Source organism: Oncorhynchus mykiss, chromosome 5 (genome assembly GCF_057628025.1).
Source record: "Oncorhynchus mykiss isolate SJ-2025 chromosome 5, ASM5762802v1, whole genome shotgun sequence".
In the NCBI taxonomy this organism is placed as follows: Eukaryota; Metazoa; Chordata; class Actinopteri; order Salmoniformes; family Salmonidae; genus Oncorhynchus; species Oncorhynchus mykiss.
In genome coordinates this window covers 40,299,557-40,443,735 of record NC_143026.1, presented here as the reverse complement: position 1 = coordinate 40,443,735, position 144,179 = coordinate 40,299,557, and the positions used below count along the sequence as shown (strand labels likewise).

The 144,179-nt window shown below is 42.7% G+C and overlaps 4 protein-coding genes, 1 non-coding gene and 1 pseudogene across 11 annotated transcripts in view; 2 read left to right on the top strand and 4 right to left on the bottom strand.

Annotated features, from left to right (window-relative positions):
- Positions 1–2,548, bottom strand: part of LOC149983270 (purpurin-like) — a 7,923-nt gene extending 5,375 nt beyond the window's left edge. For 2 of the 3 annotated variants that reach the window (XR_016496051.1, XM_090234805.1), the window contains exons 1-3: positions 2,453–2,548; positions 1,412–1,529; positions 428–1,172 (exon numbers count right to left, since the gene is read on the bottom strand). Coding sequence is in view for 2 of the 3 variants with exons in the window: in XM_090234805.1 (XP_090090931.1) it covers positions 428–800 (373 nt within the window). In the remaining variant the exon portion in view is untranslated. The remainder of the gene's footprint in view (positions 1–427; positions 1,173–1,411; positions 1,530–2,452) is intronic. The other variant, XM_090234806.1, reaches the window with a different exon arrangement.
- Positions 2,549–6,188: 3,640 nt separating this feature from the next.
- Positions 6,189–21,235, top strand: LOC110523803 (rod cGMP-specific 3',5'-cyclic phosphodiesterase subunit beta-like). Its single transcript, XM_021602833.3, has 22 exons — positions 6,189–6,918; positions 7,629–7,781; positions 8,164–8,253; positions 8,429–8,569; positions 12,781–12,855; positions 12,979–13,043; positions 13,562–13,628; positions 13,770–13,817; positions 13,930–14,079; positions 14,524–14,667; positions 14,765–14,830; positions 15,213–15,359; positions 15,513–15,620; positions 15,747–15,856; positions 16,339–16,426; positions 16,565–16,665; positions 17,169–17,276; positions 17,402–17,465; positions 17,582–17,656; positions 17,787–17,870; positions 18,117–18,240; positions 18,359–21,235. The coding sequence occupies exons 1-22, from the start codon at positions 6,448–6,450 to the stop codon at positions 18,382–18,384; spliced, it is 2,505 nt and encodes an 834-aa protein (XP_021458508.1). The 5' UTR covers positions 6,189–6,447; the 3' UTR covers positions 18,385–21,235.
- Positions 21,236–28,817: 7,582 nt separating this feature from the next.
- atp5me (ATP synthase membrane subunit e) lies at positions 28,818–29,923 on the bottom strand. Its single transcript, XR_005051733.2, has 4 exons — positions 29,809–29,923; positions 29,188–29,242; positions 28,992–29,090; positions 28,818–28,898 (listed from the first exon to the last, which is right to left on the bottom strand). It is a non-coding gene; the product is annotated as an ATP synthase membrane subunit e (transcript).
- A 5,294-nt stretch (positions 29,924–35,217) lies between these two features.
- Positions 35,218–45,276, bottom strand: fyb1b (FYN binding protein 1 b). Of its 4 annotated transcripts, none has more exons than XM_021602829.3 (18): positions 44,835–45,276; positions 41,293–42,280; positions 40,290–40,416; positions 39,981–40,053; positions 39,818–39,861; positions 39,056–39,173; positions 38,740–38,899; positions 38,466–38,598; positions 38,288–38,307; positions 38,099–38,171; positions 37,860–37,955; positions 36,977–37,017; positions 36,783–36,864; positions 36,559–36,658; positions 36,311–36,473; positions 36,190–36,223; positions 36,006–36,037; positions 35,218–35,828 (listed from the first exon to the last, which is right to left on the bottom strand). In XM_021602829.3, the coding sequence occupies exons 1-18, from the start codon at positions 44,835–44,837 to the stop codon at positions 35,806–35,808; spliced, it is 2,310 nt and encodes a 769-aa protein (XP_021458504.3). In that variant the 5' UTR covers positions 44,838–45,276; the 3' UTR covers positions 35,218–35,805. The 4 variants fall into 4 exon arrangements, with proteins under 4 accessions (XP_021458504.3, XP_021458503.3, XP_090090930.1 ...); XM_021602828.3 differs by having other exon boundaries at positions 41,293–42,283; positions 44,835–45,273; XM_090234804.1 differs by lacking the exon at positions 37,860–37,955.
- Positions 45,277–48,338: 3,062 nt separating this feature from the next.
- On the bottom strand, positions 48,339–51,415 carry LOC149983269 (uncharacterized; annotated as a pseudogene). The gene has a single exon (XR_016496448.1). The product of XR_016496448.1 is annotated as an uncharacterized LOC149983269 (transcript).
- A 14,963-nt stretch (positions 51,416–66,378) lies between these two features.
- nnt (nicotinamide nucleotide transhydrogenase) lies at positions 66,379–106,995 on the top strand. The gene is given in 19 exon segments (XM_090236675.1): positions 66,379–66,601; positions 71,236–71,305; positions 71,307–71,334; positions 71,555–71,622; positions 71,624–71,741; positions 72,203–72,354; positions 73,901–73,976; positions 73,978–74,043; positions 75,377–75,386; positions 84,424–84,503; positions 85,969–86,145; positions 86,396–86,591; positions 87,664–87,694; positions 87,696–87,877; positions 90,152–90,258; positions 91,349–91,490; positions 100,544–100,651; positions 100,809–100,906; positions 104,615–106,995. Coding segments are annotated over 19 exon segments (2,076 nt in total). The 3' UTR covers positions 104,759–106,995.
- The last annotated feature ends 37,184 nt before the right edge of the window (positions 106,996–144,179 follow it).

The window sequence follows — 144,179 nt, the reverse complement described above, 5'->3', positions numbered from 1 at the left end:
GGCACTGTATATATGAAACTATTTATTTAATCCATTTTTAGCTCTTGCAACATGGTCTATTCATTTCTACAGCGCTGCTATGGACCTATCCATCGGCCCTGAATGCCTCATCTCATGCCAGAATGCTTAAGGAATTCGGTTCAGGCTGAGCTGACAATTTAGCAAGCTCCTGTAGAGGAAAGAGAAAAATAACTTATTCATGCCCCCTAACCAGATATATCTGCCTAAGAAAATATTTCTGCACTGGGGCATAATGCAGATTGTTGTGAATATTTTCAATCCTTTTTGAACTACAACTCTTAGCTCCCTCTTAGCTTTCATTTATTAATTATGATGCTCTCCTTCATGCTCATTGATATTATCTAGACGTGATCTCATTTAGCCTTTGTTTTCATGCTGTGTCCCTTTAGACAAGTGTCCAACTCACCGGAGTGCAGGACAGGCTCGAACAGGCCAGCCATGCAGATCTCCTCCTGTTTCCCATGGACAATGTGCTGGATTGCTGGGGACAGGCCACGGGGGTTACGGGAGAAGATCAGGGAGTAACCATCCTCACAGCGTCCATCGTCCTTCAGGGTACGGCAGGCGTAGGTATCATAGTCGGTGTCAATCATCCAGTAGTTGTCACCTCCACTGGCCAGGCAGCTGGCCAGTCCCTGGTAGTTCATGAACATCTTGCTGGGGTTGGTGGGGTTAGGCACAGTGTACTGGGCAGCCATGTCAGCGCACACAACACAGAACCTGTCAACACAACAACACACACTCATTTGCACAGAACATTTCAACACACTCAAACTCATATTAGCTCTCACAACTTAAAACCAGAGGTCAAACACATATGCACGATCATTGTGATCCATCACTTACAGTGTAAAATGTTGTCTATATTTCCTGTCCACCAATTAACATTTGATTGGTTTGTGCCATAATTCTGTGGTCTATTAGACACATTCTTCCTTACAACTAGACAATTATTTTAGCATCTGTGAATGCTTTATATGCTAGTTCTTCCAAGTTGATGCAGATCTACTCTCCCGAAGAGAGTGACACGTCCCTTGGAGGAGGCGGTCATGGTGCCGTCATCATCGACGGTGTACTCAGCAGAGATGTTGTCCTGGATGGAACAGGCCCACCGGGTCCTTCTTCTGCAGAGCGTATCACTTCCCAGAATACTTTAACAGAGAAAACCAGAGATAGAGAAGATTGAGAAAAACTCCGTAGACGATGAGGATTGAAATCCAGAGGAGATTCAAAACTTTATTTGGCAGACCATTGTAGTCGTCTCTTATGCATTTGCATTACACATGATCATAGCCATGATTATCCAATCATGTTTAAAACTGACATTGTTCACTTGTTTTTATCTGTCTAGGGATGTGACCCCTAATGTGTGGACTGTAGCAAAGCTCACCCTCTTGGGGTGGAAGTCCGCCTTGACTGTGAAGCTGTCTACCACGCAGGAGGCAGACCAGGCGTGTTCCTCGCAGGCCATCAGGACAATGAGGAGAGCCAGCTTTGAGGATTTCAAGCTGCACAGAAGACAGAGGGAGAGAGACAATGAGGATGAACTGACCACACCAGATAAGATGCACATCAGATCAGGCGAGAGAACCTCAAATGATCTGCTTCTAAGTTAGTAAACATTCAGTGCGTTCCTAGAGACACTGTAGTGGTGTATCCTCGTTGTATTAAAATGAGGACACATTACTACAGTTCCTAAAGTGCAATGGTCTTTCCGTTACATATTCATAGGGTTGTGAGGTAGAAATTAATGCCATATTTCACATGAAGGTAAGACCCAGATGGAGACACGTAATTAACAATGGTTTAATAATCCAAAAGGGGCAGGCAATAGACAGGTCAAGGCAGGCAGGGGTCAGTAAACCAGAGGTGGGGAAACAGTACCGGACGGCAGGTAGGCTCAGGGTCAGGGTAGGCAGAGGTCAATAATACAGAGGTTGGGCAAAGGTACAGGTCGGCAGGCAGGCTCAGGGTCAGGCAGAGTGGTCAGGCAGGCGGGGGCCAAAATCAGGAGGGCGAGAAAAATAGAGACTGGGAAAAGCAGGAGCTGAGAACAAAAATGCTGGTTGACTTGACAAACAAGACGAACTGGCAACAGACAAACAGAGAACACAGGTATAAATACACAGGAAATAATGGGTAGATGGGCGACAGCTGGAGGGGGGTGGAGACAATCACAAAGACAGGTGAAACAGATCAGCGTGTGACACATGCACATGTTTTTAAGAACAAAAACAGGTGACAGGTTTGAATCCTGAGCAGAAGGCCTCAGACATACAAAAGCAAAACTCATTCTTAGCTGGCTAGTATCTTCCAAAAACAATTCATACTGTATTTAAGAACAATATTTACATTTTCAGTGAGATAATCAAGTCCTATAATAGCATGAAATATATTAATGGGTCCTCTCCATCAAGACGCTGGACCTTACCTGTTTTAGTGAGGATGAGCAGTGTGTAGAATTCAGTGTTTTGTGGTTGTCCGTTAAGGTTTTGGAATCTCTTGTGTTTGGGGCCCTTTATGCACAGTGAACACAGACAAGGGTACTGATTATTTTTCACTTCTTGTAAGTAAATAAGGTGCTTAAATCACGGGTTAATCCGGTTGGTGATGTTCTGACTATAATCTGGCTTCGCTTCTGAATCCGCCCATGCCTCCCATAAAAACAATTAGGGCTTTATGTAACTGTGAAGACAAACACACACTTACGATGGGAAAATATATTGTCCAAACACTAAGAATCATTAGGATTAGAGAAATCATACCCCAGCACATGCTGGAACACAACAACTAATGAGCATTAGTTATTGTGTTCCAGCACGTAAATCCTTACTGCTGATGATAGAATACTACCAACAGCACTGCTTTGTAGACCTTGAGACTAGTTTGGAGATCCTGGAGTATGATTAAACAGGCAGCAGGCTAAAATAGTGTTTTGGAAATGAAATGTAGGGTTATGTGAAGCGCCACTTGAGAGGCATCCCTAACCATCAATATTGTAGTGTCATCTACCAGCCGGATCGCTCTCTGTCAAAACTATTGCTTTCAAATGTTTTGACCCTTGGTGCTCTATGTGTTGTTCTAATCAGTCCTGATAATTGACTTGCTAAAGGCCTGAAGCTGTATTGTGTGAGCTAGTGTTATGCTAGGCTTTGTTTGGCTCTGATGTACATGACTGGCATGGTGAAACAGCTTTAAGGTTATTTACTGTATGTGTTGCGCTCCATGGAGTCCGTGTACAAACTCAGCGGGAACAAACGTGATGCAGTAAACACTAGTGTTTCTGTTGTGTCACACACACACACACACACACACACACACACACACACACACACACATAAGCAGTGCCATGTGAGTCACCATGATCTTAGTTATTTAAGAACCTGTTTTTACATAACATGTTTATTTTTATCACCAGCATTTACTGTCTGAATGGAGTTCCTGCTGAGGCTATTCTTATCCCCCTGTTACCTGTAAAAGACAATGTGCACTCTAAGGTGAAATCCCACTACTGGGTGCTTCTTGCCAGCTGTCTGGAACTTTCTGTAGTTCTCTAGAGACACCTGGCTCTGAGGAGTGGCTACGTGTGGCTGTAGACACAGGGGATGATGGCAAGAGGCTGAACATGAGGCTTGGGCCTGAATGATTGGCTATTGGGCCCAGCAGAGAAGTACCACCACTACACAGCCCCTCTTCATTCACTCTCCATGCATTTAATTAAAGGCACTTCTGGGTAGTTAGAGCATTGTGTACTGTACTCCTGGCACTACTCTGAGGCATTACACACAATATTATGGTCTGTTTCCTGAATAGTTCTTTAGGCATTAGTAGTTGTTGAGAGCTCTTTAGTTGTTCTGTAGTTCTTTAGTTGTTCTGTAGTTCTTTAGTTTTTCTGTAGTTCTTTAGTTATTCTGTGGTTCTTTAGTTATTCTGTGGTTCTTTAGTTATTCTGTGGTTCTTTAGTTATTCTGTGGTTCATTAGTTATTCTGTAGTTCTTTAGTTATTCTGTAGTTAGTTATTTTGTTGTTCTGTAGTTCTTTAGTTGTTCTTGTCACGACTCCTACCGAAGATGGTTCCCCTTCCTGTTCGGGTGGCGCTTGGCGGTCGTCGTCACCGGCCTACTAGCTGCCACTGATCCCTTTTTTCCACTTTTCTGTTTATTGGTTTCACCTGTGTTTAGTTTAGGCTGATTGGTTGGGCTTTATTTACCAGCCGGCAAGCCTGCTGGTTGTGCGGGATTATTTCAAAGTACATGTGTACACGGCTATATGTCACGGTTGTCCGTGTGTTTGGGTTTTTGCTGGACTGTTTAAGTCCCCCATGTTTGGGGCATTTGTTTTGGTTGGTGTCTGTTCACCGTTGTGGTGCATTAAAAGTGAGCGCTACCCTAAACTCTCTGCTTCCTGCTCCTGACTTCTTCCCCACTACACCCCGGGCCTTACAGTTCTGTAGTTCTTTAGTTGTTCTGTAGTTCTTTTAAAAGCCACATACTGTGCTGGCAAACGACAAGCTGATGGCTGTACTATATTTATACCTGGAAACACGTACTTGATCTAAGGCTGGAAGATTTTTGGCACGTCTGTTGACAGCATACGATATTGTAGTGCGTCAGACCGTCCACAGCCCTTTCTGTACTGATGTTCAATGTCTGCATTTTGGTTAGCATTTTACAGTGTGTATAGGTGTGTTGTTGCTCTTTATTCATTTGTACCTTAGGTGAAGAGGCTGAGAGGGAGCATACATTTGCCGACTATTTCTGACATATCAAATGAATTGAACTGACATTTAAAAAATTCCAGGGGCAGTAAAAGATAACAGAAGGTGTATGACAAACAAGTAATGGTTCTACTATTTACTGGTTAAACTAATTCTTTTGAATACAATTTTGAAGGCATGAATATCAATGGCATGGTCAGCTTCAGCAGCAGTGATTAACAGTAGAAGTTCAATTAGCTTGGCCCTTCGTATAAGCCGGCTGCCATCTTGTGTTGTGGGGTTGCACTGTATTTCTAGGGTGAAATATGGGCCACGCACAATGGACATAATGCACCACAAGGGGTCAACAGTTCATTGGCAACAAACAGGTCACGTAAAGGCTTGCAATGGCTGGATTAATATGTTAGTATCATTAAATGTGTACATTGGTTAAATCCCTCATCTCCATTTGAGGTTTGCGATGAAAGAACTGTTTAATTCATTCGATATTGATTATAAAGTAATAGTAGTTATATCCAACGTAATATTGAATAACAAACATTAGAGACTATACTGTTTTACACACACTCATAAGCAAATGCTTGTAAGCACGCACCCTCGTAAAGGAAGTCAGACGCAGGTTCATAGGAATGAAATGTATGCCTTTGCATGTGCACATACGTTGCACAGTACATATCACATGCACACAGACAGACACACCTCCCTCGCCAGCCTTGTCTCTCTCACAGGTAGCAGATCTGATAGTATGAATCTATTCATGTGGAGATTATCCAGCTGACCTTTTGTATAAGATGGTTAAGGAACCTTAATATAGCCGGTGTGGAAAGATTAATGGCATTTTATCATCGGGCTTGTCTTATTGTCTCATAGACCCCCATATGTGTCTGTCTCTCACTTAATCATGTAATATGTAATATTGTAATTGGATGATAAAAACAGATACTGCAGTAAGTAAGGCTACTTGTGTTAATTTTTTAAATAAAATCTAAAAGCTTAAATGAATATAACTAACAAATATTTTTCTGCTTCTGAAGGCTACAACCGGCAGAGGCCTGTGAAAGATCCCATAGCAGTAGTACTGACTGAGGACAACAGAATTGGGGTGCTGAGATAATCAACTAGTGGCCTGGTTAAATAGGGCTTAGCAACGAGGAGTGCTTTTTTTTAAAATAAGAAAGTTAAGAGCTTGTGTGTGTGGTGCCTGCCTGGGGCAAGAGCAGGCTACAGTTGGAGACAAACCAAACGGGGGGACATCTTAAGGCTAACTGCTTTCAGACATGTGCCTCCTTCGAGGGAGTCCGGATCTCTTTTCCTTCAGGCTCGTTTTCTAAACCTGGCGAGGGGCGAAAGAAGAGGAGGTAATCGGCCAATGAAAGGACTGGGTTGGCCTCCTTCATAGAGATCACCTGATCAGTTTTGCATGAGCAGATCCTGGCTCACCTTCAACACTATTAAGAGAAAAGCTTGCTGATGACAATGGGATTGGACTCAGCCCTCCCTCCCCTGCCATTGCAAGTGTCTCCTCTGTTCACACCAGGACCTAACTAACGTGCCTGCCCTCTTTTTAAGGGAGTTTGGGGATTACATAGTGTGAACTTGCCCTCTTTTTTATTTGCTAGTAATCAATAGATAATTGGTTTTGTCGTCTTTTCAGAGACCGTGGTTTGAAGACTGGGACTGGGGGAGAACCAGTACATCCCTAACCCAAGATGAGTGCGACGAAGGAAGATGTTGAGAAGTTCCTGGATGGGAACCCGGCTTTCGCCCAGGGCTACTTCAACAAGAAGCTCACACCAGGGGCCCTCTCTGTGATGGCAGGCATCTCGGAGTCCAAGGTGGACTTTGGGATGTTACAGGAGCTGGGTCAGATAGAGGAAGGTCAGATCCTGTTCGACCTGATCAAAGAAATGCAGGAGAACGTGAACATGGAGAAAGTGGTGTTTAAGATTCTGAAGAGGATCGTCGCCCTGATCCAAGCTGACCGCTGCAGCCTGTTCATGTACCGGGAGAGGAACGGCATCGCGGAGCTGGCCACTCGTCTCTTCAACATCACTACAGAGTCAGAGCTGGACGACTGTGTGGTGCACCCTGACCATGAGATCGTCTTCCCCCTGGACCTTGGTGTGGTGGGACATGTGGCCCAGACCAAGAAACACATCAATTTGAAAGATGTCAATGAGGTAAGAGTCAGATGGGGAAAAGAAGCATAAATGTTGTGGTAGTGATGAGGGTGGTAGAGGCTAGGAGCCAGTGAGATTGTGTTAATAGTCTTTTACAAGGGCCTTGTCATACGCTCCTACATGATATCATCTTCTAGCTGTACCAAAATAAATAGATGTATCACGTTTATGTTCAGCCAGAGAGAAAAGTGAATAGTTATTTAATCCGTGCCTATCCGAACATACACATATTGTTAAAATTGTGTTTTTTGCTAAAACGCAGTGACACACAAAGTGGTATCGCAACTATACAGTACTGTGGGGATCTTCTAAATGTATATCTGGAGACAATATAAATCCTCTTGACAGATGTAATCCAGTTATTGTATATCCCTTGACCCCCTGTTGTAACTGGGATTAGGGCACCTGTTCTGGGGCATTTACACTAGGGTCAGCAGGAAGCTAACACGGTTCAAATTCATTTATATTTCACATTGCCCAGATTTACATTCACCCTTGATAATCGTGTGTACTTCTTACCTGAGCAGTTATAATTCTTTAATAAATTGTGTTTTGTCTTAGAATATGCCAGAGGAAAACATGTATTAATCTGTGCCAACTGAAAAAAGGCTCAAAACCAAGGCCATGTACTGGCTTATAGACAGACCCGTCTTAACACATCCATCTGGGATCTCTGAAGTCGGTGATTTGTTTTATTTTCTGCCATACAGAGCAGTCACTTCAGCTCATTCGTTGATGACCTGACAGAGTACAAGACCAGGAACATTTTAGCCTCGCCCATCATGAACGGAGAGGATGTGGTGGCTGTGATCATGGCCCTGAACAAGACCACTGGACCACACTTCACCACTGAGGATGAGGATGTGAGTACTGAGGACGAAGGCTCTCTGAGAATAGGACCTACACATGTCCAAGTGGTTAAATAAAGGTGAAAAAAAAACAAACAAGAGGAGGTTATTGCATGAATAAGTTGGGGATGAGTAATCAACAGGTTTTCCCCCTTCCCAAAGTGAATTTACTTTTACATGCAAACACTGACTGATGTTGTAGAACACAATCGTGTCCATCAAACAAGCACAGGGAACACATACAAACTGTGCCATTGCTGCCTAAATGAAGAGGAAGGTCACATTCACTCACACCTGATGTTTTCAAATACTCCCTCTTGTCTTTCCTCTACCACCTTGATTACACATCAATGCATGTATTTCTCTTTAACAATAATTCACATTTTTGATCTCCCAGCTTTTTTTGAAGTATCTCAGAATAGCCACTTTGAACCTGAAGATTTACCAGCTGAACTACCTGTACAACTGTGAGACTCGGAAAGGACAGGTGAGTCTGCTGTCTGTACTGATATTCAGAGGAATTACTAGTTGTAGATGACAATATGGTGAACACACAAAAAAGGCCTTTTGATTTTATTTTTAGCTTTCACACATTTAATGATATATCAACCAACTGGTTATTAGCTGATCCTTCGTGGTTGTTGTTTTTCTGTCGGGTATAGGTCCTGTTGTGGTCTGCCAACAAGGTGTTTGAGGAGCTGACAGACATTGAGAGACAGTTCCACAAAGCCCTGTATACAGTGCGGGCCTACCTGAACTGTGACAGGTACTCTGTGGGCCTATTGGACATGACCAAGGAGAAGGTGGGTGACACTGTCTGCATGTAGCCGGGCCACTCCTGAATTGCGGTATTGTCTTAAGCCTTCGAAGGTTTTTATTGATCTATAATATATATTCAACATTTTTGTTTAATTTCTTGCATTCAAAATAATAGGTATCCCCAAATCCTCAAAACATGTCACCACAACTCCACTCATCACTTCTGGAACAAGACAATTTGCTTGCCCTAAGTACTTTAAACCATGCACAAACATGAAGTTTTGCAATATAAAGGACTTGCATTATGTTTCATCACTGATAAACAGTTTACGTGTGATATGTATCTATGTGTGATTTTAAAGCGTTTTTCATGGTTGCAAAGGTGAGGGACGTACAGTAAAAGCCACCGCAATTCAAGAATGATCCAGCCATTTAGTCATCATAAAGAATAGTTATTATGGGTCTCCTCTAGTAATACTGTAGCCCACAAAACATAGCTCCAGCAGTATTTGTTCATATTTTGCCCCTACAGCACTACAGTGCCTTCAGAAAGTACTCAGACCCCTTGACATTTTGCCCATTTTGTTGTGTTACAGCCTAAATTTAAAATGAATAAAACTGAGATTATTGTTCACTGGCCTACACACAATACCCAATCATGTCAAAGTGGAGTTATGTTTTTAGAATGTTTACAAATTAATTAAAAATTAAAAGCAGAAATGTATTGTGTTAATTAATAAGTATTCAACCCCTTTGTTTTGGCAAACCTAAATAAGTTCAGGAGTAAAAGTGTCATTAATAAGTTGCATGGGCTCACTCTGTGTGTAATAATAGTGTTTAACATGATTTTTGAATGACTACCTCGTCTCTGTAACTCGTAACATACGATTGATTATCTCAAAGGTCCTTCAGTCAAGCAGTGAATTTCAAACACAGATTCAACCAGGGAGGTTTTCCAATGCCTCGCAACTAAGGTCACCTATTGGTAGATGGGTAAAAATGAAATAAAAACAGACATTGAATATCCCTTTGAGAATAGTGAAGTTCAATGTCGGTCAGTGGCATTTAATATGAGCGAGGTCAATGTTTTTTTTTATGAGCATGGCCTTATTTCTATTACAGCATATTGGATGACTGTATTCCATTCACCCAGCTCAATGTAACATTGATAGGTTTAGGCTATTACATGACACTAGAATTGTCCCTATACCTATCATAAGGTTGCTACAACCTAGCCTATGAATGAAAGTTTACAACGTAGGTGCACAGGTCGAGAGAAAAAATAAAGTAATCAAGGTGACAGACAAGTGACACATTCAACACTGCCATGCACACTCTTGCCTGCGTCTAGCTGATCGAGGGTGTAATCATTAGTCCAACAGTTGCAAACAGTTGCAAACAATAGTTTCTATTAGACAAATTCAGGTATGTTTATCCCTGTTTCATTCCGTTTAAGAAACGTTTTTCAACAGAATCAGCGGAATTAATAAATCCCTGATCACACGCGAACACAGTTCACTTTCATAGCAGCCACATACAAACAGCATGATCATTTTGCGTGTAGAATTCCTTCTCACATCTATGTGCTCTCCTCTCACCTTTTCCTTTTGCTTGTGGACTTCAGTGAACAACACATCAGTCGTCTGTGAACAGGCGGGAAAATAATATAATATCATAACCGCTAAACGCTACACACAGCCTTGTTATCACCATATTAGCTAACGTCATAGTTAGCTAACATAGCTACTAGAATTAACGTGTTCATTAACCTGCTACAATCATGCAGTACAGTGTACAGTCAGCAAGCAGTTTAGCAGTTACACCGGCAGGCCCGGTGGAAATAAATGAATAAAACGCTTACCTTGACTTGGAAGAGTTCCAGTGTTGGATAGATATAGCCAACTAGCTAACATAGCATCCCGCTCTGTTTGAGCCGGGTGTTTGAGTAGGATAAACTAGCTACAGCATTTGCTAGCTAAGAGAAAGAAAAATACAACGAAATATAGCTCTCTCTCTGTCTCTCGCTTGCTTCTCCTTCATTTTTAAAGAAATGTATTTGATCAAAACTGTTCAAATATTATCTTTCTCTTTATTTGTTTCAACTACTCACCTCACCACATGCACAGCAGTGCTAGATATCTGTAGCTTACGCTTTCAGCTAGGGGTGTGCTAGTAGTTGGACAAAACGAGTATCATAACGGATATGTATATCTGTATACATTATGATCGGGAAAAAGTAATTTTCATATGCCAGCACGCATCTTTCTCATGTCAGTCGGTCATGTGTGAGGTTCTACGTGGTCTAAATAACTCAACTGGCTGTCTGTAAAGAGAAGGGCAGGCTGTACGTTGATCCTGTGGTTCTGATTGGATAGAGGGAAACTATATTTCTCCATCCACTCGCTTCATAATTTCACCCGATCAGTTTTCCTCTTTTTGAGCTGATCATTTAGATTGCTGCTGCCTGGCTGCTACTATGATAAATCACATGGCGAGGACGTTTGCTATCAAGCTGTCAATGTGGATAATATCTCACGGATTCTGACTGAGTGACAAACTTGGCTGCCAGCAGCAAATTGAGGCCAGACAGACAGACACACACACACACACCCCTCCACGCGCTGCTCTGAATCTGTAGCTTCTTTGCAGGAATTTGGCCAACATCTATTTAGGCATATTTAAACACTTCTGTTTTTTCAGATCGCAAGTATCATCCGATCCGACAATCAACTGTCAAGTTACGGATACGATTACGAATACAAGTATGGCCATGTCGGCACACCTGCTTTCAGTACTATAATCAATCTCTGATCCATTGATTGGGTGGACAACATGTCAGTTCATGTTGCAAGAGCTCTGATAGGTTGAAGGATGTCTTCCGGAAGTTGTCATAAATACTGTGTAAGTCTATGGAAGGGAGTGAGGACCATGAGCCTCCTAGGTTTTGTATTGAAGTCAGTGTACCCAGAGGAGGACGGAAACTAGCTGTCCTCCAGCTCCACCATGGTACTACCCTACAGAGTGCTGTTAAGGCTACTGTCGACCTTCATTGCAAAGCAGTGTGTTTTAATCAATTATTTGGTGACGTGAATATATTTAGTACAGTTTTATCTAAAAAATGTTAACTTTTTTAATGTTTCACTATTTACCTTTTTATTAAAATCAATTAGTAGGATGGAGAAAACTAAGGACGGATCAACAACATTGTTGTTACTCCACAATACTAACCTAATCCGCAGAGTGAAAAGAACAACATTTGAATAAAATAAAAATATTCCAAAACATGCATCATGTTGGCAACAAGGCATCCTATTACGGGTATGCTTGTAGTCTTTAAGGACTGGGGAGTTTTTCAGGATAAAAAATAAACTGAATAGAGCTAAGCACAGGCAAAATCCTAGAGGAAAACCTGGTACAGTCTGATTTCCACGAGACATTGGGAGATCAATTCACCTTTCAGCAGGATAATAATCTAAAACACAAGGCCAAATCTAAACTGGAGTTGCTTACCAAGAAGACAGTGAATGTTCCTGAGTGGTTTTGACTTAAATTGTCTTGAAAATCTATTGCAAGACTTGAACATGTTTGTCTAGCAAATATTTCACAATCCTGATGTGTAAAGCTCTTAGAGATTTACCCAGAAAGACTCATAGCTGTAAACACTGCCAAAGGTATTCTAACATGTATTGACTCAGGGGTGTGATATTTCTGTATTTCATTTTCAATAAATTTGCAAAAATGTCTAAAAACAGGTATTCACTTTGTCATTGTGGGGTATTGTGTGTAATCATTTATTTAATCCATTTTGATTTCAGGCTGTAAAACAACAAAATGTGGAATAAATCAAGGGGTACTAATATTTTCTGAAAGCTCTGCAGTGGCGGATTTAGGCATAGGTGACATGGGCAGCCGCCCTAGGCGGCATCTTGCCGGGGGTGCTACGGGGGCACCCGCACAAAATGTTTTGGAATGGTGACATTTGCATGATCGGTTTTCTATCACTCATTTGCACATCACGTCAATGATATGATGTCACCGTGTGGGACTGTGGGTCAATTAACCTTGTCGGAGTGGGCGCCCTGATTCTAGTTTGTGAGCTTGGAAGGCTACTGCCTGGGAAGGTCTCCCACTCAGAAGTACGAGATGGGGAGGGGGGCTGGGGAGCCATACAAGCTAGAACCGCCACTGAGGCTCTGTAATATTATTAATATGCTGTGTCTGACAATCCATCTGTGTTATTGCTTTGTTCCTATAGGAGTTCTTTGACATCTGGCCAGTGTTGATGGGAGACCAGCCCCCTTACTCTGGACCTCTTACCCCTGATGGCAGAGTAAGTGTTCATAACTATCTACTTATTATCCTATGAACTGGTCTTTACCTTTTTGCCTTTGTTTTTACAATTTTGTATTCCTGGTGTGTGATTTTTTTGTTTTCTTGTTATCTGTGATTCTAGGAAGTCATATTCTACAAAGTCATTGATTATATTTTGCATGGAAAAGAGGACATCAAAGTTATCGCGTATGTTTATTGAACTTTTCTCTGATCATTAATGTATAGTTGAAGTAGTTTCAACCCTGTATTATCAGACCTGGGTTCAAATACATGTGCATTTGAGTAGTTGGCATTATACATATTTTTTTCTGTGTATTTGAGTATTTTTAAATACACAGCCCAAAACAAGTACTTTTATTTGAGTATTTGAATGGTTATTTGTAAAGACCAAAAAGTCTACCAAATTGTATTTTAGAGGATTTTCAAATACTTATTTCAAAAACAATTTTCAAATAGCTTTGTTAAACGCAAGCGAGTGCATTTTAGTCGGTGCATGCACATTTTTCTAAATCCTTTCCAAATGTATTTCCAAACACATAAAAAATTTTAAACTACTGTCTTTTCAAATAAAATATTTCTGAAAACTTACTTTGAATGTATGTTAAAGTGATTGAGATATCTGAAATAGTATTTTAACCTAGGTCTGTGTATGATACTGTATAGCAGAATAATCAGTGTGTGTTGTCTGACTGTGTTGTGAACAGGACTCCCACTCTAGAACACTGGGTTTTGTGTACTGGACTTCCCACATATGTGGCTGAAACTGGTCTTGTAAGTTTTTTTAACTGGCATTCAGATACCAAGTGTTTGAAACGTTATCAGAATTTGGAATTGACTTGAAAATAACACAATGTTCAAATTGCCATGATTTGCATGTGTGTTGATGCTGTACTCTTTATTTTGAATATCTAGATATGTAACATCATAAATCCCGCAACAGAGGAGATGTTCAAGTTTCAGGTACATTTGCTTCCTCATAAAATCAAGTATCCTTGCATGTGGTTTTAGCAAACATTTTAGCAACTTGCATAATTCCTGTTGACCATTTACCTTGTGTTTTCCCATAATACAGTCAGAACCCTTGGATGATAGTGGTTGGACCATAAAGAATGTGCTGTCCATGCCAATCGTCAACATGACGGAAGATATCGTGGGAGTGGCTACATTCTACAACAGGAAAGATGGGAAGCCATTCGATCAGCAGGATGAGGAGCTAATGGAGGTACTTTACTGTACTACAGCACGCAACTGTCTTCTCAACAACTCCTCTCTTCACAGAGAAGTCGTCAAGTCAAATGGCTCTATAAAGCCTTGATCTCTGCATTTTTTTGTGTAGACCATTAATTTATACAATGCACTGTGGCAGTCAAATGCCTCCCACTCTCTTCACCACATTGACCCGAGTGAAACTACTCTGAATGATAGTGTGATTGTCTGTCTAACCATGCTGGCTTCTGAGTGAACCTACTCTGAATGATAGTGTGATTGTCTGTCTACCCATGCTGGCTTCTGAGTGAACCTACTCTGAATGATAGTGTGATTGTCTGTCTACCCATGCTGGCTTCTGAGTGAACCTACTCTGAATGATAGTGTGATTGTCTGTCTACCCATGCTGGCTTCTGAGAGAACCTACTCTGAATGACATTGTTTCTGCTGGTCTCCCCAGGCTATGACTAACTTCCTGGGCTGGTCCCACCTCAACACAGACACCTATGACAGGATGAAAATGATAGAGAACCGGAAAGACATAGCTCAGGACATGGTGCTCTACCACGTCAAGTGCCGTGATGACGAAATACAGAATATCCTGGTGAAGCCTTGCTCACAGATATACACAGATCTAACCTCCTTTACAAGAGAAGTGTTGTTTTAATATTTCACACTCATTGTTGTTTTATGTATCTTAGAAAACCAGACAGTATTTCAACAGAGAGCCCTGTGACTGTGAAGAGGAAGAGTTCCTGCAGATTCTGGTATTGCTACCTTATTTTTGTAGAATAACAATTTGGTCCTAATCTGGAGGTTGTAGAATTATCTCTGATTTAGTCACTAGAGTATAAGTTTAAGTACTGGAACAGTAGGCCTGCATTTGAAAGCTCTAGCTAGATTTATATGGTTGTATAGGTATAGGATCTTCATTTGATCACCCTGTAGCAGGAAATGTAAAACGTATAGTGTATTTGAGGTTTAAAAAGGCTTGATTTTCCCAACAAAAATGCCCATTAATTATTATCAACATAATAATTAAAATGTCCTGTTGTTTCCTGCTGTAGCAACCTAGCTAAAATTAAGATCCTTCATCTGCATGTTTAGTTTTTGTTAATAATGCTGTAATAATCATGCATTATCACACAGAAAAAAGAACTGCCTGGCCCCAAGAAGTTTGAGATCTATGAGTTCGGGTTCTCTGACTTTGACTGCACAGACCTGGAGCTGGTGATGTGTGGGATCCAGATGTTCTATGAGGTCGGAGTGGTCAAGAAGTTCCAGGTTCCACAGGAGGTATGGTGCAATCATGATCTGTACTGCGACATCTTTCAGTGCCGGGAAAGTGTCAATTCTGAATGATCTCCGTGCAGTTTGTCATTAGTTACTTTATTACTCTCCCATACTATCTGTATATGCTCTAACAGGCATCTTTATTTATTTCAACAGGTTCTGGTACGGTTCATGTACTCTATCAGCAAAGGCTACAGGAAAATGCCCTATCACAACTGGCGCCACGGTTTCAATGTCGGACAGACCATGTTCACACTGTTGACGGTAGGAATGCTTACACCTCAGTAATGTACCCTAACACGTTTTCTTACTTGCCAAAAAGCTTAACTGAAGGCATGATTGAAAGATCTCTAATTCTGAGAGTCAAACGGCTGTATTTTGTTGTGTCAGACAGGGAACATGAAGAGATACTACACAGATCTGGAGGTGATGGCAATGATCACATCTGCTTTCCTCCATGATATCGACCACAGGGGCACCAACAACCTCTACCAGGTGAAGTGAGTACTCCTGGGAATCGCTGCTCTCTTTTCACTCTGCTCTCCGAAAGTTGGTACTGATGTTGGATCTTCATTTGACCAGTATTGTCACAGCAAAAATAATGATTTGACTGTTCAGTCCACTATGTTGCTTGATCGGTGGTTAGGCTATTAGCTGACCAAACGTATGTTACATGAAAAATGCAATACTGTTAGTGTGCGTTAGTGTGGGTGTGTTAGTGTGGGTTTTCAGTGAATTGATGTAAATCACAGGACAATTGCAGGAAAGTGCAGGAAAATTCTCAGCAACAAAAGAGTGATCAAAATTAGGATCCTACATCTGTACAACCAGTCCTTAAATTATCTATGGGTCTCTTCTTTTACTCACTCTCTCATCATGACTGAGGCCTTGCATGTAGAGAAGCACCTTGATTAGCTTTGTGTGATGAATGGCTTATGATGAGCTCTTTACAGTGTCTGGTCTGATCTCCCCTCACGAACAGATCTAGCAACCCACTTGCCAAGCTTCACGGCTCATCCGTCCTGGAGAGGCATCATCTAGAATTTAGCAAGTTCCTCCTGGCAGACGAGGTACGTAAGGGTTTTGTATCTCAGCCATAAACATTCACTACTACAGTAGAACATTTTAGGTCAATTATTTATTTATTTGTACTTTATGCTTCCATGTTGATCACATGCTCTAGTCTAACTCCTCCATCCTCCCCCCAGTCCTTGAATATATACCAGAACCTCAACAGAAGACAGAACGAGCATGCCATCCACCTCATGGACATTGCCATCATTGCAACAGACTTGCAACTCTATTTCAAGTAAGACTTGCAACTCCAATTCAATTAAGTTTGCTACAGCACAGAAATAATCCTGCAGCAACAGAAAATATGAATTATTATGTGTATTAAAATTAATGGATGTTTTTTGAAGGGGTTTATACATTTTTTGTCAGGGAAAATCTAGTCGGACATTTTAAAGTGGAAATTGCAAACTTTAGAAGACTTTCTAAAGCTTGAATTCACTGCAAGTTTGCATTTCGTGCTGTGCAGGAAAATTCGCCTCAAAAAAAGCATGATCATATTAAGATCCTACATCTGTATTTACTTAACTGCAATACATATTGTATTCCCCATACAGATCTTAGGAAGAATGTATTGTTGTTAATGTGGACTCTTTTTCTGCATATTAAAGCACGGGTTTAGATACGACGATCAAGCCTACTTAGTCCTGTAAAGTTGAGGGAACAAGATTTCACAATGCAGCGCTTATAACTTTAACTGAATGTGTAACTCTCTGTTTGGACATTTTCCAATGTCACCAGGAAGCGAACAATGTTCCAGAAGATTGTCGACCTATCAAAGACCTACGAAGATGAGAAGAAATGGGTGGACTGGATGTCCCTGGAGACGACCAGGAAAGAGATTGTCCTGTGAGTGCAGTTCATGGTAGGGGAGGATAGTAGTGATAGGGGGATATGTAGGATAATAACATGCACATTGGATCTTATTTTAGCATTTCTATTTTACGCTGAACCTTCAATGATTCCCCTCAAAGGGCCATGATGATGACAGCATGTGACTTGTCAGCCCTCACTAAGCCATGGGAGGTACAAAGCAAGGTGAGAACCTCCCTTGATTATATATACAACATTTTAGTAGATGCTTTTGTGTTTCTGTAAGTGAATAAAGCTGTCCAATATAGTGAAATACAATGGACTACCTGGCTTCGTTCCAGGTGGCACTGTCTGAAGCAGCTGAGTTCTGGGTGCAGGGTGATTTGGAAAGAGAAGTTCTTGAAAAACAACCCATTGTGAGTATATCAACGTGTGTGTGTCTGTTCTCCGTATATCCACATACATTTTTACACATCCAAGATGCCTGATGAAGAACTACGTTTTTTGTGTGCGTGTGTGTGTTGTTCGTCCCTCCTTTCCAATCAGACAATGATGGACAGAAACTGCGCTGGTGAACTGCCCAAGCTGCAGTGTGGTTTCATTGACTTTGTCTGCACATTTGTCTACAAGGTAACGTCACCGCATGTACTACCACTCCTTCAGACTAGCTACATCACTCAGCTTCACAGTTACTGCTAAGCACCAAGTAAACCATGAATCAATAGATCTTAGTGTTTGGTCAAATAGTTGGCATACCTTCTATTGGATGTGTAGAATGACCAAATGCACAAATCGTTGCCTTTCAGACAAGCCTTATTTGGTGAGATGGCTTGACTGTCAGAAATAGAGCCCTCAAGTTTTTGTTTCGTTGTTTAGGAATTGTCCCGCTTCCATCCGGCCATCCAGCCGATGTATGATGGCATGCTGAACAACAGGAAGGAGTGGAAGGCCAAGCAGGAAGAGTACGAGGCACAACAGGCCATCCTGAAAGCCCAGTCAGGTCAGAGTGGACGATATACTATTGCTCTCTAGTTTAGAGGGCATTTTGTCTGTGCATTAAAATTAATACAGATTATCCTTAAACATGTATTGTTTTTTTGTATTCTTGCTATGTAAAGGGTCCAAGACGTGCTCAGTGTGCTGAAGCTCAGGACCTGTTTTGGAGGTAGGTCACTCCAGGATACATCACAGCCACACAGTCTTACTGCCGGCCGTGGGCAGGACCAGCCTCACCTCAGAACAGCTGTGGAAGGACAGCCTCCCCTCACAGCATCAGAACTTTAGAGAAGAGCCAGAGGGACTCCTTATCAGTCACGCAGCAAGGCCGTTGGACCTTCTGGTTCCAGACCCATGTTGGCACATTATGGCCACAACAGTCAATTTCCTGCCTTCAACTGAAGAGCAGTTATCATTAGTTGCATTGGCATATTCACATTTTGGAAGTTACCCCTTTCACTATGCTTCACGACATTCTGAGGAATCCTTCATGGTCTTAGTGGAGTTCATTTTTGTTTGTACTAACTTTTTTAACGTATGCACAGTAGGTTCCGGAAGGTTTTTATTGACCAATTAAAGGAACAAGAAGTCAACAACTTCTGAAATGTTTCCATATGTATGTATAAAGTCATTAATATGACACTAAAGCCCTGTTTAAACCAGGTGCCAACATACGTTCTTTGTCCTGATCTAGTCCACATTCTGATTGTGGCTCCATTTTCAGACATATGGTATTAAAAGTGTGTCTCTTATCCATCCACTGTGTCTGCATTGTGACCAGATTTCCTGGTCCCTACCTGTATGCAATTATTTCCCAGATATTCTTTCCAAATAATATTTATTTATTTGAAGACACATGGCAGAAGTCAATGGTGCCACCTGTCAATGATTTTAAGAGGCCAAAATAATGATTATTTAAATGGATTCGCTGTGCAGATCAGTCTACACTTCGTAGATATCCAGACACAATGTGTGTCTGACTACCTCTGGAGGTGGTCAGGAAGAGCTGACCTATGACTGCATTTGTCTAAAATTGTGGGAACAATCAGACTGTGGACAAGATCAGGACAAAGGACACATGTTAGCACCTGTTAGCTCATTATGATTGCTTTTCGTTTTAAACAGGTTACTGTTTCTTAACTAACATTTTCGTACAGAATACTGTATGAAATGCACAGGGATACTTTTTGTTTTACATTAATATTTTACGCTGTTATTTGTATAGATTTTTAAAACAAGTAGGCTTGTTTTTAGAGTTATCACATTAAAGGTAGACTCAACGAAATGACGTTGCCACGAGCAGCACCGCAGATAGAGATGAGCGAGAAGCAAGATCCCGGTCTTACACAGTCACATACAGTATCTGTGCCTGGGTTTGCTTCATGCTGTTAAGTTGAGCCTCGCGCTTCAACACTCTTAGTTGTTGCGGAAATTGACCCACTATGGTCTTTACTTTCTACATCTACGTCAGAACGCTGAGCCTACCTTTAAATAACACTTTACCAAATGTTGGTGGATTCATCAAGGATCCAACTTTACTTTTATGTATGTTATAATAACAGTGTAATAACTCGTGACTTACATTGTTCTTTACTCCTTCCAGTCAGTCGTCATTTACATAACTGTCCAGTTTTTCCAGATTTCTATGAAATATGACCTATAATTAAATACAAAATGAGTGAAATAGTTTTCCTCCCAAGAAATGGTAGTTAAAAATAAGCTTTTCTGCATTTGAATGGTGTGGGCGTACCACAACAACAGAATGTTGTGGCATATACCGGTCATAAAAATATGAATGACAAGTAAACAGCTGATTGGCCAGCTCAGCCAATGACCCAACGTGACATGTTAAATGAGGAAATAGCTAGCATTTTTGAGCTGGGGCTTAAGTCTTTTTTTCTTTTATTGATGCTTTTGGCCACGAGTACAAGAATAGGACGAGTCAACAACATTATTAGTATGAGTTAGATGATGCAATACTAGGGTATAGGGCTAGCATCCACATATGCCATAAGAAGTACGTTTTATGGTTCTACTTCATTACAGGGTAATGTGACCCCTTGCTGTGGGATGCTAAGTGATGGTTTTGCGGTATATTACTATTGTCCCATGCTGTGTTGGGTGAAATAATGGTCTGTAGCACTTTTAGTACAGCAATGTAAGAGGTGCTGTTATAGAACGACTGCAGTCAAGCAGTTGAAAACAAGTATATTTTCTGTGTGTGTACATTGTCATTTATTGTTCTGAGATAGGAGAGAAAGGAGTTGACATTTTCAGGAAGGTCTGTCCCTGGCTATCCACAATTAACTAGAAATGCTTCATTTTGAGAAACCCATCGTTCTCTCTATGTAACTGTTCACTGTTTATTGTTGAAGAATGAGACATACTTTTAGGGTAAAAACAAGATACGGTATGTCTCAGTATATGCATATCTAACAATATTGGATGGATTTTTATATGGTCCAGTCCACTGCGAGTAGTGGTCAAAGTCCAATCCCTCAGTAGAGTGATTGAAGCCAGTGGCCTTGATTCTGTTACTCTTGAGCCTACTCACTGGATCCATAGAATCTCCTAGTGTTCATTATGAACAGAGGGTAATCCTGCTCTTACAGCAGCCCCACTGTCAATGGGGTACCTATGCTTTTATAGATGGAATCAATTGTAAATAGTCTTCTCCTGTAAATATATTTCAATAATAGTATATTTTTTTTCAGATGATTAATACTTCATTTCCTCTATGAGCGTCAGTGCAACATTACTGTTATGTTCGATCTGTGCCGACATTATAGCATGAAGGGAATATTAAGGACCCTTTTATTAGAAGCAGTAATTATGCACTTCCTCTTTTCAATTCCACATCATTAAACATTGCAACAAACATTTTATTCCACAATTTGCTGTTAAAAATACTTTAGCGTAGATATGACAAGTTCTAAATCTCAATGTATGTGTTTTGTCTACAATGACCAAAATAAAGTACATTTATTTTTAAGGATGCATTTTGTCTAAGGATATCTTGTTAGTTTTATACAACAGGAAACAATTTAAATATCCATTGTATCCTATTGTTTTTATATTTATATATATTTATATGGACAGAGGTTGGGCCAAAGTATCTAAAGCCTTATTCATGCTCCAGGCCTTAATTCTCAAATCAGTTTTGGAATACTGACTTTCCAAACAGGAAGTTACAAGTGACCAAATCCGATGTGTGTGTTTAGACAGCAGTCATTTGCTGACATGGCTAAGCTAGTTATCATAGTAACGACAGGTGTGCTCAGTGGTATAGGCTGATTGGTGGTGGTGCTCGTTCTTCCTATCACTCAAAAGTTGTAGCAAGTTAAGGTGACAACAATGCCCGCCATGGACGTTTCCCAGTTGCTTTGAATGTTTCCTAATCATAGTGTGAGAACTCTTTTCAAGGATCAAAGGATAAGATTATCCAAACTTTTTTTGGTTGTTAGCCACAGCAGTCAACTAGCTAGCTAGGTAGCTGTTTATCTTTCCAGCTCATTCACTAATTTGTTGAAAACAAATCAAATTTTATTGGTCACATACACATGGTTAGCAGATGCTAATGCAAGTGTAGCGAAATGCTTGTGCTTCTAGTTCCGACAGCGCAGTAATATCTAACAAGTCATCTAACAATTCCCCAACAACTACCTAATACACACAAATCTAAAGGGGCGAATGAGAATATGTACAAATAAAAGTACATGGATGAGCGGCATAAAATATGCATGTGATATTTTATTTTACCTTTATTTAACTAGTCAAGTCAGTTAAGAACACATTTTCAATGACGGCCTAGGAACAGTGGGTTAACTGCCTGTTCAGGGGCAGAACAACAGATTTGTACCTTGTCAGCTCGGGGATCTGAACTTACAACCTTTCGGTGACTAGTCCAACACTCTAACCACTAGGCTACCCTGCCGCCCCATATGATCAATGTAAGATATGAAAACACTATTAAAGTGGAATTATTTAAAGTGGCATTGTTTAAAGTGTCCAGTGATGGGGTCTCAATGTAGGCAGCAGCCTCTGAGTTAGTGATGGCTGTTTAACAGCCTGATGGCCTTGAGATACAGTTGAAGTCGGAAGTTTACATGCACTTAGGTTGGAGTCATTAAAACTCGTTTTTCAACCACTCCACAAATGTCTTCTTAACAAACTATAGTTTTGGCAAGTCGGTTAGGACATCTACTTTATGCATGCAATTTTTCCAACAATTGTTTTCAGACAGATTATTTCACTTAATCACAATTCAAGTGGGTCAGAAGTTTACATACACTAAGGTGACTGTGGCTTTAGAAGATTCTGATAAATTATGTAAATTAGCCTGAGTCAATTGGAGGTGAACCTATGGATGTTTTTCAAGGCCTACTTTCAAACTCAATGCCTCTTTGCTTAACATCATGGGAAAATCCAAAGAAAATCAGCCAAGACCTCAGAAAATAAATTGTGGACCTTCACAAGTCTGGTTCATCTTTGGGATCAATTTCCAAATGCCTGGTACCACGTTCATCTGTACAAACAATAGTATGCAAGTATAAACACCATGGGACCATGCAGCCGTCATACCGCTCAGGAAGGAGACACGTTCTGTCCCCTAGAGATGAACGTACTTTGGTGCGAAAAGAGCAAAGAGCAAATCAATCCCGTAACAACAAAGGACCTTGTGAAGATGCTGGAGGAAACAGGTACAAAAGTATCTATATCCACAGTAAAATGAGTCCTATATCAACATAACCTTAAAGGCCGCTCAGCAAGGAAGAAGTCACTGCTCCAAAACTGCCATAAAAAAAGCCAGACTACGGTTTGCAACGGTTTGCAACTGCACATGGGGGCAAAGATCGTATTTTTTGGAGAAATGTCCTCTGGTCTGATGAAACAAAAACGATTTAACGGTTTGGCCATAATGACCATCGTTTTGTTTGGAGGAAAAAGGGGGATGCTTGCAAGCTGAAGAACACCATTCCAACCGTGAAGCATGGGGGCAGCAGTATCATGTTGTGGGGGTGCTTTGCTGCAGGAGGGACTAGTGCACTTCACAAAATAGATGGCATCACGAGGGAGAAAAATTATGTGGATAACATCTCAAGACATCAGTTAAAGTTAAAGCTTGGTCGCAAATGGGTCTTCCAAATGGACAATGACACAAGCATACTTCCAAAGTTGTGGCAAAATGGCTTAAGGACAACAAAGTTAAGGTATTGGAGTGGCCATCACAAAGCCCTGACCTCAATCCTATAGAAAATGTGTGGGCAGAACTGAAAAAGCATGTGCGAGCAAGGAGGCCTAGAAACATGAGTCAGTTACACCAGCTCTGTCAGGAGGAATGGGCCTAAATTTACCCAACTTATTGTGGAAGGTTACCTGAATTGTTTGACCCAGGTTAAACAATGTAAAGGCAATGCTACCAAGTACTAATTGAGTGTATGTAAACTTCTGACCCACTGGGAATGTGATGAAAGAAATTCAAGCTGAAATAAATCATTCTCTAGTATTATTCTGATATTTCACTTCTTAAAATAAAGTGGTGATCATAACTGACCTAAGACAGGGAATATTTTTTTCTAGGATTAAATGTCAGGAATTGTGAAAAACTGAGTTTAAATGTGTTTGGCTAAGGTGTATGTAAACTTCCGACTCCAAATGTAGAAGCTGTTTTTCAGTCTCTCGGTGCCAGATTTGATGCACCTGTACTAACCTCACCCTCTGAATGAAAGCGGTGTGAACAGGCAGTGGCTCGGGTGATTGTTGTCCTTGATGATCTTTTTGGCCTCCCTGTGACATCGGGTGCTGTGGGTGTCATGGAGGGCAGGTAGTTTGCCCCCGGTGATGCGTTGTGCAGACTGCACCACACTCTGGAGAGCCTTGCGGTTGAGGATGGTGTAGTTGTCATACCGGGCTGTGATACATCCCGACGGGAAGTTTGTACACAATTAACAAGCTAGGTAGCTACCATGTCATGTTCTCATCAAACTGTCAACAAAGTAGCTAGCAAGCAACAAGATATGCCAAATATGTCTAAAAAACATTTAAGGGCAAATAAATCAGATTTGACCATTCAGACAAGTCGCATGGCCAGGAATCCACATCTGATTTAAACCCCCGAAGGTCGTTTGAAATAGAACAGATTCAACTCAGATATGCAAAATCATTGGGTGAGTCACTTCAAACTGCCAATGTGAACAAGGTTTAAATCACCCCTGGTCAATCTGAACCATTTTTCTATTTTGGGAATGTTTTTTTTCTTGATATTAGCTCCACAGTATAATTTGCAGCTGAAATTCCCATTGTCTCCAGGCAGTATCCAGCTCATGACTCATCTCGAAATAAAGCCTCTTAACCAGCACTAACTCTCAGCAGTTTCCACCAATCACCTGACCCATATACATTATTATGGCACAGTTGCAGTACCGAGTTGTACAGAGGAACACATTTTAAGCCATGTTATTTATGGCTGTTGCAGAATTATATAAATATATATATATATATACACACACCCTTTGTGAGTGTCACGATATAGCTCACTAATACCATTGAGAAAACCTAATTAACATTAAACAGTGTTGGTGTTATTTGCCTACATAACACAAGTAAAATTCTGCCATTGTTCTGCTTGTCATTCAGGATTACAAGTAGAAAACCTCCCAGCCAAATGCTTTCAGATTATCAACAAAAAACTGCATGTTGAATATTCATGAATGTAATGTAAAATTGACCAGGTATGTGTCTATTGTGTGTTAAACCTGGGTCGAAGGGTGTGTGGCAGTAATGTTCACTCAGCACTTTCTTAGATTGTCCTATGACCTGAATCCTGGGATTTATGCTATACTGGGCCTGGATTACAGCCTAGTCCCTACTCCGGTCATCTCACAGTGAAGGGCAGGGTGACAGAGATTTTCATATTGTCCTGCTCTCATACCAGGATATACAGTATTACTGGCATAGCACACAAGGGGGCATTAAAAAGACAAACAAGCTAAATGACAGACACCGTTTTCTGAATGCTAACGAGCAAAAACGAACATAAACTAATTGCAATGGTTGGTAAATCCAGTTCATAAAGTCATACAGGATTAGCTAGTAGCTACCGAATATCCTTTTCGGTGAGTGTGGACATTTACAAGCGAAAGTTGAACGAGAGAAATTATGCAAATGACCAAACTTGTGATGCATGCCTTTGAAGAAAGAGCAGCATGTGTAGGCCTGTACGGAGCAGATGGGGGAGAAAAAATAAAACACTAGTAGGAAGCACAAGGGGGAATAAATGGCAGCTGCACAGCTCTGACTTCTGTCAGATCGCCATTATTAGATAACTGATGGCAAACATTTAGTAGTGAATTGTATACAAGTGTAACTTCATCTCATGGGCGTTGCACAACTGAATCGCCGCTAGATATAAAACGCTATGGACTCACCAGCTCGCTTTCTCTGGTTGTGCTATTTACTGTAAAACAAGTGATGGCTTAACTGTTCTGGGGAACTATGGTGAAATGAAGAACCCAATCTGCTTCATCTCCTAAGGTATTGCACAAGTTGACTGAAGGTAATATACTATATATACAAAATTTGTGGATTTGGCCATTTCAGCCACACCCGTTGCTGACCGGTGTATAAAATAAAGCACACAGCCATGCAATCTCCATAGACAAACATTGGCAGTAGAATTGCCTCAGTGCCACTGTCATAAGATTCCACCCTTCCAACAAGTCAGATCATCAAATTTTAGCCCTGGCCCGGTCAACAGTAAGTGCTGTTATTGTGAAGTGGAAATGTCTGGGAGCAACAACGTATCAGCCGCGACGTGGTAGGCCAGACAAGTTCACAGAACGTCTGTCCTCAGTTGCAACACTCACTACCTAGTTCCAAACTGCCTCTGGAAGCAACGTCAGGACAATAACTGTTCGTCGGGAGATTCATGAAATAAGTTTCTATGGCTGAGCTACCGCACACAAGCTTAAGATCACCATGCGCAATGCCAAGCGTTGGCTGGAGTGGTATAAAGCTCGTCGCCCTTGGCCTTCGGAGCAGTGGAAACGCGTTCTCTGAAATGATGAATCACTCGTCATCATCTGGCAGTCCAACGGACAAATCTGGGTTTGTCAGATGCCAAGACAATGATACTTGCCCCAATGCATAGTTTCAAAAAGTTTGGTGCAGGAGGAATAATGGTCTGGGGTTGTTTTTCATGGTTCAGGCTAGGCTCCTTACTTCCAGTGAAGGGAAATATTAACACTACAGCATGCAATGACATTCTAGACAAATCTATACTTCCAACTTTGTGGCAACAGTTTGGGAAAGGCCATTTCCGGTTTCAGCATGCCCCCGTGCACAAAGCGAGGTCAACACAGAAATGGTTTGTCGACATCGGTGTGGAAGAACTTAACTGGCCTGCACAGAGCCCTGACTTTGGGATGAATTGGAATGCCGACTACGAGCCAGGCCTAATCGCCCAACACCAGTGCCTGACCTCTCTAATGTTTGTGGCTGAATGGAAGCTAGTTCCCACAGCAATGTTCCAACATCTAGTGGAAAGCCTTCCCAGAAGAGTGGAGGCTGCTATAGGAGCAAAGGGGTGGACCAAATCCATGTTAATGTCCATGATTTTGGATTGAGATGTTTGATCACTTTTGGTCATGTAGTGTAACTTAAAAAGTAGCTACAAATATTAAAATGTATTGAAAAACATCAAATAAATAGTTGATGGTATTGACAAAGGATCCCATTGCTTTTTCCAAATACCCATATAAGGTATACCACCCAAGCCTAACATGTACATCTGGTTCCCAGGTGTATCTTTTATAGTTATTTCACTCAACTTACACAGAAGAAAACAAGGGTGGGTATACACAAATACACTGCTCAAAAAAATAAAGGGAACACTAAAGTAACACATCCTAGATCTGAATGAATGAAATATTCTTATGAAATTTTCTTTACATTGTTGAATGTGCTGACAACAAAATCACACAAAAATTATCAATGGAAATCAAATTTATCAACCCATGGAGGTCTGGATTTGGAGTCACACTCCAAATGAAAGTGGAAAACCACACTACAGGCTGATCCAACTTTAATGTAATGTCCTTAAAACAAGTCAAAATGAGGCTCAGTAGTGTGTGTGGCCTCCACATGCCTGTATGACCTCCCTACAACGCCTGGGCATGCTCCTGATGAGGTAGCGGATGGTCTCCTGAGGGATCTCCTCCCAGACCTGGACTAAAGCATCCGCCAACTCCTGGACAGTCTGTGGTGCAATGTGGCGTTGGTGGATGGAGCGAGACATGATGTCCCAGATGTGCTCCATTGGATTCAGGTCTGGGGAACGGGCGGGCCAGTCCATAGCATCAATGCCTTCCTCTTGCAGGAACTGCTGACACACTCCAGCCACATGAGGTCTAGTATTGTCTTGCATTAGGAGGAACCCAGGCCCAACAGCACCAGCATATGGTCTCACAAGGGGTCTGAGGATCTCATCTCGGTACCTAATGGCAGTCAGGCTACCTCTGGCGAGCACATGGAGGGCTATGCCCCCCCCCCCAAGAAATGCCACCCCACACCATGACTGACCCACCGCCAAACAGGTCATGCTGGAGGATGTTGCAGGCAGCAGAACGTTCTCCACGGCATCTCCAGTCTGTCACATGTGCTCAGTGTGAACCTGCTTTCATCTGTGAAGAGCACAGGGCACCAGTGGCGAATTTGCCAATCTTGGTGTTCTCTGGCAAATGAAAAACGTACTGCACGGTGTTGGGCTGTAAGCACGACCCCCACCTGTGGACGTCAGGCCCTCATAGTCTGTTTCTGACCATTTGAGCAGACACATGCACATTTGTGGCCTGCTGGAAGTCATTTTGCAGGGCTCTGGCAGTGCTCCTCCTTGCATAAAGGCGGAGGTAGCGGTCCTGCTGCTGGGTTGTTGCCCTCCTACGGCCTCCTCCACGTCTCCTGATGTACTGGCCTGTCTCCTGGTAGCACCTCCATGCTCTGGACACTACGCTGACAGACACAATAAACCTTATTGCCACAGCTCACATTGATGTGCCATCCTGGATGAGCTGCACTACCTGAGCCACTTGTGCGGGTTGTAGACTCCGTCTCATGCTACCACTAGAGTGAAAGCACCACCAGCATTCAAAAGTGACCAAAACATCAGCCAGGAAGCATTGGAACTGAGAAGTGGTCTGGTTACCACCTGCAGAACCACTCCTTTATTGGTGGTGTCTTGCTAATTGCCTATAAATTCCACCTGTTGTCTAATCCATTTGCACAACAGCATGTGAAATGTATTGTCAATCAGTGCTGCTTCCTAAGTGGACAGTTTGATTTCACAGAAGTGTGATTGACTTGGAGTTACATTGTGTTGTTTAAGTGTGCCCTTTATTTTTTTGAGCAGTGTATTTTCAGATTTGAGACTAACACCTCTAACTATACAAAACGTTTCAGCTAGGTTTCATATAGAATATTTGGGAAACATCTGGCGCATATATATATATATAAATAAAAATGAATCTGGATGTCAAAACACATTACTATCTTAACAGATATATCCAAGAATAATTATTTAATACATTAAATTACTTATGTTTTTTATTTCATTATTCTTCAAACAGAATCCATAGGCAGTTCATTTCAGGATGGTGTCTTCAGAGGCTGTAAAAAAACAGAAAAACATGTTTCACAACATTTCCTCAGTTACATCTTCACTGCAGACCTAACATTCTGATGCGTTTTTAAAAAATGTACCTTCTGCAAGTGCTTTGGCAATTTTCTCTTGCTCCTCTCGGATCTTCTTCTCTGCCTCCTCAACAAGCCTCTCTTTCTCTGCTCTTGGCTTCAGATAGTCTAAGGGAAATACAGCAATGACACTGACATAATGATCATTCAAAATACCCTCATGTGACATTACAACAATCGTATATCTTGGTAGTAAGCTACTTACCATATCTTTGTTTGCCATAAAACATGCCAATGAGCAAGAATGACCACCTGGCCGTCTGAAATAAAGAAAATTGATTAGCTAGTTAGTTGACTTAGCTACACAGTTCAAACGTATGCGATTGCCTTGACCACTATCTATTTATGCTGGTTGACTTTCAATCGTCTTTTGGCAGAAAATTTAATTCGTGTCTTGCACGCTAACGTTAGACTACATGTGAGATGACCTGGAACGGCCCCAGTTAGCCATGCTAGCTAATAAGTTAGCACGTTAGCGAGCGTACTCGGCAAGTAGCCAATACTGTGACCTTGCCTCAGAATTATTATAGACTAGTGAGTTGAACTATTAAACCTGGGTCAAAGTAACATATTGTCATCAATTTTGGCTGGATTATTTAGTTATACTATCTTTATGGCAGGTATATCGTAATTTAGCTGGCTAGCTAACCCTCATTGGATTGAACCAGTCAATGTCATACGATTAACATATGTTAGAAGCTAGCTAGCTAAACTTACTAACAAGCTACACGTCTGATTTTAACATGACATAAAATAACCTGCTATATTCACCATATGCATTCAAATGAGTTAGTACAACAAGTTATTAAAATGAATATAGGTTTACCTTGATGACAGGAGAGACTGCAACTGGAGGAACCATTTTGCTAGTGAGAAATTGAGGAAGTCTTATTTTTCTTCTATAATATAATGGACATCGCAAACAAAAGTTAGAGGTGCATGCCGCCACCTACTGTACTGGAGTGTGTAGACTATCACAGTTCACAGACTAAATGAATAAATACATAAACATTCAAATAAACTAAACCCTCCTATCTAATCATGTACTACTAAGAAAATAAAAAAGAGTCCTAGTAACTTCTAACAAACCCTTCCCCATCCCCCTTCGAGAGCATCCTGACCGGTTGCATCACCGCCTGGTATGACAACTGCTCGGGAATCTGACTGTAAGACGCTTCAGAGGGTAGTGCGTACGGCCCAGTATATCAATGGGGCCAAGCTTCCTTACGTCCAGGACCTATATACTGTACCAGTATATAGGTCATGTCGGCACATGTGACATATACAATTTGATTTGATTTGATTTGAAATCCCTTCCAACTCCACATCCTCATCCAACCTCAATAACCCTACACTTCAATCTTTCCCACCCTTCCACAAACCAATACTTACAACAATACCGGTACTTACAACAATACATCAACACATGCTTGACTGTTTCATCAACCATATACTCCGTACACAAACCATTCCCATGCTTGCCAAACAGATCTAATGACGAGTTCAATGTACAATGCCCTAGACGCAACTGAGCAAACAGCACCATCTCTTCCTTCCTAATCTGATCATTGAATCTTGGTCCACCAACCTTTCTTTGTAGGGAAAATAAATGCTGGCCTTTGGGCTCGCTGTCCCACCTCTTCTGCCACACATCTATCATCATGGCTCTAATCTTACATTTGGTCTCACCTCTACCCAATTATATCTTGTTTTAAAGCATTTTTTTCTACCTGGTCTACTATTTCACTCCCACCCACTCCCAAGTGAGCTGGGACCCAGGGACCCAGGGACCCAAATCATTTTCGATTTGCCAGATAAGCTATTCAACACAGACAAGGAAACTGATCATAATATAATTCTGACAGGTTGAGCATCCTCCACCCACTAGAGGGCAGCTACTATCGCCAACAGTTCAACTGAGTTTACTGACAGTTCATCTGACATATCTTCACGTCAAGTTCAGGAATGTACACGCCTGCTCCTCTCCAGTAAGACCCCTATCTGTGTTTGAGGATGTCAAAGAAATACAATCTATTATAATGACAAGATAGTCTAGTGACCACTCTACAATGGAAATATATGTCCTCAAAGAAGGAAGGCAGGCGGGAGGAGGCGAGATCAGGTGGGGGAATTCTAGCCAATGAGAGGGTAGATACCCGTAAACAATAGGCACAACTCGGATATAAAGTTGTTTTCTTTCAAAGTAGGCTGAAATGCATTTATTTTATTTAACTAGGCAAGTCAGTTAAGAACAAATTCTTATTTACAATGACGGCCTACCAAATGGCAAAAGGCCTCCTGCGGGGACTGGGGCCTGGGATTAAAAAAATAAAAATATACAATATAAATATAGGACAAAACACACATCACAACAAGAGAGACAACACTACAGAAAGAGACACCTAAGACAACATAACAAGGCAGCAAAACATGACAACACAGCAATGGTAGCAACACAACATGACAACATGGTAGCAGCACAAAAACATGGTACAAACATTATTGTCAACAGCACAAAGGTCAAGAAGGTAGAGACAGCAATACATCACGCAAAGTAGCCACAACTGTCAGTAAGAGTGTCCATGATTGAGTCTTTTAATGAAGAGATTGAGATAAAACTGTCCAGTTTGAGTGTTTGTTGCAGCTGTAGTGAACTGAAAAGAGGAGCGATCCAGGGATGTGTATGCTTTGGGTACCTTTAAAAGAATGTGACTGGCAGAACAGGTGTTGTATGTGGAGGATGAGGGCTGCAGTAGATATCACAGATAGGGGGGAGTAAGGCCGAAGAGGGTTTTATAAATAAGAATCAAACAGTGGGTCTTGCGACGGGTATACAGAGATGGCCAGTTTACAGAGGAGTATAGAGTGCAGTGATGTGTCCTATAAGGAGGATTGGTGGCCATTTGATGGCTGAATGGTAAAGAACATCTAGCCGCTCGAGATCAACCTTACCTGCCGATCAATGAATGTCTCCGTAATGGGTAGGATGGTCATCTAAAATCAGGGTTAGTTTGGCAGTTGGGGTGAAAGAGGAGCGATTACGATAGAGGAAACCTAGTCAAGATTTAACTTTAGCCTGCAGCTTTGAAATGTGCTGAGAGAAGGACAGTGCACCATCTAACCATACTCCCAACTACTTTTACGAGGTGACTACCTCAAGCTCTAAACCCTTAGAGGTAATAATAACACCTGTGGAAAGAGGGGCATTCTTCTTACCAGACTTTTGTTTTGGAGGTGTTCAGAACAAGGTTAAGGGTAGAGAAAGCTTGTAGGACACTAAAAAAACGTTGTTTAACACAAAATCCAGGGAGGGGCCAGCTGAGTATAAGACTTTATCATCTGCATATAAATGGATGAGAGAGCTTCCTACTGCCTGAGCTATGTTGTTGATGTAAATTGAGAAGAGCGTGGGGCCTAGGATTGAGCCTTGTGGGCTACTCCCTGGCAGTGGCTGAGACAGCAGATTTTCTGACTTTATACACTGCACTCTTTGGTAGAGGTAGTTAGCAAACCAGGCCAAAGACCCCTCAGAGACACCAATACTCCTTAGCCGGCCCACAAGAATGGAATGGTCTACCGTATCAAAAGCTTTGGCCAAGTCAATAAAAATAGCAACACAATATTGCTTAGAATCAAGGGCAATGGTGACATAATTGAGGACCTTTAAGGTTGCAGGGACACATCCATAACCTGAGCGGAAACCAGATTGCATACCAGAGAGAATACTATAGATACTATATCAAGAAAGACAGTCAGTTGATTATTGCCAAGTTTTTCCAAAACTTTTGATGAACAGGTTCAAAATAGAAATAGGCCTTTAACAGTTAGGATCAGCTTGATCTCCCCCTTTAAATAAAGGATGAGCTGTGGCTGCCTTCCAAGCAATGGGAACCTCCACAGAAAGGAGAGAATGGTTAAAAGGTTGGAGATAGGTTTTGCGATGATAGGGGCAGCAACCTTAAAGAAGAAAGGGTCTAAACCATCTGACCCAGATTTTTGGGGGGGTCAAGTTTAAGGAGCTCCTTTAGCACCTCGGACTCAGTGACTGCCTGCAGGGAGAAACTTTGTAGCGGGGCAGGGGAAAAAGAGGGAGAAGCATAGGGGATAGTCACATTAGAAGGGGTGGGAGATGAGGAAATGTTGGACGGGCAAGGAGGCATGGCTGTCAAATAGTAATCCTGACTTAATGAAGTGGTGATTAAAGAGCTCGGCCATGTAAAACAGTGATCACCAATGTCATTACAGAAAACACCAGACTGATACCTATCAGGATTATTTGTGAGGATAACATCGAGGAGAGTAGCCTTTTCTGGGTGCTTGGAGTCATACCTTGTGGGATTGGTGATAATTCCCATTGCTTTAGGACTTGGTCAGGTGGTTTAAGATTGTCCCAGTTTAGGTCACCTAGCAGGACAAATTCAGACTTAGTGTAAGGGGCCAGGAGAGAGCTTAGGGCAGGTAGGGTACAGGCTGGTGCTGATGGAGGACAATAGCACCCAGCGACAGTCAACAAAGAGCTATTTGAAAGTTTAATGCTTAAAACTAGCAAATCAAATTGTTTGGGGACAGACTTGGTGGAGACAACCGAGCACTGAAGGTGATCCTTGGTAAAGATTGCCACTCCCCCACCTTTGGAAGATCGGTCTTGCCGAAAAAGGTTATAACCAGAAAGGTTAACATCTGTATTCAAAACACTCTTCCTTAACCACGTCTCAGTACTGACCAACACATCTGGATTGGAGCTGTGAACCCACACTTTCAATTCATACATTCTAATGTTATTAAGATGCAGAAAACCCAGGCTATTACGAGAGCAGAAAACAGTGAGGCAGATATCTGAGCGAAAGCTCGGAAGAGAGGGGTGAGTGTGGTGGAGGTACCTGTACCAGACAGGGGGAGACAGGCCAGGGCAGACGGTGAACAGATCCACAGGTGGAATCCAAGCAGCAGTGCAGCAGGCAATGGGAGTAGGTGTGTGCCATGTGCATCCACTTATATCAGTGCACAGAACTAGGAATTGGAATATTTAATAGCATTTCTGACAACCTAATCATTACGAAACTTCTATTTGATCAAATAAGCCTCACGTAGCAAATTAACAATAACCATTTTTGTTGACCAAACTCAACACTCATAAGATGTTTCTTATTAAGTGTCTCCTGACCCATCCTGTCTCAGCCTCCAGTATTTATGCTGCAGTAGTTTATGTGTCGGGGGGCTAGGGTCAGTTTGTTATATCTGGAGTACTTCTCCTGTCCTATTCGGTGTCCTGTGTGAATCTAAGTGTGCGTTCTCAAATTCTCTCCTTCTCTCTTTCTCTCTCTCGGAGGACCTGAGCCCTAGGACCATGCCCCAGGACTACCTGACATGATGACTCCTTGCTGTCCCCAGTTCACCTGGCTGTGCTGCTGCTCCAGTTTCACCTGTTCTGCCTTATTATTATTCGACCATGCTGGTCATTTATGAACATTTGAACATCTTGGCCATGTTCTGTTATAATATCCACCCGGCACAGCCAGAAGAGGACTGGCCATCCCACATAGCTCTCTCTAATTCTCTCTCTCTCTCGGAGGACCTGAGCCCTAGGACCATGCCCCTGGAATACCTGACATGATGACTCCTTGCTGTCCCCAGTCCACCTGACTGTGCTGCTGCTCCAGTTTCAACTGTTCTGCCTTATTATTATTCGACCATGCTGATCATTTCTGAACATTTGAACATCTTGGCCATGTTCTGTTATAATCTCCACCTGGCACAGCCAGAAGAGGACTGGCCACCCCACATAGCCTGGTTCCTCTCTAGGTTTCTTCCTAGGTTTTGGCCTTTCTAGGGAGTTTTTCCTTGCTTCTACACCTGCATTGCTTGCTGTTTGGGGTTTTAGGCTGGGTTTCTGTACAGCACTTTCAGATATCAGCTGATGCACGAAGGGCTATATAAATACATTTGATTTTGATTTGATTTGATTAACTTGTTCAGTGATTTTTGATAGCAGATCAAATTGAATGCACATACATCTTCTTTTTTTTAAATTTTTTTACCACATATAGCTCAGTGGGTTCCCACATGGGGTTTATTTAGTCACCATTCTTTTTTATCTAAAGAAAACATTAGATAGGCTACATAGTCTGTGTGTGTTCTAGGCAAATAGAGTCCCAGTGAAATACTGCCATTCTAGCAATTATCATTATTCAGAGAAAGCAGTCATGAATCTCATGCAGAAAAATGCAACAACGAATGGCAAATCATTTATTTTATTGTATTTGTTATTGTGTGAATCAAATGCATTTCTATGACATGGGCTTTTTAAGAAACCAAGGCCTTTATTCCCTCACACTCTCAGTCAGAAAGGTCAGACCTATCGCATAAAACCTAAGGTTGTCATGGACTTTCAGTACAATATGACATAGGTAACACACCTGTCAGGTGATAACCAGCCAACAATGACAACTGATCTGAAATGCTGATCTGAAATTAATTTACGATGAGTATTTAAGTTTACGTTTATCATCCTCATCACCTTTGTTGTCAACCAGTGTGTAATGTGTCTTGTTAAATATAGAATACAAGTATTCAATGTGATTAAGCCATGCTATGTAACCCATTTGTTCAATATAAAAATGCAACATTGTATGTAATTTAGGCCTATACATTGCAGTCACAGTTATTCATAAAGGGAAAACAGAGAAAGTACTGAATTTGTGGACGGTAATTGTTCTTGAATGAAAATGTCATATCAACCCCAAAATAACCACAATAAATAAGATAAAGATTATTGATGTGAAACAATAAACAAACCAAAAAACAAGATATTGGCACACAGTGTTCAGTCGTTGTCATAGATGCAATCTGCAAAGAAATGTGAATTATTAGGCTAACTAGAAATGATAGAAATAATACATAAATACAAATCCTCTGACATTAAAAAAACATACCAGCACCATATTGCAAGAATAAAATGGATCTAGTTGATCACTTGATCTTTGTATAAATGCCATTGTTTTATGTCAAAAGTCTGAAACGTACCATCACCAATGTCATCATAGATATCAGAATCTCTGTAAAAGCAAAACAAATCATTTATATCAAATTCAGGGCATTTCATATCTAAGCATTTTCTCTGCAGTTTTGGTGAACTGGTCAATAACATACTTTAGATGGTGTGTATTTCTGGATGTTTTTGTATGATCTGTTTTTGTGTTGTACTTACTCTACTGCAATATGGCTAGTCAAGACGTAGCCAACTAAAGGAGAGAGAGAGATGACCATCATTAAAGTTGCAAAAATGGTGTTATTGCAGAATGCCTATGTGTGGATTCATTGTTACTCACACTTGCCCTCCTCGTTCCTGCAGATGAGCTTGTTGTCTACAGGCTCAACGATGACATCCACAGTCTCCCCAGGTCTCAACGGTAGATCTTTACTGCTCCACTTCTTATTGGCCAAGGTGGAAACGATGGTCACCTGATACAATACCTGGATCTCCCGATCATGCTATTGGTGGGAGAGAACAGGATTGAGGGTCAAACAAACACATAAAATGTCAAATCTATGTCAATGGTAATAGCATACTACTTACCTTGAACTTCTTTCTGAAATCCTTCTCTTCCTTCTCAAATTTCTTTAGCTTTTTAGGATCTTTGTCCTCAGCCTTATCCTTGGTTTTACTTTGTGGGAGACTGAAAAGAGAGAGATGGAACGTGACATTATCAACATTTTTTCCCAGTCGGGGATTAGGACATTCTTATGTCATTACAGCAACTTTGTTTAGCCATGGGTCCATTTTTCTCTCTCTCTCATTACCTGCTGATAGATGGATTCGGAGGGAAGTTAGTGACATCCACATCATCATAGATTTCCTCGTCAATGACCTCAGCCAATTGTTCTATAACAGCAAGAGATACAAAGAAAGAATAGTAAAAACACATTGAAAATGTACGTTTTTGTAATGCCACAAGAGCACACAGTCACCCAAGATATTAAACATAATACTTTACCAGTATTTCCTTCCTGATCAAACTGGGAAGGTGGAGGTACTCTGAAAATGAAAAAAAAAATGTATTCAAATCTTAGTCTATGTTATGCCTTGTCTCTGGTGTAATTTGATTTGATTGCTTGTGCTGAAGGTCAATTTTGATCAAATGGACATGAATCAACCCAGATAATTGAACAACCACACAGAAAGTCAACAAATGCCAACAATTACAATTATTTAACTCATACCTGTACATAGATCATTGTGGGTACATTTACGTTTATAGACAGAATGAAACGGTTGTTAAAGGCCAAGTGCAGTCAAAACTGTGATTACTGTGTTTTATATATATTTCCACACCACGAGGTTGGAATAATACTGTGAAATTGTGAAAATTATGATAACGCCACTTTAGCTGTTTGAAAAGGCTGCCTGAAATGTCAGCCTGTTTTGGTGGGATGGAGTTTGGTCTAGTTAATAGACCAATAAGAAAAAGTTCCAAACCTCTCTACCAATAACAGCTAGTTTTCAGTTTTCCCCTCCCTACTCAGACCACTTCCTGACAGTTCTAGCAAAATTCTTGCTTGAGAGATTGCTTCTTAGAAAAGAGTTTGTTTCTTTTTTTAAAAACCATTTTAATTGAACACGATCACAGTTGTTACCCAGAAATGATATGATACTGAGATCAAAACGGCTGCATTGGACCTTTAATTAACTGAAGGACACACAAAAACAGTATTTTTATTGATGTTTTAAGAATGATTTCAGACTGATTCAATTATTCAGTAATGAGTTAATGAATCCCTTCTGTCCCTCCTGTTTAGTTCGTTGAGATTTTGGGTTATAGGGTTAGGAGTTAATGACAGTGAATTTTCCTGATCCATCTTACTAAATGAGAGAATTACTCAATTTTGCTGCCTGGGCCTTTTCTCCACTCCTCGAAGCCCTTTAACACCCAAGAGAGGCCGCGAGGTTTAGGAGGCAATCTGGTGTCCGAGAGGCTAGGGTTGCACATACACACACACACACACACACTTATTTACATACACACACACAGACACATGCATAGAAAGTATACACTCACAGATGAACGCACGCCAATGAATCTACATCATCAGAGTGCAGCAGGTCACGGTATTCTCACCTGACGTTGAAGCTTGACTCGTCCAGATCATCATATACGTCCCCATCCTCCTCAGGTGGTGGAGGAAGAACCACTAGGAATGACAAAAGGAAGATTGAAGCTACTGTCAATGTAACTCAGGTCATGTGACCACATTGCCATATTGTGTTATTCACTTTCAATATTAAGTTGTGGTCATTTGAAACTTACTTCCTGGACCCTTGATCCCACTGGAATGAGGAGAACATGATTTCAATGGAGCACATAATCACACAGTCCAAACTACAGTGAAAGGGATTGATGCAGTGCATTTTTCATAATAAGGTATTCATATCTTTCCAATGGTTATCTGTCTCAAAGGTTTTGATAGTGTCAGTGGCCATTTTACCTGCTGTGGTTATTATGAAAGTCCACGTCATCATATACCTCCGGTTCGTGTTCCATCTGACTGGGTGTAGACCCACCCTGACGCTTCAGAGTGTCAAAATCAATCGCAACGGACTCCGTCTTCACATAGCCATCTGAAAATATACAAAGCACATGTCTAAGTCTCACACATGGGGAACATTTAAATGGATGTGAGGGAGAAAAGTAAGACACATAGAAAGGAGATGGAGTAGAGGAGGAAGAGCAGACAGGAGGAGGAGGCAGCTGTCACTTACAGGAGCCATCCTGTGACCTTCCCAGCCAGCGGCCCTCTGGGTTGTCCAAAACACGCATGATGTCAATAGACTCTCCCTGCTTCAGCCCCAGGTCCGTCTTGCTCCCTTTAGAGTCCACTCTGGCCTTGGCCCTGTGGACGACCTCCAGTGGACCAGTCAGCTGCCACATTAAGGAGAAATAAAAACATGATAGAGGATGCAACGTAATACACATTAACTTCCCAAATATGCTACAGGATGGACTCCATGATAACTACAATATAGCAAGACTTAGGGGAACCACTGAACAACAGGCTTGTGCAGTGCAAACACTCACTTTGAATTTCTTTCTGGCATCCTGTTCTTTCTTCTCCCGTTCTTTCTGTTCTTTCTTTTCCACCTGTCGTTTTTTCTCCTCCCTCTCTCGCTTTTTCTCTTGTTCCTTTGACGATTCCCTGGTAAAAATAAGTGTCAGTGGTGTTAATGCTCACTAGAGGGCAGTGTTCATTTAACACCTTGTACAATAAAAGTTGAATAGAAACTGGAGGGAATCCATAGAGATACTGTGGATAGAGGACTCAACTTGGATATAACCCATTTTATATCCATATAACCCATGGACATTGAAGACCAATGTATGTACGCCATTGAGGGTAATGTATGCACTCACTACTGTATTATTCGCCGCTCTGGATAAGAGCATCTGAATTTGCTATATAACCCATTTTATATCCATATAACCCCTGGACATTGTCATTGAAGACAATGTATGAACGCCATATGCACTCACTACTGTATTATTAGTTGCATTGGATAAGAGCATCTGAAATTGCTAAAATGTACATTTTAAAATATTCACCACCATCTATCTAATGGCCTAAATAAATGACACACAATATTTGGCTTAGGACTCCAGCCCTGCAGGGGGTGGTAAAACCACCAATATTAGCGTTACACTGTTTAAATTTGTATTTGTATTTTTTTACTACTTTAAAATGGAGATAGCCTCAATTGCTCTGCCCAAGCTGTCACAGGTGCCATAATGGCACAGATACAAAGATGAGACCTTTTAACATCTCTATGAGGGAATATTTCTCACCATCTTTCATCAAGATCTTCATACATTTCATCACTTTCACTGTCCTATTGGAGGAAAAATATTTAGTTCGAATACTGTACGAATACATGGCAATAGTTTGTAAACAATAAAATAAAATAAAAAAATCAGAAATGTTGACAAAGTGACAAATATTTAAAGTCACCTCATTCCTTTGACTGGGAGGGTTGTTCATTAACCCCACATCATCATAGTTCTCATCTGGGTCAGGTTGGATTCTGGAGGCAGAGACAGTCAGTCAGTCAACTGGCCAAAATGACCCACCACATCCATGATAATAAAGTCAGTACACAAGTATTCAATTTGATGTTTCTATGCTGTGAAGAAAGTGCATTGTGCCTCTACAGGCCAATGTGTATTTTACTTGTGTATGTACCTCAGTGCCAATCACCCTAGTCTAATATTGTTCGGTTTTCACACGACATTCCCCTGATTATCAGAGTCTGATACTCACATGGCTCCTGGTGGTCGCGGTGGCAGGCTAGGGGCCATGGGGTTAGAGGGCAGGGGTGGGGCCACATGGTTACTGGGGTGAGAGGCAGGAGGTGGGGGAACACTTCCCTTTCTAAACCCAGCAGGACCTTCAGGGTAAAATCACAAACCTTTAGATGGTCCTTTCAGACATTAGTGAAGAAAAACATTTCCTTTTGAAATCAATTGCAGATTCTTAATATAGCAATTGAATAAGACCTCAGTCCTCCGTGTTCTATGGACGTTATTCTGTAGTTGAAAGGGAATGCACAGTAGCGGAGTTTGAGATAAAAAATATTAACAATCCTTGTCCCTACATCGTGTCCAGCAGAAAACAAGGGATATCTGGTTACTGAATATGTTGAATTTCATCCTGCATGTAGACAACAATCCTTACAAAAAACACACGAATAGTGCCTGTAACTCAAAACGACACTGTCCCCAGAGGGAGTATGGAATTCACATTGGACCCCTCTTCTGTCTGCGGACTTACAGTAATGCAAACCGCGGTGAAGTCTATCTTTAGTCAAAACCATGTTCACATGTGGATCCAAAAAAAGGAAACCTTTCACTTGAATGTGTCCCTGTTGAAAGAGGAACTCCGCAATTAGGGAGCAAACATCAGCTGTAAAAAAGGAGGAAGGTAAAACAGTACCTAGAGCGGGAACTTGAATAGAGGAAGCCAATGTTCGCGTCTTTGGTTTCACATTTCAACGTGGAATTGTACTTCTGTGTGTAACGACTTTTATAAAGCTTTTGGAAGGTCATCCCATCTAATCGGGCTGTTTGTTGTGATGACAACCTGTGACACGGCTGTCTCCGATCAGTGGAGCATACAAAACCACAGAAACCACTAGACTGGGTGAAAGGCCCGTCAATCTGCAGAACTGGAGCACGCTTAGAAAACCACAGCAGGTGCATCTTAGCAGCTGATAGACTTATCCGGATGTGGCTTATTAGTGGTAAGTGAAAGACAAAACACTTACCATCGGTACTAGCCTCTGTGCCCTTCTTGAACTTTTCCAAGTTGACCCTAGGAGGCCGGTTGGGTTTGGCTGGGGCAGTGCCCAGTGCCAGGATATTAGGCAGTGGGTTCCTTTTGGGGAAAGAAGAGCTACTGGTAAGGGCAGAAGGGTTCAACCCCACGACTGGAATGGTGTGGCCCAGTGGCTTCTTAGTAAAGCTGGGTTTCTTACTGGCTATAGGTTTGGGGGGACAAGAGTCACTGGAGGTGAGGGGGAGTTTGGTTATTTCTTTTACTCCTTCCTCAGATAGTGTCTCTCCTCGATTGAATGCATTCTGGGCAGTCCTGAAGTTTGTGGGCTTGAGGGTAGTGCTTGGTGTGAACGGTTTGATTGTAGAATCCACAGCGCCAGCCACACTATCCTCTGTCTGAAGCCGCATCTTTGCAATGGAGCTGATGGGTTTTATGGAAGGGGGTAATTTGTTCGGCGTACCCCCACTGTCGTCAGGTTTGGAGCTTCTGTCTTTGCCCCAGGTGGGTTTGGCCACACACAGGGGTGGTTTGGGGAAGGCAGGCTTGGTGCCAGACAGGGTCGAGCTCAGAGAGGGCTTCTGGAGAGGGGGTTTTGGCAGAGGAATTTTGACCTCAGCGTCATGGGATACTTCTGGGCCAGGAGGTTTGGGTTTAAATGGGTACTGTTTGGCAGAGGGTTGGCTGTCCTCTTGGGCACTTTCAAACATACTAGCGATCGCTTTGGTTTTGGGCAACTCCCTAACTTCTGGAGCACTCTTGGTGGAGACAGTGTTCTTGAGGAAGTTGGGTTTGGGCGCGGTGGATGCTGCACTGCCTGATAGGCTGGTCTCCAGGACAGGTTTCTTAGGCTGGATGGGGGGTCCAGAGGACAGGGTGGGGTGCACTGCAGCTTTGGGACGTCCTGTAGAGGTGCCCTCTGTGGAGTTTCCCCCCGTGTTGAAGCGAGCCGTGATGGCCTTCACATCAGACTTGTTGTTCTGCTGGCAGCAAACAAACAAAAGACTAGTGAGGAGGAAGTGTCCTTTATGGATACACAGTTTCCCCTAATAAATACTAATTTGAGGAAGACCGAAACAAATAAATGTAATTTACATCAATAGTCATTCATTAAACACTGTTGGTTATATCTCTATTATACAGGGAGCTAGGGAAAGGAGAAAGAGAGAGAGATAGAGAGAAAAGAGAAAACAGGGAGAAAAAAAGAGGTTGTAACAGATGCTTTATAACTGACATTTAGAAATGACTCCAACCTCCACATGTACAACTTCTCCTTCTTATTGGGTCAGGGTCATCGAAGAGAAAAGTTGTTCTATGATTTTACAGCTTAGATTGACATTTCATCAAAGGACGGCCTCTGAAAAGGATGCTTAACCCTGAGTAAACTATACGATGTTTTCCCCACGCTGGTATTAAACCACCTCAATCTCACCTCAATCTAAAATCAAGCCAACAACGATTCACCTACCTCTCCGTGTCTTGCTGTGCTGAGAGCACTAAGCTCCTCAGGGTCAAGGTATGTGTAACACATCACAGAGGAAATGCAACAAAGTCATGGCGCTAAACAGGAAGTGGGTACATAGGTGTTTTGTGCTCTCATTGTTTGATTAACCTACACTCTGTGTTTTTCATAGACAATATAGTCATTCTAACGATAATGGTTCTGCTACTACTAGTTGGGGGGAAAAAAGGTATCTTGAATGCCTGGCTGTAAAAAGAGCCGTGTAAATATAATGAAGACCTAATATGACCTAATGAATCAGATTACCCCTCTATGATGAAAGGGTTCTGTATTATGACATTCTGTCTTTCCTTAGCCAAGATGCAAATTACCCTCTGGGGCACAAAAAAAGCTGTTCATCTGTGCACTGTGTGAGCAGGTACCGCAGGTTCTGCTCTCTGGTGAAAGGTTAGAATACTGTATGTATCTGTTATTTGCCACACTGGTGATAGTTGGAGTACAAATCTATGCCTCATGTTGTTGATAATAGAGGACATGTGGTGGATGGCTCTCCTCTTGTAGCACCACACCTCACTGTAATGAGGGTTGTTCGAAATCGAGACATAGCAGTCCTATCATGAGGAAGTGCAAAGGACAGGCGTTCCGATTGCACAAACGCTGATGGCCGCCAGACTGGGGAGAAACAAACTGTGCTGTTGTTGGACTTCAGGGGACAAACAATGGACACAGCTAGGGGGCAGAAGTGTCCATTGAAAGTGGCATTAACTCATCAATTAAATTAAACATAATACTTGTTAATACTTGTTTCACAGTGTATTGGACTTGTCACTCTTTATGAATACACATATAGCCTAATAAAGTGTGTCGCGTCACATAAAGAGCAATGTAGGGAGATTATAGTAGTTCACACTGGTTCTGCTTAAGGAAGTCAATGTCACTTGACTTTGTTTTATCATTAGTCTCATTGGTGAGCATCCAGATTACTAGGGGGTAAATGTATAGCCCATTCTCGTGGCTGTTTCTCAACTGTCGTTTCTCCTTAGAAACCACACAGGCCACAACTTCAGCTGGATTCCACTAAACTAGTTTATGTCCCTAATAAATGTAGACATTTCTGAGCTAATGATTATAATGCATCAACGTTATAAAGACACTGTCTGCCTGTCATTTATGTGTTGAAGGCTGTGAGACGTACAACCCATTTAACGATATTCAAAGCAGGGACTCCGCCACTCAGACACAGAGAACCGTGACAATGTTATGTCATGTTCACGACTTCACAGATACAGTGGATTTCACTTGTCTATATGGCTACTGTATGTGACGTGGGCTGTCACCAAAACACTGAAAAAGAGACTTTCAGTGCCCTACTGTCTCTAGTCACTTCACCAGAGATGTGCTGCATGCCTAGCAAGACTAAATTACAGCCAACAACCGAGGGTCGAAGGGAACACGTTGACTCTTTTTTTTTTTATCATTAAATGACTTTTCCAACAAAATAACGAATCTCCTGACACACTACGGTCAATGTCCTTTAGATGTTAAGCTTGGAGAGAAATGAGAGACAACGGAAAAAAATGCCTTGAGTAAAAGCAAAGAGGAACCACGGGTTTTTTCAATGTGGTGAAAGAAGTTAAAAAGTCTGTATTACACAATCTAGATTGTCACCAACCCGTTATAAAACGGTACTTCTCTAATACGGTTAAGGTTAAGCGCTACTTTAATCCTCTTTAATCATCCAAATCAAAACTACATTTACAAACCCTTCTAAAAGAGACAGTGTAGGTTAATAGTAATCAAGTACAGAATCCCCATCTCATAGCACTTTCATAAAACTTCCCAAGAAAAATGTGCAAAGAAAACAGGGCCTTGTACAACAAATGAGACAATGAATATAGGATCTTGCACATATACAGCGAAATGGGCTAACACCTGCTACTACACGACGGTGTACAACAAAGAATTCAAACAAACACTTTCCCTAAGTTAGCCATACACCTAATAAAGATACAGCACCATTAACTTCTCAGGGTCACAACTCATGAGGATATGATTGTAAGGCAGGTACTCACCATAGTGGCAACAGTCAGCGCCCAGGGAATCTACCCAGTCTGTACGTGGGCTGGCGGCCCTTAGGTAGGAGAGAGTTTCTCTGTGTGTACTGAATGTTTTTTTGTGAGCAATGGCATGAGAGAGAGAGAGAGTGAGTGTGTGTGTGTGTGTGTGTGTGTGTGTGTTTGAGCATTTGTGACCTCAGTGTCTGTGTGCTATTGGCTACTTCCCCTCTCTGCTAAATGACTCCTGTGTAGTCATCAGCATGGCAGTCTTATCTCTCTCTGTCCATCTGCTGTATTTGCGTATTTCAAGCAGGTACATTGCTCTTTCCATCTCCAATGAACCACCAGCGTCACAATTCCAAAGTAGTTCCCCAGAACTGTCGTGAAATACAACCTTTTTCCTCACACTGGACACACGTCGTTAACTAGTATACAAAACCCTGTAATAAAATGTACTGAATTACATAAGGGGGGGGTCAGAGACACAAAGTCCACTGGCTAATGTAGTCAAACCTGAGGGTTAGCCAATAAGTAAATGAGGGATTGATGTTGTTGTTGATTGTAGAGAGGGAATAAAAATGGAATGTTTCTGGATGAATACGGTCTGATATTTTAGATATGAGCTGTCTCAGATCGTTTGTGAAAAATATTGACCTGAAATGAACAAAAATAGAGTTACATCTTTCTCGTCCAAAGTAAAATAATGGCAGGAGGGAGGAAGGTCTGTACCTTTTTTGTTGTTTACTATGCGCTGCGTGGCATTTTCAAGCACATCAAATTTGGTGTCAAATGAAAGCTAAGAATCTAAATTATTGCAAAACGAAGGCATATATAATTTTTTTTTTTACCATTTCCAACGTACAAAATAGGAATAAGCATAGGCTTTGATTTCTGGTCAAATAGATGGAAAAGAGGTCTTAGAAAACATCTAGCAGAAAAAGTCTTAAAAGGCAATCAAACCACCATAATGCTGAAATGATTTGGCCTTGTCATTCAGTTATCAAAAACCCACACATCTTTAAAATGTTTTCACATTTCTCTCCTTCATGAGGAGGGAGGATAATGGACATGTGCAGAAGTAACAAGTATAGGAAGACCTACCAATTAATTATAGTGTTTTTACGGATCATTTGGTTTGTGATTTATTAAGTGAGTAAAATGCGTAATTCTGCTCCCAAATCGGTAACAGAAGGACTGCAACTGAATTGGTTACAATCTTAGTTCATAGAAGTCACAAAGCACAGTTGGGTCACCTGCTCTCCTCCCTTCCACTGACATGTTTTCTTTCTGGCACATGGTGGTCAAAGCAAGAGTGTGAAAACAGTTGTGTACAACCCCCCTCTCCCTGACACCTACAAATGAGCAACGTTCCCTCTAATTTATTTTGGCACGGAGCAAATTTCAGGTCTGCTGAGTGCAAACTTGAACATTCTGAAAATGATGTGCAACTTCTGGCGCACGTTAAATATGGGCACTGAGGCTGTACCCTCTTTAAGTTACAGTTATGACATTAGCCAAGTAGGCTACTGTGGCTATTTGATCATAATGTAGGCTACCAGACTGGCCTACCATCAAAAACAAATGGAGAAAATGCATCCCATAACATGTTAACATGGAAATAGCTGTTATATCATTTAGCCTACAGTAGCAGCCAATGTGGGGTGTTCAATGTAGGCCTACATTCCATGAGACTTTTGAAAATACCTTGTAGGGATTGACAATAACATGTTTATGTTATGTTATATATCATCCTTCAGACAAGGAGGTGACTGAAAATGTTGTGTTGTTTGATGGAAGAATCCATTTTACAAAACAAAATGCATCATTACTCCCATATCCTTATCACAGAGAATCAAACAAATGATGCTACCCTGTGCCTATTGGCCACTTAGCTTATTCAAGCCAGTCTCAAAATACAACACTTCCCCTTTAAGACAGAAAAAAGCTGTCTTTCTTTTCAAAGATGGCTAGAAATACACATTTTGTGCTCTTGTAGGAAGCAACCACTCCCCCATTGCTGACTAGAAATATGCTATAACTGGGCTAATAACTCACTAACTAGCAAAGAATACGAACAAATGTACACAGCTGGCTACATGCAACTCTTTCCTCTCATACACTGAGCACCGACAGACACCGGAGGTCCATAGATGTTCAAATGTAGTTGAAATTTGGTCAGTCCAATTTGGTCAGTTTCACATGTTTGGACAGCACAGTAGTCAGCAAAGCAGAGTTAAGTACAGTACAGTCTTGCACAGTACGGTATTGCGCACTAGAGTAGAGTACAGTATAATTTACTGTACTGTATTGAACTATACTGTGCCATACTAAACTCCACTGTGCTCTACTGTACTGTATTGTGCTGTGAGGTCCAAACTTGTGAAACATAGACGTCTATGATTGGTACAGATTTAGTCGGGTCTGAATCAATATCATTCCGAATTATGCATTCGCAGTATAGTACAGACCAGAGACCCATGATGTCATTCTGTTACCATCATTCTGTTAACGGGTGTTAATCCACTTCACTTACTGTAGTTCAATAACCAAAATACATGGGGGTTTTTCAAGGTGTCATGTCATTGCTTACAGCCCCATTCATTCTGCAGACATCTTTAAATTCTCATTTGGAGTAATTATTTAAGAGCTTTTGGAAAATGTGGCCACATAATTTTTTTTTAGGGAGATTCTACTTTCATTCTGTCACCAAACTTTACACCTGCACTGTTCTTCAATTAAATGTGTTTTGTAACATTTTCTGTGGAAATTGCTCAATGTAGTCCACGTGCATAGGGTTTTTGTTTGGAATACTTTTAAAGTGAAAAGTCAGAGACTCAGCATTATTCATCTGTGTCCAGTTCAAAGCTGCTAAACATATTTTTTCTCCCCACTAATCCCAGTCCAGACCCAGCATAGCTCAAAGACAACAGACAAAAATCCAGGTCAAACACAACCACATTCATTAGACCCATCTTATTCCTATTCTATTTTCGGTAAAACATGAAACACAGATAACTATTACCCTACAGCTAATCACCTTACATTCTCTTGTCAAACAAATTCCTATTCTACTACTTGGATTTTAACGTTAGTCTACAAGTCTAACTGTAAGAGTGCGAGTTATTTTTCATAACAATGTGTGATTGGTGTAGCCAAAAAGCGGCGCTTTCGAAGCACACCTTCAGGCATTGTTTTTTTTATGACTTTCTCTTTTTACAGCTGTCCAGGTCTGTAGAGTTAAAAGAAACCAGATGTCAACTTCACAATTATAGAAAATAACTTAATTTCAAGAAAGTATTTGTAGATATTGTTTTGGTAATGTTAGCCATTTCAAAGTACAAAATGCTGATAAATTGATCTAGTTTGCAAAGACATTTCTAATAAAATTCCTTTAATGGTTATGATTCCATCTGTTATTATGTCAAGTGTTTTACCCACAACCATTAAACACTCATTTGAGCTTGCTGCCATGGTGTTTAAGGTATTTGTGCTGTTCTCTCTTTCACACCTCTGACCTCTAACCTGTGGTAAAAGTAGCACTCGTCTGCTTCCTCATCATGACCTTGGTAACTATCGCCAGTAACCTCAGGACAGTGAATACCCAAAGTCCTCTGCAGCTTCTCCTCTTGCTGCCGCAGCTCCATGGAGTCCAATAGGTCCTAGATGTTGGCCAGAGACCACATGGGCAAGGTGAACCAGTCATTCATATCCCCGTCCTTCCCCACCCCACTGAAGTACTCCCAGTTGATCTTCAGCTGATCCCGGAGACCGTTGACCACATCTCATGACAAAACGCTCGTTCTCAGTTTGGTTCTTCCCTGAGAAGGATAAAGGAAAGGTGTTTGTCATGCCATTTCCCAATTATTTCCATCAACATTTGACTGTTAATAAGTGGGATCGAATCAGTGTGGGAAATAACAGAAGGAAATAGAAAGATTGTTTTTCTGTGGCATATCTCTTGGGTAAGGTCTGTGTACAGGAATGGTTGGATCATTCAAAGGGATTTGGATTCTATTTCCTGTCCAAAAACATACAATGCATGACATGTTGACATTGCCTGTTGACATGTCAGTACACAGTATTATCTTATAAAAACAAACTCACCATTGAGTGGAAACAGTTCCACAGAGCCTGAGGCTGTTGGTCCTGTTCCGAACAGCAAAATGACGGATGCCTGTTGGAAAGACCAACAATGGAAATCAAGTATTTAGTCATCATCCTTCCATTACTTCTGAGTGAGGACTATTGTGATAATGGCATAATGTTTCTGAGGTTAACAACACTCAATCATTCTTAGACTAGTCTGGTCTGTTTGGAGATGTTTAACAGGGAGCCTGACCCATAGGACAGGCCTTTCCTCTCAGCCCCTGGAGCTACTGTTGGAAGGAGTAGTCATCCTCAGATGAAGTAGAGATGATCAGCAGTCTCCTTTTAGACATGAACCTGGTTGGGGTAAACGGCTCTATTATTATCTGTGCCCTGCTTTGTAACTATTACAAGTCACATGATAATGCTTTCTAGGGGTATTATGTAAGGTTCCCATGTTGACTTAATCACATGACTCAGCAGTGGCCGTCCCTGTTGTTGGGATTTGGAGCAGGCGACAGGAGTTTCTCTCCCTCTCCATTTCAGACCGTCATGATGGAAAGGTGTCAACGTAATCCATCAACGCAGATGAGGGTGGAGGTACATGACATACTTCCTAGAATACATAACCCGCCAGGACACAAATATCACTTAATGAATGTGTCAATTGATCACTACTGAACTACTAAACTTGGTAATCTCTGTAACCAAATTATTCGTGTCAGCGCAAAGGTGAGAGAGATGACCCTTGCATTGAGCTTTGGGTCGTAGTCAGTCATAGTCATGGAGAAATCCTTGGAGGACATCCCTTACTCCATTATCAGTTGAGAGATGAGATCTGGGTCAGTGAACTTCTCTGGTAGGGAGGTGAATTGAGGCTCAGAATCTGGAACAAATATAGAAATCCAGAGTTTTACGGTAGGGAAGCTCAAAGAGGAAAACCAGATGTTTAGTTTTTATAACGACACTATAATCCTGAAGAGAAATTTATTTAGGATCAATCTGAGAGAGATGGATTCTGTAGACACAGGCACACACATAGCAGTGCCAAGTTGGTAGTGGTGCAGGGTGAGGGTGGTATCGGACCCTGAGCTCAGGATGGTTGCCATAGTAACTTTCCTGAGGGCGAGGTCACAGAAATGAAGCTCGTTCTCCTCCCTCTGCTGGACATACTGAGGTGTACTGTCACTGGGCGTGGCTATCACCTGTATCACAAATTAATGAGCACATCTATCACAAACAAACAGATTTATTGATAGACTTAAAAGTTACTCATAAAAACATTTACCATAAGTCTTCTGTTCCCCTTCAACTGCTCTACAAAGGCCATCAGTACTTCCTGGTTGTTCTCATTCACATCTCTGTGGGATTTATTCCCTTTGCCTTCTCTGTTCTTCTTCTGCCCATCCTTCTTCCCTTTGCCTTCTCTGTTCTTCTTCTGCCCATCATTCTTCCCTTTGCCTTCTCTGTTCTTCTTCTGCCCATCATTCTTCCCTTTGCCTTCTCTGTTCTTCTTCTGCCCATCATTCTTCCCTTTGCCTTCTCTGTTCTTCTTCTGCCCATCATTCTTCCCTTTGCTTTTTCTTTTGGATTTGTTTTTCTCCATGGATTCTCCTCCCCCACCAACGTTCTCTGGTTTTGGCCTATTATCACTAAAGTTGGTTATAGTCTTTTTTCCTCTTGCCTCCACAGTCGAGGTGTATGTTTTTCTTTCTGTAGCAACATTTCCATAATTTTTGGGGTTGTCCTCTCCCACAGCTTTGGAGTTTGCCTTCCCTGTGATTAATATTTGTGTTCCTTTTGAATCAAGGGGTGTCTTTCGAATGACGAACCTGGAGCGACCACTGAGGATGTCCTGAATTTTGCTCTTCAGTGCAGCCTTCTTGTCCACGGGCTTCCTTACGTTTGCCTGTATACGGGGACTGGGTACCTTCTTAATCACATGAATCTTTTTCTTCTCTCCTCTTCTTGATGATTTTACATTTCAGACGGGAGCTCTTCCTAGTGAGTTTTTCGAGCTTGCGTATGGGGAACTGATCAATGACCTTCAGGACGGCTTCCACATGGATGAGGTAAGGGAACCGCTCACTAACCCTCAGGTTCTTCTTCCTGACTAGCACGGAGAAGCCTGGGGTCCCCCAGCTCCAGGTAATGCATCAGCTTTGTGACCATGCCTAGGCCCATGCTCTCCACAGTGGCCTCTCCCTGGAAGGTGGTCTTCTGGATCCTGCCTTCCATCATTGCGTTCTGGATGATGGTGACGATAACGGTGTCCCTCTCGGCCAGGCGGCAGTTTAGCCTCTCCTGCTCCATGTCATGGATCTGTTTCTCCATCACGTGGAGTTAGTGGTCGCTGTGGATGGGGCTGTGATCACCCACAAATGCTTCTTACCTGCAAAATCAACCAGAAAATGTTTCTCGCTCGAGGCTTGCTGCAGGACTTTCCGTGTTTCCCTCTCCGCCACCCCCATGATCTTCCTCCGGAGCCAGGACACCAGCAGGTTCTTCATACTGGGGTTTGGTCTGATGTCTGCCCTTCCCTGGCCGTGCGGCAGACACCCCTGGGCTGTGACTTCACAGAGAAGCCAGGACAAGCGGAACAGAGAGCAGTCTAGACATCCTCAGTGGGGTGGTGGTAAGTGGGGGATAATGTCTCTCACCAGAAGAGTGGGTTGACTGGGGATAAGGAGGACTCCCGGTTCACATTATTCTCCGACCGTGTTACAGGAATCTCCAGGGATCTTTCAACTTCAAAGCCGTTCACACTCAAGCAGCATGCTTGGTGGTATCTCCACTTCAGACTGAGACTATCTGTGTTAGAGGCCGAGCTATAGAATAACAGAGAGGAGGAGAGAAGAAGAGGATGAGAGAAGAGGTTTTAGCGAGCGGGAGGGGTACTGAAACCTGAGATTTTACAGATTCTAACATCAAACAGTGCAGGAACAAAACAAACATCGATCTGTATTGTACATCTAAAATAAACACAGGATATATTTCCTGACAATTAGAATGCATGTAAACATCATGCACTGCACAGGAACACACATTTTCCTCAATTGTCGTAAACAAAAAAAAGGGTTCCAAAAGGGTTCACCAGCTGTCCCCATAGGAGAACCCTTTTCGGTTCCATGTAGAACCCTCTGTGTAAATGGTTCTACATGGAACCCATAAGGGTTCTACCTGGAACCAAAAAGGGTTCTTCAAAGAGTTCTCCTATGGGGACAGCCAAAGAACCCTTTCAGGTTCTAGATAGCTTCTTTTTTTCTAAGAGTGCATAAGAGGACCTAGCCTGGGGGGGAGAGAAGGCTTTAAATAGACACAGACGGGAGACAATTATTGCTAAGGTTTAGAGAATAGTTTCATTTTATAGTTTTGATTCCAACATCTGTCAGATATTCAAGCGTTGACTTTATATTGTAGATGACAAATAGCAACAAGTAGCTTTCTTGATTCATGTTTTTCTTTTTAATGCATTGTTTTGACTAATTCACGATCTCAGTCATGAGTTGGAGAGGTTGACACTCACACCACACACCAAAGCAAGTGTTGTCCAGACTATGATAAAATAATTTCTTGCTCAATCTTGTGAGGGGTGCTACAGTAACTCTTTCACTTGACTGGTGTGAAATTGATGGGTCTTTCAGATGTCGAGTGTCTTTTTTTAAGTTCCATTTTTTTTCAATTGAAAGGAAGAAAGACATAGTAAGACTGTTCAGTGAAAGTAATGACCTTACACTTCAAATGAGGGTGAACAGCACAACAGTAATGTCAACATGCCTCCAACTGTATGTCATATCAGCGTTGGTCTGTCTGTATACTCCTTCTGGACACTTGGTGCAGAAGGGAACAGGTCTGCAGTTTGTCTTTGCAGATATCTTACTCAGCACACTGCACCATGCAAATGAAGACTCCACGATAAGATGGAGGACAGAAATCACTCAAAAAGAGGAAGTGGTCAGAACTTTTGAAATGAGTGTAAGCACGCATCCTCTGCCAATAGCAGGGATATAGGCGACAGATATGTCATTCACCTACATTAAGATGAGTTCAAGAACACTACGTTTGCATGGAAACATTTGTGCTCCTGGTACTGACTGAGAAAAGAAAAAGATGTTTCACATGGTTTTCTTCTGATGTGAAGCAATGATAAGAGCCAAGACAATGAGTCCTACAGTAACGGTGGCATGATTTAGTGCTTCCTAACCCTTTTAAACATTGTGTGTTTGAGCTACAGACTGCTGTTTAATAATCTTGACAGCTAGTCTGTGTAGATGCAGAGAGCGAGTGCCACCCTGGCGGTTGATGTATGCCACAACAGATGTATTGTCTGTCCTGACTGGGATGTGACCATTCCGGAGGAAGGGCAGAAAACGTCTTAGTAAAAGGAACACTGTCAGCAGTTCGAGGTACAGTAGTTTATATGAGCGAGGCAGAGTTGTGGGGAGCACACTCCGTTTCCTGCTCTTACCTTGTAGACTGCGCCCCACCCTTTGAGGGATGCGTCTCTTGACACGAACCAGAAGAAGAGTGCCAGAAACAAAGATTGAGGGGCTCTTCTAGTGACGAAGACCCGAGAGACATTCAGAGGTTGCCGTTATCTTTCGAGCGAGGGGACGTCGTGTACACAGACGATGGGGCTGATAAACAATGCTGGAAGTCTCTTGTTCTCAGAAGAACTAGTGGTACAACTGAGATGGTGGACGCCATCAACCCCAACACTTGGAGACACGTTCGGAGCCTGAACCACAGTGCCTCTCCCTGTGGAACAGGTGTCCGTGTAGCAGTCCGTCTGTGTAGCCCGATAAGAGAGAGAATCCAGCCGGATGCCTAGGTTTTCTATTCTCTGCTCGTTATCTGGTTGATCTTGAGCCCTAACTCGGTGAGGTGGGTTACAAGGGAAGCCGTGTCTCGCACTGCTTGCTCCTGTGATGGGGAGCAAAGCAGGAAATAGTCAATTTAGGCGGAGACTCTCAGTCCCCTGATTCTCAGGGATGCTAGAACCGCCTCCACATAGTTTCAGAACATCAGAGGAGCTAGTGCTAGCCCGAAGGGGACAGCGAGGTAATCGTAAACTGTGCCCTGAAAGGCAAACCTGAGAAACCACCATGTGTGCTGCAGAATACTTATATTGAAAATAGGCATCCTGTAGGTCAACTGAAGAGAACCAGTCACCTTGAGGAATAGAGAGATCACGTTGAGCGTAAGCATATGGAACTTAATCTTCCTCACATGGCTGTTGAGGACCTATAGGTCCAGAATTGGGCGCACGCCCCCTTTCAACCTCCCTCTCCTTCATGGGAACCACGAAGTAGAAGGGGTAGAATCTTCCACTGGTATTACTCTGATTGCGACCTTGCTCAATAGATGGGAGATTTCCAGCTCTAGCATGCGAGCTAAGTCGCCATTGAAGCTAGAATCCCGTTGAAAACAGTTGGCTTCATGTGCGCCAGTTATCTTCTCTTATAGCGAGTCGCCCACATATGTTAGATGACTCTGGCTCGCCAGTGGTCCTAGAATTCCCTCTGGCAGCATTGTACCGAGTTTCCCTTTGTTGTATTTTTGCTCAATGTTAATTTCGTCAACAAAAATGTTAGTCAAACACCTTTTTTTCAGTGGCACTTGACAAGACAATAACTAACTAAACAGACCAAGAAAAAACTACAACTAAAGAAAACTTTTCATTTCGATTGACGAAAACAAGACGAGACAAAATTATCTCTGTGACTAGTCTGACTAGTAAATGGACTGAACAAGAGTTATTTTGAGAGATCGAGAGCTTTCAATGTTATTTATATGGTCCAATCAAAAGCATGCATAACATTAGCAGTATTGTAAGGCTTTCTCATTGCAATGTTGCAATAGTGTTATTGGTGGGAAATAAATTAACCATGCCCAGGTCATTCACGAGTCACCTCTCCGCCCGGCAAACCGTTCTCCAATCTGGCGGCAACAAATTATTGATGCAAATAAGGCACAAGCCATGGCTACTCTCCTGGTTGTACAAGCTTCTGGTAGAAAAAGGGATGATATTTGGAGCCACTTTTCCTATTGTATCGATACAAACAAGACCGAACACAAGTTCATGGGGAAAATTACTACCAACCTCAAGAGACATCTAAAAGTGCATCATCCCAATACACACTGAGTGTACAAAACATTAAAGATACCTGCTCTTTCCATGACATAGACTGACCAGGTGAATCCAGGGGAAAGCTACGATCCCTTACTGATGTCACTTGTTAAACCACTTCAATCGGAGTATATCAACGGGAAGAGACAGGTTAAGAAGGATTTTAAGCCTCGAGTCAATTGAGACATGGATTGTGTATGTGTGCCATTCGGAGGGTGAAAAGATTTAAGTGCCTTTGAACAGGCGCACCTGTTTGTGTCATGAACTGCTACATTTTTCCAGCTCAACAGTTTCCTGTGTGTATCAAGAATGGTTCACCACCCAAAGGACATCCAGCTAACTTGACAACTGTGGGAAGAATTGGAGTCAACATATACCAGCATCCCTGTGGAATGCTTTCGACACCTTGTAGAGCCCATGCCCCAACGAATTGAGGCTGTGCGGAGGGCAACTCAATATTAGGAAGGTGTCCTTAATGTTTTGTACAATGTATATTAAAATGATTAAATTAAAGGATTACATTTATTTCTATCATCAATTGCACACCACCACCAACCAAAACTTGACTGACGTTTTTAACCCAAACCCACATCGGGCGTCCGGGGAGCTGTTGTGGGGGGTTAACTGCCTTTCTCAATCGCGGAAAGATGGATTTTTCATGTTGTCAGCTCAGGGATTCAAACTGGCAACCTTTTCGATTGCTGGCCTAACACCTAACTGCTAGCGCCATCTGCTGCTCTCATGCTAGGCCACTTGCTGTCCTTATGCTTAGGAAATAACAGATTGATAATAGCTAGTTAGTTTGCCACAACCTATGAGACCACTACTTATGACAGAACTTTGATTACAATATAGCTACAGTCAAGGGTTGGGATTCCCTATCTGCCGCAGAGTATTGTGTTCTTCTCTCAATTTGGCTGTTGGGAAGAGAATCATGCGGTAGGACAAGGTTATGTATGTTTGGAAGTCAGTGATTTATGTTTACTAAAGGTTAATGAAGCAATACAAATGTGATGTGACTAAAATAAGACTAAAATGAAAGGGCATTTAGTTGACTAAAATAGGCCACTGTTTATGTAAAATGTAAACAAAATAACTAGACTAAATCATTATTCAAATGTGAACTTGATTATATTTGAGTCAAAATGACATGGACCAACATTTACACTGCCTTGGCAAGACACTTGGATTTGACAGAGACTTTTTTATGGGTAGTGTCAAAACACTGGGGTTTGTAGACAGTGCTTGGTGGCGACAGAACATGTGTCTTCCTGCCCTTGCTACTTGAAAAAGAGCAGAAGGGAGAGCTGTTGCACTTAGGGGTAGAGTTAGACCCCTCCGTCTTCCCTGTGAGCGGATGCATAGACATTTGCCGCTGCACGAGTTGTAGGGTCTTAAGGTCTTAACTCATTTATTGATGCTAGCTACCTTTAGCGCCAATTGACGATAGGGTCTTCTGGCTGGGGGACTTTTGTTAAGAACCCTGATGAGGTACGGTTTTGTAAAACTAAGGAATGCATCTTTCATATCAGCAAGATTTTTTTTTCGAAAAACAAAACAGTTAAATTACTACACACCTTTATATGGTTAGGGTTCCCACATGGCCATATGTCCATGTTACAGTGTTTGTTTACGGAACACAAAGGCGTACCTGTGCAAATTAGCTATCTGCGTCGCCGAACACCTGTGTATAATCGTAAACAAATGTATCATCGGGCAATGATGCTCTGCTGAGGGCGGAAGAGGCCCCTGAGCTGCTGGCTTAAGCCATGCCCTCGCCATGGCTTTCCCACCCCGCTCACTCATTGCTATATCTTGAAACAGTGGGTGGAAGTCCTCGGGGTACACATCCATCACCTTGGCCCAGGTGAGTTGTGGTTTTGGGGTAGCCTCCTAGCCCGAAGGCTGTGAGGAACATGAGCCTCGGGGAGGGATGCTCTGCACATTCTCCTTCTGAGGGTGGTCGGGGGAAATTCCCTACAGTGCACACATGGTTAGCAAGCGCTGGCTTAGCATGCTCAAGAAGCCACAAGCAGGCAGTACACACAGTGTGCATCCTTTCCTGCTATCGTAGTCCCGCATGTACACAGGTATGTCGGTGCTGGGGCAGGAGCCCTGCTCGATTCTCCCTGTGCAGGATCAGCAGACTCCATGGCTTCAATAACTGTATTCCTCTGGCAAAGCATAAATTAGCTAGCGTTCGCCTCGTGGGCTAATAGCCTAGCGAGTTATCAAAATGCTAGCCTGAGAAAGTGTGTGTTTTCTTGGTCTCTCAGCGAATGAAGTGTTTCGACCGTCGAGCTGTGATGTAAGGGCAGTCAGTCTAGTCAACACGGCATGGGGGAACGTGGGTTGATCTAAACGAGAGAGGGGAGCTAGAAATTGTACCTTTCCCGGTAGAAAAGCCAGTTTGGTGATATAGTTGGCCTTGCGGCAAGCTAGCCAAGTTAGCTAAGCCTTGCGGCGATAGCTAGTCAAGTCTCAGTAGTGACAATTGTGTGACAATAGCTACCACATGAGACTTAGGGGGGGTAAAAAAATCAAAATAGCTATTTCTACACGACGCAAAAATGTTCCTTTCAGTCAGTTGTTCAACACAAAGGACGAGAGCTGAGATCCTACGTTTGGCAGTGTTAAGATTGAGGTTCACCTGAGAAGATTTAAATAAGAAGACAAGATTCAAGTTGTGCTGATGAGAGCTTCAGGAGCTGAGGAAAGCTTCAGTGATCTTCCGCAAGGAAGAGATGTGAGAATGACCAGAGGGAGGGGCTCGATTCATTCGCTACTCAACCTGTCTGTCTCTGACAGACATTATGTGATTGGTTCTTCATAGTAGTGATCTGCCTTGAGAGAATCCCATTGTGATACAGTACCAGTCAAAAGTTTGGACACACCTAATCGTTCAAGGGTTTTTCTTTATTTTTACTATTTTCTACATTGTAGAATAATAGTAAAGACATCAAAACTATGAAATAACACACAATGAATCATGTAGTGACCAAAAAAGTGTTAAACAAATTCCAAAATATTTAACATTTTTGATTCTTTAAAGTAGCCACATTTGCCTTGATGACAGCTTTGAATGCTGAGAACTTGTTTGCTGCTTTTCCTCCATTCTGCAGTCCAACTCATCCCAAACCATCATAATTGGGTTGAGGTCAAGTGATTGTGGAGGCTAGGCCATCATATGCAGCACTCCATCACTCTCCTTCTTGGTCAAATAGCCCTTAGGCAGCCTGGAGGTGTGTTTTAGGTCATTGTCCTGTGAAAAACAAATGATAGTCCCACTAAGCGCAAACCAGATGGGATGGTGTATCGCTGCAGAATGCTGTGGTAGCCATGTTGGTTAAGTGTGCCTTGAATTCTAAATAAATCACTGACAGATTTCCACCGGTCTAATGTCCGTTGCTTGTGTTTCTTGGCCCAAGCAAGTCTCTTCTTCTTATTGGTGTCCCTTAGTAGTGGTTTATTTGCAGCAATTCGACCAAGGAGGCCTGATTCACGCAGTCTCCTCAGAACAGTTGATGCGGAGATGTGTCTCTGTGAAGCATTTATTTGGGCTGCATTCTGAGGTGCAGTTCACTCTAATGAACTTATCCTCTGCAGCAGAGGAAACTCTGGGTCTTCCTTTCCTGTGGCGATCCTCATGAGAGCCAGTTCCATCACAACGCTTGATGGTTTTTGCGACTGCACTTGAAGAAACTTTCAAAGTTCTTGAAATGTTTCAGATTGACTGACCTTCATGTCTTAAAGTAATGGACTGTCATTTCTCTTTGCTTATTTAAGCTGTTCTTGCCATAATATGGACTTGGTCTTTTACCAAATGGGGCAATTTTCTGTATACCACCCCTACCTTGTCACAACACAACTGATAGGCTCAAACACATTAAGAAGGAAAGAAATTCTGAACTTTTAACAAGACACACCTATTAATTGGAATGAATTCCAGGTGACTACCTCATAACGTAGCTCAAATAAGCAAAGAGAAACGACAGTCCATCATTACTTTAAGACATGAAGGTCAGTCAATCTGAAACATTTTGAGAACTCTGAAAGTTTCTTCAAGTGCAGTCGCAAAAACCATTGAGAGAGTGCCAAGAGTGTGCAAAGCTGTCATCGAGGCAAAGGGTTGTTATTTGAAAAATCTCATATTTTTATTGGTTTAAAACTTTTTGGGTTACTACATGATTCCATATGTGTTATTTCATTGTTTTGATGTCTTCCCTATTATTCTACAATGTAGAAAATAGTAAAAATGAAGAAAAACCCTGGAATGAGTAAGTGTGTTTTACATGCTCCTAACCAACTGTGCTATTTTGTTTGTTTTTTGCGTTGTTTGTAACTTATATTTTAAAACTTATTTTATACATAATGTTGCTGCAATTACTCACCTCAAACTGTAAGAAGAGTTTTCCTTTAACGAGTATGATGAGAAGGATATACTACTTTCCTGGGAAGAGGCCCAAATCCCCACTATTTGCGTGAAGAAAAGACGGAGAAAAAGGGGGCGGAGATCGTAGGCGAGCAAGTAAACTCCCACAGCTATCCGTTCTAATTGCTAACGTGCAATCATTGGAAAAATAAAATTGATGACCTAATATTAAGATGATCCTATCAACGGGACATTAATAAAAACTGTAATATCTTATATTTCACAGAGTCATGGCTGAACAACGACACAGATAATATAGAGCTGGCAGGATTTTCCGTGCAGCAGCAGAACAGAGAAGCTAGAGAAGTCTTTTAAGAAGTGGGGTGGGGGTGTGTGTGTATTTGTCAATAACAGCTGGCACTAAGACCGCACTCAACCAACTGTAAGGCCATAAGCAAACAAGAAAATGCTCACCCTAGTGGCCAGGGACTTTAACGCAGGCAAACTTAAATAAGTTTAACCAAAATTTTACCAGCATGTCAAGTGTGCAACCAGAGGGGAAAAAAACTATTGACCACCTTTACTCTATACACAGAGGTGCATACAAAGCTCCAGTGACTCGCGGGTCAAGTACCAGTGACTCTCTCAATACGGAAGTAGTCAGATGGCGTGGATGCTACGTTACAGGACTGTTTTGCTAACACAGACTGGAATATGTTCCGGGATTCATCCAATGGCATTGAGGAGTATACTACCTCATTGATGAAGCCGATGACTAAGTGCATCGACGACGTCGTACCCACAGGGACCGTATGTACATATCCCAACCAGAAGCCATCGATTAAAGCAACATCCGCATCAAGCTAAAGGCTAGAGCTGCTGCTTTCAAGGAGCGGGACACTAATCCGGAAGCTTATAAGAAATCCCGCTATGCCCTCAGACGAACCATCAAACAAGCAAAGCGTCAATACAGGATTAAGATTGAATCCTACTATACCGGCTCTGACGCTCGTCGGATGTGGAGTGCTTGAAAATAATTATGGACTACAAAGGAAGACCCAGACGCGAGCTTCCCAGTGACGCGAGCCTACCAGATGAGCTAAATGCCTTTTATGCTCGCTTCTGAAGCATGCACAAGAGCACCAGCTGTTTGGAATGGCTGTCTGATAATGCTCTCGGTAGCCGATGTGAGAAAGACCTTTAAACAGGTCAACATTCACAAAGCCGCGGGACCAGACAGATTACCAGGACGTGTACTCAAAGCATGCGCGGACCAACAGGCAAGTGACTTATGACATTTTCAACTTCTCCCTGACCAAGTCTGTAACACCTACATATTTCAAGCAGACCACCATAGTCCCTGTTCCCAAGGAAGCGAAGGTAACCTGCCTAAATGATTACCGCCTCGTAGCACTCACGTCGGTAGCCATGAACTGCTTTGAAAGGCTGGTCATGGCTCACATCAACAGCATTCTACCGGATACCCTAGACCCACTCCAATTCGCATACTGCCCCAACAGATCCACAGATGACGCAATTTCTATTGCACACCACACTGCCCTTTCCCACCTGGACAAAAGGAACACCTACAGGTATGTGAGAATGCTGTTAATTGACTACAGCTCAGCGTTCAACACTATAATGCTCACGAAGCTCATCCCTAAGCTAAGGATCCTGGGACTAAACACCTCCCTCTGCAACTGGATCCTGGACTACCTGACGGGCCACACCCAGGTGGTAAGGGTAGGCAACAACACATCTGCCACTCTAATCCTCAACACTGGGGCCCCTCAGGGGTGTGTACTTAGTCCCCTCCTGTACTTCCTGTTCACCCACGACTGCGTGGCCAGGCACGACTCAAACACCATCATCAAGTTTGCTGATGACACAACAGTGGTAGGCCTGATCACCGACAACGATGAGACAGCCTATAGGGAGAAGGTCAGAGAACTGGCAGTTTGGTGCCAGACAAAGGAGTTTGAGCAAAACAAAGGAGTTGATCGTGGACTACAGGAAAAGGCGGGCCGAACAGGCCCCCATTAACATCGACAGGGATGTAGTGGAGCGGGTCGAGAGTTTAAAGCACAACAAAACCTTTTTCCCCTCAGGAGACTGAAAAGATTTGGCATGTGTCCCCAGATCCTCAAAAAGTTCTACAGCTGCACCATCGAGAGCATCCTGACCAGTTGCGTCACTGCCTGGTATGGCAACTGCTCGGCATCTGACCGTAAGGCGCTACAGAGGGTAGTGCGTACGGCCCAGTACATCACTGGAGCCAAGCCTCCTGCCATCCAGGACCTATATAATAGGCGGCATCAGAGGAAAGCCCATACAATTGTAAGAGACCCCAGTCACCCTTGTCATAGACTGTTTTCTCTGCTACCACACGGCAAGCGGTACCAGAGCGCCAAGTCTAGGACCAAAAGGATCTTAACAGCTTCTACCTTCAAGCCTTAAGATTAATTGTTCAGCAATCAAATGGCCACTGGACTATTTACATTGACACCCCTCCCATTTGTTTTGTACATTGCTGCTACTTGCTGTTTATCATCTATGCATAGTCACATTACCCCTTGCTACATGTACAAATTACCTCAGCCGACCAAACTGTTCTTGAACTGCACTGTTGGTTAAGGGCTTGTAAGTAAGCATTTCACAGTAAGGTCTACACTTGTTGTATTTGGCGCACGTGACAAATACATTTTGATTTGATTTGTTTTACTGTACATAGAAGCGAGTATCTGAAAGAGAACGTCTGTAAAGTCTGAACAGTTAGAAGTTTGTTAGAAGGTAAGGGTAAGGAAATACCAGGACAAAGTGTCTATAATACTGTAATAAGTTCACATAGTAGCTGTCACAAACTCCAAATTCCAAATTCCACACAGTTGTCACTGACCAGCTGGATATTTATTTCCCACTGTGCAAATAATTTCTGTGCATTCTTACAAATTCCATTTCTAAACAGGTTTTTGCTTGGCAGACATTTTTTTTACTGACATTTGTCAATAAAAGTCATGAATGCAACTGTTTATGTAAAACTGTTTTGTGTTGCACTAGTAACCCTGGTTGTCATGAAAGGAAAATGGTAAAACACTTCAATGTGAGGATAAATATTAGGGCATAACAAGCAGATAAATGAAAGAAGTATACAAAAATGCTATTGGTTATTTAAAGGCAACATCCTTTTAAAGCTGAGCTAGCTAACACCCGCGGTAACCACACATTCCTAACATAGAGACCGTTAAGAAAAAACAGGAACCAACTCTGCACTACATGTAAGGAGAGATAAAACCAAAGACATAAATAAATGGTATCATCTCCTTGCTTTGTCATGCTGAGTTTGACTGTAAGCTACAGTATTTCAACTTCAAGGTCTCAATTAGTATCAGGTAATGTGCTGTTATCTATTCACATACTTCTATTTCTCCAGTCATTACCTTACCAAGTTTGGTTGGGGGATTTGATCTAATGGCACCAGACCCATGTCTAACCTACAACTAGCATGAATGCAAGAAAACAATGTGTATGGAGAGAAACTGCAGGGTTTTACTATTTGGCTTATTCACTACATTTGCATTTTATGTTTCCCAGTCAAATCTCAAATCTTGCAACGGCAGCTTCCACATCAGCAGCTGACTGGACTGGCCCAGTTTAAATGCCTTCGAGTACGTAAAACTGTCCGACACTACCACCTGCTGGAGATATAATATCTTACACCAAATACCACAGACATCCATATTTGGGCCTCATAAACCACATTTCAATCCACAGTTTTCATATGAGCAGTGGTGACCAGTCAATCAGGGCATGGTCCAAACACACCAAGACAGTCGTGAAGAGGGCACGACAAAACGTATTCGGCAGATTTGGCATGGGTCCTCGGATCCTCAAAAGGTTTTACAGCTGCACCGTCGAGAGCATCCTGACAGGTTGCATCACTGCCTGGTAAGGCAACTGCTCGGCCTCCGACCACAAATATTGATATAATAACCATCATATCAAAGTAAACATGCAGTTTATTAGGCTTCAGATGAAATAAATTATAACTGGGTGGGTTTAGAACTGGCATGAAAGGTATTTCACTGTACTTGTGCATGTGACACTGAAACTTGAAATGAAAATTAAATAAGTTATGATGAACTTCACAGGGTGGTAAAAGTGCAATTGATGAGCTTGATGCTCCTTTCCAATAAATATCGAGGGTCTTATTCTGGTGACATGATCATAGATGCTTGGCTGCTGTTTGACAAATAAAAATAATCTCACTCTTTTGTCCAAAATAATCTCATGTAAGGCCATCTGCGCAATGTGCACACCATCTGCATTTGTCAGAAAACCTTCAGTTCACTTGTATTTCTTTATTCAGTACATGGGAATGTGGCTGCAACATGTATTTTGATGCATACCCGCGGGAAGTAGGTGTGCTGAGGGTGCTGCAGCACCCCTGAAAAATCTGGGGGAAAAATGTGCATGTTTTTATATGGATTTTTACATTTTTGCATGAAAATCTGTTGCCAATTGGATGGAAACCTAGCTAATGTTGCACATCACTATCGACAACTCAGGTCAAGAAAGATAGAAAGGAAGGCAGACAGGCAGAGTAGAGACATTAATGCGATTGAAAGAAACAGAATTTTCATCAGGATATTTTCTACTGTTTTTATTTGTTGGCTTTAGGCCTCTGTATTTTACCTAGTTGATGATTGAAGGCCTACTTCTGCATTGGCCATCTCTGAGTTCAATGTCACTTATTTGTGGATAATGGATAATCCTGGAAATGGTGGATAATCCTGGAAATAATGCGGAAGTTTTCCCGAGACACTGTTGCACAGAAAAGTTCTCTGCCAATTTCTGCATCCCGAAGGGATTCCGTGGAATCCCCATTGAATCTGAAAACACCAGCAAGGATAAGAACCTCAAAGTACGTATTTAAATGAGTGGTCCTTCCATCTCTCTCCAAAAACACACCTTCCCTCCAAATTAGAGCAGTTCAGAATGATTTTATGGATGGTGTCTGGGATGAACAGTACAAAAGAAGACTATGTCCCGCACATGAGTAACAACCATCCACTTTGGCCCTGGTTGCATCCTTATCACATTCACCCGGCATGGCTGCCACTCATTCCTTAAACAATAAGACCATTAAATTGCACATTATTTTTTACATCCATATTTCTCCTCCTGCAGGCTGCTGATGAGCTGGTGCCTGACGGGCTGGTCCTGGGGCTGGCTGAGGGTCAATCTGATCATCTTCTTCCAACTCCCTATCAGACTCTGAATTGACAGAGACAGTCTTCCACACTAGCTTCTCTCGCCGCAAAAAATATTTCTAAGGCCCTCTGAGCATTTTTTTCCATACTGATTGATTGTGGTAAGGAGCCACACATGCAAACCTATTTATTTGTGTCCCTCCCACAATTTGCACCTGGCTGTGGTAGAGTGTGGGAAAATACAGATGATTATTATTATTATTTTTTTGTTACATTATATTGAAATAATGTAGCGAAATAATGTATTGTAATAACATTGTGCAGGTTCCCGCAAGACATTGTGTAGTTTGACACAATACAAAGGGTAAAGAGTGCGAGAAAAGCGGAAGACAGGCAGGGAGTCAGACAAGTTCTTGGTGTTATGTTGAAACAGCAGGCCCAAGGAGGAGGAAGAGAGTGGCACACAGCAAACCTTTTAGTTAAATTTTTACTAGTTTTCATCTACACACACACACTTTCCCACACTTTTATTACCAGTGGACCCGAACACCACATATGTAATATAAATGTGTAGGGGGGTGCACAGTGTGCACTCAATGAAAACATGTTCTTCGCAGAAAATAAGCCAAGACCAATGAGTCTCAGGTTGAAAAAAAGTATTAATTGTATCATTTTTCTTTTAGTAAACATTGAAAATGGGTCCCCCAGACCCAAACACCACACACGGGTTAAAGTCTACTGTACTGTGTCATACTGTACAGTATTCTACTAAATAAAACTCTACTGTCTGGTTATGTACCATACTGTACTCTACTATGCTCAACTGGACTGAACTGTGCCGTACTGTACTGTGCTGTTCAAACTTGTGAAACATAGCCTAGATGTCTATGATTTGTTCATGAGATTTGGTCTGGTCCTGACCGACCAAATGTGTAATTGTTTAGGGGCAGAGCTCGTAATAATAATAATACCCAGTATGCTTTGCAAGTGTTTGTTTTCACATTTACATTTTGGTAATTAAGCAGATGCTCTTATCCAGAGCAACTTAGTCACTCTGGGCAAAAAGGGTCAATATCAACTAAGGTAGTTTCTCCTACCAGCTGTGCTTGCTTTTTTGTGTATAATGTGCAGCACAGCTGGTTGGAGAAACCATTCGAGTTGCACAAAATGGAATATAACGTTGCAGATAAAGTTAGGAATTACTCAATTTCATTTTCACAACATCTAAAGACCAACATCACTACACTGAAAGCGTTGCTGTTTCTAAAATGACCTATTTGTTCATGTTTTCCATAGCTCCCATACTGCAGAACGAGCAACGAGGAAGTCTATTGCAGGTGGTCTAAGTGTCTCAAAACCAAGTGAAATCCCTTCCATAACATGCCATTTGCATCAAAAGTAAAGATTTGGTTCAAAAATAGTGAACCAATCCTTTAATGAGATTTGAAAGTGTGATGTAGCTAATTCTCCAGATGGTGGCAGCAGCTGCATTGAGAATTTGAAGCAGATTTTCTTGAGGACTGTAGATATCTTCCATGTAATTCAAAGGGTGGGATAATAGGACAAAGCACTGTTTCTTCATTTTTTTTCTCTCCAGATTCAAAGATTTAAATCTCACCAGCCCAACCATTGTGTAACAAATAGTTTACTACCTGGATATCTTAAAACAATCATCGATATAGCCTAAGCTCTTGCAGTGATGCTGTAGAATGTATCAGGGGCTTTCATTAAGCGCCCTCACACCCTACTGCCAGTGCCCCCATGACGTCCCCTGTGCCCCTTCCCAGAGCGGCAGCCAAAGAGCAGTTCAAGTCGCTGGGAGCTCAGACTCTGGAGGTGGACATTAAGGAGGCCGGTGACGGCCAAGGCGGCTACTCTAAGGAGATGTTCAAGGAGTTAATTGAGGCTGAAATGAAGCTGTTTGCCAAGCAATGTCTGGAAGTAGACATCCTCCTCAGCACGGCACTCATCCCTGATATGCATAGTGACCACCAAGCACACACCTCACTACCGCTATCCCCTCCCATAGAGACAAATCTGTATCTCTTTGTCCTCTTCGACCTGTTTTACATCTTTCTCTGCACTTCTGTCCTCCTAGTCTGATCTGTTTGTGTTCTGGCCTACTCCATTGTCATCGTCAAGCCATAAGGAGTTGGCAGGAGAGCAGAAAGACTGGCACCCAGTTTGTTGTCATCCCCGATTTCACCTCTTCTTTGTTCTTCCTCAATCACGTACGAAGTGCATGTACTGCTATCACCAGCTTTTATCTGTCCAATCCTCTCAGGTTCTAAGCTGCTTTAAGGCTTCATCAGCTCAGTTACCTAGTAGTAGTTAAGGTAGTGGTTAGGCCCTATCCATCTGGTTAACTCTGCCCCTCAAGGCTGAGTTGGTATTATTCCCTTCCTTAGTGTTTAACATGATTTTTGAATTACTTCCTCATCTCTGTATCCCACACATACAGATAATTGTAAGGTCCCTCAGTCAAACAGTGAATATCAAACAGGGATTCAACCACAAAGTCCAGAAAAGTCAATGCCTTGCAAAGAAGAGCAGCTATTGGTAGATGGGTACAAAAATGTAAAAAGCAGACATCCGTTTGAGCATGGTGAAGTTATTAATTACATTTGGATGGTGTATCAGTACAAGCAGCTACTACAAAGATACAGGCGTCCTTCCTAACTCAGTTGCCGGAGAGGAAGGAAACCGTACACAGATTTCACTTTGAACCAATGGTTACTTTAAAACAGTTAGAGTGTAATGGCTGTGATGGGACAAAACTAAGGATGGATCAACAAATCTAAAAGCGAGTGATGTTTGAAACAGTATTAGCGCACACCCAGCTAACTAGCTCACCATTTCACATTGGTTACACCAGCCATTAGGCTGAGAGGCTTGAAGTCATAAACAGCGCTGTGCTTGGGAAGAGCTGCTGGCAAAACGCACGAAAGTGCTGTTTGAATGAATGATTACGGGCCTGCTGCTGCTCAGTCAAACTGCTCTATCAAATCAGACTTAATTATAACATAATAACACACAGAAATACGAGCCTTTGGTCATTAATATGATCGAATCCAGAAACTATCATTTCGAAAACAAAACGTTTATTATTTCAGTGAAATACAGAACCGTTCGGTATTTTATCGAACGGGTGGCATCCCTAAGTCTAAATATTCTTGTTACATTGCACAACCTTCAATGTATGTCATAATTACGTAAAATTCTGGCAAATTAGTTCGCAATGAGCCAGGCAGCCCAAACTGTTGCATATACCCTGACTCTGCGTGCAATGAACGCTAGAGAAATGACACAATTTCACCTGGTTAATATTGCCTGCTAAACTGGATCAGTAGTTATAACTAGTGATTATGATTGATTGTTTTTTACAAGATAAGTGTAATGCTAGCTAACAATTTACCTTGGCTTCTACTACATTTGCGTAACAGGCAGGCTACTCGTGGAGTGCAACAGTTAGAACGTTGGACTAGTTAACTGTGCGGTTGCAAGATTGGAACCCCTGAGCTGACAAGGTGAAAATCTGTTGTTCTGCCCCTGAACAAGGCAGTTAACCTACAGTTCCTAGGCAGTCAATACGAATGTGTTCTTAACTGACTTGCCTAGTTAAATAAAAGGTATAAAAAGTAAAAGTAAAAAATAAAAAAAATAATCGGAAATCGACGCCCAAAAATACAGATTTCCGATTGTTATGAAAACTTGAAATCGGCCCTAATTAATCGGCCATTCCGATTAATCAGTCGACCTCTAAAAGCAATTCAGTTTTATGAGTGTGCTTGTAAATCGACCGGGGAGTTTCAGGATAAAAAAACCCCTAATGAAATGGAAATCCTAGAGAAAAACCTGGTTTCCACCAGACACGGGGAGATGAATTCACCTTTCAGCAGGACAATAACCTAAAACACAAGGCTAAATCTACATCTGAGTTGCTTACCAAGAAAACAGTGAATGTTCCTGAGTGGCCTAAGTTAGTTTTGACTTAAATCTGTTTGACAATCTATGGCAAAACCTGAAAATGATTGTCTAGCAATTATCAACAACCAATTTGACAGAGCTTGAAGAATTTTGACAAGAATACTGGACAAATGTTGCACAATCCAGGTGTGGAAAGCTCTTAGTGACTTACCCAGAAAGACTCACAGTCGTAATCGCTGCCAAAGGTGAATCTAGCATGTTTTGAATTTTTATTCTGCTTTGACATTAGAGTATTTTGTTTAGATTGTTGACTAATCAAAAGAGAACCATTGTACTCTCCCAGAAGCTTGCTGATGCCTAAAACCCACAAATTCCGACAAACAAAAATTATTTGTGGTGGGCTATCTCATGAATTGATGTCATGTATTTAGGTGAGCGGACACCTGGGGCAGTTGATTTGTGAGTTGCCTTTCGTGCCCGCTCCCATACCCTACAATTCTGTATTTCTTTGTAACTCATTTGTGTACAGGTAGAGCAGAAAAGCCACATAACTGGCAGAGGAGTGGCAAACCTGATTAGAAGCACCTGCTGCTCATCAGTTGTTCTGTGCAAGTGCTGTTTTGAATTAAACAAAATTGTACCTGGAAGACTGTAAAGCCGAAACGTCTGTGTACGCAATCGCTAATGCAGTGAAAATAATAAAAAATATGTAATAATAAAGTAAGCCTTATGCGACATATTTTAGAGTGCCAAGCCATTACAACTTTGCGTGTAGATCATTGACAAAAAAAGAAGACATTTTTAATTCCACTTTGTAACATAACAAAATGTGGAATAAGTCGAGGGGTGTGAATACTTTCTGAAGGCACTCTCTCTTGTCATGCGTTGTTTACATTGGTAGACGGCCTTGATAAGATTTGCAGCTGTAGTTGTGAATGACATGTTCCTTTCCACTGACATGGTGTCAAAGTCATTGATGTTGTGTAATGGTCCCATGTCCAGGACATGTATAGGGGACAGGATAACTAGCACTACAGGTTCTGTTAGGTGGGAAGCAGTGATGCAGTACTCGAGACCACATATTGAGTGTCTCTGTGTCGGATACATTTTTACTCGTTCTTGACTCGGTCTCGGACAGTGAGGACTCGTAATGTCTTCTCGAGACCAGCCAAGACCAGCGGAGTAAAAAACACATAATTATCTGTTTCTATTCATTCAGTGCAAAAAAAAATAATACACTCCTTTCTTGAAATATGCATCTTATGGCCTATTGAAACCTGGGATTCCTACTTTTCTCGTAACTTTACTTTAATTTACTTTTGTTGAAAAATATCCTCAAACTTTGTCTGAATTTCCTTGACTCGCTCGTAGGGAAGAGTGGGGGAAATGTTGAGAAAGTTGCAGGTTCACCATTAGTAAGGAGAGACGGGGGGAGGGGGGGAGGAATTGTAACAGTATTTATATCTATTATAGACAGATTTGCGCAGTGCTGAGCCTATTGGGCCTTCTGTGTGTGACAGGCTCGTGATGCTGAAAGGACAGCAACCGTAATACCAGTGCACTCTCAACTGGTTGTCGCATGGAGCAGCTCACAGAAGAATGGCAGCGATAGGAAAGACGTTTCAATGTATATCTACCAGTAAATGCTAACTGAGGCAACAATGGGTATGCAAACCAGGTATTGAAAAGGTTTTGTATGTAGTCTTATTTGCGAAGCGCTTAATGTAGTGTTTGCATGAGCATTTCTAAAGGCTTTGCTCAAAAAACCTTCAAAGTTAAATCAATTGATTGGCAGATGCTTTTATATCAAGCGTCTAATGGCCTAGCCAATGGCTGACTTAGCTAGCTAGCTAGATTTATCTCCCCAGAGTCCACCAAAGAAAAATCCTGATTGGTTATTTTTGGGATATTTTTTTTCTTCAACTGAAGATTTAAAATCGGAACATCGTTGAAAATAATAATATTGTTATTTTATAAATCCTTAGCCTTTCTCTGAAGGCATAGTAAGCCCACATTGTTCCCCACTGTGTTTGGGTTAGTAATCATTTGTAGTGTCTCTATTTTCTCTCAACATCCATTATTTACTATTCTGAATGTCTAAAGAATCCATATGTTCTGAAATAGGAACACAGAAATACTGGACTTTTTTTTATTATTATGGTGGTGATTTGACAATTACATTCATGGTCTTGTCATGGTCTTGAATTGGACTCTCATTTTTCTGGTCTTGGCCTTGTCTCGGACCCCTCGTCTCCCTCCCGGTCTTGAATCGGTCTCGCTTTAGGTGGTCTCGAACACAACACAGGTGGAGTGGCTGACTCCTTTGGTCTGGTCTACACAAGCCTACCCTGGCCTGATCAGTACTGCTGTGTCATATTCTGACCAGTTCAGCTTGACCTTGGAAGACTTTCTCTGTGTCTTCATGACATCCGTTTACTTTGAAGCTAGTTTAAACTTCAGAAAGAACCCAAAAACATTGCCTAGCATAAACCGAGATCAACAAATTGCAATTTGTTTATTTGCCAGGGTTTGATTAATTGTCTTTAAATCTAGACTTTAAGACATTGTTGTACAAAATGCTGACTAAAAGTAGACAAACTGCTGTGCTGATTGAGCACCCTGCTGGCACTGCAGACAAGAAGCTTATTCAACATGGTGTTGACCTCTCTGACCATGGTGCTGTGTCCTTAGGTCGCAAGGCTCCTATCCTGATCACCAAGAACATGGTGGAGAGCATGAAGGATGGCTCTGTGGTGATGGACCGTGCCTGGAGAACTGGCAGTACACAAGGTCAGTCAAGACAATCTATTATTATTCTCATCTTCAGTTTCATCATTTGTTTCTCTTTTGACACCGTGGTGAACCTGCTTATGTCCGTATCATTTGGATTGCCTAGACCTGGTACCGCAAGGTTACCTACTAAAATAGTGTAAATCCTTTTCTCAAAGGTTGATGAGAGAAGAATCCACAATTTGTCTTTCAGTAAAATAGCTGCTTCTGTTATTTTTAGGGTGTGACCCACATAGGCTTCGCTGACCTGCCCAGCCGCCTGCCTACCCAGTCCAGCACCCTGTACCCTGTACTCCAGCACCCTGTACTCCATCAGCCCTTCCACTGAGAACATCCACTATGAGGTCAAGGAGCAGTTTAACTATGGCACTATGGACCACATCATCAGAGGATCCGTTGTCATGCAGGTGATGTGAAGCAGCTGGGTTTGGTTACATCTGTTATTAGCGGCAGGAGCGGCAGGGTAGCCTAGTGGTTAAAGAGTTGGACTAGTAACCGAAAGTTTGCGAATTCGAATCCCTGAGCTGACAAGGTACAAATCTGTCATTCTGCTCCTGAACAAGGCTGTTAACCCACTGTTCCTAGGCCGTCATTGAAAATAAGAGTTGGTTCTTAACTGATTTACCTACCTAAAGGTAAAAATAAAAAAAACTTGCACAACGAGGGAAGACTGGTTAATCAGGGAATCTATGATGAATTTACTTGCTCTACCTCTGCAGTTGGCAAATGAAATGGGTCTCAATGTTTGGTTATGGAAATTGTTTTGGAAGATATTGGTAAAATGTGAATTTTGAACCCATAGGCTCCCTTTAGTTTTTTGGGGGATTGTTGGTAGTTCTAACAACATTGTCCTCTCTATCTGCTGTAGAATGGAAATAACCTCTTCCCAGCTCCTCTGCCCGATAATATCACAGTGGCAGCCCCTCCCAAACCCAAGAGCATGCAGGAGCTGGCCAAGGAGAAGGCTGCTGCCGTGTCCCCCGTCAAGGCCACCCTGACCACCGCTGGCATGTACGCCGGAGATGAGACACACCAGCACTGACTGCACTGACTGCCTAGACACTTCATTCATTTATACTTACATTGCCTTCCAGGGTCATGTTCAGGAGGTAACAAATGGAGGAAAATGTAGTAAAATGATTTGAAGCTACCTGGACTTAATGATCATTTTCATGTTCTGTTCCACAATTTTTGCTACGGTGTGCCCTAACGAACACCACCCGGATCTAAGTCAGTTGTTTACTTAACTATAACTTAAGGGGAATAAAATGGCTGACACAGCAGAAAGCAGAGGATCCAGAGCAACACTGCTGGCTGTCAGAATAATGGCCTCCTAAACTGAGCCATGTCATGAGTCTCTGTGAGCTTGTATGGTGGTCTCCCTCTCTCTCTTTCTCTCGCTCACCCTGACCTGGGTTAACAGGACTATCATGGGGGGTTAAAGCAGCCTGTTAGTGTTTTATTACCTTTCACATTCATTACATTGTTCTATTCTCTACTAACACTAGCAAGTCATCCGCATAGCTGACTAATGTGGGAAAGGTGAGCTGTAACCCCATTCTGAGAGCAGCATCAGCCGTGATTAGCCATAAACGCTACCCTGAACTGAAATCTGTGCAGATTATTTCTATTGGTTACAGGCGGCGGCTCAGAGGTTAGTCTGTGTGAGAGAGAGAGCGAGCGAGAGAGAGAAAGAGAGAGAGAAGGCAGGCAGGCAGGCAGGCAGTAACTCTCTGCTCTGTTCTGGAATCAGATCAAAGAGACCCAGAGAACACAGCCTTCTTCCCCAACATTCAGATAAATGAGCCACAAACTGGGTTCACACGTAAATAAACACCCTGAGATAAACAAACAGGCACGTTTATCTTTATGTCCTTTCATGAGTTAGTTCGCTCCGTATCTCTGTCTCTCCTCTATGAAGCCAAGGATGGAAGGTGCTGCTGGAACATCTTGATTTTCTGACCACCGGATCAACCATGTGAGAGGCCAGAAAGGCAAAATGGCTGAGAGCTCCTTTGAAATGAGGATTGGTCACCTAATTAGAGCTCACCCTAACCTGCCCCCCCCCCCCCCCCCCCCCCCCCTCCCATCCCATAAACCACCACCAGCAGCCTCTTAGTGCCAGGAAACTAGGTATAATAAAATGCGAGATGACGAGCCCTCCCTCCCCCTGCTGTGTCTGTCTGAAGTGGTGCTGTAGCTGTTTCCCACAGACCCCTGCTCTGGTAGTGGAGACTGTAGATGGCAGGCCTGTAAACCCCGTTCACACATTCCCCCAAGCAGCTCGTTCTGGGTTGGCTGTGGTCGGCGCGTCGCCACCACTACAGTTTGGTTGCTGCAATTGCTGCCTAGCTGAAATGCTAATGGCATCATATCTGTCTCTTGTCCTCACTTAAGAAAATTAGCAGACAATAGAAAGAGTCTAGTTTGCCTCACAGGCCTCAATAAATTCATGTCAACACCTCATGGGGTTTAGAGACCTGCTATTCAGCATGGACATTGGATATGCGGTGTGGTGTAGTGCTATTAAGTTATTAATTAACTCTCTCCCTCCTTTCCCCCTCTCAGGTCTTGGCACCCTTTTAGGCCTGGGCCTGGCTTCCCCCAATGCAGCATTCACTCAGATGGTGACCACCTTCGGCCCTGGCTACCATTGTGGTGTGGTGGGTGAGCCCAGCAGTTCACTCCCCACTCATGTCCGTCACTCTGGTGCGTGTTTATGAAGACTAATCTTAATGAACTGGATACAGAAGACTAAACAGAGACACGTCATTATTTTGTAATGTAGTACTTTCAGGAATGTATATATATATATATATATATATGTATATATATATATGAGGTAAAACTATTGAAGAAAATGCATCCAGGCCTAAGATGCATCACTTAGGATTTGGTTTCAAATGAGAATTTATCACATTTTAAAACCCAGATGTTACTCATTTGATTTATTAATCTCTAAAAGGCATTGCTGTAACTGTGCAGTGGAGATTCCTTCACAGAACTGGCAGCTGATTCTCCCTCCACCTCCACACCTGCAGGTGCTCTCCTCTCAGTGATGAGTAGGACCTAGAGGGAACAGGAAATGATTCATGCTCCTTGTAGTCTGGGTGATTTTAAAGTACTACTCTAGAGTGTGGATCCTCTTCAAGCAACTGGAAGCATAGGTCTCAGGTTCCACTCTGCGTATGCAGAAGAACATAGGCTAATGAATTATAGAAGAGGAATCTGTAATTGAATATTTATTCTGTAAATGAAAGAGAGACTGATTACTCTTGACACGGGCGGAAGTGACACGCTGGCTGTGATATCTACTGCTTTCGAGGGCGATGTGCCTCATTAAGCTTTTCCTTGTTCCTCCGGGCGGCGGTAGGGCACTGCAGTCAGGGCATGGGTCTGGGTCCAGGAACCAGGAAAGGTTTGAATGTCTTAATGAGTCCATGGTGGTCCAAAATTAAATCCTTCATGTCGCCCCAGACGCTAACTTCAGAAGAGGCATGGTGGTGGTATCCAATGGAGCAATTATCTCCCTAGACCTACTGCACAGTTCCTGTGAACCACTTTATTAGTCCACACTATACATACCGTGGCAAGAAAAAGTATGTGAACCCTTTGGAAATACCTGGATTTCTTCATAAATTGGTCATAAAATTTGATCTGATCTTCATCTAGGTCACAAAAATAGACAAACACAGTCTGCTTAAACTAATAACACACAAACAATTATACATTTTCATGTCTTTCTTGAACACACCGTGTAAACATTCACAGTGCAGGGTGGAAAAAGTATGTGAACCCTTAGATTTAATAACTGCTTGACCCTCCATTGGCAGCAATAACCTCAACAAAATGTTTTCTATAGGTGAGGATAAAATCAAATGTATTTATATAGCCCTTCTTACATCAGCTGATATCTCAAAGTGCTGTACAGAAACCCAGTCTAAAACCGCAAACAGCAAGCAATGCAGGTGTAGAAGCACGGTGGCTAGGAAAAACTCCCTAGAAAGGCCAGAACCTAGGTAGAAACCTAGAGAGGAACCAGGCTATGAGGGGTGGCCAGTCCCTCTTCTGGCTGTGCCGGGTGGAGAATATAACAGAACATGGCCAAGATGGTAAAATGTTCATAGATGTCCAACAGGGTCAAATAATAATAATCACAGTGGTTGTCGAGGGTACAACAGGTCAGCACCTCAGGAAAAAATGTCAGTTGGCTCTTCATAGCCGATCATTCAGAGAATCTCTACCGCTCCTGCTGTCTCTAGAGAGTTGAAAACAGCAGGTCTGGGACAGGTAGCACGTCCGGTGAACAAGTCAGCGTTTCATAGCCACAGGCAGAACATTTGAAACTGGAGCAGCAGCACGGCCAGGTGGACTGAGGACAGCAAGTCATCAGGCCAGATAGTCCTGAGGCATGGTCCTAGGGCTCAGGTCCTCCGAGAGAGAGGAGAGAAAGAAAGAGAATTAGAGAGAGCATACTTAAATTCACACAGGACACCGGATAAGACAGGAGAAGTTCTCCAGATATAACAAACTGACCCTAACCCCCCGACACATAAACTACTGCAGCATAAATGCTGGAGGCTGAGACAGGAGGAGTCCGGAGACACTGTGGCCCCATCCGACGATAATCCCAGACAGGGCCAAACAGGCATGATATAACCCCACCCACTTTGCCAAAGCACAGCTCCCACACCACTAGAGGGATATCTTTAACCACCAACTTACCATCCTGAGACAAGGCCGAGTATAGCCCACAAAGATCTCCGCCACGGCACAACCCAAGGGGGGGCGCCAACCCAGACAGGAAGATCACGTCAGTGACTCAACCCACTCAAGTGACGCACCCCTCCTAGGGATGGCATGAAAGAGCACCAGTAAGCCAGTGACTCAGCCCCTGTAATAGAGTTAGAGGCAGAGAATCCAGGTGGAGATAAGGGAACCGGCCAGGCAGAGACAGCAAGGGTGGTTCGTTGCTCCAGTGCCTTTCCGTTCACCTTCACACTCCTGGGCCAGACTACACACAATCATAGGACCTACTGAAGAGTCTGCGTCTCTCACATGGGTAGGCAGACCATTCCATAAAAATGGAGCTCTATAGGGGAAAGCCCTGCCTCCAGCTGTTTGCTTAGAAATTATTGGGGCAATAAGGAGGCCTGCATCTCGTGACCAAATCATAAAGATAGGTAGGAGCAAGTCCGTGTAAATCTTTGTAGGTTAGCAGGTAAAACCTTGTAAGATCAGCCCTTGCCTTAACAGGAAGCCAGTGTAGAGAGGCTAGCACTGGAGTAATATGATCAGATTTTTTTGGTTCAAGTCAAGATTCGTGTTTAGCACTACCTGAAGTTTATTTAGAGCATTGCAGTAGTATAACCTAGAAGTAACAAAAGTATGGATACATTTTTCTGCATCATTTTGGACAGAAAGTTTCAGATTTTTGCAATGTTACATAGATGGAAAAAAGCTGTCCTTGAAACAGTCTTGATATGTTCGTCAAAAGAGAGCTCAGGGTCCAGATTAACGCCTAGGTCCTTCAAGGTTTTATTTGAGACGACTGTACAACCATCAAGATTAATTGTCAGATTTAATAAAAGATCTCTTTGTTTTAAATATAAAAATATTACATTTTCATGAAATCACAAGTGCAATATAGCAAAACACAGCTTAGCTTGTTGTTAATCCACATGGCGCGTCAGATTTCAATACAGCTTTTCGGCGAAAGCATAACAAGCGTTTATGTAAGAACATCTCTCTCAGTAGACAAAATATTACAAACACAGCAGCCAAGTAGATTGGTCACGAAAGTCAGAAAAGCAATAGATTAAATCGTTTACCTTTGATGATCTTCAGATGTTTGCACTCAAGGGATATCAACCAGATTCCTTTTCCTATGGCTTCCTCAAGGTGTCAACAGTCAACAGTATGAAATAATCTTTATGGAACACAATGAACATTTATTGATGATATTCAGATGTTTGCACTCACGAGACTCCCAGTTACACAATAAATGTTCCTTTTGTTCCATAAAGATTATTTCACATCCAAAATACCTCCATTTGTTTGGCGCGTTATGTTCAGAAATCCACAGGCTCGAGCGGTCACGACATCGCAGACGAAAATTCCAAATAGTATCAGTAATGTCCACAGAAACATGTCAAACGTTTTTTATAATCAATCCTCAGGTTGTTTTAAAAATATATAATCGTTAATATATCAACTGGGACTGACGCTTTTTCAATAGGAGAGGGAGAGACAATGGCTGCCCCACTCTGTTGCGAAAGCAAAACTCTGCGAACACCCAGCTATCCACTGACGTGATGTTATCTTTCTCGCTCATTTTTCAAAATAAAAGCCTGAAACTATTTCTAAAGACTGTTGACACCTTGAGGAAGCCATAGGAAAATGAATCTGGTTGATATCCCTTTAAATGGAGGCAAGGCATCCAATGGAACAGAGAGCTTTCAGGAAAAACATCACTTCCTGGTTTGATTTTCCTCAGGTTTTCGCCTGCAATATCAGTTCTGTTATACTCACAGACAATATTGTCACAGTTTTGGAAACTTTAGAGTGTTTTCTATCCTAATCTGATAATTATATGCATATTCTAGTTTCTGGGCCTGAGAAATAGGCAGTTTCAAATGTTTTCGAATGACATCACCAATAGGTGAAATATATAGTGAAAACAATAGTGGTCCTAAAACAGAACCTTGAGGAACATTGGAATTTACAGTTGATTTGTCAGAGGACAAACCATCCACAGAGACAAACTGATATCTTTCCGACAGATAAGATCTAAACCAGGCTAGAGCTTGTCCATGTAGACAATTTGGGTTTCCAATCTCTGTATGTGGTGATCGGTGGTATCAAAAGCAGCACTATGGTCTAGAAGCACGAAGACAGATGCAGAGCCTCGGTCTGACGCCATTAAAAGGTAATTTACCACCTTCACAAGTGCAGTCTCAGTGCTATGATGGGGTCTAATACCAGACTGAAGCATTTCGTATACATTGTTTGTCTTCAGGAAGGCAGTGAGTTGCTGCACAACAGCTTTTTCAAAAAATAATTGAGAGGAATGGGAGATTTGAAATAGGCCGATGTTTTTTTATACTTTCTGGGTCAAGGTTTGGCTTTTTCAAGAGAGACTTTATTACTTACACTTTTAGTGAGTTTGGTACACATCCGGTGGATAGAGAGCCGTTTATTATGTTCAACATAGGAGGGCCAAACACAGGAAGCAGTTCTTTCAGTAGTTTAGTTGGAATAGGGTCCAGTATACGGCTTGAAGGTTTAGAGGCCATGATTATTTTCATCATTGTGTCAAGAGATATAGTACTAAAACACTTGAGTGTCTCCCTTGATCCTAGGTCCTGGCAGAGTTGTGCAGACTCAGGACAACTGAGCTTTGGAGGAATACGCAGATTTAAAGAGGAGTCCGTAATTTGCTTTCTAATGATCATGATCTTTTCCTCAAAGAAGTTCATGAAGATATCACTGCTGAAGTGAAAGCCATCCTCTTAGGAAATGCTTATTTTTAGTTACCTTTGCGACAGTATCAAAAATACATTTTGAATTGTTCTTATTTTCCTCAAATAAGTTGGAAAAATAGGATGATCGAGCAGAAGTGAGGGCTCTTCGATACTGCACGGTACTGTCTTTCCAAGCTAGTCGGAAGACTTCCAGTTTGCTATGGCGCCATTTCCGTTCCAATTTTCTGGAAGCTTGCTTCAGAGCTCGGGTATTTTCTGTGTACCAGGGAGCTAGTTTCTTATGACAAATGTTTTTTGTTTTTAGGGGTACGAGCATCTAGGGTATTGTGCAAGGTTAAATTGAGTTCCTCGGTTAGGTGGTTAACTGATTTGTGTACTCTGACATCCTTGGGTAGGCGGCAGGAGTCTGGAAGGGCATCTAGGAATATTTGGGTTGTCCGAGAATTTATAGCACGACTTTTGATGATCCTTGGTTGGGGTCTGAGCAGATTATTTGTTGCGATTGCAAACGTAACAAATATAGACCAGGATTATGAGGAAAAACATTAAGATCCATAACATTTATTCCACGGGACAAAACTAGGTCCAGAGTATGACTGTGGCAGTGAGTAGGTCCAGAGACATGTTGGACAAAACCCACTGAGTCGATGATGGCTCTGAAAGCCTTTTGGAGTGGGTCTGTGGACTTTTCCATGTGAATATTAAAGTCACCAAAAATTAGAATATTATCTGCCATGACTACAAGGTCCGATAGGAATTCAGGGAACTCAGTGAGGAACGCTGTATATGGCCCAGGAGACCTGTAAACAGTAGCTATAAAAAGTGTAGGCTGCATAGATTTCATGACTAGAACCTCAAAAGACGAAAACATCTGGGGGATTTTTGTAAATTGAAATTGCTATCAAAAATGTTAGCAACACCTCCGCCTTTGCGGGATGCGCGGGGGATATGGTCACTAGTGTAACCAGGAGGTGAGGCCTCATTTAACACAGTAAATTAATCTGGTTTAAGCCATGTTTCAGTCAGGCCAATCACATCAAGATTATGATCAGTGATTAGTTCATTGACTATAACTGCCTTAGAAGTGAGGGATCTAACATTAAGTAGCCCTATTTTGAGATGTGAAGTATCACAAACTCTTTCAATAATGGCAGGAATGGAGGAGGTCTTTATTCCAGTGAGATTGCTAAGGCGAACACCGCCATGTTTAGTTTTGCCCATCCTAGGTTGAGGTACAGGCACAGTCTCAATGGGGATAGCTGAGCTGACTACACTGACTGTGCTAGTGGCAGACTCCACTAAGCTGACAGGCTGGCTAACAGCCTGCTGCCTGGCCTGCACCCTATCTCATTGTGGAGCTAGGTGAGTTAGAGCCCTGTCTATGTTCGTAGATAAGATGAGAGCACGCCTCCAGCTAGGATGGAGTCCGTCACTCCTCAACAGGCCAGGCTTGGTCTTGTTTGTGGGTGAGTCCCAGAAAGAGGGCCAATTATCTACAAATTCTATCTTTTGGGAGTGGCAGAAAACAGTTTTCAACCAGAGGGCTCAAGTTGTGAGACTCTGCTGTAGAGCTCATCACTCCCCCTAACTGGGAGGGAGCCAGAGACAATTGCTCGATGCCGACACATCTTTCTAGCTGATTTACACGCTGAAGCTATGTTGCACTTGGTGACCTCTGACTGTTTCATCCTAACATCGTTGGTGCCGACGTGGATAACAATATCCATATACTCTCTACACTCGCCAGTTGTAGCTTTAGCCAGCACCATCTTCAGATTAGCTTTAACGTCGGTAGCCCTGCCCCCTGGTAAACAGTGTATGATCGCTGGATGATTTGTTTTAAGTCTAAAACTGCGGGTAATGGAGTGGCCAATGACTAGGTTTTTCAATTTGTCAGAGCTAATTGTGGGAGGCTTCGGCATCTCAGACCCCGTAACGGGAGGAGTAGGGACCAAAGAAGGCTTGACCTCTGACTCCGACTCGCTGCTTAATGGGGAGAACCGGTTGAAAGTTTCTGTCGGCTGAATGAGCGACACCGGTGTAGCATTCCTACAGCATTTCCCTCCAGAAGCCATGAGAAAGTTGTCTGGCTGCGAGGTATGTGCGAGGGGATTCATACTACTATCTGTACTTACTGGTGGCACAGACACTGTTTCATCCTTTCCTACACTGAAATTACCCTTGCCTAACGATTGTGTCTGAAGCTGGGCTTGCAGCACAGCTATCCTGGCCGTAAGGTGATCATTCTCCTGTATATTATGAGTACAGCGACTTCAATTAGAAGGCATCATGTTATTAATGTTACTACTTAGCTTCGGCTGGTGGAGGTCCTGACGAACCACGTCCAGATAAAGTGTCCGGAGTGAAAAAGTTGAATGAAAAAAAGTAGAGCGAGGGAAAAACTAAAAATATAAACGGTAATTAATAAGTACAAATCGTAAAGTTGTCAGGTAGCAAAGTAAGGTTAGCAACAAAACGCACAGCAGCACGTAAGCAAGTCAGCAAGTTGTGACCAGAAATGACGAAAGTTAGGGTAGTCTGACACAATTACTCACCTGCACAACGGTCTGGAGTAATTCTGGACCATTCCTCTTTACTAAACTGTTTCAGTTCCACAATATTCTTGGGATGTCTGGTGTAAACCGCTCTCTTGAGGTCATGCCACAGCATCTCAATTGGGTTGAGGTCAGGACTGACTGGGCCACTCCAGAAGGCTTATTTTCTTCTGTTGAAGCCATTCTGCTGTGGATTTACTTCTGTATTTTGGGTTGTTGTCCTTTTTGCATCACCTAACGTCTGTTGAGCTTCAATTGGCGGACAGATAGCCTAACATTCTTCTGAAAAGCGTCTTGATATACGTGGGAATTCATTTTTCCATCGATGATAGCAAGCTGCAGAGGCCCTGAGGCAGCCCCAAACCATTATGCTCCCTCCACCATAGTGTATAGTTAAGATGAGGTTTTGTTGTTGGTGTGCGTTGCATTTTTTTCTCCACACATAGTGTTGTGTGTTCCTTCCAAACAACACAACTTTAGTTTAATCTGTCCACAGAATATTTTGCCAGTAGCTCTGTAGAACATCCAGGTGCACTTTTGCAAACTTCAGATGTGCAGCAATGTTTTTTTTGGACAGCAGTGGCTTCTTCCATGGTGTCCTCCCATGAACACCATTCTTGTTTAGTGTTTTATGTATTGTAGACTCGTCAACATAGATGTTAGCATCTTCCAGAGATGTCTGTAAGTCTTTAGCTGACACTCTAGGATTCTTCTTAACCTCATTGAGCATTCTGCGCTGTGCTCTTGCAGTCATCTTTGCAGGACGGCCACTCCTAGGGAGAGTAGCAACAGTGCTGAAATTTCTCCATTTATAGGCAATTTGTCTTACCATGGATTGATGAACATCTAGGCGTTTAGAGATACTTTTGTAACCCTTTCCAGCTTTATGCAAGTCAACAATTCTTAATTTTAGGTCTTCTGAGATCTTTTTTGTTCGAGGCATGGTTCACATCAGGCAATGCTTCTTGTGAATAGCACACTCAAATTTTGTGAACGTTTTTTATGGAGTAGGGCAGCTCTAACCAAAATCTCCAATCTCATCTCATTGATTCGACTCCAGGTTAGTTGACTACTGATTTCAATTAGCCTTTGTAGAAGTCATTAGCCTAGGGGTTCACGTACGTTTTCCCAACCTGTTTAAATTATGTATTGAATATCGACAAGAAAAATACAATAACTTGTGTGTTTAAGCACACTGTGGTTGTCTATTGATGTGACTTAGATGAAGATCAGATCAAATTTGATGTCAAATTTATGCAAAATCCAGGTAATTCCAAAGGGTTCACATACTTTTTCTTGTCGCTGTACCTTGGTCCCCGCACCACCCTAGTCATTCTCAGTCTCTCTGCTCACACATTGTCTCTTAGGTGTGTTCCCCACATATTTGGCATTACCTAAACCATTCATTTTATCTTGGTCATGCAAAGAAGTGGAAACATTGAAGCCATTGGAGTTAAGGTTATTGCTGTGCCAAATGTAATAAAGCTGAAAGAGCTGTTCGAGCCCAAGACGTTAGTGAAGTATATTGGAATTTCAGATTCTTAAGAGGGAGAGAGAGAAGTCTTTGTCAATCTCTGTCTGGAGCGTTGGGTTACTTTTGATGAGGAACCCTTGGTTTTGCCCAATGGCTGGCATCATCCTCATGACAGCTCTTTAATCTACCTGAAACTGTTGAGTCACAATTAGCTGAAGTCTTTCCCTTCTGAAGTCCGCCTTGCGTGGGATGTGACGAACAGACGCTTCTGGGATAACTGTCATCCCATGGGACTTCACCTTTATTGTGTGTGTGATCAATATAGACATGACTGGCCGACTATCTAAGAGCTGTCTTGATAAGTCAGGTGGTATTGGTGTCTACTTGGTCTATTTGGCATGTCTGTGATCTCTATGGCCTGAGTATGACGCCTTTGTTTTCCAAAAGTAACTCGCCCTCTTTTCAAGGGAGGGAAACTTCAGGCGGGGATCTGATGGCATTAAGGGCTCAAAGTTCACCTGGTGTGTAGATTATTGTGAGCAGCATGTCTCGCTTTTTTATGAATTTTTCTTTTTAAGTACTTTTTTTCCCGCAATTGGAAGTCAAAGTCTTGTCCCATCTCTGCAACTCCCGTACGGACTCGGGAGAGGCGAAGGTCAAGAGACATGCATTCTCCAAAACACAACCCAGCCGCACTGCTTTTTGACACGATGCCCGCTTAACCCGGAAGCTAGCCGCACCAATGTGTTGGAGGAAACACCGTACACCTGGCAACCATGTCAGCGTGCATGCGCCCGGCCCGCCACAGGAGTCGCTAGAGCCCGATGGGACAAGGACATCCCGGCCGGCCAAACGCTCCCCTAACCCGGACGACACTGGGCCAAATGTGCCGCGCCTCATGGGCCTCCCGGTTGCGACAGAGCCTGGACTCAAACCAGGATCTCTAGTGGCACTAGCTAGCACTGCGATGCAGTGCCGTAGACCACTGCGCCACTTGGGGGGACACACCATGTCTCTCTTTTTGACAGAGTGTGCGAGGTGATGTTTCTAGCCTAATTGTCTGCTGTATTATTTCCTGTGACACTGAGGTAGCGTGCAGTCACCTTTTAATTCAAACCTTGGCCTGTCTCTGTGACTAATTGTTACTGTGGAGTTCCAGAACGGGACAGCCAGGAAAAGCTCACTCATTCAGTCAGACACATAAACACATGACTGGGAGCAGGTTGACTCTGTCTGACCAGCCTGTTGTTGTGTTGTTCACTGCTGTACAGCAGGCTGCATTTGTAAGTCATTATAGGGCTGATGGCTATCAGGACTCCCTCTGCGCTCTGACATTTTCCTCATTAAGCTGTGCTGCTGCGCTCGAATGCAATGTGTAAGAAACATGCCTTTCTGTACAGCACATCAAATGTTATAAAGCTTTGTTTGTCTGACAGGGCAGAGAAGCAATAATGTTTCAGTGTTTTGTCATTGTCATTTGACATTTGACATCAGTTCAACACATGTGGGACTAATTGAAAAACATGTCTGTAATGTGATCTAAGCTGTGCTTACTGTGTGTGTGTGTTTATTCCAGGTCTGACTGCTGTGGGCGGTCTGTCTCTCATGAGGGGGGGGTCAACATCGCTGGCGAGTGACTCTGGACTAAACCAGACAGTAACTGTGAAAACAGATAGTGAATGGAGCAGACAAGCTCCCCTTACCTCAAAATTGTACCCCCTTTGGAGACCTTATGTAAGATCTTAGAATACGTAAGATACGTGGATATCAGACCCCTTTAGGGCCATTTATTTCACTTGACTATCTATTAAGAAACTGCTTATTGCTCCACTGTGCCCTCTTCCTCAGCTTTGACCGTTAGTTGGCCCATGGACCCTGTTCGTGCCCTTCCCTAACTCCCTTTAGGTGGAAAAGAAGGAACTTCGCACATGAACTGGAAATGACTGAGTGGTCTTCAAAGGGGCCATGGCCATGCAATAAACCAGGCTTAGTCTAGCTCTGCTGAGAAGAAATGAGGGAGCGTTGTTAATGGTAGTGTCGGGAAAGTCTTTGGTGCGTCGTTCTAGACAGCCGCTGAGTCACTCATTCAAAGGCAACTCGCTGCAGCGGTCCAGAAGTCCCAGTCTGTGCGAGGGCGCTCCAACAGGCCAGAACACTGAGCAGGGTCAAAGATCATGGCAGGGATTCGTTTGCTGTAATAACCAGTCATTTATGACTCTCTCAGATCTCTTTGTGCATATGTTCCAGTGTGCTTAAAGTGCACCTCTTTATATATATCTATATTCATTTTCTTTAAAGAGCAGGTGTTTAATTTAGTTTTAAAGTCCCTATTGGTTTCCATTCCACATGCAACATTTCTTAGTGGTCTACCGCACCATCCATAAACCTTCAGTAACATAAAAACGGACATTCCACCATTTGTTTCCTAGCCCTTCTGCTACAATTTTTATATTGTGAAGTGACTACACCAAAAAATTGCCCTCCAATTTAGTTTCAATAAACTAACCCTGAAATTTATAGAGTACCTGCTCCTCATACAACGGGTTGAGGAATAGTTTTTTCTTCCTCTGGCTCTTGCCTTTTGTATTGCCATGTGTTTTTATAGCGGCAGCACGGAAAAATCCTGTGCATGCTTTTCTTCAATACCTGCCCTTTGCATTCTTGAATCTGAATGTATTGACTCTGAGCCTCAAGTCTGAAATATTTTTTTTAAAATTATTGGTGTGTTTAAGTGATTGAGGTCTGGGCTGGGCTAAAATTAGCACGTACAGCTGAAGTGACAGATGTTAGCCACTGAATAACCTGTCTGAGTGTGGGGGTGTAGTGGCGATGTAGAGAACCCAGAGGTTGCTTTTGGAATGTAATGTGATCCGCCCCAGCAGAATGAAGTGTTCCGTCTGGTCGTTATATCAGGGGAGCGACTCCACCAAGAAAACCCCCAGCTACTACATTCACTAAGTTGGCTTTTAGGAACCTTTTGTGCGCACAATTTTAATGGGTTACTCAAATGTCAAATAAGGGTGCTATAAATATTTGAAATATGAAATAATCGTCTTCACCCTGTTATGCCTGAAGCGTTCCAAACAGAGTGTATATGCAGACCGTTGTCTGCCAGGTTGAGTTTGACTGGTTTTGTTCTCTTTCTCTCTCAGGTGGTTTCCTGGTCACCAAGAAGATGCTGGACATGTTCAAGCGTCCCACTGACCCTCCAGAATACAACTACCTGTACCTACTGCCCACCGGGTTGTTTGTGGGGGGCTATGGAGTCGCCATGCAGGCTGGCTACAAAATTTAACAGGTGAGCATCACCTAACCCTTACACTATGTACCACCAATCAGGTGGGCTCAGGCGTTGTGTTAATTTGGTTGTGTTAAGTAGGAAGAAAACGTGACTGAAATGGGCATGTATTACCTGAACTTTTTAATTTAGAACAGGTTTAAATTTTTGCCACAAAAATTCTTGCTACGCTGTGCCCTACTGAACATGGCCCAGGTCTAAGGCACTACAGTGTCTCTCTCTCTCTCTCTCTCTCTATCTCTCCCTGTAGATTACGTACCTGGGCTCTGGTATGTGCTGTGTGGGAATCCTGGCTGGTCTGTCCAACCAGTCCACTGCATGCCTGGGTAATGCCCTGGGCATGATTGGTGTGGCAGGGGGCATCGCTGTCACCCTGGGCTTCCTGAAGCCCACCCCTGAGCTCCTGGCACAGATGAGTGCCGCCATGGCTGTGGGTGGCATCGCTGGTAAGTGTGTGCATGCTTGAGTTACAAAACATTAGGCATAGACTGACCATGACATAGACTGACCATGACATAGACTGACCAGGTGAATCCAGGTGAAAGCTATGATCCCTTATTGATCTCACTTGTTAAATCCACTTCAATCAGTGTAGATGAAGGGGAGGAGACAGGTTAAATAAGGCTTTTCAAGCCTTGAGACAATTGAGACATGGATTGTGTATGTGTGCCATTCAGAGGGCGAATGGGCAAGTGCCTTTGAACTGTGTATGGTAGTAGGTGCCAGGCACACCTGTTTGAGTGTGTCGAGAACTGCAATGCTGCTGGGTTTTTCATGCTCCACAGTTTCCCGTGTGTATCAAGAATGGTCCACCACCCAAAGGACATCCAACTTGACATAACTGTGGAAAGCATTAGAAACAACATGGGCCAGCATCCCTGTGGAATGCTTTCGACACCATGCGACGAATTGAGGCTGCCTCAACTAATTGAAGCTGATCTGAAGGCGAAAAGGGGTGCCAACTCAATATTAGGAAGGTGTTCCTAATGTTTTGTACTCTCTGTGTGTGTGTGTGTGTGTGTGTGTGTGTGTGTGTGTGTGTGTGTGTGTGTGTGTGTGTGTTGGATTTGCATGCCTGAATGATCTGAACAACATATGTTATTTACTGTAGTCGACATGTATTGTCTCCTTCAATCATATGAGTAACTGCTTCCTGCTCATACTGCAGCTGTGCTGAGGTAATGGTCACCATCATGTCTTAAACATGTTCCAGTCAGGTCAATCCACATGGTAATTCTTCCTGGAATCAAGTTGGAACCTAGAGCCATCCGTTCAGACCTTAGTCTGTTTGCTTTTCCAAATGCTCCTATTAACCCGGTCCATGTCTGCGGGGCTTTAAGAAGAACACACACACCAGAACACACACACACGGAGGTGCACTCACAAACAAGGAATTTCCCCCAAACATCAGCCATACCTGTGCCTCAGGATTGCCCGTTCCCCAGCAATCCTTAGGGTGTGCGTCTTTGCGCACGTCTCTGTGTGTGTTGACCGGTCCTCATCCCCTCTGCCCCCCAGAGTTGGGTATCGCTAGGAAGATCCAGATCACAGCCTGGTCTGGCTACAGTGCTGACCTACGTGGCAGAGTACATGATCGAGTACCCTCACTTTGCTACCGACCCGGCTGCCAACCTCACCAAGATCATCGCCTACCTGGACACCTTCATCGGAGGGTTCACCTTCAGCGGGGTCACCTTCAGCGGATCCCTGGTGGCTTATGAGAAACCACAAGGTGAGGACGGACGATTGTGATTGGGAATAGTGATGCATTTTATTTGAGTCCTATGTAATTCTATGGGATTGGGGAGGTGGACGTGGGATGTTGTTTTTGTTGGGAGCTGCAAGTGAAAAGGGGTAGGAAATCCTAGGCCAAGCACGCCATGAGTTTTTACGGTTCCACTTTGACCTACATTTCCTGTCAGCAAATGAGGCAGTTAAAGCAATACGTATATTCCTTATACATATTCATCATCACGGCCCATTGACTTGATTAATTTGTCCATAGATGTTATTATTTATACACCATATACAAACATATGTGGACACCCCTTCAAATTAGTGGATTCGGCTATTTAAACCACGCCCGTTGCTGACAGGTGTATAAAATAGAGCACACAGCCATGCAATTGCAACAGACAAACATTGGCAGTAGATTGAAGAGCTCAGTGACTTTCAACGTGGCACTGTCATACCTTCCCAACAAGTCAGTTCGTCAAATTTCTGCCCCGCTAGAGCTGCCCCAGGCACTGTTAAGTGCTGTTATTGTGAAGTGGAAATGTCAAGGAGCAACAACTGCTCTGCCGCAAAGTGGTAGGCCACACAAACTCACAGAACGGGGCCGCCGCGCATAAAAATCGTCTGTCCTCGGTTGCAACACTCACTACCGAGTTTCAAACTGCCTCTGGAAGCAACCTCAGCACAATAACTGTTCGTCGGGTGCTTCATGAAATGCGTTTCCATGGCTGAGCAGCCGCACAAAAGCCTAAGATCACCATGCATAATGCCAAGTGTGCTGTAAAGCTTGCCGCCATTGGACTCTGGAGCAGTGGAAATGCATTCTCTGGAGTGATGAATCACGCTTAACTATCTTGCAGTCCAATGGACAAATCTGGGTTTGGCGGATGCCAAGAGAATGCTACCTGTCTGAATAGATAGTGGCAACTGTAAAGTTTGGTGGAGGAGTAATAATGGTCTGGGGCTGTTTATCATGGTTCTGTCTAGGCTGTACTTCCAACCTTGTGGCAACAGTTTGGGGAAGGCCCTTTACTGTTTCAGCATGAGAAAGCCCTTGTGCTCAAAGTAAGGTCTATACAGAAATGGTTTGTGGCCTGCACAGAGCCCTGACCACAACCCCATTGAACACCTTTGGGATGAATTGGAATGCTGACTGCAAGCCAGGCCTAATCGCCCAACATCAGTTCCCAACCTTACTAATGCTCTTGTGGCTGAATGGAAGCAAGTCCCCGCAGCAATGTTCCAGCATCTAGTGTAAAGCCTTCCCAGAAAAGCGGAGGCTTCGATAGCAGCAAAGCAGGGACCAACTCCATATTAATGGCCATGATTTTGGAATGAGATGTTCAATGAGCAGGTGTCTACATACTTTTGGTCACGTAGTGTATATATATTAAATGCATACATTTTACTGCGTTTTCAGGAATATTCTGATCATGGGCACCACATCTCAATTTAAACAGCTATGGTTTGATCCAATAACCCTCTGGTCAGTAGTAGACCAGTAGACCAGTAGTGGTCTGGGTCCTTCAGGTTGATGCCTGAGCGTCTGTACCCGAGTCTGCACCCCTCCTCTCAGTCCCCTGTCCCAGCCGTGCCACCCAGGCCCCCCTGCTCCAAGCTAGGCCAGGCGGAACCTTTCCCAGTTTGGCACTAATTAGCCCCTCCGCCCCCAGTCATTTTCCACTTGTTCCCCAAAGCTGGAACGCATTATCCCAGGGAGCGTTCCCACTCCACAGTCCCACTGGAACCTGGAAAACCTGCTCCGATAAAAGATTAAAACGTCCATTTTCCGCAAAATGCACATTTCACGCTAGATACGTTTTTCTTGTTATTTTCTTTTGTATTTTGTTTTTCTGTCGTGGGTTTGTTTTTGGAAGGCTTTCAAATGAGGAAAAGAGTGAATGAAACATCACAATGCGTCCCATGTCACAGGCGGTGGAATCCAGATGCTGGCTCTGTTCATTTGATTATCAACGTGTATTCAGTTTCAATTTAGCATGAAACAGCCTCATGAACACATTTCAGTCTCTGAAATTCTCTGTTATCTTTCTACCTGCCTGCCAAGGATTGAATTAGTTCAAGGATAAACTCCCTTTTTAATCCTTACAATGTGTGTGATAGTAACATCCTTGGATAATAATTTAAATGCTCACTTTCAGATTGTTCTTCAAAAGTGGATGAGGACTGAATACTTGTAACTGAAGGCCATAATAAATTAGATGGGCACCGCATAGTAATGTCCTGATATGCATTTAGCTCTATATGCCTACAGTCTTTCTGAACGCTGGGCTGATGGTCTCCAGTGGAGGCCTGATGATCCCCTACATGCTGGACCCCAGCTACACAACAGGCTCTGTGTCCTCTCTCTCGGCCGTCATGGTACGGCCTCTACGCTAATCAAATAAATAGATTTACTGGGACGGACATCCCCATTCAAATCAATGTTTTAAGTTAAGATGGTGAAGTGACATTTGTGTTTTTTGAGAGTCTTTTCCTGTTCTAATAATTCTATATCTATGGCCCTAATATCCACCAACCTGGACTGACCTCTAATCGTTGAACTGATTCTTAGAAATACGATGGAAGTCGTATCTCCTTTTGAAATCCTGTGCTCTAGCCCATTTTAGATAAGTTCAGCTATCCTTCAATAAAAAGCACTCTGCTCACAATCCTGCTCCACTGTTGGCCCTTAAGGAGAGTTTTCGTTGGAAGCATTAACCATAGGATCAATCCATAATATGATGATAGATGGAAGGTAAACTAAGATGATGAGGTTTTGAAGCAGCGCTGAGAGAAGGTGGTTCTGGTTAAAACTGTTGTGAATGTTGGCTGCTCAGGCCTCCGTGTGGTTTTTGACGTTGGATAAATCAACGGATATTCATTTTTTACGTATATAATATCACACCACTCTGACTGATAAGGTGTAGCTAAACAATCACCTGTGCCTGAGCGTGAATGTCTTTAAAAGGAGATCTGATATTGTTCAAGTCCTGCCCTCACTGTTTGTTTGATGGAGTGTATCGTTGCATAATGTGAGGTAGCTGGCTCTGGTTAGAGCCTTTCCCTGAGTTAGGGATCTTGGAGAGTAACACTAGGATGATATCATAGAGAACACTTGAAATGAATACTCCTTGTTTTAACAAACACCTAATGCACTGACTGAGGCCCACCACGACCTGATAGGGGTTAAATACACTACATTTCTACTGCCTGATCAGATTTCTTTATTTACCATTCAATAATACAGGTTGTCTGCTTATGCCCACGTGTTTCAGGACGGTGCAGACGTGTGAGTTTATATAGGCCAGGTCGACTACACATATGACACATGCTCTATGCATACCTTCTTTTGTATGGACAATGTATTGAATTTAGCAACACATTAATGAATTGTCGTGTTTTATTATGCCCACTGCCATATCAACCTTCAGTCTAAAGGTAGTCTTGCTCTTCTAGGGCCTGACAACAGCCATGGGTGATCATCACGGTGCTCAGCAGCTACTCCGGCTGGGCCCTGTGTGCTGAGGGTTTCCTGCTCAGCAACAACCTGCTCAACATCGTAGGGGCCCTCATCGGCTCCTCAGGGGCCATTCTCTCCTGCGTCGTGTGTGGTAAGGAAGTCCGTTGGTCTGTATTTTCGAAGTGTCACACATCCCATAGAACAGGGGTATTCAACTCATACCCTACGATGTCTGAAGCCTGCTGGTTTTCTGTTCTACCTGATAATTAATTGCACATACCTGGTGTCCCAGGTCCTTGATGTAGAGGGGAACAATGAAAAAACGCAGTGGAACTGACATCGAGGTCCAGAGTTGAGTTTGAGGGCTATAGAATGATTAAAGTATGGAGCCTATAGTTCTTCCGTCTGTCTGTATTTAGGAAGTGTCATACATCAGACAGTATGGGATAAATACCGTGTCAGCTCATAACCTACATATAAACCTTGAAGATGCTAAAATGTCACAGGAAGGCCATAAAGATCATCAAGGACATCAACCACCCGAGCCACTGCCTGTTCACCCCGCTATCATCCAGAAGGCGAGGTCAGTACAGGTGCATCAAAGCTGGGACCGAGAGACTGAAAAACAGCTTCTATCTCAAGGCCATCAGACTGTTAAACAGCCACCACTAACATTGAGTGGCTGCTGCCAACACACTGACGCTGACTCAACTCCAGCCACTTTAATAATGGGAATTGATGGGAAATGATGTAAATATATCGCTAGCCACTTTAAACAATGCTACCTTATATAATGTTACTTACCCTACATTATTCATCTCATATGCATACGTATATACTGTACTCTATATCATCGACTGTATCCTTATGTAATACATGTATCACTAGCCACTTTAACTATGCCACTTTGTTTACATACTCATCTCATATGTATATACTGTACTCGATACCATCTACTGTATCTTGCCTATGCTGCTCTGTACCATCACTCATTCATATATCCTTATGTACATATTCTTTATCCCCTAACACTGTGTACAAGACAGTAGTTTTGGAATTATTAGTTAGATTACTTGTTGGTTATTACTGCATTGTCGGAACTAGAAGCACAAGCATTTCGCTACACTCGCATTAACATCTGCTAACCATGTGTATGTGACAAATAAAATTTGATTTGATTTGATTTGATTTGAAATGTGCAAGAGGCAGTTTCTGTGCTTCCAACGTTTTCCACTAGGAGGAACTCTAACTGTACTTAAATGCCTTCTTGGCGGCATTGACTGCCTGAAAGAAACTGGGTTCACTGAAAAATGCAGTTGACTCAAAAAGGCTGAGCAGTTTTTAATCCTATCCATCTCTGTACTCCCCCTCCTCTCTCTCCTCTCCCCCTGGCTAGGGGCTAGGCCATGAACCGTTCCCGTGCCAAAGTACATCGTCCACTGGGTCAGGCAAGCCCATGGAGATCATAGGAACGTGGACCAGACTGTCAAAATGATCGAAGACGCCCACAACATCATCATCACTCCAGGTAAAGTAAAAACCCAACAACACACACACACACACACACACACACAGTGATACTTACACACACCGGATCACTGACAGGGTAGGTTCATGTAAACCACCCACGTACACAGGGTTCAACTGACAAATGTTTTTAAGACCTAGAGAGTAAGTGCGTTGTGGCCAAAGGTCTTGTGCAGAAAGTAGAAAACATGGTCCTTTGCGATCCACATTTTTCAGAAATTCCCAAACTTTTTTTCTATGTTTAGCTAACCTCTATTGACCTTGTTACATCACCAGTTAATTTGCTCAACTTCATTGGGGCACCTTTCAAGTAGGGCCCGTCAGGCATGCAGGCCCACTCTATCCCGAGGTGGTCCAAGAGCCTGGGTCGTGTTTTGGAGTAGGGTTTATTGAAACTTTGACAGACCTCTGTATAATCTCACTCTCTGTCTTTCCGCTCTCCCACCCTGTCTGAAAACCCGTCCCCTGACGACAGCTCTCTGCACATGGCTTCTCCAACATAGTGGCGAAGTGAACTGTTGAGTGAGAAGTCAGCTTTATCTCTCCTGCCTGGCAGTGCAGCCTCAACCTGCGCTGGTCCATACAGTATGCTGCTCTTTTTTTATGGGCTTTAATATGCGGTACCCATGGGGCTCTGGTCAAAAGTAGTGCACTATAAATAGAAATGGGGACCCTGGTCAAAAGTAGTGCACTGTAAAGGGTGCCATTTGGGACACAACCCCAACCTAGTGGCTGGCTCAGCTCTGCTCTTCTAAACTGCCTGGTTGTCTGTGGCTCGGCTTGACCTCCTGGGCCAGTAAGTGTAATCGCCTCCAGCAAAGCTTATGGCTCTGTCTGTCCTCTGTCTGCGTCGGCATCCACTTTGTTCTCTACAACAGAGAACTGGACCATTATGGGCAGACAGGACGACCAGATGGAGGGGTGATGAGATGTGGGAGGATGAATAAAGAGAAGGGGAGAAAGGATGATGAACGTGGCACTCCAGAGTAAACAGGCGTGGGGGGCAAGCACAACAGAGATGGCTCCTTCATTTAAAACACACCGGCGCAGGCAGTCCAGCCTCCAGCCATCCAGCAGGGCTCAACCCTACGGTGTCCTGACCCAGCCATGGACCTAGACAGTAGACGGTTAGACCCTATCTAACATGGATGTACACCATTGGGCCCATGTAGACAGTGGGGGAGATGTTACTATATCTATTGTGGAGGATGTTCTGAACTTCTAAAGTACACAGTTGTCTAACTGACTACTGCAAACCCAGACTTGTTTTTGTATCCAAACATTTTCAAGCATCTTCTCCAAATGTAACCAAATTAGCCAGTGTTTGTGTGCCAGGTAGTCCTGCCAGACTGAAAGGTGATCCTCAGCTTCCAAGGCCTGGTATTATGGTGCACTGTTCCACAGTTGCTCTCTGTGTTGTCAGTGGGTCCCAGATTCTCCTGCTGACTGCAGTGCACTACACTGCACCAGGCCCAAGCTGGAACCGGAGCTGTCTTGTTTTCCTTTTCACGTTTCCTATAATTGGACCAGTCACAGTCACTTTGCTTGATTGACATCAGTGGAAACATTTAAGACTTTTTTTTTGATAAACACTGGCCTTGTCTGGATGGGTTGTTTTCGTTAGGAGAAAAGCTGGTGTTTGAGAGTCTGCATGAAAAAGTTGAAAATCATTAAGGAGCTAGTGTGGACCGTAGTTATGCTCAGTGCAACATGCTGTGTTGAAAGCAGAGTATTTGACGGCTGTTGTGACAGGCCTATCAAACGTTGTAAACAGCAATTGAGGCTTTAGATTGTCCATTTGCTGTGAATTATTGTTTCTCTTTCTTGGATGGTGGTCATTTCAGGAAGAGGCTTCTCAACTCTGCACGGGGCAGATGAAAGATAAGCGTTGATGGTCCTTGTTGTGTTTGACTGGCCTAGATTGGCTTTGGAATGGTGAAGACCAGTGAATAAAGGCTTACTTGGTCTTTTGAGTTAGAAATGTCCTGTCTACCACATGTACTGGAGCAATTAATGTGTACTTGGACATTAATTGTAAGTACGATCATCCTTAAAGTGGAAATCTGCAGTTGGAAAAAGAACAAAACCCACACCACGCCACTTGTTTTTGGTAAACGGCTGAGGGATGGAGCCGGAGAAATGGAACCACTCTCAAATGTATAGGCAGAGCTATGGATGCAAGGACTGACCATCATGAGATCATAATTATTTATAAGATATATTCTTCAAGACTCAATATATCATTTATTTATACATCTAAAAATGGATGTAGCAACTAAGGATTCTTGCTTTAAGAGTAACATAATTGATTGATTGCTCCAGAATCCTGCAAATGCTCCCACTTTACTGCTTCAGATAAAAGGATTGAAATCATTTCACGACTGATTCTTTTTTTTCAGACTTGATGTCCTTTATTTATTTTACGGTGTTTGTTTATTGTGTTTTAAAATAACAGGCTCAATTATTTCACCTCTGGGTCTTGTTGAAATGAGAGGAAAGAGCTCCCACTTGTATTTAGGATTATTATCAAAACCATATTCTGCTATTTGAGACAGTACATGCAGATAAACTAGGTTAGTACACTTGTTTACGCCTGAGCCCTCAGACATCCTCTGTTCCTATGGGAATTCACTGGTCCTTTAAAATGATACTCTACAGAAAACCTCTGGACTTCCCAGTTGCTGGGATAAGTTGGTTTGAATATTTTTCTTATTAGAATTTAAATACCTGGTGTGTCAAAACAAAAAACGGAGAAATAACATTTAAGCAAATATTTTTGGTTATTGGTTATTTCCTAAATGTTAAATGTGTTTTTATAAGGATTATTTTATTTTTTGAGGCACGTTTGATAAACGTTTATGTAAATGTTTTGGCATCAGAATATCAATATCCAGGTAAGAATCTCTGGGATTGTCTGATTTTTTTTGCTATTTATACAAGCATTTTTGATCACTGTTCACAGGTGGTAGTCAGTTTTGGACTTCTATCAAGAAGTGCCAGTCAAAGTCCAGGCAGACTGTGTTCTGAAGTTTTATTGTGTTCCTTCCTTTTTTCAGACATTTTATACAGACAGCAGTTGACAGGTTTTCATAGCAAGTAAAAGTAGAGACTCAGGGCTAGAAAATGATATATCATACACCACAATTGAGGAACAATGGGAAAGTCATTCTGCTTTGAAAGTTGATGAACTTGTAACCTCACTTTTGAAAAAATGGCCTTTGAATGTTTTGGTACACCTACTGGAGAGCTCTTCTTTGTCTACACCCATTCAGCATCATTCACTCCCTCTTAAGCTTTAGCCTCACCCATCTCTTTAAGGGTTGATCTGAGTGTTCTGTCCTAACAACATTCAAGCACCCAAGCTAACTGGCTAACTTTGGCTAGCTTGCTAGCTACTTCCAGACACAAATGAGAGAACAGCTCACTTTGACCATTTTACTCACCCTAGCAGAGCTGGTTAGGATATTTTATGTTATCCAGAGCATTGGTGACTGCAACTGTACTGATGGCAACAATTTAATTACACTTTTTTTGCTAACGTTTACTGACAGCCGGCATATTCAACGGGTGTTGAGCGTTCATAAATTTCTCAGTTATTCTGAGCTCTGGCACACTCAGACGGGAGTGCTCTGAAATCGGAGTAGATAGCCAGAGCAAATTTACCAGCTACGTCTATCAACAGCTGTCACAGTGACATCATGAACATTCTATTGAAATGGATACTTGCATAGAAGAGTATTTTGTTAAGACATGTAGCTAGCTAGCTAAAAAATTAACCATAATCCCAACTCGTGACGTTACTACCCTGAATGAATCGGCAGGTAGCTAACCTACCAGGTTCAATGTTAGCTAGCTAACATTAGGCTTTAACTTGCAAAGCAAATGGCTCTGAGATACGAATAATATTACTACACAGATCATACACTTAACGTTAGCTAGCGAGCCAGCTAATGTTAGCTAGCTAGGTTAATGGTTCAAATCCCCGAGCCGAGTAGGTGAAAATCTGTCAGTGCTCTGGAGCAAGGCACTTACCACCCTAATTGCTCCTGTAAGTCGCTCTGGATAAGAGAGACTGCTAAATTACAAAAATTGTATGTAAAATGTGGCACTCCTTTCTTCCATCATGGAGTGCTTTGAGAGGCTAGTTTAAGGATCATGTCACCTCCACCTTAGCCGACACCCTAGACCGACTACAATTTGCATAGCGCCCCAACAGATCCGCAGAGGACGCAATCACCATTGCACTGCACACTGCCCTATCCCACCTGGACAAGAGGAATACCTATGTAAAAATGCTGCTAATTGACTACAGCTCAGCCTTCAACACTATACTGCCCTCCAAGCTAGTCACTAAGCTCTGGGCCCTGGGTCTGACTTCCTGACGGGCCAACCCCAGGTGGTGGAAACAGTCAACAACATCTGCGCAACGCTAATCCTCAACACGGAGGCTCCTCAAGGGTACATGCTCAACCCCTTCCTGTACTCCCTGTTCACTCATGCTACACACGTCTCCAACTCAGTCATCACATTTGCTGACAACATAACAGTGGTAGGCCTGATTACCATCAGGGAGTGGTGCCAGGAAAATAACTTAAATGTCAATTAAATGAAGAAACTGATCTTGGACTACAGGAAACAGCAGAGAGAGGCTGAAAAAATTTGTCTTGGACCCTAAGACCCTTACGGACGTCTACAGAGGACCCATCGAGATAATTTTATCAGGCTGTATCGTCGCCTGGTACGGCAACTGCACAAACCACAAACGCATGGCTCTCCAGAGGGTTGTGCGGTCAGCCCAACGCATCATCTGGGCCACACTGCCTGCACACCAGCACATCTACAGCACTCGGAATCACAGGAAGGCCAAGAATATCATCAAGGACCTCAGCCACCCAAGCCACGGCCTGTTCACCCCACTACCATCTAGAAGGTGGAGACAGTACAGGTACAATACTGTTTTACATACTGTCTTACCCACTTTATACAGGACCTTCAGAAAGTATTCACACTCCTTGACTTTTTCCATATTTTGTTGTATTACAAAGTGAGATTAATTGATTTCATTGTACGATTTACAGGAAAAAATGTACGTGTAAATGTTATTTTTATTAAAACACTATCTTGATTAGATAAGTATTCAACCCCCTGAGTCAATATACACTGAGTGTACAAAACATTAGGAACACCTACTCTTTCCACGACAAACACTGACCAGGTGAATCCAGGTGAAAGCAATGACCCTTATTGATGTCACTTGTTAAATCTACTTCAATCGGTGAAGGGGAGGAGACAGGTTAAACTCCAAGTACAGTTAGGACACATGGAAAGGAATTTTCTATAGGCATTAATCATGCAAACACATTTATTTCTTGTGGCACAGCGTCTGTAAGATTGAAACTTATGCTCTTCTGTTCCCTATCCATGGAATTAGTCCACTTTTCCACCAGGATGGCGCTAGCTTGCCATGTTTTACTTTTTACTCATACCCCAAACCCCATTTCAAAAGAAACAAGCACTCATTAAGATCAGGTGTGGCCTATTAGTGGGCACCCAACCCACCTGAACACACTTAACAAGATGAAGGATCGAGAGTTTTGTTGACGCTGAGAACGGAATGTAAATGTTTTTAAAAAGTGACCGTCTTTAAAAAGCAATGAATCCCTTTGAAAACTATGTGGCATCGATATGAGTTAGTAACAGTTATTCTAGTGTCCAAATTGACTACAAAGTGTAAATAGGATCATTTTCCTAATAAAGTCAATCTCGTCTAAAACTGAGCAAGGAACATACGTGCGTCACAATGGGTAAATTGAGTTTGGGTTTTGATTTGACGATGTACATTTGCCCACTAACATGGGGTGAACAGCTTTAGTGATGGCTCTCTATCCAATAGCATAGACCGTGAGATAGACCTGCCCAGCCACCCGGCTTTGTTTACATAAGACAATACGTTGCGCTTTTTAAAAACTTTTTTTAAACTTGAGAAATAGTGCACCAAACACCTTTGTTAGATTTAAAATTGCGCAACTAAAGCATCCTCTGCAAAAACATCCAAAATAATTACAGATTTCAGATTTAGCTTAGATTCATTCTGATGATTTTTAGGAAATGAAGTGAAGCTTTCGCATCTACAGTGTCTCGTGGGGGACAAACATCATTAACCAAATGCGGAATCGGCCAGGAAACACACCTCCAAGACCGAAATGTTCTTGGAACAATGTTCTTAATGTTCCGAAATGTTCTTTATTAATGAACATTACTTTAAATAGATCCATGAGGAAACCTGTAGGAAACGTTATGCTGAAGTACGGAAATTCCCACCTAAGAAACCTATGGTTCTCAGAACGTTATGTGCTAGCTGGGAATGGACCTACTGTATACAGTATGTTTTTCTGGCCTGCAAATTGATTTGGACGAACAAATCTGTGCTATTTTGAAATCGCGATGTGGCCCTCGAGCCAAATTGCCCACCCCTGCCCTAACCCCTTCATTACCCCTGCCTTGCCAAGGCACCACTGGGGTGATGAAGAGAGGAAAGAGGAGGGAAGGGAATAGGCACACCGGAGAGAGGAAAGAGGAGGGAAGGGAAAAGGCACACCGGAGAGAGGAAAGAGGATGGAAGGGAATAGGCACACTGGAGAGAGGAAAGAGGAGGGAAGGGAAAAGGCACACCGGAGAGAGGAAAGAGGAGGGAAGGGAAAAGGCACACCGGAGAGAGGAAAGAGGATGGAAGGGAATAGGCACACCGGAGAGAGGAAAGAGGAGGGAAGGGAAAAGGCACACCGGAGAGAGGGAAGGGAAAAGGCACACCGGAAGCTTGTGTAATTTTCCTTCATTCGTTTGATCTGGGGTTCCAGCAGCTGCTGGTACTTAGAGCATTTGTAGTTGATTAGAGGAGGAAGTGGGTGGCCAGAGAGTCCTGTCCCCCCTCCCCTTCCCTCTCGGCGGGATAATTGGGTGGGGGTGTTAGGCTGCTATGAGGGCGGGGCATGGGGCTGCCACTGTTTGGAGCCTCAGAGGTGGATATTGTTCCTAATGTATTTGTAATGTAATGTAATTCACACAGTGTGGTGTTGCTCTGGTTAGCCTCTCTTGTAAAGGCCACACCCCTTCCCTCTCTCACCCCCCCCCCCCCCCCCCATTTCAACACTGCAACATGTACACTGCATTGCATTACATGAGGTACCTAACGGGTTAACTCCACACACTGCTACACACGAGGGTATTCAAAGTTCCTAAGGCAACTGTGGGTAACAGCCGTGTGTGTAAATTGGGGACTGATTCATAATGGCAGGAGATCACAGAGGGTCTGGGTAGAGCAGGAGAGGGGGAACGAGACACCTCGGGCAGTATGAGTAGAGTGCAGCTGCTCTGATCTCTGCTTTTACTCTCTGGTCATAAACCTGCTGCTCCAGTGTGTATCCGTAGGGCCCTCTCGTCCTCCATCCTTAACCCATTTCCCCTGCTTCTCAGGCCCTTTATGACCTCTGACATTAACCTAAACCGCCCCCGGCACTAACATCATGGCCCCTCCATCTTGTACTTCTGACTCAACTTTTGTCAACAGCCAAAATATTATGATACTTTTAAACCACAAGGGTTTTTTCAGCCTTCTCATCCTTGTGATTTGCCATATAGATGGAGGTGAATAAAATGTTAATCCTTCTCTCTTACCAGTTTGGTATCCACCCAGAACGCCTGGGCAGCTCAACGTGCTATTGGCCGAGGTGGGCATTCCCTATGACATCGTGCTGGAGATGGAGGAGATCAACGAGGACTTTGCTGGTATGTTTGGTTTCACCTTCACGTGTTCACCTCTTGTGTTTCGGTCTATAGACAATATGCACCACATTTTCTCTGTGGTGTGCTGTGATCTCTTTTTATATGTCTCAGAGACATATAAGACGTGACATGTGCTGTGATCTCTTTTTCTATGTCTCAGAAACGGACCTGGTTCTGGTGATTGGTGCTAACGACACAGTGAACTCTGCAGCCCAGGAGGACCCCAACTCCATCATCGAATCCATGAAGAGTAAAAGGGTATACACTTCAAGGGGGAAGAAAAGGTAGGGAATGGGACTGCAGCCCCTGTCAAATGTTGACTGTCACAGAAGGGCTTGTTGGAAGTTGAGCTGATTTACTCCGGCTCTCCAAATGGTGAAGGGTAATACTGGAGCGGGTATCTAACATGGGCTCAGAAGGAAGCTATTCGTCTTTAGTTCTGTTCAAGTCCTAGACTTCCAGATTCACCGAGTCCACGGGCCACATCCTTAGAGGGGGACGGGGCCTCTTTCTACGTACAAACACTTGCGTTTGAACACATGCATGCACCCTGTACTCTTTGTTACTGAGGCAACAAAGCCCTTACCCAGGTGTACTAGCTCCAGCAGGCACAGATCTCACACGGCTTCCATTAGCGGTGACTCGCTCCCTCTGGAATGATGACATTTTGGAGCATCCGAGTGGAACTTTTCCTAAATGTGGGATTCATATGCCTCACCACCCCACTTTAAAACGCCTTCATTTCTACAGGTTCCCTTGGGAAATCAGAGTTTGTGAGCTTTAATACTACCAGCACCCCAGCCCTCTACTATACTGGGCTGTATTAACATGACGTGTGTGTTTATATCCCTCGGACCTGCTGGACTGTTGAAAATGTTATTTTCATTGTTCTTAAAGTGACTCAGACACTTGAATTAATAACCTTCCACTTGTGGCTCATGTTTATATGACGCTGTGTGGGGCCGGTCAGGCTGTGGTGCGGATGGGTGTGCTGGGCCGGGCTGTGTGTGTAGTCTAACTGTAGATATAAACAAACCAGGAGGGGCTCCTTAGTGCCACCGTAGCCAAGCTTGTCAGAGCAGACAGAGGGCATTCCTCTGGTACAGTACCCTGGCCTCGCCTGGTGGACGGTTAGGTGGCTGGTGATTCAATGGTCCAGGCCTAGCACGACCGTGCCATAGCCACATCCTCTGGTGCTGATTGCCAGACTAAGATTACCTCTGTTTGCACCCTACCCCTGTCCCAAATAAAACCATCTGTCCCATGTATTATGGATGAGGAGGTTGGGGAGTCTGGACTGGGATGCCCTGCCTAGAGAGGCTGGCTAGGGTAGGCCTGGGTGTCCCAGACCCTTACTCTAACCCCGGCCTGCAGCACAACCATAGTGGGAGTGATTTACACTCTTCTCTCACAGGAGGGTGTTTGAGTCAGTGCATGCTTGTATGTGTGTGTTTTGTGTTAAGAGTAGTGTTTGTGGGTGGGGCCGCACCATGGGAACACTAGCCACTACTGACCCTTTCCTGCCTCTCTGAGTAGATTCGGACGGTCCTCCTGTTGATTTTTGGGTCTCAGTATGACAGAGGTTCTCTTCCAAGTATCTTTCAGCGTGTCAGATAGCAGGGAATAAAAGTCTAGTGGTGAGAGCACCGCTCTGGCTTTACTTATTCAATTATTGTGCTGCGTTCTGTGCCTCCAAAAACACATGCTCACAATCACGGGATGCTCCAATCCATTTCCCAGGTCTCTCTCTCTCTCTCTCTCTCTCTCTGTCTCTCTCTCTCTCTCTCTGCCTCTCTCTCTCTCTCTCTCTCTCTCTCTCTCTCTCTCTCTCTCTCTCTCTACAGACACTAATGATGCTTAATTTTGTAAATGGCCAACACTTAAATGCCCATTAGTTGTGGGACAAACTTACTCTTCTCCTCCAAATGGAGCCCTTCCCCCTACATCTTCCACTTACATGCAGGTGCATGCAACATTTAAACCCCTGTTGAGGTATGTTCATGGATCCGTGTTAAATGTTTACCAAATTAGACAAAAAGAGGTGCTATCACAGTTGGGGTTGTCTTATTTACTATAGCATGTTTAGTTTCAGAAAAAAACACTGATTGCTTTTGATTATTTGTAAACATACAGTGCCTTCAGAAAGTATTCACACCCCTTGACTTTTTCCACATTTTGTTGTGTTACAGCCTGAATTTAAAATTGAGATTCTTTTGTCATTGGCCTACACACAATACCCCATAATGTCAAAGTGGACTTATGTTTTTTTTTATTGTTTTAATTACTACAAAGATACAGTGGTCCTTCCTAACTTCGTTGCCGGAGAGGAAGGAAATCGCTCAGGGATTTCACCACAAGGCCAATGGTGACTTTAAAACAGTTAGAGTTTAATGGCTGTGATACAATAGGAGAATTCTGAGGATGGATCAACAACATTGTAGTTACTTTACAATACTAACCTAATTGACAGAGTAAAAAGAAGGAAGCCCGTACAGAATACAAATATTCCAAAACATGCATCCTGTTTGCAACAAGGTACTAAATGTCACACCCTGACCATAGTTTGCTTTGTATGTTTCTATGTTTTGGTTGGTCAGGGTGTGAGCTGGGTGGGCATTCTATGTTACATGTCTAGTTTGTCTATTTCTATGTTTTGGCCTAGTATGGTTCTCAATCAGAGGCAGGTGTCATTAGTTGTCTCTGATTGAGAATCATACTTAGGTAGCCTGGGTTGCACTGTTTGTTTGTGGGTAATTGTCTATGTCAGTGGCTTGTGTCAGCACAGGTCTATTTTGTAGCTTCACGGTTGTCTATTGTTTATTGTTTATTAAAGATTTACCATGGACACTTACCACGCCGCATTTTGGTCCGACTCTCCTTCCCATACAGAAAACCGTGACACTAAAGCAATTAAATGTTTGTCCTGAATACAAAGTGTTCTGTTTAGGACAAATCCAATACAACATATTACTGAGAACCACTTTCCATAATTTCAAGCATAGTGGTGGCTGCATCATATTATGGGTATGCTTGTAATTGGAAAAAAAAGAAACGGAATGGAGCTAAGCACAGGCAACATCCTAGAGAAAAACCTGGTTGTCTACTTTCCACCAGACACTGGGAGATGAATTCACCTTTCAGCAGGACAATAACCTAAAACACAAGGACGGATCTACACTGGGCACCCTAGTGGCGCAGCGGTCTAAGGCACTGCATCTCAGTGCTAGAGGCGTCACTACAGACCCTAGTTCCAGGCTGTATCACAACCGGCCGTGATTGGGAGTCCCATAGGGCGGCACACAATCGGCCCAGCGTCGTCCGGGTTAGGGTTTGGCCGGGGTAGTCCGTCATTGTAAATAAGAACTTGTTCTTAACTGACTTGCCTAGTTAAAGGTTAAATAAAAATAAAATACACTGGAGTTGCTTACCAAGAAGACAATGCTTGTTCCTGAGTGGCCGAGTTACAGTTTTGACTTAAGTCTGCTTGAAAATCTATAGCAAGACCTGAAAATGGTTGTGCAGCAAGGACCAACAACCAGTTTGACAGAGCATGACGAATTTTGAAAATAATAATGGCAAATGTTGCACAATCCAGGTGTGGAAAGCTCATAGAGACTTACCCAGACAGACTCACAGCTGTAATCGCTGCCAAATGTGCTTGTACAAAGTATTGTCTCAGGGGTGTGAATACTTAAGTAAATTAGGTATTTAATCAATGCATTTTGCAACAATTTCTAAAACATGCTTTCACTTTGTCATTATGGTGTATTGTGTGTAGATGGGTGAGAAAAATATATATTTAATACATTTTGAATTCAGGCTGTAACACAACAAAATGTGGAATAAGTCAAGGTTTATGAATATTTTCTGAAAGCACTGTAGGATAAAACAATGTATCAGGCATTCTTTCTCGGTTGTGTAAACGGCTGCAGTCTATGCTGAGCCCCTGTGTCCATGTCTTTTTAGGTGGTTGTAATGAAGCGTTCTCTGGGAGTGGGCTATGCTGCATTGGACAACCCCATCTTCTACAAGTCCAACACAGCCATGTTGCTTGGAGATGCCAAGACGACCTGCGATGCTCTGCAGGCTAAAGTCTGTGAGGCCAGCTAGTGAGCCGTGGCTGGTCCAGTAGGGCTCGGGCCTGTCTGACTGAGCAGCAGGTGGGATGGAGAGGTGGTGCAGGGCACCACAACACATACACCCAGAGGGAGGGTGTTGGGCACAAACAAGCTAATAGTTAGACATAGCATTAGTGTATTGATGTTGTCGTTTTCCTCTCCTGGCGACAAGTTTTCCTCCTCACTTTTTTTTCTGAACAGTTGTTTGCTCTGATGATGAGTAGGTGTTCTCTTCTTTCTTCGATGTTTGTGACAACATTGTTGAGCCATTAGTATTTTCTTCTCAGCCTCTTTTTCTAAGCAAGGGGAAAAAAAACGCAAAACAGTGTCACGCTTTTTATACCGTAGTTAGATTTTTGTACTTGACCAAGTGTCAAAATCGTTTGCGTTTAGCTCCTTCTGGCTTAGCAGCAACTGTTGCGTGATTAAGTACAATGTAAAGCCATATTCAGTAATGGCAACTCTTAACTGTATGCTTTTTTTTGTGCAACATGTGTGCTTACAGTGTAATGACTAGCTTTGTCATGTATCACTAATGTTACATGTGATTATAACCTTTCATAAGAAGGATTTAGTGAATGTGGCTCCAGTTGGCCCTCTGCCACACAGCTAAGCTCTTCCTCTTAGCACTAGAGGGACGTTGAAAGAACAGAGCAGATATGAAGTAAAGCTAAATGAGTTTAATAAGACATGGACACCATAATATAACTGTTAGAACTGATCATCAATTATGAGATGATGGGCTTGATTTAGCATTGATACGTTTATGAGTTGCCGATTTTGTCAAATGGTTGGAGTGCAAGTCCTGCCATGTCTGTGCCAAGCTCTTTCCTTATGCCTTCATCCAGATGGAATCCCTGTCTAATGCTTCCTTACTGGGACCAGGTACAATGCAACTTTATAGAGAAACTGACCATGACAACATCCCTACCTCATAGCTTCCTAAACCAATCACACTGTAAAGACACTGTAAAGTCCATGGAGAACAAGAGCACCTCCTCCCAGCTGCCCACTGCACTGAGGCTAGGTAACACGGTCACCACCATCCATGATTATCGAAAACTTTAAGAAGCATTTCTCAATGGCTGGCCATGCCTTCCTCCTGGCTACTCCAACCTCGGCCAACAGCTCCGCCCCCCCCCCCCCCCCCCCCCCGCAGCTACTCGCCCAAGCCTCCTCAGCTTCTCTTTTACCCAAATCCAGATAGCAGATGTTCTAAAAGAGCTGCAAAACCTGGACCCGTACAAATCAGCTGGGCTTGACAATCTGGACTCTCTATTTCTGAAACTATCCGCCGCCATTGTCGCAACCCCTATTACCAGCCTGTTCAACCTCTCTTTCATATCGTCTGAGATCCCCAAGGATTGGAAAGCTGCCGCAGTCATCCCCCTCTTCAAAGGGGGAGACACCCTGGACCCAAACTGTTACAGACCTATATCCATCCTGCCCTGCCTATCTAAGGTCTTCGAAAGCCAAGTCAACAAACAGATCACTGACCATCTCGAATCCCACCGTACCATCTCCGCTGTGCAATCTGGTTTCCGAGCCGGACACGGGTGCACCTCTGCCACGCTCAAGGTACTAAACGATATCATAACCGACATCGATAAAAGACAGTACTGTGCAGCCGTCTTCATCGACCTGGCCAAGGCTTTCGACTCTGTCAATCACCATATTCTTATCGGCAGACTCAGTAGCCTCGGGTCTTTCTAATGACTGCCTTGCCTGGTTCACCAACTACTTTGCAGACAGTGTGTCAAATCGGAGGGCATGTTGTCCGGTCCTCTGTCAGTCTCTATGGGGGTGCCACAGGGTTCAATTCTTGGGCTGACTCTTTTCTCGGTATATATCAATGATGTTGCTCTTGCTGCGGGCGATTCCCTGATCCAACTCTACGCAGACGACACCATTCTGTAAACTTCTGGCCCATCCTTGGACACTGAGCTATCTAACCTCCAAACGAGCTTCAATGCCATACAACACTCCTTCCGTGGCCTCCAACTGCTCTTAAACACTAGTAAAACCAAAAGTATGCTTTTGAACCTTTCGCTGCCTGCACCCGCACGCCCGACTAGCATCACCACCCTGGATGGTTCCGACCTAGAATATGTGGACATCTATAAGTACCTAGGTGTCTGGCTAGACTGTAAACTCTCCTTCCAGACTCATATCAAACATCTCCAATCTAAAATCAAATCTAGAGTCGGCTTTCTATTCCGCAACAAAGCCTCCTTCACTCACGCCGCCAAACGTACCCTAGTAAAACTGACTATCCTACCGAACCTCGACTTCGGCAATGTCATCTACAAAATAGCTTCCAATACTCTACTCCGCAAACTGGATGCAGTTTATCACAGTGCCATCCGTTTTGTTACTAAAGCACCTTATACCACCCACCACTGTGACCTGTATGCCTCATGCCTTTTGCACACAATGTATATAGACTCTCTTTATTTTCAACTGTGTTATTGACTTGTTAATTGTTTACTCCATGTGTAACTGTGTTGTTGTCTGTTCACACTGCTATGCTTTATCTTGGTCAGGTCGCAGTTGTAAATGAGAACTTGTTCTCAACTAGCCTATCTGGTTAAATAAAGGTGAAATAAAAAAAAATTTAAAAAAAACATTTGCATTCCATTCTCTTCTTTGTAAACAATTATCTTCTTCCATCAATGGATGCAGTAAAGAGAACAATCGAACTCGACCAAACAATGGCAACGCCACTCACACGTCTCCCCCCATCAAAATTAGCATACATTTAGGCTATTGTTTATATGTGTATTGCATGCTATTTTGGGGTAACAATAAACAGTATGTTCATGTCATCGTCACCAATCAACTGCATTACACTGAAAACAGCTTCAAGTACCATCACTGATTTCCTTACGCTAGCTATGCTACCAGTTTATATGGACAGGAGTTAGCATTTAGCAAACATTTTTTAACACAAAATCTGAACGGATTTGTAAGATCATATTTTTTGAATGTGCGTCAGTGACGCCATACTTGTTCTTTCCCCTACCGTCTGCGTTCCATTGAACTCTTTACCACATGTATTCTGTCTTTCCAGACTTGTATTTATCTTGTTATATTTTACTTTGCGCTGACTAGAAAGGTTAGCGTATGAAGGGCTGTTATTCACTTACACATGGTGGCACAATAGACAGCCAAATCATATAGTTGGTGTTAGATTGCCATTTGCCATATTTCTGTCCAGTTTTCAGTCATGAAGTAAAGAACAAAATATATATATATATACATATATATATATATATATATATATATTATTTAGACAAGACCCTATTTGTAAATTGTTAAGGCTAAGCAGGCTTTTCTGCACAAAAAAACTTTCAGAAAATGTATAGTGTCATGGTTGGGAGATACAGTGAGTGCTTTCCTCTCTGGTTTATCATGGAAGCTCATCCCTCAATAAACCTTGATTTAAAATGTGTTTTTGCTCGTTCTTCTCTCAAACACACTACAACAGTTTGAGGCTTGCATCATCTGAGCACCTTTATGGAACTTGGAAGGTCAGGTCTCCGCACTTTCACTAAGTTGTTATAGCTTTATATACCCATTTCATAGCTAGTCTCAAACATATGCAATTAGTTCTTAAAGCTGTAATAGACACTGAGGAATTGTGTGTGTGTGTGTGTGTGTGTGTGTGTGTTGTGATGTGATGTGTGAGACAAATACATGGGTGGAGTTGCTGGCATGGAAGTGACGATTTCAAATGAATAGGATTGCATGTGTTTGCCATGAGGGTCACTTCAACGTATAACAAGTAGCACTCAGACACCCTGCTATCTCTGCTGATCCTCCTGACAGACATGTGTGGGCGTTCAGGGGGAAACCGCCTCTTGTTTGGGGAGAAGTGATGCTACTGGAATAAGGGTTAGGTGGTGGGCGTACTGTACCTCCTCTACTTTAAGTCTGTCTTTTGTTTGGCCAGCAGCATTTTTCCAGGGCCTGAGGATAAGAGGATAGCCAACATGTTCTATGGTGACAATCCACCCTTATCCTCACCATCCACTTGGGATTGCCTTTCATTTCTGTCTTGTTGAAAGCCAATTGATTTGTTTTCCTTGGCCTAGCATGCGATTTCTCAAGAGGGTATTGCTGCGTTACAGTATGTTTGCACTGTATGATAAGCAAATTATGTTTTTTTTTTTTTTTTAAATCTGCAACATCTGGATCCGTCTATTGCTATTTGGGACCTTCAATTTCAAGTCCAGTTCAATGATACCCCTTTCTTGCCAACATGCGCACACACAATATAAAGTTACCCCAGTTATCGCATGAATTCTCTCCTCCCCAAAGCCAAGGAATCCTTCATCACCGCAAAAGTAGCTCACTGGTTCCTTCTGCAGTAACTCTGGCCAGCAGTCTACGTAAATGAGTTCTCTGATGATTCCACTGGAAGATAACAGTCCCCAAGCCTTGTATAGTACCTTGTAAAAGAATGGGACAGCAGCAGATGGAACTATGTGGAGTGAAGGCGTACATGGTTCCTTCATCACAAATGTGACTGGATTGCACTGTGGTTTGTCTCCGTGGACACCGAGGACGCGGCTTCTCTCTGTTGGGCCTTGTTCTTCAACCAACCATCATACTGGGGGAGCATCGTCATCTTTACAACAGCTCTTTTCATATCATAAAATGATCATACAGGCTGCCTTTTGTCCAAAGGATACATGGAATAGGTATTTGTGTACATCTGGCCCCCTACTGCTTCAAATCAAGCTTTACTTCAGTATTTGCTATAATAAAATCAGCCCTTTATTCTAAAGGATAAATGAAATAGGTCTACTTGTATACATTTGGCCTCAAATACTTCTTCTACCAAAGCATGTTTTACTTCAGTATTTCATCCGTGTATTTGTCGTGCTATACCTCCTGTCCTGGACCTACTTTTAATGGGACATTACTGAGCCAACGTAAGCATTTAAAGCTCTACTGCCAGAAGGATTCCTTTGATCATTTTTCTTATTTTACTTCTCCACTCAATGCCCATCCATAATGTGCTTGGACAGTATCTCATCTGAAAACAGCTTGTTTAAAGAATTGATGTATTGGGGATTCTCTTTAAAAGCCCTAGCCAAAACTGTTCCACTGTGAAGATGAAGATAAACGAAGACACGCTAGACCCCTGCTTTTACTGTTCAATTTCCTTAAGCTTGAAGTTGAATAACATAAACATGTTTGAGTGTCCTTTTTAAGATACTTTTATTGACCAGCTGCTCTGAATGTAAATGTTGGGCTGGGGGAATTTTGGGGTGGTTAATATACGAGATCGAGGGGGTTTGTCTCTGAAGCATTGCAGGAGTCTTAAGAGCTGTAGTGACTGCATAAAGTATATGCCTCAAGAAAGAGACTGCCTTTAGTCATGTTAGAATCAACGGCAGAGGCAACACCGATCTAAGTGAGAATGCAATTTAAGAGTTTGAAGCATGTCCCCAGCAAACCAAAATTGGTTATGTGAAAGTTCCCAGAACATTTGTTAGGTTGTCGCAAATGTTCTCATAACACAAAAACTGTCCAGTCGTCCTGATGATTATACAATGTTTGAATAAAACATTTGTCTGATGTTGCATACATTCCCAGAATGTTGCTCTCACATTTTGTTGTGACAGTGTGTTCTGAAAACATTACTGGCACATTGTCTTATTACATTACCTGGAAACCTAATGAGAATGTTTGGGGAATGTTCTGGGGTGGTTGTTACAAATGTTATGCATTGTAGTTAATGTAAGGAGAACATTCCAAGGATATTTCATTTAAAGCTTCAATATGTAACTTTTTGGGCGACTTTATATTGAAAGCAAGTCTAAGAAGCGGTAGATAGGTTCTATGTGCGCCATTTCTATGCATCCCGCTTTTAAGTTTTCACCAGTTTCAAACAACTGAAAATACAATGTTTTTGGAAAATATATTTCACAGCAGTTTAGATGGTACAGTGATTCTCTAACCTGTAATTGCTTGTTTTGTCACAGAAACTGAAATTAGGCTAACTATTCTAATTTTAGCAACCAGGAGATAGTGGAGCGATTTCTGCATAGTGCATCTTTAAAACATTTTTGGAACGTTTTTGGAATGTTATCGTCCTAATGTTATATGAAAACCTTAGCTTATGTTCTGGGAACGTTCCCGGTTTGCTGGGTCTTCTTCAAGACTAAGTTGACTTTCTTCTACTGTTCACCTCAGTATCGTGGGTATAAGAAGACATTTAAACAGACACACTCCTTCTGGACCAGAAACTATGTGTAGGACCTGTGTCCAGCAAAATCACCAAACTCCTCAGTTTGGAACGCGAGACATAGATCACACCATAAATTACCTGTCTACTTTTCCTGTGAGATAAGATGCTCCATTTTTACGAGCATCAAAGGAATGTGGCAGAACGTCGTCTCCAACTGAGAGAGATGGGTAAACGGTGGTGTGATGTGTGATGTGGCTAAGGTCTGCGCTGTTGTGTCTGGAGGAAGTCTATTACAACCTCAATAAAACCTCCAGGACACAAAGGTTGAGTAGGCACACACACACACACGTCGGCGCCCTCATGCACACACACACCACACACAGAGGAGGTCCTTACCATGCCCTAGGTTCTCAGTATAGGTGGTATAGCTTTAGTAGTTTATTTAATACTGAAGAACAAATGGCAGCACTTTATGAGTACATTTAAACTAATTAAGAAAACAGGGCTGGATCATCTATTGTCATTTATAATTGAGGGTTAATTAAGGGGTTGATACAATGAATGGTGGTCTGGCTTTTCATGTTATTCAGCTTTCAAAACCACTCTGGGCTATTGCATTCTTTGAGGTTAAACCCAGGCAGCCACACAGGTGCGAAACCCTAAAGCGCTTACCAGAGTCTAAAACGTGTATGCGTGCGCACAGCCGGGTTTTGGAATATTGGACCTTCGGCTTTCATACTCATCTAATTCTCAGCCGGCTTAAGCAAAACTCCGACCGGTAACACTGGGACGTGTTGGTTGGGATTTTGGGATGGTGCACCGTCGGGCTGTGCGTCCCCCACTGATGGTGGTCCCAGAGCCGTGTAGCTATGTCACGATGGGATGCTGGACTATTGCGTCTCAGCAACTGTGGACTTTACGCAATGGTGGAATTACGTTTATGGTTCATGCATCAGATATCCATCTGAATCTGATTCACAGTCTGAACATGGGGGACTTGCTTTCTAGAAAGTGAGAAGGTTGGTGTCCTCAACTAAGGGCGGATGTCCTCAACTAAAGGCTGATGTCCTCAACCAAGTGGACCACCAATAGTGCTGACGGTCTCCCTACATCAAGGCCCCAGAGCTTTTCCATCAACTCATCATATTTAACCAACATGTCAAATATTATAAACCCTTCCACATCTCAGTGGGAACAGCCAGAGAGGTCATTTATGGACACACAGCTTGCTTGCTCACTGCATAATGACGCTGACTCAAAGTAAAAAAAAAGAATGGTGGAGAAACATCAGGCTTGATGAATTGTAAGTTCAACAGCGCTCAGCTCTCTGTGAAGTGTTACTTATGATGAGATGTTAACAACAGGCTAGCTAGGGTGCCGTCCAGATCTTTCCCCTCTGGTCTGGCTTGCCTGTGTGTGTCTCTGCTGGGTGTGGTGGAACTGATGACATGATGTTTCTCCTCAGGCATAGGGATCTAGACCTCGGGGACCTGTACTAGACAGTAAAAGCAGAGTTCAAGCCTGGCGTTGCACGGCCACGGAGGTCAAAGGTTTAGGGAAAGGGGGATACCTAGTCAGTTGTACAACTGAATGCTTTCCTCATTTAACCCAACACCTCTGAATTGGAGAGGTGCATGGGGCTCACTTAATTGACATCCACGTCTTCGGCTCCCGGGGAAGAGTGGGTTAAGAACTGGTGCAGAGTGATAGATTTTTACCTTGTCAGCTCGGAGATTCCATCCAGCAACGTTTTGGGTACTGTCCCAACGCTCTAACCACTAGGCTAACTGCTGCCCGTGTTTAGTGGTGAGCCCGGCAGATCCTGGTTAAAATCTGTCTCTCAGTGTGGCATTAGATATGACATCATCGACCCTTCCTGCATTTCATATTCCTTGTGGTCAGGGCTCAGACCTAACTTGTTGACTAGCATTGCTGCACCAAGGTCAAGGGTTTAGCATGGATCCCAGTGCCAAGCCCCCAGCAGTCTGAGTGCGTTCCAGGACGAGTAAAATGCCTCATCTCAAGACATGTTTGGAGAATTAATGATGCTGCATGGTCTGACGTCGCTCTACTCCTCCACAATGGGAACGATAACATTCTTAGCTGCCTGTGGTATTATTGCATTGCTGGACCATAGCAAGAAGGCTGGTTGTTCTGAATGTGCATCGTTTGCATTTATTTTTTGCATACTCTATTTAGAGACACTGTTATCCGTATTGGGGTCATTCTTAGTTATCTATTCAGTAGATAAGACTACAGTATAATCAGATGAATTGCCTACAGAGACAGTCACACTGCTGAAAATGTTTTAAAGAACTTTTTCCACATTTAGTTATGTTAGACTTATTCCAAAAATGTTTTTTCCTCATCAATCTACACACAATAGCCCATAATGACAAAGCGAAAACAGGTTTTTACACATTCTGGCAAAAAAAGAAACCTCATTTACATAAGTATTCAGACCCTTTTCTATGAGACTCAACATTGAGCTCAGGTGCATCCTGTTTCCATTGATCATCCTTGAGATTTCTCTACAACTTGATTGGAGTCCACCTGTGGTAAATTCAGTTGATTGGACATGATTTGGAAACACCTGTCTATATAAGGTCCCACAATTGACAGTGCATGTCAGAGCAAAAACCAAGCCATGAAGTAAAAGGAATTGTCCGTAGTGCTCCGAGACAGGATTGTGTCGAGGCACAGATCTGGGGAAGGGTACCAAAAAATGTCTGCAGCATTGAAGGTCCCTAAGAATACAGTGGCCTACATCATTCTTAAATGGAAAAAGTTTGGAACCACCAATACTCTTCCTAGAGCTGGTCTCACGGCCAAACTTGAGCAATTGGGGAAGAAGGGCCTTGGTCAGCGAGGGGACCAAGAACCGGATGGTAACTCTGACAGAGCTCCAGAGGTCCTCTGTGGAGATAGGAGAACCTTCCAGAAGTACAACCATCTATGCAGCACTTCACCAATCAGGCCTTTATGGTAGAGTGGCCAGGCGGAAGCCACTCCCCAGTAAAAGGTACATGACAGTCCACTTAGAGTTTGCCAAAAGGCACCTAAAGGACTCTGACCATGAGATGAGTAACAAGATTTTCTGCTCTGATGAAACCAAGATTGAACTCTTTGGCCTGAATACCAAGCGTCTGGAGGAAACCTGGCACCATCCCCATGGTGAAGCGTGGTGGTGGCAGCATCATGCGGTGGGGATTTTATTCAGCGGCAGGGACTGGGAGACTAGTCAGAATCGAGGGAAAGATGAACGGAGTAAAATAGAGAGAGATCCTCCAGAGCGCTCAGGACCTCAGACTCAGGCGAATGTTGACCTTCCAACAGGACAATAACCGTAAGCACACAACCAAGACAATGCGGGAGTGGCTTCGGGACAAGTCTCTGAATATTCTTGAATGGCCCAGCCAGAACCCGGACTTTAACCCAATTGAACATCTCTGAGAAGACCTGAAAATAGCTGTGCAGCAACGCTCCCCATCCAACCTGACAGAGGAGCTGCAGAGAAGAATGGGAGAAACTCACCAAATAAAGGTGCGCCAAGCTTGTAGTGTGATACCCAAGAACACTCGAGGCTGTAATCGCTGCCAACGGTGCTTCAACAACATTCAGAGTAAAGGGTCTGAATACGTATGCAAATGTGATATTTCCGTTTTTTAATGGGAAATATGAAAACTATGACAAGCATTTGTACCCTTGCTCTATGTCTTCACAACTGTTTACATTGCAGTTAAGATAATCTACTGACATTGCCAATTTTTATCAAATAATGCTGGGATAATTTGTGAAACATTTTTTGCTCCGTATTTTTTTAAACATCAATGTTTATATTGAGAGTTTTTGAATACCAACTTTATTACTAGTCTAATCTCTGATGAGACTGTCATAAAATAATGATAGAAAATACCCTCAACCATTACCGTAAATTCTGAAATAATATTATTAAGTCATCCACTACTTTGATTCTTTGACCTTTTGAATGAGAGAATGTTTCTCTAGGTCAATACATAACACTGCAAATTCCATTTTAGTGACATTTAGTAGACTCCATTAAACAGTGAGGAGTTGTGTTGGTATAAAACAGCTGTGAGCTGTTTCAGTCTTACCAGAATGTTGCTTTACTCAGTGCCCCTCCCCCAGCCCTTATCTCCCCCATCACATTGCAGCCACTTTGGGTTGTCACAAGAGGTGCCTCTTATCTGGGGAGTTCTGAAGAGTTCCGTGAGAATCTCCTAAGAAATACCTTAAAGGAACCTTTGGAATGGAGTTGAAATCCTATAGGAATGATCTGACAGTGGTATCCTGTAGCTAGGGAGGCCTGGCCCTGGAGAGTCCTTTTTTGCTGGCTACTCAGGTGTGTGTGTGTGTGTGTGTGTGTGTGTGTGTGTGTGTGTGTGTGTGTGTGTGTGTGTGTGTGTGTGTGTGTGTGTGTGTGTGTGTGTGTGTGTGTGTGTGTGTGTGTGTGTGTGTGTGTCTGTGTGTGTGTCTGTGTGTGTGTTTGTGTGTGTGTGTGCGCGTGCATGTGTGTGTGCATGTGTGCATGTGTGTTTGAGAAAAAGAGAGTGACACAGATAGAGACTATTCATTCAGAATTCTGAGGGTGAGAGTTAAGAACACACACTCTGATCAGACTCTACAGCCGTACCTGTCCAGAATGCCGTAAGGCCTTTTAGAAAGCTCTACCTGAGAGCCTGTTTAGCTGTGGAGGGGGCCTGGACCTTGGCATGGTGTTACCAGTGTGTTCTCTCTGTCTCCGTCTGGGTAGGTAGCACAGAAGTGACGAGCGAACAAAGGAGGGAGAGAGCACAGCTTCAATGGGAGTCGGGTATCAAGAGGATAACCACCGCAGTGTCAAAGGGGCCCGCCACTGCCATACACAAAAGAATGACTGACACCATGAAAGAGGGATGGAGTTTCAGAGCCTGGGCATAAAAAGGAAAACATTCTCTCCCTCTCTCTCTATCTCTCACTCACTTTCTTTTTCTTTTGTGTTTGAAAGCTACAAAAAAAAACAAATCAGCCCCTCATGTGGGCAACAATGTGTCACCGCTGAAGGTATTTTAACTTCTGAAGAGTCACAGGAGCAGCATACTTTTGCTTGAACTTTCTTTGAACACTTTTCCCCCCTTCTAGAATGGCTCCCTCAGTGATTAGATGGTCTTGCGAAGCAGCTTCTGATCATAGAAGTGGGGTTTTGATGAAGCACGCGGGAGATTAGCTAAAATGATTTAAAAACAACACCTGTCCTGCTCTTATCATGGTGGGATTCCCTTTGTTGTTTTTGTGGGCGGCGGAGGAAGCCTCAAGGCAGGCTTGGAATCACGCCGGTCTTGTGTTGCCCTCATCCCACACGTCTTTGTGCACGATGAGGTTATCTGGCGGGGCGTTTCAAAGGTGGGGGACAGACAATACCTTTCCGTGCCACGGGGAGAGGGTGTAGGGTTCTACAGTCATCCCTGAGCGTGCGACGATTGGGTCAGGAACATGGTACAAAGAGACAGATTCTACACCTGCAAACAGGATTAAGACTCCTAGTCAGACCGAGACATACAGACTGTTTGTATATTATGTGAGTTTCCCTGGTACCAGAGGAAAAAAATACAGGCCACGGACCACAAACAAAACACCAATACCAATCAACTTTTTACACTGCAGAACAGCACAATCTGTTGCGTTTGACTTCCATAGCTGCCTTATCGCCTGTATCTCTCATAAATAAAAGTCAAACATAACCTTTATCTGAGTATCTTAACAAGGTTGTGTTGAATACAGCATCTGACTATTGAGGTAACAGGAAAAGGGGCAATGGTCTGATGTAACCGATGCGATGGAGGCCAATGATACAGCCCAATCTTATCTAATTTCCCACTTGAGATGTCATCATTATTGACCTTCCCCACTTTCACGGTTAAAGAGAAGGGATTTGAGCATTGGGTTAATCTCTGGAATTTTAAGGATGGATGTTATTTTATGTTGGCCTACTGTCCCATAGTGTTAAATTCTGTATGGATAGAATTTAACACTATGGGGCAGTTATTCTCCTCCTTGCACTGGATTCAAAAGGCTTTTTCATTCCCGGGCCTTAGGATAGGCATAGCCCTCAAATAAAATAAAAAATACATTTCAACTGTAAACATTGACTTGAATGGGGCAATTATTCTTTGATTATATAACTGGACATATGGAGAAGGATTCTACAATCTGAACTCATACTTGACTTGTATACCCTTCATCACAGAAGGGGAGTGTATAGACATCCTATCAAATATTTCATAGCATCACAGGCTATTAAGTCATAACAAGTTTGATAAAGGTCTTCTCTCAAGTACGTACGGTACATGGCTCTGCATTTGTATCCATGTACGCTGCAACGACAGCAAAATGCAATTACATAGAAATGGTCGCTGTCCTATCTTCATGCTTATGGACAAACAAGCCCATCGCTGTTGAAACGTTCTTTGACTAATTTGATTTGGCGTAATGTTGAACTATGTAGCTACTTATCTGATTATCCACATGGAAGATAGTCTAAAAGGCTTGTCCGTCCAGTGATGTATACCTCTCTAGGAAGAGAGCGAGCGGGAGAACGAGAGAGCGGGAGGGGGGGAAAAGACAGCAAAGAGAAAAGGAAATCCTCATTAGTGTGATTGTCCAATGACTCACCCTCTGCTGGAACTGCAGTGCAAACTTAATTTAGTGGTTTGAGAAAACATAGTATATGCTCAGCCCACACACCAGAGCAGGCAATGCCAAGAGCCCAATTACAGGTCGCGACCTGAGTCGGTCCTGTTCCTGTCATTCCCAGCCAGGCCTAGATGCTTTTTTTTTGAGGTGGAGTTACTGGAGTATGGGAAATGTGTTTATTTGCAATGGAGAGCTTTACAGGGGATTTCAGACAGAGCAATGTTTTGTCTTGGTTGTTGTTGTAGAGGTCACAATTTCCAAAATATAGTTGAGTAGGAGGATGAAAACTTGCAGAGAAATAGAAACTTGCAGAGAGAATACCAATCGGCCTTAAATCGGCACAGTCAATCAACCAATTTATAATTCACTATGTGGGGGAGAAAATGTCATGGCGTATCATGATTTTGATGTGAAAGACTAAATGGTAGATATATTCAAGTATGAATATGCTAGTATATTCTATTATAAAAATGGCACACAGACTCACAAAGTTAGCCATAACACCAACAAGAAACAAGAGCAAAAGAGCCGGCTTGCTTAGAAACTAGCTGTGATGGAACAGTCATATGATGGAACAGTCACAGAAAATTGGATCAACAAAGCAATCTTCAAAAACAAACCAACTCTGGGGTCTTTCTGGAGCCAATGTAATGCGAAAGATTTACAATATATTAGTTATCAACAGTTTAAGTGTGGTATGTTTAAGCAATAAGGCACGAGGAGGTGTGGTATCCAAGCACTCTGCATTGCGTCGTGGATAAGAACAGCCTGTGGTATATTGGCCATATACCACAAACCCCCAAAGTGCTTTATTGCTATTATGAACTGGCTAACAACGTAATTAGAGCTGTAAAAATAAACGTTTTGTCATACCCGTGGTATACGGTCTGATATTCCACGGCCTTCAGCCAATCAGCATTCAGGGCTCTAACCAGCCAGTTTATAGTACCCCTCTTGAGAAGTTACAAAGAGAGCATACCGCAATGACCATAGTATTACCACAATATTTATAATATCTGGAGATTTTATGAATGAAAACTGTCCTGACATAGAAATCGAAGTGCAGAGCAATCTGTCATCTGTACAATTATTATTGGAATATTTGTTTGTTTCTTTTGAGAATGATGCAAATTACAAAGCATTTGTAGGAGGCTGTCACCACTGGTCACAGGCATCAGTGGGTATGGCGTCAGTTTTGGTTGAGTTGTCAGCTAAGGTGAATTCGACGCAAAATCAAACAAATGGCACCATGTTATTGCATGTAGGTTAAAAGTTGGGTGAAAAAAATAAGAAATTCCCTTACGTTGATGACTTCTTGCAAATCCAATCAGTTTCCCACTATGATTTTTAATTTTTGTGTTGAAATGACATGGAAACAACGTTGATCCAACCTGTTTTTGCCCAGTGAGTAGTAGCCATTTTCAGGTAATTATGAACCAAATAAAAATTGACTAGCTTCTTTTAATCTCTTTATAATTTCTTCAAATACCTACCTTGATATAAAGTATTGCTCAGACTCTTTTAGCAATATGGATGTAAAATGATTCAATGACTTTGAATTAGACCCCAGCTCTAGGATTATGATAGGTCTAATCTAGAGGTATTGGACAGGTCACTGAGCCAGAATGTAACGAGGACCCGATGAAGTGAATCTCATTATTAAATGCTTATTTTAGCAAATGAAAAGAGTAATGTAACTGTACATTTAAATAATACATTAGAAATCATACTCTCCCTCTATTGCTACTTTTATTTACACAATATTGCATCAATCTGAGCAGAGAATGTGATCCCTCCCCTTTATGGACAAGACTAATTATTACATTCTAATGCAAAATGACCATTTTCCTCTCACGTTGATTGAGATTGTTTGTAACCCTCCTGTGACTGGCTTGTAGAGTGTTGTCCATATACGGCTACCGTATCCCCTGACTCTGACCTCAACTCTGTCTGTTTTGAAATGTAATCCCTTTACACCCCTCCTAGAGCTCTGTGAACAGATCGTGGGCAGTCAATGAAAGGTACATTGATCTAAGAGTAACTCTTGTTTGAGGTTGTTGTAATTATGCTGCAGGGCTAAAAGTAACCGACTTTGTTACATCTTTCTAGGCCTCCATGGTTGTGGTTCCAACTGCTGTCACATGAAGCGATAGGTAACACTCGTGTTTGTTCCCCCATACTTTAAAGAGCTCTCTCAGGGGGGAAAGGCAGACAAAATCATGCGTTAGGACATATCTACTGTGCCTTCAGAGAGTATTCACACCCCTTGACTTTTACACATTTTGTTGTGTTACTATGTAAGATTGAAATGTATTTAATTGTCATCTCTTGACAACGATCTACACAAAATAAATACAAAAAAGTATAATATTTTGTAAAAACTAAATTATGAAAAATAAAACATTAATATATCTTCAGTAAATACAGTTGAAGTCAAAAGTTGACATACACTTAGGTTGTAGTCATTTCAACCACTCCACAAATGTATTGTTAACAAACTATAGTTTTGGCAAGTTGGTTAGGACATCTACTTTGTGTTTACATTGTTTACAGACAGATTATTTTATAATTCACTGTATCACAATTCCAGTGGGTCAGAAGTTTACATACCCTAAATTGACTGTGCCTTTAAATAGCCTGGAAAATTCCTGAAAATTATGTCATGCTTTAGAAGCTTCTGATAGGCTAATTTACATTGTTTGAGTCAATTGGAGGTGTACCTGTGGATGTATTTCAAGGCCTACCTTCAAACTCAGTGCCTCTTTGCTTGACATCATGGGAAAATCAAAAGAAATCAGCCAAGACCTCAGAAAAAAATTGTACACCTCCACAAGTCTGGTTCATCCTTGGGATCAATTTCCAAATGCCTGAAGGTACCACGTTCATCTGTACAAACAATAGTACGCAAGTATAAACACCATGGGACCAGGCAGCTGTCATACCGCTTAGGAAGGAGATGCGTTCTGTCTCCTAGAGATGAACGCACTTTGGTGCTAAAAGTGCAAATCAATCCCAGAACAACAGCAAAGGACCTTGTGAAGATGCTGGAGGAAACAGGTACAAAAGTATCTATATCCACAGTAAAACGAGTCCTATATCGACGTAACCTGAAAGGCCGCTCAGCAAGGAAGAAGCCACTGCTCTAAAACCGCCATAAAAAAGCCAGACAATGGTTTGCAACTGCACGTGGGGACAAAGATCATACTTTTTGGAGAAATGTCCTCTTGTCTGATGAAACAAAAATAGAACTGTTTGGCCATAATGACCAATGTTATGTTTGGAGAAAGAAGGGGGAGGCTTGCAAGCCGAAGAACACCATACGAACCGTGAAGCACGGGGGTGGCAGCATCCTGCAGGAGGGACTGGTGCACTTCACAAAACAGATGGCATCATGAGGGAGGAAAATTATGTGGATATATTGAAGCAACATCTCAAGACATCAGTCAGGAAGTTAAAGCTTGGTCGCAAATGGATCTTCCAAATGGACAATGACCCCAAGCACACTTCCAAAGTTGTGGCAAAATGGCTTAAGGACAACAAAGTCAAGGTATTGGAGTGGCCATCACAAAGCCCTGACCTCAATCCTATAGAAAATGTGTGGGCAGAAGTGAAAAGGTGTGTGCAAGCAAGGAGGCCTACACAATCCTGACTCTGTTACACCAGCTCCGTCAGGAGGAATGGGCCACAATTCACCCAACTTATTGTGGGAAGCTTGTGGAAGGCTACCCGAAAAGTTTGACCCAAGTTAAACAATTTAAAGGCAATGCTACCAAATACTAATTGAGTGTATGTAAAGTTCTGACCAACTGGGAATGTGATGAAAGAAATAATAGCTGAAATAAATAATTCTCTCTACTGTCATTCTGACATTTCACATTCTTAAAATAAAGTGGTGATCCTAACTGACCAAAGACAGGGAATTTATACTAGTATTAAATGTCAGGAATTGTGAAAAACTGAGTTTAAATGTATTTGGCTAAGGTGTATGTAAACTTCCGACTTCAACTGTAAGTATTCAACCCCCTGAGTCAATACATGTTAGAATCACCTTTGGCAGCAATTTCAGCTGTCAGTCTTTCTGGGTAAGTCTCTAAGAGCTCTGCATACCTGTTTTGTACAACATTTGCCCATTATTCTTTTCAAAATTATTCTGATCATTGCTAGACAACCATTTTCAGGTCTTGCCATAGATTTTCAAGCAGATTTTCAAGCAGATTTAAGTCAAAACTATAACTCGGCCACTAAGGAACATTCACTGTCTTCTTGGTAAGCAACTCCAGTGTAGATTTGGCCTTGCATTTTAGGTTATTGTCCTGCTGAAGGTGAACTCATCTCCCAGTGTCTGATTGAAAGCAGACTGAACCAGCTTTTCCTCCAGGATTTTGCCTGTGTTTAGCTCCATTCCATAAATGTTTTTATCCAGAAAATCTCCCCAGTCCTTAACGATTACAAGCATACCCATAACATAATGCAGCCACCACTATGCTTGAAAATATGGTGAATGATATGCAGTGATATGTTTGGTGCAAATCCAATAAAACACAACACTTTGTATTCAGGACCATAAGTGAATTACTTTGCCAAATTTATTGCAGTATTACTGTAGTGCCTTGTTGCAACAGAATGCATGTTTTGGAATATTTGTATTCTGTACAAACTTCCTTCTTTTCACTCAGAGTTTTTTTTACCCATCTACCAATACTGCCTACCAAGCAGAAAGGCAGAAACTTAAAGAAAGGCAGTTACATTAAATACTGTTATGCCTGCTCCTGCTCTCCCTCCCTGGCGCTCGAGGGCACCAAGCTGCCCATCATTACGCACACTTGTCACCATCGTTACGCACACCTGCGCTTCTTTGGACTCTCCTGGACTCCATTACTTTGTTGATTGCCCCTCCTATATCTGTCTGTTTCACGGTTTGATCCGCATTGTTGTAGTTTAGACGCTGTCCTTGCTTGTTTCTTGTCAGTTATGAATTAAGTGTTCACTCCCTGTACTTGCTTCTCGTCTCCCTCGGCTCCTTACAGAATGCTGACACCAATATTGGAAGCATCGGGGAGTTTCTTTTCGTTTTTTTCTTTTGATTGTTGACGTCGGGTCCAGGTGCCGCTGTCGACGGAACCGGGGATGCCTCAGCTGGCTCGTCAGGTTTCCAGGCCTTAGCTGGCTCGAGAGGTTTTCTTGCCTCGGTTGGCTCATCAGGCTCCCACTCCTCAGCCAGATCGTCAGGCTCCCACGCAACATCAGGATCATCAGACTTTCACGCCTCAGCCGGCTAGTCAGGCTCCCACGCCTAAGCCGACTTGTTGGTCCCACACCACCATGGCCGAGGCGAGTGCCCTCCTGGACATCAGCATTATGATGTACGCTATCCTTGAGAAGTCCGAGTGGAACGAAAAACGAAGAACTCGCAGCTCGAAAATGAGGGAGCACTGGGAGAGCAAACCTAGGCAGGTTCCAGAATCTCCAGCGTAGCTCTCCGGAGGAGGTAAGCGGTGTTCTCGGGACACTGGGGTAGGCTCAGCTGGGATGCCGGGTAGCGCCCCTAGAGGGGGGGTACTGTCACGCCTGCTCCTGCTCCCCGTCCCTGGCGCTCGAGGGTGCCAGGCTGCCCGTCATTGCGCACACCTGTCACCATCGTTACGCGCACCTGCGCCTCTTTGGACTCACCTGGACTTCATTACTATATCTGTCTGTTCCTCAGTTTGATCCCCATGTGTGCATTAATATCGTTATGTTTTTCCCGTCCAGACGCTGTCCTGTCTTGTTTCATGTCTGTTTATTAATTAAATGTTCACTCCCTGTACTTGCTTCTTGACTCCAAGCGCCTGTCCGTACAAATACATACTTAATCATGTGGAAAAGTATCCTGCCTCAATTGTATTGTGTTTTGGAGAAAAAGTTACAGTGAAATCAAGGTAAATGTCAGTAACTGAACTTACTGCATTTTACCTTGGTATCATATTGTTTTATTCTGATAGTGGTACAATCGGACCTGTATGGCACAGCATGATGGTTGAACTTGCTCTGATACGCTGACACCAGACACTGGTAAGAACTAGCCAAGTAGATCTGAGAACAACATTAATTAGCTAGCTAGCAAGCTAACTAGCTAGCAAGCATAGACTAACAATACTACCGGCTCCCATAAGAGGAGATCTGCTACTTGCTAATTGATACTGACTTCAATCTATTAGCACTATAATTAATTATATTCTGACATTTAATCTGATGGTTTATTTGAATCAGTGTGCCAAACACACAATTTCTAGCCAACAACAGCCACCTAGCTCTACCAAAATGTAAAAACCTACCTAGCTAGCATTATTATGAAGCAATAGATTTGTGCTACCTGCTCCCTTAAGAGGATTAGAGGCGATCAGCAATTTATACTAGCTTCAATCTATTATTCTTATAATTAATATAATCCCTATCATTTTATTCGGACATTCCATGAGTTATTTGAATCCGTAACATTACACCACCAACACGATCTCTAGCCAGCTGACAGTCAGCTGTGTCATTTGATGCCAAGGTGTGTCATTTGATGCCTGGAAATCGAAGGCAATTCTGGAATGCCTTGGCTGTGAACAGCATTGCTGAGGATGAGGAGTGATATGAAAGAGCACTGAATAAGTTTTACTTAAAAAATGTTATGGAAATGATACTTACATATGAAATGTAACTAATCAGCATTTTATCAATTGTAGCTAAATGTCATTTGTGTCCTCTTATGAATATGAATGTCACACCCTGATCTGTTTCACCTGTCTTCGTGCTTGTCTCCACCCCACTCAGTTGTTTCCCATCTTCCTCATTATCCCCAGGGTATTTATACCTGTGTTCTGTGTCTGTTGCCAGTTCATTTTGTTTCGTGAAGCCTACCTGCATTTGTCCCCTTGCTCCTGTCTGTTCTTGTTTCTGTTTTCGTCTTTCCCGGCTTTGACCTTTCTGCCTGCCTTGACCCTGAGCCTGCCTGCCGTTCTCTACCTTGCCACATCTCTCTAGATTATTGACCCCTGCCTGCCCTGACCCCGAGACTGCCTGCCATTCTGGACCTGTTGCACCCTGTCTTGATTACTGACCTCTGCCTGCCTTTGACCTGTCGTTTGCCTGCCCCTGTACTAGAAATAAACTTTTGTTACATCGACACTGTCTGCATCTGAGTCATACCTGAAACCTGATAGTATGAACTGGCCATGACTGACCCAGCAGACTCAGACCAGCTCCACAATGCTGTCTCCCTGCAAGGAGCCACCATTGGAAGACACAAGTTACTTCAAGGTCTTCCGCAGATTCCCCACTGGGCAACAGGTCACACCCGTAATTGCCCAGCCTACCCCAGTGTCCCGAGAACGCCACTTACCTCCTCCAGAGAGCTACGCTGGAGATTCTGGAACCTGCCAAGGTTTTCTCTCGCGGATACGGGAAGGGGACAAGTGTAAGACTGCCTTCAACACGGCTAGCGGTCACTACGAGTATCTGGATATGCCCTTTGGCCTTACCAATGCCCCTGCTGCTTTCAAGGCTCTGGTTAATGACCTTCTCCGCAACATGTTGAACCGGTTCATCTTCGTTTACCTTGAAGACATCCTGGTCTTCTCCTGCTCCACCCAAGAACATATGCTCCATGTCCGACAGGTTCTCCAACGCCTCCTGGAGAACCAGCTTTTTGTAAAAGCAGAGAAGTGCGAATTCCATCACTCCAGCATCCCCTTTCTGGGTTATTTCATCACTGCAGGGAGTGTACATGTGGATCCCGGGAAGGTGAGAGCGGTGGTGGATTGGCACCAGCCTACGTCCAGAGTACAGCTGCGACGTTTCCTGCGTTTCACCAACTTCTATTTCCGCTTAATCCGGGGCTAAAGCACCCTGGCTTCCCTCCGTCTACACTCACCTCTCCCAAGGTTCCGTTCACGTGGTCCCCAGCTGCGGACCGGGCGTTTTGGGATCTCAAACACCGTTTCACCATGGCTCCACTCTTGGTTCATCCTGACCCATCCTGATATTTTGTGGTGGAGGCCGATGTTTTGGATGTCGGAGTGGGGGCTGTCCTGTCCCAGTGGTCTGCCCTGAACCTCAAGTTACATCCCTGCGCCTTCTTCTCCCACCGCCTCAATGCCACGGAGAGGAACTATGATGTGGGGAATCGTGAGCTTCTCACTGTGAAGATGGTGTTGGAGGAGTGGAGGCACTGGCTGAAGGGGGTGGAACATCCGTTCATTGTGTGGACCGTCCACAAGAAACTGGAATACCTCCGCACCGCCAAGTGTCTCAATTCCAGGCAAACTAGATGGGCCCTTCTGTTAATCTGGTTCAACTTTTCCCACTCTTACAGGCAGGGATCCATGAATGTCAAGCCAGATGCGCTGTCACGCCGCTATAGAACCCACGGTTACTACCCCGGAACCTGTGACCATCCTTCCCACCTCATGCCTGGCGACGGCACTCAGCTGGGGAATCGGGAAGCCGGTTCGTGAGGTGGGGGGGCAGAAAACTGGATGTTCATTCCTGACGAAGTCCGCTCCTCGATCCTGGAGTGGGCCCACTCCTCCAGGCTTGCCTGCCAGCCGGGCTCTCGTTGGGCCCTGGCTATTGTGCGACACCGCTTTTGGTGGCCCTACATGGTTCCTGACATCTCTGCATTCGTTGCCGCTTGCACGGTCTGTGCACAGAACAAAACGCCTCGGCAAGCTCCGGCTGGTCTCCTCCAACCTCTGCCTGTCCCTCACCGGCCCTGGTCTCACATCTCGCTGGACCCTTACAAACTTTTACAGATGCACAATTGAGAGCATTCTGTCAGGCTGTATCACCGCCTGGTACGGCAACTGCACTGCCCCCAACCGCAGGGCAATCTGCCCAACGCATCACCGGGTCACACTGCCTGCCCTCCAGGACACCTACAGCACCCGATGTCACAGGAAGGCCAAAAAGATCATCAAGGACACCAACCACCCGAGCCATGGCCTGTTCACCCGCTATCATCCAGAAGGCGAGGTCAGTACAGGTGGATCAAAGCTGGGACCAAGAGACTGAAAACAGCTTCTCAATGCTATCAGACTGTTAAATAGACATCACTAGCCGGCTACCACTTGGTTACTCAATCCTGCACCTTAAAGGATGCTGCTCTACATGAATAGATATGGAATCGCTAGTCACTTTAATAATGGAACACTATTCACTTTAATAATGTTTAATAATGTACATACTGCTTTACTCATTTCATGTGTATATGCTGTATTCTATTCCACTGTATTTTAGTCAATGCCACTCCAACATTGCTCATCCTAATATTTATATATTTCTTAATTCCATTATTTCACTTTTAGATTTGTGTGTATTGTTGTGACTTTTTTAATATTACTGCACTGTTGGAGGAACACAAGCATTTTGCTACACCCGCAACAACATCTGCTAGATACATGTACGTGACCAATTTGATTTGATTTGATTTCAAGCCTGTCTCAAAATACAACTCCTTCCCCTTTAAGACAAAAAAAAAGCTCTTTACCTGACTCGCTTTACAAAGATGGCTAGAAATGCACACGTTTTGTGCTTTGTAGGGAACAATCAAATCAAATGTATTTGTCACATACACATGGTTAGCAGATGTTAATGCGAGTGTAGCGAAATGCTTGTGCTTCTAGTTCCGACAATGCAGTAATAACCAACGAGAAATCTAACCTAACAATTCCAAAACTAAAACCTTATACACACAAGTGTAAAGGGATAAAGAATATGTACATAAAGATATATGAATGAGTGATGGTACAGAACGGCATAGGCAAGATGCAGTAGATGGTATCGAGTACAGTATATACATATGAGATGAGTAATGTAGGGTATGTAAACAAAGTGGCATAGTTTAAAGTGGCTAGTGAAACATGTATTACATAAAAATGCAGTAGATGATATAGAGTACAGTATATACATATACATATGAGATGGGTAATGTAGGGTATGTAAACATTATATTAAGTGGCATTGTTTAAAGTGGCTAGTGATTTTAAAGTGGCTAGTAAATTTCCATCAATTTCCATTATTAAAGTGGCTGGAGTTGAGTCAGTGTGTTGGCAGCAGCCACTCAATGTTAGTGGTGGCTGTTTAACAGTCTGATGGCCTTGAGATAGAAGCTGTTTTTCAGTCTCTCGGTCCCTGCTTTGATGCAGGGACCGAGTTGCTATCGGAACGACATCTTCAATGCACTTTCTAATGAACTCGCTCACCGAATCAGCGTATTCGTCAATGTTGTTGTTGGACGCAGTGCGGAACATATCCCAGTCCACGTGATGGAAGCAGTCTTGGAGCGTGGATTCAGATTGGTCGGACCAGCGTTGAACAGACCTGAGCGTGGGAGCTTCTTGTTTTAGCTTCTGTCTGTAGGCAGGGAGCAACAAAATGGAGTCGTGGTCAGCTTTTCCGAAAGGAGGGCGGGGGAGGGCCTTATATGCGTTGCGGAAGTTAGAATAGCAATGATCCAAGGTTTTACCAGCCCTGGTTACGCAATCGATATGCTGAAACAATTTAGGGAGTCTTGTTTTCAGATTAGCCTTGTTAAAATCCCCAGCTACAATGAATGCAGCCTCAGGATATGTGGTTTCCAGTTTACATAGAGTCAAATAAAGTTAGTTCAGAGCCATCAATGTGTCTGCTTGGGTGGGAATATATACGGCTGTGATTATAATCAAAGAGAATTCCCTTGGTAGATAATGCGGTCGACATTTGATTGTAAGAAATTCTAAATCAGGTGAACAGAAGGACTTGAGTTCCTGTATGTTGTTGTGACCACACCACGTCTCGTTAACCATAAGGCATACTCCCCCGCCCCTCTTCTTACCAGAAAGATGTTTGTTTCTGTCGGCGCGATGCGTGAAGAAACCAGCTGGCTGCACCGATTCCGTTAGCGTCTCTTGAGCGAGCCATGTTTCAAGAGACTGTTGTCAAGAGACTGGACATTGGCGAGAAGTATGCTAGGGAGTGGTGCGCGATGTGCCCGTCTCCGGAGCCTGAGCAGAAGACCACTTTGTTTCCCTCTTTTACGACGTCTTTGTTTTGGGTCACAGGCTGGGATCCATTCCGTTGTCCTGGGTAAAAGGCAGAACACAGGATCCGCTTCGGGAAAGTCATATTCCTGGTCGTACTGATGGTGAGTTTACGTTGCTCTTATATTCAGTAGATCTTCCCGACTGTATGTAATGAAACCTAAGATTACCTGGGGTACCAATGTAAAAAACCAAAAAACTGCATAGTTTCCTAGGAACGCGAAGCGAGGCAGCCATCTCTGTCGGCGCCGGAATCACTCCCCCATTGCTGACTACAAATGATCTATAACTGGGTTAATAACTCACTAACTAGGAAAGGATATGAACATATGTGCACATGTCACTACATGTAGCTCTTACTTTGATCTCAAAATAATCTATTCACGCCCGTTCATGCTGTAAACATAGTCCAGTTTAAAGTGAAAGGCACGGATCCATATTTGGCAATGGTCTATTTGTATATAGGCCTACTGCATCTCTGATTGGTTATGGCACACCAGTCTGTGTAGAGTACGGGCCGAGTCGTGCCTGTCAATGCAATAGAAGTCTACTCTGATGCATTCTGCCTACAACAAAATATCTTGCATAGTTAGTTTTACAGACTAAGTCTTACATAGTTCATTTTGTTTCGGTATGCTGCTTTGAAAGTGGCTAATATTGCATTGATTCGATCACAATTCCCACAGTAAAGGGAAATGTTGATAGGTGTTAACTAACGGGGAAAACTCTAGAAAGCTGAGTGTATTTTTCACCCCAAGTTCAATCTCTTGCTTCTCTGTGCAGGCTATTATTTATTCTATGCGGCAGTCCCAGGGGAGCTGCACCCCTGCCCGCATTTTAGAGGGAACATTGTGCGATTGGGCATATATATATATATATATATATATATATATATATATATATACAGTATATATATATATATATATATAGTCATTTATTTTCAAGGAAGAGTTGCTAGCTGGAAGTCTAGCTAGCTGGCTTTAGCCTAGCTAAAAACATAGCAAGCTAGCTAACCTTTTTAGTTTCCCACATCTCCATGTGAAATAATCAGATTTAAATAAATAAAATATGCCCTGGCAGGTATTCTTATACTTGCCTATGTAACCTAAAACATTATCCCTTTGATATGCTGCTTGTGTATTCATTCCCATATCAGCTAAAAGAGTTCATCATGTTTTGGTCATAGAGAAAAAAGCACATGGCTAACTAGTTGGCTAGCGCAGGTAATGCCATTTCACAATATCCAATAATCACTAGTTATTACTTTTAAACAAAATACAATTTTTGGGTGGATTCTTGCTGTTTGGTTTACTGTTTGAACAGTCGCTGAGATTATATTTGGTTATCAATGCAAAATAGGCTACTTTGATGATCTATAGGCTATAACTGTATAGCCTATAGATCAGATCAAGGAACAATGCGACAACACTGCCCCCATGGCTGCAGAACAAATGATAAGGCATGTCTCAATTTTCATGTAGTACAAAACCATAACAAATGCTAGAGCGTATTACAAGGAGCCGCCCCTTTTGTGATGAAAAACGACATTGCAACCCTGCGCTACGCTCCTTACCTTCCGTCTCCGTAGTATGTGAATTTACCTTAAGGTACTTAATTGTCACCCAGAAATGATTTGATATTGGGATAAAAATGGCTACATTGGACCTTCAAGGATATGACTCAGCAATGGAAATGTAATATTGGAAAAGAGATGCAGCGCACGTCAGAAGTGACCTAGCAAACATTGTGTTGCCCCATTTCCTGCATCTATTAGGCAATGTGTGTTTCCCTGAAATACCCAGCAGAGCCAGAACTTCAAAATAAATAAAAAAGTGAGGTTGTTACTATCCTAAAGATCGGCCAAAAGAGGCAAATGAGAAAGAATCATCAAATAAACACAACATTCCATAAATGGTTTGTGTCAGGGTTTAGGATTGACTCAGTGGACACATTGCGGTGTGTGTGTGTGTGTGTGTGTAAAGCAGAAAGTGCTGCTCTGTTTACATTTGTGGTTTCCCTGGGTTTGCTACTGCTGCAGATCTTCGACTAATAAAGGATACCTTTGTGATGCGTTAGGGCCATGGCTGCACTGTTCCATAGATTACAGGGTCACCAACCCCACAGTAACTGTCCATCAGTGGGACAGTCTGTGTGACAGCTAGCTCCAACTCACTGCTCATCTCATTCATGCATTTGTCTCTTCTCCCAACTTCAGTGCAGCTGTGAGTGGTTCTAATATATGGTATGAATTATGTTATATCTATATAGGGTAATAATCACAGATGTATGATATGAGTCGTTTTATAAATTAGCATGACTCATTCTCTCCTGAAGAGGTCTGTCTTATAAAACATGTTGTTTGGGGCGTGACTACCGTTTCCCAGTACTAGACTAGCAGCCTGTGGAAAAACTGGGCCCTACATGTTAACATTCTTAGATTCATCCTGCTCTCACTGGTCGTCTGAGCACAGGGCCTATTATAAATATTTGAGGGGAACTGTTGACATGAAGATAACACTGACAAATTGAGTTAACGTTTTGGCCATAGATTAGTACTCATGTGTGGGGGAGTGAGGGCCTGAACCGTACTACTAGTCTCAGCAGCAGGAACATGTTCAGTCTTGTCCCATCCAGAGGTGTTTGGCATGGGGGGATATCAAATCCCCCTATATTCCCAGTTTTAACTTGAATTGTGTTAATTATGCTACCATGATTGATGTGATATTTGAGCTCTTGTGCAGTATTTGTACAACTTCAAGTGCCTTAAAGTATGTATGCCTCACACTGACATCACATTTCAGCAAGTATTTTGAGAATTTTAATTGTCATCAGTGTCGTTTGGAGTGTCATTAGTTGTGGTTTGAATTCCAATATGAATCACCATAAATAGTGGGAACTGAGTTCCATGCATGCGTCATAAACAGCATCCTATTTCAACAGAAGAATATTTGAATAATTATGCAGCTGAGTTTCTTATTTTTCATACAGTAAACATTGTTTGATTTGATATCAGGAATTCAAACAGGCTACAGTCACTTAGCACTTGAATAATATTGTTTTTGACTTATTCCAGTAACCTGATCACCCGTTTTGTAACGGCTCTCGTTGGTAGAAGGAAGAGTGGACCAAAGTGCAGCGTGGAAAGGGTTCATGATACTTTATTCAAAAACACTCAAACAAAAATAACAAAAGCGCACAGTTCTGTCAGGTACAGACACTAAACAGAAAACAAGATCCCACAAAACCCAAAAGGAAAATGACAACCTATATGTGATCCCCAATCAGAGACAACGATAGACAGTTGCCTCTGATTGGGAACCACACATGGCCAAAAACAAAGAAATAGAAAACATAGACTTTCCCATCCGAATCACACCCTGACCTAACCAAACATAGAGAATGAAAAGGATCTCTAAGGTCAGGGCGTGACACGTTTTGATTGAATTGGGCAGTGGGCACTCTATACATACATATTAAGTCCAACATTTTATAGTCCATGTGACCTTTATCTACCTATTAGGATATATTGATTGTATTCACCATGTTGCGTGGGTGAATTTTTGTTTGGACTCCCATCAGCTACATGCCCATCACAGTCTAGGCAGGGTAAACATATCAATTGGGGAAAGCCAAAGATGCAAGATTACAGCGTTCTCTCTGAACCTCCATGAGCTGCTGAACTTCATCTGTCATCCAGAGTAGAACTGGCCAAAGATACACTGCATTGATTCCGCCATGTCATCCCCCATGGTGGAAATGGTTCCGCAGGGGAAACCTACTGTGAGCTCATCGTTAAGGTCATTTGGCAGTGCACTGGTCAGTGGGTGTTAGAAATGATTTCATACAATAAGGAATAGTAGGCCAGTTAATGCTAATGTATCCATCTTTCAGGTTTCGTCATGTCTTAGTTAGGTTATTGGCTGTCGTTCACCCGTCAAACACATGTGCTTTGGCACAGTAGCAAAGTTACAACTTCCTGTAAGGTTGACATTTAACACTTGATTGCCTTTGTATGGCCAACATAGCACATTTTATTCAGCCAGTTAGCTCACACTGGCAAAATACCTTCAGTGAAATCAAATGAATTTATGAGCAGTTAAGAAGAAATGACCATAACGGTACAGCCAAAACACAAATGCCAAAGAAGGAATCCCAATAAGCCATGAAGAATGGAAAAAGAAAGAATAAATGGGCAAGAAAAACCTTCACAGGAGTGTGAGAGGGCTGTTTTAATGAAGCACTCAGGCCTTCTTTCCCGTAAAACATCTGACGCAGCAAACTGGCTCTGGTCTGGTGCTACAAATGATTTTGTTTGAAGTGTGAAGAAAGACCCAGGAAGTCCCTTGATTGGTCAAGCGTCCTATCACTCAGGATGTTGTAACCAATTGTAAATGTAACAGATTTGTTATATTAACCCAGTCATTTGGCATGTGTTTGGACGTTGCAAAGCTATCTATAATGTGTACCGCCTACATGTTTAGCATGCTTACTTTAAACGTAAGCTTACTTTGGCATGTGGCATAGGTATTGATATACCTTTCTGATCTCAGGAACAATCATTGATTGTATCTTATCAAAATCTGATTCAAATCCAGGAAAGTAAAGATCTCTAATTTGGAAAGACTCAGCAGAGAATGTTAGTGTTGTAGATTGTTATTTCATTGAATGCAGCGAGGTTGAGTTGTTGCCCAACTTGTTGTCAGTAAATTATCCATGTTTAGGGTTCCAGGAATCAAAGTCAAATGAAAGGAAAAAGTGCTTTAGCTCTAGAGGACTTTACAAAGCCCCAGAGGGCAAGTGCCCTTCCAGCTGTCTCTCTCTCTCTCTCTCTCTTTTGACTCAGGATTGACTTAGTGGACACATCGCTGTGTGTGTGTGTGTGTGTGTGTGTGTGTGTGTGTGTGTGTGTGTGTGTGTGTGTGTGTGTGTGTGTGTGTGTGTGTGTGTGTGTGTGATGTAGCTAGAGCTTGGTCAAGGTATAAGTGAGTCATAAAGCCACAGCTGCAGACCAGATGATCAGGGCCACCTGCTTCCTTCATCATTTACACGTCTTGCAAATGTACAAACAATAGCAAATTAAAGGAGCCCAGCAGCCTTGCCTCTCTCCCCCTGCATCTCTGTGGCACCGGAGTGGTGTGTTTGTGTGTTGGTAGGTGTGTGTGTGTGTGTGTGTGTGTGTGTGTGTGTGTGTGTGTGTGTGTGTGTGTGTGTGTGTGTGTGTGTGTGTGTGTGTGTGTGTGTGTGTGTGTGTGTGCATGCGTGTGTGTGTGTGTACGCATGCGTGAGTGTGCCTGTGTGTGTCAGGTAGGGGGCATTTGAGCGAAGGTGAGATATACTGTACAATGACTAAAGTTAAATACATTTTCCAGTAGAATTATACAGCATAAAGAAAATAAGCAATATTTTATTCAATAATATTTTGTTGGCTCTTTGAAAGACTCCATATTAGACATTCCTTGTGGTCTGATTGGTCTCAATGTTCTCCCTTTCCTGTCACTGTGGGGGGTGCAGGACCACACCAGGTGGAAGTCGGTGACCCTTTTAAATGAACAAAGCAAATCTTGGAATAAATAATAGCAAGGTTTTGGCTAATTTCTCCCGAACTTAATGGGGACAGAAATCTAAACAAGATTGGGATATGATCTGAGAGTGCGCCGTTCAGTTCCTTTTTGGACCAGGTAATTACCCAATGTGCCACGCTACTTCCAAGCAGTTCATTCCCATTCCGCCTCTCTACATTCCTGGTAAATTGTGCCTCCCACATGAGCCAGTAATCAGCTCCTTCGCCTGCTCCTGGGGTTTGTAATAATATTCTAATAACCAGTCACTTGCTACTTGAGAGTGTGCTCTAACTCCTACAACTCATACAAGTCACAATAATTAAGCATCCTAACGATAGAGACGCAGGACCACCAGTACCTCCCTCTGTCTGCTGTATAGAGTAGAGTGGGATGAAGAGACCAATTTGTTGCTTCAAGTCTAGCATTACCACACTGTCTGTTTTGATGCGGGGAGCCACATCTTATTTCTGCTCTACCTCCAGTGACCGCAGGCAGCCATGTCTTTTTGCTGGGCAGCGCTCAGCTCCTGTTCCACAATGTTCTGTCAGTTCTGTTCCTGAGGGCCTGGAATGAAACAAAACAAACATACTAGAGATTCCATTGTGTGTGGTTTTCCTTGGCTCGCTTTGTTTCAGTTGTGACTCGAACTTGATGTAATACCCCTTCCCTCCCATCAATAAATACCCATATGAAATAACATGGTTTACGGTGGCTTGAGGTGTAAGAAGTATTACCATTGGCTATTTTCTGGGATTAGGAAAGGGCCAAGGATATTCCTAGACACATTCTAATTTTACTACTCGGTATTAAATGTATTAAGTTATGTCTTGCCTAAAAAAATCAACAGTTGGTGTTATCGTGTGGTTGTTGAGCTGGAAAAGTAGCGATATGTTTAAAATATCTTTCAATACTTTCGGTGCCTGGTCTTTTGTAAAAGCCCTTTGTTTGAAGGGTACTTTCCAGGTCACATATTATACAGCTAGCCTGTTTTTGCTGCTCATTCTTTGGAAGTCGATTGTGTTTTTTTTCCCTCTGTGCGAACATTATTTCATCTCTCTCTGAGGAGATGCGTTTTTCCTCTGCTGGTCATGCCACCCATTTGTGGTGAAAAGGGTAGATCCAGCCATGTGGGAGGCCATTTTTCTCATTCCATCAGAAAAATCCAATCCAACACAAACAGGAGATGTGAGTTTGTCAAATGTTAAGCTGAACACGTGTCGACATGATGATTGTATGTCTTAATTTCCACCAAGGCTATATCTGTAACATTTGGTATCAGTGTTCATTCATGATGCCAAGTCAATACAGTTATCATAAAGATGACTTAGAGTTTGACATAAAAATGTATAGCAGCTTTTGGCAACTCATGGTTCATCACGGGTGTGATGTCTTGCATAAACTTGCTATGAAGCATGACACATTGAAGCCTCACACTTTGCCAAACAGAGTAGATACTTGTGATGCAGGTTGCCGTTCATCCGGTAATTTTCCATTTTCCACTCACAAAATAATGCATTAGTATAAATCAGCTTTTATGAGGATGAAAGTATGTAATATTGTTAATGTTTTGTATTTTTTTCCTACTGCATCTCGCTGTTGGCTGGGCTCTTTGCTGGTGCCATCAAACCCCTGCAACTTATCCAGAATGCTGAAGCCTGCCTGGTTTTCAATCTTCCCAAGTTCTCCCATGTCACCCCGCTCCTCCGCTCACTCCACTGGCTTCCAGTCGAAGCGTGCATCCACTGCAAGACCATGGTGCTTACCTACGGAGCAGCAAGAGGAACTGCCCCTCCCTATTTTCAAGCTATACTCAAACCCTACACCCCTACCTGTGCACTCCTTTCTGCCACCTCAGGTCTCTTGGCCCTCCCAACCCTACGGGAGGGCAGCTCCTGCCCAGCCCTGTCCAAGCTCTTCTCTGTCCTGGCACCACAATGGTGGAACCAGCTTCCTCCTGAAGCTAGAGCAGAAGAGTCCCTGCCCATCTTCCCGAAAACATCTGAAACCCTACCTCTTCAAACAGTATCTTAAATAATCCTCACCTCGACCATCCCCCCTACTGATAGCCACTTTATTAATGAAAAATGTACTTTCTATGCCTGTTATATGTGGTTGTCCCACCTAGCTATCTTAAGATGAATGAACTAACTGTAAATCAATAAGAGCATCTGCTAAATGACTAAAGTGTCAAATGTATATTTTGGTGTATTTCCTACAATAACACTATTTTTACTTGAATAGAGTGCATCTCCCTTGAAGGCTCTTAATGGCAGTCAATGTGGTCGTCAGTCTAGTAACTTAAAAGGATTACCCCCCCCCCCCCAAGAAACCAATGGAAACTACTCCGCCAGAAGTTTCTGTTGATATATTGTGTCCTACATTCATTAGGAATCAATACATTTACTAATTTTCTCCCCATCTTGGGCCATAGTCTTTGTGAGCTGGCTGAATGAAGAGACTGGGGTGGGTGAGGAACTGTAGCTTTGAGGTTGGGTTGCTCTCCCTGTATAAACCTATTCTCTACTCAGGTCACAGTTACTTGTCTAAAAGGTTGTTTTACAGAGATAAAGGTCAACTTGATGTATTTTTGTTTATTCCAGAGACAAGCGATCAATTATTGATAAATCTTTATAACTCTTTTCAACGATCTGTTGTTTGCGGCTTGACAGAACGTGAAGTGTGTGAGTTATTTCACCCCAGCCCCATTGCTTTTTGGGCCAGGAACAAAAAGCTTTGTTTGTACTCCGTACTCTTAGCCCCTGATTGTTGGGTGGCCAAGTATGAAAGCAGTCAAACTGCGGGTGTGTGGTTGACGTCACCTCTTTGAGACTGATTGAAAGGTGATTACTACATTATTTGTTTGTGTGTTTTACAGTCTGGGTTTTGCGCAACATAAACTAGCAGGTGCTTTACACATTTGGGTGTTGTTGCCAACTATGCCAGGCTTTCCATAACCTGCGGGTTCAGGGCTGAAATGCAGCAACCAGATAACAACAACGTAGCGAAGATGCAAGACCACAACAAATTAAGACAATGTGTACTGTGTAGTTACATATAGGTCTATATACACTAATATGTTATCCATGACTAAATTCAGTAAAATGAAGCTGAAACAAACAATTCATTATTTCAACGTCAACAACAATGTGGTTTACCCTGCTGGATGCCCCTTTATATTAGGTGGCACCAAAATCGTGTACTTGAAGTGATTAAATATATAGTCTGTAAAAACATTGTAATAACATAGTTACAGTACAAATGTGATCCATTTGCTTTTGAGTACTTACATATTGATCCTTTAAATGATGTGTCTAAATTCTGTATACATTGTATACGTCTGTATATGTAGCAGTCCTGTGAGTTGGGTCATCAAGAGAACCGATATTACACATTAACCCTAATTTACTACACCCTTGATTATCCACATACACCACTTGTTTTACTCCACCTGACACTAAAATACTAAGTGGGGTGTAAACAAGGGGGGAATCAGTCCTCGTGTAAATCCTCTCTCCCTGTGATGAGTCATTGAGACATGGACTTGGCCCTCTTGTCAAGCCTGGTCTGGGACATGTGGAAATAGTAGAAATGTCCATTTCAATGACAACATACTGTAGAAAGGGATGTGCTTCTTGGACAGACAATGGAATAAGTGACTTTATCTGATGAGACGTTATCTCCCAGGTTGGACAACCAAACCCTTTGTTAGCCTTTTGGGTTGTTTAATGGTTGATTGACAGTATGAGTGGATTTTGAGACGTAAAGTCCTGCCATCCTAGTGTAATGGGTAGTAAGATAATAAAACGGTGCCAAGGTATACTGTACCACCAATGGGCTCAAATAACCTGTTCCAACAGGAGATACCCGTACCAACTTCCTCTCCTCTCTGTCTGTGTCCCCCTGGCCCAGTTCTAATCAGAACCAGCTGTGCTAGGCTGCTCCTCGTCCTCTCCTCGCGTGATAGACCGAGACACCAATTAATGGGGAGGAGGAGGAGGACATGTTGACCTACAAAACACAGAGCACAACAAATTTGTGTAACTGCTAACAGGTTCTCCCCAGTTTACGTTGTACTGTACCATGTCCCGTCTTCCCAGACAGGAAAGACATGTGTCCATGACTACTTCTTCCCCCTCTTCTTCCCTCTCGTGTAATGACTTGGTCACTAAGCAAGTGATTCCCACGTGGGTAATTAAACCATACCTGTTTTTAAAAGGTGTTCTTGTTTTCCACTAGTCTGTCAGCTACAAAACTACCCGGTCAGCCTCTGACAGAGTAATTGCTGCCTACCTGTAAGATTCCTGATTCCTCCTGTTTAAATAGGTATTTTAACACACAACTTTACCACCAAACACCTTTACAAGATCAAAATTCAACCACACAAAATGACATAAAGGCACGCATAAATTGGTAGTTGTTGAGCAATATTTGCATGCAGATATGTAAGACTGCTAATGTGAAAAGCGTAGCCTGAACTTTTAAAGGGATGATGGATTCAGCATCATCCATTGACAGTGGTTTCTCTCTCTCTTTTCATGAGCAAAAAAATGAATTTAATCTGGGCTTGGACCCAGATAATGGTTGGAAATAATGGAGATTACTGAACCACCCAATTTGATGTGTTTCTGAAACAAAGGAATGTGCCGAATGCTTGCATTAATTCCTCAGCAGCAGAGTCTGCCCTGAGCTAGACTAGTGTGGTAGATGTGTTGAGTTCCTGTTGGCATTCACCACCAGCCTGGAAACCTGAGAAATGTGCAATGAAATGAATGAACAGAAACTCACTTTGTCCATCACTTAAAAGGGCAACAATTTAACCAGTCATTCTATTAGTGAGAATGTTATTGGAATATGCCCTTGAGGGAAAATTCAAATCATATTTATGGGATGCTGTTTTAACTAAAAAAAAGATACATAATGTTGCAGAGATAGCAAGTGCCGTATGTGAATGTGAAATAGACTGAAGACCAAAGGACTATTTGACAGTTGAACTACTACAGTTGCTTCTTGCTTGCCCTGTTACAGTATCTCTCCGGGAATATAGTTTGAATGAACATGACATGCATTGGGACAGCATTGCCAAAAACCTTTGATTAAGTATTTCTTATTTTTCATAGATGTATTGTATTGCTCTTTAGTGTAATGTACTGTATTACTTGATATTACTGAATACAACTTTGGGCTTAGGTCATGACTAGTGTTTGGCTCACTTATACATACAATTTATCATTAACCATGACAGTAGCCAAGCCCTGCATCTACATATATACAGTATACACTCTGATAGTCTGCCAGGCATTTTCTTTAGTTTCTACTTATTAATGAATCATGTTTTGCCATATGGTGCCATAAAGTATCACAAGAGAAACATTGACCTTAACTGCTGGATCTCAAATGAGACTTTTGGCCCTCTTAGTGCTCTGGAGGATTGTAACTTCAAAACCACAATTACTCAAAACAAGAAATGTGAAATTGAATGTAAAAGCTCATATTGGCCTTTTGAGAAAACAACTGTTAATTTCCTGTTAAATGAACTGATAATGGCCTATAAGTCTCATTATTTCTTTATATAAAAAAAGACAAGCTGTTCTGGTTACTGCTCTACCATCTTGTTAAATATATTTGACAACTGCGGGGTAATTCAATCAACTCCTGGAGTCAGAATGTTTAGACAGTAATGAATGAGGCTTAGGTCTACTCATTTGCTTGCTTAATCAGTAATCCGTTGCCTACGCAAACCCATACGACACACTTACGCGTACACATACCAGGTTACTGCCAGGGCACAGGGGAGAAGAGATAAACTCGATTAAGGGTATGCCAAGCTTCATACGCCTAGGATGACTGTGCCAGGATACATAATATGAACTTCTGATAGGATTTGCTCTGGGTTACATTGGGTAGTTCTTCACATAGAATTATAAACTTTCTACCTGGGAATTAACAACTTTTACTTGAGATTTAAAAAGCTAATTATTGGGTATATTAAAGGCCTTGGCCTTAACCTCTGTTCCTCTCAGTTTAGACTCTTATCAGACTCTTTTCCCTTCAGCGGTCTTTGGTTTTGATGTTAGACCCTACACCGCCATTGACTCTTTTTTTCTACTCATAATTGAGGACGTCCATTAAAGCCAGGCTGGCAAAGGTAAGATAAACTTAATTGGTATTGTGTACATCTGGCTGAGTGTGCTTTTCTTGTAAAAGTGAGGGGGGGTGGGAGGCTTCAGGCAGATTAGAGGCGCAGAGATGGACCTGGAGCTCTGAGACTGCTCTGAGACGCAGCTGGAGACATCTTATCAAACCACAAATGAGTGGAGGTGAGAAAATACATCCACAGAGAAAATTCACAGAGAAAAGACCTATCCACAGACACAAACTTGTAGACCTGCAGATCCATAAAAACATTAACTAAAAGAACAGACCATCCAAATCATCCAAATTCTCAAGGAACCTCAATTTTTTTTTACCTGCCTTTTTAAATTAATCAATTATACTTAGGTATCAGGTACGTCATCCCCACAGTGAAGTATGGTGGAGGCAGCGTCATGCCTTGGGAATGTTTTTCATCGACAGGGACTGGGAAGCTAGTCAGAATTGAAGGAATGGTGGATGGCGCTAAATACAGGGAAATTCTTGAGGGAAACCTGTTTCAGTCTTCCAGAGATTTGAGACTGGGACAGAGGTTCACCTTCCAGCAGGACAATGACCCTAAGCATACTGCTAAAGCAGCACTCAAGTGGATTAACGGGAAACATATAAATGTCTTGGGATGGCCTAGTCAAAGCCCAGACCTCAATCCAATTGAGAATCTGTGTTATGACTTAAAGATTGCTGTACACCAGCGGAACCCATTCAACTTGAAGGTGCTGGAGCAGTTTTGTCTTGAAGAATGGGCAGAAATCCCAGTGGCTAGATGTGCCAAGCTTATAGAGACATAACCCAAGAGACTTGCAGCTGTAATTGCTGCAAAAGGTGGCTCTACAAAGTAATGACTTTTTTGGGGGGGGTGAATAGTTATGCAAGCTCAAGTTTTCAATTTTCTTTGTCTTCTTTCTTGTTCTTCAAAGTGGTAGGCATGTTGTGTAAATCAAATGATACAAAGCCCCCCCAAAATCCATTTTAATTTCAGGTTGTCAGGCAACAAAATAGGAAAAATGCCAAGGGGGGTGAATACTTTCGCAAGCCACTGTATGTGTAGCCCATGTATCTGATGCTGTCTGGTCAAAAAGAGTACTACCGTACCCCGTTCAAAAGCACTTAAATATTTTGTCTTGGCAATTCACCTTCTGAATGGCACACATACACAGTCCCTATCTCAGTTGCCTCGAGGATTAAAAATCCTTCTTTAACCTGTCTCCTCCCCTTCAGGGATCATAGTTTTCACCTGAATTCAGTTTAAGTCATGCAAAGAGCATGATGTTTTGTACACTCAGTGTATTTACTCCTGTCTGTACAGAAATAAATAAAATCATACCTCACCAGAGAGCATGACTTAGCCACAGAGGATCATTAGCTGCGAAAAAAAAATTAGATGTGGGTCGTTTCTATTTGGGAAGCCCGCAATTTTTGCAGCAATTCTGGAAATCTGTCCTTTGGTCTGTGGAGTCCAATTTTGAGATTTTTGGTTCAAACGCCGTGTTTTTGTGAGACGCATAGTAGGTGAATGGATGATCTCCGCATGTGTGGTTCCCATCGTGAAGCGAGGAGGAGGTGTGATGGTGTGGGGATGCTTTGCTGGTGACACTGTCAGCAATTTTTTTGGAATTCAAGGCACACTTAACCAGCATGGTTACCACAGCATTCTGAAGCTATAATGCCATCCAATCTGGTTTGCGCTTAGTGGGATTATCATTTGTTTTTCAACTGGACAATGACCCAAAACACACCTCCAGGCTGTGTGAGGTCTATTTGACCAAGAAGTAGAGGGATGGAGTGCTGCCTCAGATGACCTGGCCTCCACAATCACCCAACCTCAACCCAATTGATATTGTTTGGGATGAATTGGACTGCAGAGTGAAGGAAAAGCAGCCAACAAGTGCTAAGCACATTTGGGAACACCTTCACGACTGTTGGAAAAGGATTCCAGGTGAAGCTAGTTGAGAGAATGCCAAGAGTGTGCAAAGCTGTCATCAAGGCAGAGAGTGGCTATTTGTTTAACACTTTTTTGGTTACTACATGATTCCATACAGTATGTGTTATTTCATAGTTTGATGTCTTCACTATTATTCTACAATGTAACGTTAACGTTGAGGGAGCTGGAAACTCTGAAGGCCAGTAATAGGCTAGTTGATACAATGTTGCAAGTTCACTAGCGACAGCTTTGGGCCTGACCCATTTGATAGATTTGAACAATGTTGCACTTCATTAGCAATAGTTCAAGTCAAGACAGATAGAAAGGGGAGTAGAGCGATGAATGCGATTTTCATCTGGATATTTTCTACGGTTTTCATTTGTCGGCTTTATGTATTTTTACTTAGTTGACAATGGAAGTTATAGGCCTACTCCTGTGTTGGCCTATAGGTTATCTCTATGAGTTCTATGCATGCACTCATTTGTTTAGCCGCCAATGGATCAGGGTGTATCAATGTGCCCATACAGCAAAGGCTGGTGCTCTAGTTGAATTTTTACTTTTAGATATAACATTTTTTAATTCCAATTTATACGATTAAATCAAATCAAGTCAAATGTTATTTGTCACATGCGCCGAATACAACAGGTGTAGACCTGACAGTGAAATGCTTACTTACAAGCCCTTAACTAACATTGCAGTTTTAAGAAAAATAACATAAAAAATAGATAAATAAAAAATAAATAAAATTAAATAATAAAAGTTAAAAATAATATAGAGCAGCAGTAAAATAACAATAGCGAGGCTCCTGTATATACAGTAGACATATACAATAAACAGAGAGTAGCAGCAGCGTGAAAGGGGGGGGGGGGTGCAAATAGTCTGGGTAGCCATTTGATTAGCTGTTCAGGCATCTTATGGCTTGTGGGTAGAAGCTGTTAAGAAGTATTTCGGACCACTTGACGTGTGGTAGCAGAGAGAACAGTCTATGAAAAGGGTGGCTGGAGTCTTGACAATTTTTAGGGCCTTCCTCTGACACCACCTGGTATAGAGGTCCTGGATGGCAGGACGCTTGGCCCCAGTGATGTACTGGGCCGTACGCACTACCCTCTGTAGTGCCTTGAGGTCAGAAGTTGAGTAGTTGCCATACCAGGTAGTGATGCAACCAGTCAGGATGCGGTCGATGGTGCACCTGTAGAACTTTTTGAGGATCTGAGGACACATGCCAAATCTTTTCAGTCTCTTAAAGGGAATAGGCTTTGTGCCCTCTTCACGACTGTCTTGATGTGTTTGGATCATGATAGTTTGTTGTTGATGTGGACACCAAGGAACTTGAAGCTCTCAACCTGTTCCACTGCAGCCCTGTCGATGAAAATGGGGGCGTACTTGGTCCTCCTTTTCCTGTAAACCCCAATCATCTCCCTTGTCTTGTTCACATTGAGGGAGACGTTGTTGTCTTGGCACCACACGGCCAGGTCTCTGACCTCCTCCCTATAAGCTGTCTCATTGTTGTCGGTGATCAGGCTGTTCTGTCATCTGCACACTTAATGATGGTGTTGGAGTCGTGCCTGGCCATGCAGTCATTGGTGAACAGGGAGTACAGAAGGGGACTGAGCACGCACCCCTGAGGGGACCTCGTGTTGAGGATCAGAGTGGCGGATGTGATGTTACCTACCCTTACCCCCTGGGGGCGGCCCGTCAGGAATTCCAGTATCCAGTTGCAGAGGGAGGTGTTTAGTCCCAGGGTCATGTTAGCAGTTGATGTTATTCTTCAATAACACAAACTCCAAAGAAAATCAGGGGGAGAAAAATAGATCCATTTGAGAAGGACCAATCATAGGTGCTATGCT

Coding starts and splice junctions, on each gene's coding strand:
- fyb1b (XM_021602828.3), bottom strand. Junction 38,308..38,465: donor TTTCATAATAACCACAGCAG/GTAAAATGGCCA, acceptor TCCTCATTCCAG/TGGGATCAAGGGTCCAGGAA. Junction 37,018..37,859: donor GGCCCAGGCAGCAAAATTGA/GTAATTCTCTCA, acceptor TTTCATTTTCAG/AGTACCTCCACCTTCCCAGT.
- LOC110523803 (XM_021602833.3), top strand. CDS start 6,448: ATGAGTGCGACGAAGGAAGATGTTGAGAAGTTCCTGGATGGGAACCCG. Junction 8,570..12,780: donor TGGACATGACCAAGGAGAAG/GTGGGTGACACT, acceptor TTGTTCCTATAG/GAGTTCTTTGACATCTGGCC. Junction 14,080..14,523: donor AGGATGAGGAGCTAATGGAG/GTACTTTACTGT, acceptor TGGTCTCCCCAG/GCTATGACTAACTTCCTGGG.